The sequence below is a fragment of the Dendropsophus ebraccatus genome, chromosome 1 (assembly GCF_027789765.1).
Source record: "Dendropsophus ebraccatus isolate aDenEbr1 chromosome 1, aDenEbr1.pat, whole genome shotgun sequence".
Taxonomy (NCBI): domain Eukaryota; kingdom Metazoa; phylum Chordata; class Amphibia; order Anura; family Hylidae; genus Dendropsophus; species Dendropsophus ebraccatus.
This window is the reverse complement of record NC_091454.1, coordinates 130,283,211-130,427,389: the sequence shown is the minus strand read 5'-3', so window position 1 is coordinate 130,427,389 and position 144,179 is coordinate 130,283,211. Positions and strand designations below refer to the sequence as shown.

General features: G+C 41.4%; 4 protein-coding genes across 6 annotated transcripts in view; 3 read left to right on the top strand and 1 right to left on the bottom strand.

The window, feature by feature from the left end:
* The window catches only part of ITIH2 (inter-alpha-trypsin inhibitor heavy chain 2), a 25,472-nt gene extending 2,135 nt beyond the window's left edge, over positions 1–23,337 (top strand). The window contains exons 3-21 of the mRNA XM_069978763.1: positions 1,040–1,063; positions 1,934–2,106; positions 2,431–2,535; positions 3,655–3,817; positions 3,918–4,025; positions 4,738–4,863; positions 6,767–6,883; positions 8,227–8,395; positions 9,272–9,397; positions 9,710–9,891; positions 9,995–10,183; positions 12,230–12,369; positions 13,548–13,720; positions 16,088–16,285; positions 17,368–17,481; positions 19,086–19,284; positions 20,767–20,939; positions 21,223–21,334; positions 23,107–23,337. Of these exons, the coding sequence (XP_069834864.1) occupies positions 1,040–1,063; positions 1,934–2,106; positions 2,431–2,535; positions 3,655–3,817; positions 3,918–4,025; positions 4,738–4,863; positions 6,767–6,883; positions 8,227–8,395; positions 9,272–9,397; positions 9,710–9,891; positions 9,995–10,183; positions 12,230–12,369; positions 13,548–13,720; positions 16,088–16,285; positions 17,368–17,481; positions 19,086–19,284; positions 20,767–20,939; positions 21,223–21,334; positions 23,107–23,254 (2,739 nt within the window). The 3' untranslated portion in view covers positions 23,255–23,337. The remainder of the gene's footprint in view (positions 1–1,039; positions 1,064–1,933; positions 2,107–2,430; positions 2,536–3,654; positions 3,818–3,917; positions 4,026–4,737; positions 4,864–6,766; positions 6,884–8,226; positions 8,396–9,271; positions 9,398–9,709; positions 9,892–9,994; positions 10,184–12,229; positions 12,370–13,547; positions 13,721–16,087; positions 16,286–17,367; positions 17,482–19,085; positions 19,285–20,766; positions 20,940–21,222; positions 21,335–23,106) is intronic.
* Positions 23,338–25,049: 1,712 nt separating this feature from the next.
* Positions 25,050–45,639, bottom strand: KIN (Kin17 DNA and RNA binding protein). Of its 2 annotated transcripts, none has more exons than XM_069978760.1 (13): positions 45,407–45,639; positions 43,240–43,334; positions 42,250–42,293; positions 40,991–41,113; positions 38,809–38,990; positions 37,876–37,924; positions 36,838–36,895; positions 36,628–36,748; positions 35,700–35,750; positions 28,208–28,276; positions 27,925–28,024; positions 25,946–26,046; positions 25,050–25,339 (listed from the first exon to the last, which is right to left on the bottom strand). In XM_069978760.1, exons 1-13 carry the CDS (start codon positions 45,518–45,520, stop codon positions 25,277–25,279), a joined length of 1,170 nt encoding a protein of 389 aa, XP_069834861.1. In that variant the 5' UTR covers positions 45,521–45,639; the 3' UTR covers positions 25,050–25,276. The 2 variants fall into 2 exon arrangements, with proteins under 2 accessions (XP_069834861.1, XP_069834860.1); XM_069978759.1 differs by having other exon boundaries at positions 36,628–36,751; positions 45,407–45,638.
* A 480-nt stretch (positions 45,640–46,119) lies between these two features.
* Positions 46,120–53,352, top strand: ATP5F1C (ATP synthase F1 subunit gamma). 2 transcript variants are annotated; one of them, XM_069978761.1, is made up of 9 exons: positions 46,121–46,211; positions 46,575–46,609; positions 47,983–48,114; positions 48,660–48,864; positions 50,359–50,502; positions 50,575–50,639; positions 51,474–51,629; positions 51,794–51,890; positions 53,239–53,352. In XM_069978761.1, exons 1-9 carry the CDS (start codon positions 46,132–46,134, stop codon positions 53,240–53,242), a joined length of 918 nt encoding a protein of 305 aa, XP_069834862.1. In that variant the 5' UTR covers positions 46,121–46,131; the 3' UTR covers positions 53,243–53,352. The 2 variants fall into 2 exon arrangements, with proteins under 2 accessions (XP_069834863.1, XP_069834862.1); XM_069978762.1 differs by lacking the exon at positions 53,239–53,352 and having other exon boundaries at positions 46,120–46,211; positions 51,794–51,894.
* An 8,420-nt stretch (positions 53,353–61,772) lies between these two features.
* TAF3 (TATA-box binding protein associated factor 3) lies at positions 61,773–137,398 on the top strand. Its single transcript, XM_069978758.1, has 7 exons — positions 61,773–62,133; positions 79,652–79,894; positions 120,521–122,307; positions 123,953–124,038; positions 133,598–133,850; positions 134,888–134,994; positions 136,413–137,398. The coding sequence occupies exons 1-7, from the start codon at positions 61,968–61,970 to the stop codon at positions 136,522–136,524; spliced, it is 2,754 nt and encodes a 917-aa protein (XP_069834859.1). The 5' UTR covers positions 61,773–61,967; the 3' UTR covers positions 136,525–137,398.
* The last annotated feature ends 6,781 nt before the right edge of the window (positions 137,399–144,179 follow it).

Genomic DNA, 144,179 nt, shown 5'->3' with positions numbered 1-144,179 from the left:
TATTATAAGGTTAAAAAGTGTCTTATGATTCTCAGTATGTAGATAAGTTTCATCAGTGGGTAACTGCCCCCAGTAGGTGGGTATGTGCCCCCAGTAGGTATATCCCCCCAGTAGTTAGATAAGTGCCTTCCCCAGTAGGCAGCTGTCCCACTGTAGGTAACCAGATGCCCCTATAGGTAGATAGGTGTCTTCCCCAGAAGGTCATTGACCCATTGCGTGTAGCCAGATGACACCCCCATAGGTAGTTGCCCCCCGTAGGTACATATGTGCCCCAGTAGGTGGATGGGTTGCCCATCAGTGGGTAGCTGCCCCAGTAGGTATTTTCCCCCAGTAGGTAGACAAGCTCCTCCCTCAGTAGGTAACCAGGTGTTCACCTTTATAGGTAGATGGTGCCCCCTGTAAATATATGCCCCTGTGTAGGTAGTTTCCCCCTTCAGCTAAAATAAATAAAATAAAATAAACATAACCTACTTACCTCCTTTCCGTTTCCTCCCTGTCAGGGCCCACTCCTCCCCTGTTGCAGAAAGTATACGCACATAAGATGAGTGAAGCCATCATGCCCACATCTGAGCCAGGGAAGGGCACTGCACTGCTGCCGGCTCCCTGTAAACGGCAGGTTCAATGCATCCTGCTCACTACAGATTAAGCAAAGGAGCGAGAAACCAGTGGTTCCTTGCCCTGTTGGCTTCCACCTGCAAGCATATTTGCAGATGAAAGGGACTCTCCCTAGCAACAGCCAGCAGTGTGTCCCCCCAGGCCAGGTAGGTGACAGCATCCTAAGCAGGTGCTGCCTACCCCTTGCCCAGCACTAAAAAAAACTGAGTAAACATTAAAACATGAGTTATTATTCCAGTATAACATTTCCAGTGTATACAATTCAAAAATCAACTCTACATGATGGATAACATAGCCTACACCCGTGTAATAACATAAATCTAAATCTTCTCTGAACATGAACATTTTGGTGTTGTTTTTTTATGGATGTATATGAACTGTTAACTATATGAAGACAAATATTTTCCATGTTCTTGTTTTATAGAGAGATGCAGCATCTAGCACAAAGGTACGTGTTTCTGCTGAACCTACAAGGTCAGAGATAGATAACCAAATGTCTCTTTAACTGCAGGGTCAATGACATGCCTTGTATAGGATAACAAACTAGAAGGGCTCTGCAGGGCGTTTTAGAACATGCATTGTGTAACCTGTTTAGTATAAGCACTGCAGTATAGCAGACACAGGAGGATCTTAAATTTATTTAATAGCTATGATATTTTTTATTTTTTATTATCATTTATTCTGAAGCATCATTAATTCTTAGACGCTTTATATATCAGTATAAAGGTTTAAATACGTAACCTATTAAAAGAAACCAGTACAATAAATGTAAATTAATCACATGCACCGACAGTGAGCAGCTAAGAGCGTGGGGGGGGCTATGAGCCGCAGGGAGATGCACTGCTCCTATTACATAGAGCAACAGCCAGCAGACTGTCGTTATCATTCATAATTTTTTGAACATGTTGAAAGGCAAGGGGCAGCCGACATTGTGCATGTCAGCTGATCGTTGTCTTTTAACAGTAGCTACAGTATGACACCAAGCCATAATCACTTGGTGTAAAAGGGCCTTTAGACTATGTGTGCACAATGTAAAATAAGGGCAAATAACGCCCATTCTTGTAAAACAATGGACGTTATTAAATTTCATAGTCATTAATAACGGCCATTGTTTTGCAAAAACGGATGATAATTGCCCTTATTTTTACACTGTTGCTTTGTGGCATACAATTTAATTGCCTTTTTGTCAGTGTAAAAATCAATAAATCCTATACAAATGCATCCATATATAATGTAACAATTGGAAGCTCTCTCAATAAACAGTTATGTATCAGAAGTCTAAAAGTGTGTAATATCTGCTCTCCATTCTTCCTACCAGGACTCCTCCGAAGATTTAATCTCTCTGTACAGTTACAAAGTGGAATCCACCATCACTTCACATTTTGCCAATACAATGATACGGAGCAAAGTAGAAAACAATGCTAAGCACCCACAGAGTCTTTCGTTTGATATCCAGATACCCAAAGGAGCTCTCATCAATAATTTCACTATGTAAGTGTCATTTCAGTTTTTCATCGTCAGAATAAATCCGTAAAAATATTATTGTATTTACTGTGTGAGGTTATGTTCACACACTAAAAACCAACCATTTTTTAAACAAAAAAGTATTTACTAAGGGCCCTATTACAAGGAGTGTTAATTGGCCAAATCGTATCACAGAGGTATTGATAAAATGATACTAGTTATACCTTCTGCTGTCTGTGCCTTTAGTCTTTACCTCTGTGACACTGTTGGAGGTTTAACAATGCTTTTCCAGGTGGCAGTTTTTTTTACGTAGTGTGATCATAGCCTAAGCCTGTTTTTCTTTTCTTGCAGGAATGTCAATGGCATTACATTTAGTGGATCAATAAGAGAAAAGTCAGAGGCTAGAAACATGTACTCCAAAGCAAGGGCAAGAGGCAAATCAGCCGGACTGCTAAGGTCTGTAGTGCAGTAATGTACAATATCAAGCTCTGTTCTGACTTTCAAAGACACATAATTTTGCAATATATGGGCTAAATTTTCCTTGTTGATGTGCGCTGTCAATCAAGCGTGGCAAAGGTGATGAATGTAACTGAAGTCATGTATCCACCCACCCCCATGACTGGACACCAGTCACCATTCTAAGTATTTAGTTTTTTTGCTATTTAAAGCATCAGATAGAAGAGAACAGTGTTAGAACACTGTCCTCCTAACCTGTCAGGTTCTGGGACCAGCATGTTGCACCAGGAGCCTGACAGGTTCACTTCAATAAGCAAAGCTAGCATCTTTCACGTAGTTAACATGGAAGGAAGCAGTGCTTCAGAAATGTTCCCTAAATGGGCTATTGACATACTTAAGGAGAAAAAGCACCCCAACATGTGTGCCTCCTAAGTCCTTGAGGAATGAAACATTTTAAACTAAAGCTACATATTATTGAAAAGATTTAATTGTTCACAGCCCAAATCTAACATTTAATGAAACAAACATGCAGTCAAAATATTCTCTATAGCCCTAGATGCCTTTAGAGATGTAATTTCCAAAATGAGGTCTTTTGAGGGTGCTGCCACACTAAAAAAAAGTCAAAAAGCCAAAGTTGGCACAAAAATGCTGAAGTCAGATGTTGGCTGTCAGTCAGTAGGGAAATTTGAAATTCCATATCCATTTGGTGTTTTTGTGTTAAGAGCTTTTTAAGGGCATTTGTGGATCTTTATCTTTCTTGTTTACTTAAAATTTTGAAATCTTTGTTCAATTTTTTTATGTTTTTAATGTATTTTATATCTTGTATCAGTTACATTACTAGGTTAGGGTGCGTTCACACCTACAGGATCTGCAGCTTATTTTCTGCAGCAGATTTCAGTTAAATAACTGAACACAGCATCAAATCTGATGCTGTGTTCAGTTATTTAACTGAAATCTGCTGCAGAAAATCAGCTGCAGATCCTGTAGGTGTGAACGCACCATTAAATTACATTTTAAGGCTTTTTAACATTGTGTAGATATCTCTTTGTGTTTCCTTATTGCAGAGTAGATTTACATGTATATATGATAAATGACAGTATCACTTGTTTTGCTGCACAGAACTAATGCCCTAGACATGGAAAACTTCAAAGCAGATTTAAATGTTCCTGAAGGTACTAAAGTTCAGTTTGAACTTCATTACCAGGAGGCCCTTCAGAGGAAACTAGGTGTTTATGAACACAATCTCTATCTACAGCCAGGCCGATTGGCGAAACATTTTGAGGTGAGAAACGGAACGTATGTAATAGGAGAAAAAGATTATTGAACCAAAATAATTGCAAATTGTTGTACTGTTTACTGTAATGGTAACATTATATTTCTAGGTGGACATCTATATCATGGAGCCTGATGGAATCAGTACTCTTAATGTGGTGAACCCAGTTGCAAAACAATTTGCTGACCTTATCCATGTTGACCAGGGAGACACAAAGGTAAAAAACGTTTTGTTTTTTTCTTGTACAGTATTTGCAGGCTCACAATAAAGTAAGAGAGAATTGTTAGTGTTTGCCTGTTCTTGGTATGGACAGATTTCATAGTCTTGTTTGTCTTAAACACCACTAGTATTGGTAAATTCCCCCACTGTTGTGGTGGTACAATTATATACTGAAAGGTGTAACTAGGTTTTGCACCTTACAATAAATACGGTGACACTTGTATGAAGAATATCTGACAGTAACCATGCTTTTTATACTTTATGCTGGTGAAAGTTCCTCTCCTAAGATATGTTTACACTATGTAAAAACTACGGAATCCCGGCCGGAGTGTATACATATAGTATACACTCCGGCCGGGATTCCTAGCAGCGCCGCAAGAAACTGACATGTTAGTTTTCTGCTGCCGCTATTCAGTGAATAGCAGTTGCAGAAAACCCTGTCAGTTCAAACAATGGAGCGACCTATGTCTTTTCTGACAGGCCATTCGGTGACCTAGCTGGGTCACGGAACGGCCGGTCTCTTACGCCATGTGAACATGGCCCTACTTTGTTCTGTGGATAAGCTCAAATAATTCCTTCATATCAGGGACAATGTACAATAATGAATGGATAATGCATAAGGATACATAAAGAAAACACAATTTAATTCTTCAGTATTGTTCTTCTGCTATTTTGGTTGATATTTAATTTTTTTACTTACTTTTCTTTAGGCTCATATATCTTTTAGGCCAACTTTGGATCAGCAACGTTCATGCCCCCCCTGTGCTACTACAGCAGTGGATGGAAGACTGAGTCTGAAATATGATGTTAAGAGGGAGAAGAGCAGTCAGCTTCAGGTAAAATCCAAAAATATTAAAATGTGCATAGGAGGTTTGTTGATGACAGATGGATCCAACCATTACCCAAATAACACCCTAGTGTTATAAGTAGCATTCTGTTAGTAGCCATATATCGCTGAAGTGTCACTGTCGTTTGTAACATTTTTTGACATGTCAAAAGTTTTGATCAGTCTGTGTCTGAGCGTTCAGAACGACCGGAAGAACGAGCAGGGAGAGAGCCGCACTACAGCATGTCCTCTCCCCGCTCTGTGTAAGAAAAAAAGAGTCATGCTCCATACATTTACATTGTGAGGCGGACTCTATAACAGAGTAGGACGGGTCTGAACACTCAGACCTGGACCGATCAAAATGTCTCTATGAGATTGCTTTTTGTGTCACTGGGGGGGGGGGACCTTCTTTTAGCCATGCACTCAACCCATCTCCTGTGGGTGTATTACACAGAGTATAGTTGATCCTGTATGCCCAGTTTTGTAGACTTGTGCTCCAAGAGAGGCCATTAGCTAGTATAGGATACTTCTATCTGATCAAATGGTTTGCTAAGAACTTCCTTTCTTTATTAAAAAAAAAAACAAAACAAACATTAGAACAGGTTTTATCGTATGTACACTGGAGGGAGTATATGTGGTCCTGAAACTTGCAATCTGTTACAGCATATATTTTTTTTTATGTCTCTGACATATAATAAGACAGAAAGTGCAACAGCAACCCACAGGTGCAAGCGCTTACCATATATACTCCCCCTGGTGTACACACGTTACAATCTGCTCTATAGATATTAAAAAATGAGCATCTTAGCAAACTATTTGATCAAACAGAGTGTACCATGTCACCATGTTATGGTGTCATCAGAGACATGGTCCCTACTCTAGCATTTCCACACTGGGAATGGCCTCTCCTTGGCTGAACAAGCCTACAAACTTTTGACATGTCTCTATGACATGTCAAAAGTTTTTAGAAATGACAGGTACACTTTAACTGCACGTTCATACATTATGAAACATTATACATTATTAGCTTATTTACCAAAACAACACTTACTGTTTGTTCTTTTTACTGCACACTAAGCCTGTAAGAGTTCACACTTATCTGACCTGTTTGCAAGCATTTTTGGTTTAATCCACAATAAACTTCCCTCACTAGGCGACTCAAATGTAGATTCCTGTGTTTGGTTCTCAACAACATCATAAATGATTTTATGTATTCAATGTACATTCAGTATGAGGTGACACTTTGCATGCATCTTGAAGCTAATTCAAATTAATATTGGGAATTCTCTTATACAGACAGTTATATTCATTAATTACCTTGGTTGGGAAGGTCATTGTGAGAGAAACCAAAGTAATCCTCACTGATCCCCCTGTTATCTCTAGCTGCAATTTAGTCCCTCTAAAATTGCAGCTGAATCAAGAATAAAGAAAAACTTAAAGCATACCTGTCATCATGTAAAATGACCCGATCAGCGCAAATTTGGTAGTTCTGGTATCCATGGATACGACCACGACATGGTCATATCCATGGATACCCATATTTCCGGTAGCAGAATTAATTTCACATCGATCAGGTCAGCATACATCATGACAGGTATGCGCTAATGTCCTTCACACACAATGAATGCTTTACGCTGTGTCATCATTGTATGGCTATTAGGGGAGAACGGTGGGGCATGGTTTTCATTGCAATCGTAATGCATTCTGAACGAATATATTGAAAACCCAGGCTTGGTTCATATCCAGGACCTTCACAACCTTTACAAAACACAACCTTTTTAAGCCAATAAAGTAAAGAACTTAGTATAAAGAAAAGTTAAGTAAACAATTTTGGACAACTATTTTTATTGAATTTATTATTGACATGGCAATAAATCTTGTAGTCTTCTAATACTATGTTCTCTGCAATTCAGGTGTTCAATGGATACTTCCTTCATTTCTATGCCCCAGAGAATCAGCCCCCACTTCCAAAGAATATTTTATTTGTTATTGATGTCAGCGGTTCCATGTGGGGGATTAAAATGAGACAGGTAACTATGTCAACATTATATGCTTTTAATACTTATACATACTGGTTTTAGTACTTTTGTATTTATTTATTTTTATTTAGCACTGACTACAAACTCTTCTTTGCTATTTTTCTAAATCTGTATATGAATCTTTGTTAGTACTTTGCTTCATCATGACTTTTTTCAAGCTACAAATCAAACAAATGTCAGCTATCTCAATCCTGTAGAATGCCATCCCTCATCAAATGTATGAATGCATTCATGTCACTGCAGAGAAAAAAAAATATCTAAAAGTGTATCTGTATTTTCAAAATATTCCAGTGCTTTAAGTGCTGTTATTGAGTGACTTTATGGTGATCATGGTGCTATTTTCATTCTCTCTCCATGGAGAACCAGAGCTGGACTTTTTGCAAACAGTACTCACACAGGGACATCCATTCCCTTACTTGTCTGCCAACTTACGCACAGCACCTACTCTTCCCTGCTATGACATAACATAGCACTGGTGACAGTGTACTAAACTAAACAGGCTGGCACTGTCCTGGGGGACATTTACAATACACTACTATAGATGGCATGTAGGGAGGATGAAGGAGTTATTGATGTACTCAGTTTGACAGGTGTTGTGGGAGCAGAAAAGAAAGAGCGGCAGCGCAGCAAGGAAGGGGTTACACTAAGCAATGAACTGTTGATAATGATAATAATTATGATGACAAGCCTGCATGCAAAAAGGGGGATTACATTCAGGAGGCAGTAATGTGTACACACGCTTGTTGGATCAAAAGTATTTATTCAGACACAACAGGAGGAGACAGACAAGTTCTCCTCTGCACATAGCACTAGCTAAGCTATGCCCCCACTATCTCTGTGCCATCTCTGTCTCTCTGTTGCTAGAGATGAAACTCCCCTAACAACTGGCAGTGAACTGCAGTTTACAGGGAAATGAGACATCTGGTGGCCAATACATTTCTTTCTGTGTTTCTTTCTGAGTTATTTTTGATAAATGAAATGATTGACAAATATGTTAGAAATCACAAAGACTTTGAAATAAAGGGAAGTTGTTTGAAACAACAGTGAGAAGTTAAGGATTTTTTCATAATATTACTGCTCTTGTTATCATTGGGGTCACATCATTAGGACACCTAATATATATTCCAATGAATTTGTGTATGGTGGGAAACATTTTTAAGGGGTATTCCACGCTAAGGCATTTATCCCTTCTCCTGTGAATCGGGAATATGTGTGTGTGGGGGGGGGGGGGGTTCTAAGAACAAATGGAAACCATGCATTACTTATAGAGAAAATAATAAAGAGCATAATATAACCACCAAATAACAGATGGTATGCTTTTCGCTTTCTTTTAGACAATTGAGGCTATGAAATCCATCCTGGATGACCTTCGTCCTGATGATCAGTTTGGCATTGTAGACTTCAACCACAACATTCGATGTTGGAAAGATGAGCTTGTTTATGCATCAACTATTGAAAAAGATGGTGCCAAGAAATACGTTCAAAATATACAGCCCATTGGAGGTAAACAATAAAAACTTTCTTTTATGGTATGAAATAGGATTAAGTGCTAGCAGGCAGTTTCCAGTTTACTTTTACTATATATTCCTTTGGATATATTTAAAACCATCATACTTGATAATCCCCAACAGAGAAGTAGGAAGTCTCAAAAAGCAGTCTGAATCTGGTGAGACTTGGACTGCCAACAGTACAGTCATTATATGGTGCAATGCAGGAAGAATATCCTCCCAGCATTTAAAGGGAAACTCTTTAGGGACTGACTTTGTTTTAAAAAATACATTTAAAGTTATATAGATGTGTCTGTGCCATTTTACCGCACTAGTAGTTGATTGAAATCCAGGAAGTGAAATAAACTGTTCTCTGTGCAATATACTCTGTCTCCTGCTCCCTTTGCTCTCCCCTGCAAGAGATAAAGACCATGTGACCTCCATCTCACTTTGAGTTTGTTTGCTGAGCACAGACTGAGGATACAGATGTGACATGGGGCGGACAGGGAAATGGGCACGGGAGAGTGATCGGAAAGGGGGGTGGTATAAATGTGTGGCCTGGAAAGGGGCATGACATTGCAAAAGGGGTGGAGTTATGGAAGTGGAAGAAAAAGGATGTTCTGAGCATGTACCGCAAAGACTACTGGGAGATGTAGCTTGATAGCATTGCAGGGCAAGAAGGATGGAGCAGACAGAAAACTGCATCAGAGTACAAATATATGAAAAAAGGACAGGAAGGACATAGGTTAGAACCTTGCACAAGGCTGCCCAGAGTTACTGCTGTTCAGATATTTTTAGCCCCTTTAAAATATAAAGTTATAACGCAGAGCATGTTTTGTCACACATAAAAGCATTCAATCTCTGGTAATAAATTTGATTTAATCATGAACAGGTACAAACATCAATGAAGCACTTCTTAGAGCAATCTTTATACTGAAAGAAGCTAGCAACCAAAAAATGCTGGATCCAAACTCTGTTTCATTGATTGTGCTAGTCTCAGATGGAGATCCTACTGTGGGTAAGTGTAAGGACTGCTACTAGGTGATTCTAACAACACACTATTATTGTTGGAGTGACACTTTATAAAATGATGTTACAAATAAAAGTGTACGGTAGCTGATGGTAAGAGCAAAGTTCAAAATGTAGAAGAGACAGACAGTGGTTCCCATGGCTTACAGAATTACTGGGTGCTCCATACAAGTGCTGCAAAAAGGAGGTTCTCCCTTCTGGGAAAGTTGTTCTAGCACAGGTGTCCCTTAGTGTCTGTGTATGTAGAGAATAATATAAATGTTATTTCTAAATTATTTAAATTAATGTCATGCTTTCCTAGGGGAATTAAAACTGTCTAAAATTCTCAAGAATGTTAAGGCAAATAACCGCGATGACTTTTCCGTTCACTCCCTTGGCATTGGATTTGATGTGGATTATGATTTCTTGGAAAGACTCGCTCAAGAGAACCATGGGCTGGCTCAAAGAATTTTTGGAAACCAGGATACAGCTGCACAAATGAAGGTTTTACTTCCTGATTACTTACCTTATCAGCCACATCGATTACCAACTCCAATAGGCTATCTGTACATTTTACCAATAATAGTTCATTGACTTTGTTTTCTAGGAATTTTATAAGAAGGTCTCCACACCTCTTCTCAAAGACATTTCATTTGATTACCCATTAAACGGAATCTCTGATGTGACAAATACCCGTTTCCACCACTATTTTGGTGGTGATGAACTTGTTGTAGCTGGTAAAGTTGATCCTGATAAGAAAACACCAATGGAAAGCTTTATCACTGCAACGTCAGCTGTAAGTCTTCTAAGAACTGTACAATCTTTCTTGCAAAATATTTTTTATACATTTTTAATACATAGAAAATAATGTGCCTGACATATATATATATATATATATATATATTATAAATATATATTATAAAAGACGGTGAATGGGCTGCAGATAAAAAAAATTGAAGTTAACTGGCCACATCACTTTTAACAACTTTGAAGCAATACATCCATATAGTAATAATGCCCCATGTTTCTCCATATAATAATGCCTTCCTCTGCCCCATATAGTAAGAATAATGCTTCCCTGTGCCTCCATGCAGTAATTATTACCCCATGTACAGTAATAATGCTCCCTGCAACTCTATTAAGCTAAAATGCCTCCTTTGCCTCCAATCAATAAAAATGCCCCCATTCAGTAATAATGCCCCCTGTACCTCTATTCTTAAAAATAATAATAATGATAATACTTGCCTAGTCCTGGTTCCAAGGGTTGCCTCTCTCTTCAGTCTTGTAGTGACAACTGCAGGGAGGGGATCCCGATGACATCATAGCATTGCGTTAGCCAGTAAGAAGATCACATTCCAGCAGAACCTAGGCTTGCAGGTGTGAAGTGCCTGCAACTTGTGAATGAATGATGGAGCAAGGGGCTAACAGCTCCCCCTCCACTATTCTACCCATCCAATCCCAGATTCCAGGAGCTCTGGTGCCCCACAGGTTAAGGTGACAATCTCAGGGGCTCCATGCAGTTTGAGACTCCTGCCATAGAATATCTTGACCTTATGTTCACACATGGTATTTTAGTCAGTATTTCTATCAGTATTTTAGCTAGTATTTGTATAAAAAAGACTGACGGAAATACTATGTGTGAACATAACCTAAAGGGGTATTCTGACAAAAAAAATTAAATAAACTGGTACCAGAAAGTTATACAGATTTATAAATTATTTCTAATTAAAAATCTCCAGTCTCCCCATACTTATCAGCTGCTGTATGTCCTGCAGGAAGTGATGTTTTCTTTTCAGTCTGACACAGTGCTCTCTGCTGACATCTCTGTCCGTGACAGGAACTGTCCAGAGCAGTAGCTCTATTGTTACTACAATACAAAATATGTAACAGTCTCTATAACAGTTCACACATATAATGCCTTTAGTCAGACCAGTAACATCTGGAATTACACGGGGAATGACTGACTTTGGCGTGGTCTCCCCTTAAGCAGTTTGGACATAAAGTAGCTGCTTTCAGCACCACCACCACAGTGTCTAGGTCTTATCTTATATAGGCCAAAGTGTGGGTGAGGGTATGTGCACACTACGGAATAGGTGAGGAATTTCAAGCGGAATCTAGGCGGCAAATTCTGCCTGTCCCATTTATTCAATAGGATTTCTCAAGCACAATCCGCCATCCTGCTCAAAGAATAGACATGTTATCCTGCTGCAGGAATTTTTTTTGAGCCAATTTAGAATAGGAATTATGGATTCTATCCATCTATCTATCTATCTATCTATCTATCTATCTATCTATCTATCTATCCAACCCCAAGTGATTTACAAGTGTTTGTGTTTAGGTATGTTCACAATGAGTAAATCAGGCTGAATTCCACGGCAGAATTCGCCTGTCTCAGTGTGCCATACCTGTCTATGGGAGAGCGCACGCTCTCCCATAGACGACACTCTCCACTCAAATTAGTGACATGTCACTTCTTTGAGCAGAGAGGTGGCAGTGGAAGAGCGTGCGCTCTCCTATAGACAGGCTATGGTACCCTGAGACAGGCGAGATTCGGCAGTGAAAAGTTCTGCCTGTGTGAACATACCCTTAAAGTGACAGAGTATGTAATTAAAGGGGTAGTGCTGCGCTAAACAATTATTCACAAAATAACACACATTACAAAGTTATACAACTTACAAAGATTTATAATATATGTTATATATAATATAATAGATTTACAAAGATGCCCACTTACAAAGATTTATAATATATGTTGCACAGTAATGATATCTATCAGCTTATTACTTGTATGTTGTATTTATACTCTTTTCATCATCACATTTTAAAATATATATTTTTTCAGGCTGATGTTAACTTCTTAATAGAAACAATTGCAGAAGTTGAAGCCTTGAATGACTTCTTTGCCCAGAGTAAACATGCCTTTCCGGACTTTGCCAAGCAATACTGGGCCCAATTGACCATAAACCAGCTACTAGCTGAGAGGTAACATTATAGATACTCCTTTCTGTATTGGTGAATGATTTTGTGTTCAATCTAATCAAAACAACATATAACTCGAGACATAATACAGCAAGGTTCAAATCCCATGCATATGTAGTGCAGATTTTCATTACAGAGATGAATTCAAGCCCCACTGCAGTATGCCCTAACTGTCGTAGAAAAAGTACAGATGATATTCATTGCAATGCAAGTCTGTAAGCTATAACTACACTAAAATCCTCAATGAAATCCTTCTGTAACAACTACAAAGTTTAGTGCAGATTTCTTTGGCAGTTCAACTGCAGAACATTTGTGCCATGTGTACCCATGGATAGGTATCTATACAATAGTTTTTCTTCAACTTATATGAAGGGAAAATTAAAGTGGTTGTACAATTTACTTAAAAAGTAAGCAGCTAGAGGTGTACAATACCTCCTGGCATTTCCCACTGAAGTGGGTTTGGAATAGAGTACCGATGCTGGACTGGGAGAGATGAGTATGACATGGTTATTCTACACCTCTAGCTGCCTGCTTACTTTCTAAGTAAATCAGACAACAACTTTAAGCAACTTAGGAGTATTCCATGTAACATAGTACAAACAGACTTTGTGTAATATGATCATGTAGTCATAATCTCCTTCCCTGCTTATTTCTAATCTACCTAATATACATAAACAAGTACCGTAGTACCATAGGGATATTAGGTCTGTATAGACATGCTGCAGGTAAAAGCCCTGCAACTCTTAATCAATTTGTGTCAATTTCTACGTCACAAAGGACCTTCTCACTCAATCAGTGGCTATAGTGGTGTTTTACCTCAGCTATTGATTGGCTGAGCAGAAAATTCCTTGTGTGACACAGGCACAAGTAAGTGCAGCAAGGGCATGGTAGGCGTGCAATCGGGGTAAGTATAGTTTTTTTTTATTATTTAACTGAGCCCTGAGTTTAGCAAAATAGAAAAGTCCCTCTAGAATATCCCTTTAAAGAAGACCTGTCACTTGTTTTTTTTTTTTTTTTTTTTTAAATGTAAACGGACAAGAAAAAACATTGTGGGAACATAGCCCTAGACACAATCTGGAGCTGAAACAATAAAATCAGGAAAAAAAAAAAATAATTATTCCGGACCTGTGTGTGACCTAGAATGAACTATTTCTTTTTACTAATGTTCATTTCTCGAACAGGAACTTGGCTACTACAGCTGAAGCCAAACGGAACCTAACCAAGAGAATCATGCAGCTGTCCATTACACATCATTTTGTGACCCCTTTTACATCTTTACTGATAGAGAGTGAAGATGGAAAGGAGAAAATGTTGGCGGATTCCCCAAATTCACTTAAAGGAGCTTGCTGTCAAAGTCAGTATAAAATCTCGCTTACAGTTACTTTGGAACAGGATAAGATTGCAGTTGTTAATGAAGATACTTGTTATATGACTGGCTGAAAGACAAAACTAGTTAAAGGGCATATATTGCCTAGATTCTTTTTTGCTAATTAGAACCAGATACTGAAACAAGTTGTTTTTTTGGTTTTTTTTAATCTTTAATCTGTTTTTTTTTTTCCTTTTTTTTTTTTTTTGTACATTCTTAGGGGGACTGCCATCTTGCCTGAGCTGTTTTTAAAAGCATTTAGTGACATCTTTTACGGCAAGCCTTATGAACAAAGATGACAATAGACAGAGGCTTTCCCCTTAAGATGAATGTGAAACAATACTGTGTGTGCTCTGTGATCTTTGAAGAGGTCACTCCACAGGAAGCTGCTATTATTCTAGGGCTCTATTACATGGAACAATCTGCTGAATCAGCCCGATTTGGCAGATTATCACTCCATGTAATATGCACAACAATCAGCCGATGAAACGATCATGAAAATCATCAGTTGCCGGGCGCTTATCCCTTCGTGTAATAGCATTGCATGGCCCATGGGTGATGAATGTGTAAAAAAAAATTATGCATACCTGTTTACACTCCCTGGTGTTCTTCTAGGTTCTGCCCACTCCCCACAGCCGCCACTGGAACTTCTGAACTGGTTTTTGAAGTGAACTGGTTGTGACACTGTCCCATCTCAGCCACCACAGACAGAACAGAAACTGCTAGATTTAAGGATTTCTTAATTTAAGGGAGGTAGAAGGGGTGAGCAGCACGGAGGGAAAGTGATGAGCGGCACGGAAGGGAGAAGGGTGAGCGACATGGGACCTAAATGGTAGAGAATCTATTGGTAGTTTTCAAGAGAAAGATGAGAGACACCAGACCCAACAATATAGACGAGCTGACGGCTGCTATCAAAGTAACCAGGGCTTCTATAACACCTCTACAGTGCCTTAGGATGATAGCCTCCATGCCACGCCACATTAATGCAGTCATTCATGCAAAAGGAGCCCCCAAGTATTAAGTGCATTTAATGTACATATGTGTGTTTAAAAAAAAGGTTTACAGTTGGTCTTATATAATGATCAAATTTTCGGAGATGATGAATTTTGGGTTTTCCGTGGCTGTAAGCCATAACCATCACTATTAAACCAACTCTGTACACACAATCTGACCCCCCCAAACCGCTTGTACCTTTATATAGCTGCTTTAAATCCAAGATCTGTCCTGGGGTCCATTCGGCAGGTGATGCAGTTATTGTCCTAAAAAACAACTTTTAAACTTGCAGCCCTGTGTCAAGTTGGTGTGGCCTAGAGAACCCATGCCCTAGGATTGCGACACCCCTCCGTCCCTCCTCCCCACCCAGATTGTGGGTACAGAGTCACTTTAACAGAAAGCAACACTAGAAAAACTTCACTTTAATTGCAATGACTCTACATAATATAGGGGTTTCACAAACACGGGAATAGGCAGATATCCCTCCAGGGAAGGAAAACCTGTTGCCAAGGCGGTGCCTCTTTATATACCTCCAGGGAGATAAAACCACCCTGATACATAGCCCCTTAAGTCTCACTCAGTTGTGAGTATTGGAACATAAATTGGGAAATACCAGGGTGGCCCCTTTTGGGTCAGAGTCTAACTCAGTTGCGAGTATTGTGACATGACAAGAGTTCCGAAAGCTAGACATCCATCCACAGACAGCCGTTTTGGGGTATTTGCCCCTCGTCAATATGAAGCAGGATTCTGTTGGTATATGGTGTTGGTAAGTTTATTTTGTGACTGTATTTTGTCCTTTGCTGGTACCAAAACATCAATTGACTTTACTGGAAAAGGTTGTGTGCACATGTGGCCATCTCTTCCATCTATAACAGAGACTAGGGGTTCAGTTTCAAGAGATAAGATGGGGGCTCCCACCTCCTTAATCCAGCCTTTGCCTTGCCAGACACCATCTTTTACTTTTATGTGCAAACAGATCATCTTTCACTTTTCTGTTGCTTAATCTTCAACACTTGATCATCACTGTTAATAGTTTCCTTGTAAAATAATGGTATTTTGTGTACTAAGTGCTGAACATGTGAATAAATGAGAAACAAACTGTGGCATAAAGACTGCAGCCATATGAGTTGTTGCTCCACAGGTCATTATAAGTGCATAGTCATATAAACATGGGATAATGCAAAGAAGGCAATGCTATTCGCGTACATGTACATGTATAAGAGGTAGATTATATATAAATGAACAGGGTGTCAATGTGTTTATTTAATCACCTAAAATATATTTGATAGAGAAGAACAAAAAAGCAGTAATGAGTATAATAAATATGTATTTTGTAATGTTTTATCTTATTCCTTCCATCAGCATTGGCTGTTTCTACAAAGGCTACTCCGTCACCTCCTTTACCCACACAGGAAAAAAAGGATACTGAGTGCCCAAATCCTTTAGCTACGACTCCTCCTACTCTAGAGCAGAAGGGTGGTGTAACCGAGACAATCACTATTGTTCCAAAACAACTAGTGCAGGAGTGCAAAAACAATCCAAATGCACCTCCAAACTGTGGTATGTATACCTGTATACTGTGGGATGGGAACTTCAAGAAAATAAGAAAGTTAAACAAATAGGCAAATAAAATTTCAAAATTAGAAAGAAAAATTCTTAAAGAGGTAATTCAGGAGTGGAAAACCCAAGGAGAATGGCAGAAAAATATTGGGACACAAAACTCTCCACTGTGACTCTTACTTTATTAGGTTATACCCTTCGTCACTCGTAAATGTGCGAGCCACATGATTAACACAAGGAAAATTGATGCTGAACGCAGAAACATCTAGTCACACTGTTAAGCATACGCTTGCTATTTCAATCATGGACAAATGTACGCTCTCACTATATACAAGCACCAATATTACCATCATCAAGTGGCCATATAGTGGTCAGTCTACACATGTGGTCAACAGCGTATTTTCAGCCCGCTGACTATACAAGAGAATATATGACTGATTAGATGCAGTTAAAGCCAGATTAATAACAATTAAAGGGACACTTCAGCTAAATAGGTATTTTACATTCCCAGCACAAGGCTGGTGAGGGTTAATGGCTGTACTGCTTCTCCTCCTTGAAGAGTGTGCCATTCCTCCAATAAAATAAAAAAGTACCTATATAGAAATGTGCAAACTAAACTTTATTAGGGATACAGCTCAACCAAAAAAATTTAAAAACATGCCAAAGATGAAGGGTGTTCACTCCACTGAACAGGAATCAAATACATCTGCAATAGAGGCCGGGTATAGGACAGATGTATACAAAAAATGCACAATAATAAATATATAATCAAAATAAATGCTTGAGGGTCAATGCAACCTGCAATAGTCAATTGCCCAAGTGTCTCATAGACTTACACTGGAAAGGCTACTTCCGATGCATCAGCATTGCAGTGGGGACCAGAACTGGCACCATGATGAGGAAACGGAGTGCCTTATAGGTGTGTGGGGGGGGGGTGGAAAGGTGTTGCTCTAGAATTATTAAGATACACTAAACAGTCACATCAGGAGAGGTGCAAACTGTTCAGTGTCCTGGGTTTGGTATGTGATGTCCCATTTCGCTCTCAGTACAGAATGGAATGATTGTTCATTATGTATTTACAGTTGACAATGATCCACATTTCATTATAAACTTACCAAAGAGTCAAACAGATGTCTGCTTCAACATTGATGCATCAGCTGGAAGTATCCTGAACATGCTATCAGATCCTGAATCAGGTAAGAGGATTGTACACTAGTAATAGAGCCTGTAAGATATAATATTTCTGTATTGAAAATATCTGACTGTATGCACATATGTATCCATCAGGTGCTTATCACAGCAGCGAGAGAATGAACCACAACTATATCTATTGTCAGCAGTCTTCTCTGATAACCTGACTTAGCACAGCTCTTTGCTACAGATTAAACGGAAACTTTAAAGCGTTACTGTCATTTGAAAAAACTTTTGACATGTCATCAGAGAGGTTAAAAGTTATTGATTGAAGCAGGTCTCACTGCTGAGACCCGCTCTGATGAGGAGATCCAGCTGGGGAGAGTGTGTGGCAGGGCACGTCCCTTCCCAGCTGTCAATCAAAAGTTATTTCAAAAGACAGTAACACTTAAAGTTATTATGTGCACAAGGGGCAGATTTGAGACACTTTTCTGGGAATCCCTCACTAAAATCTACAGTAAACTACAGTACAATGTACATTGTGGAAAATTAGCATGGGTTTTAGGGTTGTGCTACAGATTTTTTAGGTATTTATAAAGGTGCTCACACTAAAGAATCAACTGCAACTACTCACAATCCCCCATAGACAAACACACTTGACTGAGTGTCCATTTACTCTTAAAGGGAATTAATCAAGAGGATTTAGGGTTCTGAGTGTGCATAATGATGATGTGAATCATGCTGCAGTGTTTCCTACCATATAAACTGCTCATAAGCTCCCCAAGCTGTAATCCCACCTCTGAATGATAAAGCAGGCTCCTGGCCTGTGAATTATGCCCAGAGAGGCAGGATTACAGCACGGAGTGGAGTGACTACAGCCTGGGAACCATGATTACAGCCTGGGAATCGTGACTAGTTGAGGGAGAGAAGCCGCCCACATGACTAGTTGCTGCTGATTTGCATACAGTGCAGGGAGGAATAAACCTACATTTTTGGGGAGAAGGAGGCAACGGCAAAGGAGCATCTTATATGGTAGGAAATGTTGCAGCATGCTTCATAACAGCATTATTCTAACCTGGAACCCTAAATCCTCATAAATGGTTCGGTTCAATTTTATGTGGGAAGTCAGCCACTACCAGACACCTTTGGTAGTAGCTTATCCCCTTTGAGAACAAAGGATTGGATATCTTAAAATCTTAAACAACTAATCTCTTTTCTCCATTGCAGGATATTAGGATTCCCCCATACATATTAGATGACCAGCTAGTCCTCATGATCAGATTCACCAGGCATTCACCTAATGCAGGGATAGGGAACCTTCAGCCCTCCAGCTATTGCAAAACTACAATTCCCATCATGCCGGGACAGCCAAAGCAAGGCTCAGGGATAGGTCCCCCATCCCTGATCTAATGTATATGGGCATCTTTTACCATAGCAGCCATGGTATGCTATAAAGTCCCATAAAGACCGTATAGTGTCAGTGTAAGAGCCAGGTTAAACAACTCTATGAACTCTATTGTCATTCCAGGTCCTGGATGTATGACAGAGTAAAGGAAGCTTTAAGTAGTGTAAAGGATTAAATGTGTAACAGACACAATACAAAAAGGCTTCTAATAAAATCTTGTATCTCGAATAACACAGCTGCTATATCTGCTTTCTTTTACTGTAGGTATTACCATTAATGGGAAAATTGTAACAGCTAAGAAAGCCAAGGATGGCAAGCTGAATACCTACTTTGGAACATTTGGCTTGTATTTCCAGCAGCTTGCTATAAAGCTTGAAATAAGCACCGAGAAGATAACATTGAAAGATTCGTCCTACACTAGAGTATTGAAATGGTCTGAGTCTAGCGCTTTGACCTATAATAGGTGGGTGTAATCATTTCATGTGGATTTAGTACCCATCCTGATAATTTCCCCCCACAAAATATGCACTGTGGTGCATCCAGTGTCCCTATCATCCCCAAACTCAAATTAGAAGCCACCTATGCAGGAAGTCTTTGCCAAACCCAGTGTTTCTGGTTTAGGAGAAAGTATTTTCGTTAGGTTGTGCAAAAGTTACCCACCAGGTTATTTACCAGGTCTAGCTACCATTACATCATTGGAAAAAAGCTCCAAAGGATTCCAGTGCCTCTTTAAAAATGAAAAACAAACACAGCCTGGTATAGTTATATAAAAAAAACTGAGTTGTCTGTGAATCAATCATCACTTTCACAAGCTGTTTCTTACATTATCTGCTCTGGATCAATGTTGGATTTAAAGCTGCCTAAACTACAAGTCATCGGAGCAGTCTCCTGTTGCTTTTCCTTAACCCACCAGCCATGAGTCATGATCTGTTTGGGTATAGGGAGAGATCTATCAATCAAGGCTATTTGGGAAGGCAGAAGCTGTAGAGTGCTGCCCCAATGGCCTGTGGTTCTGGCAACATGAAAGTGATGACTGGCTTTATTTAAAGGGACTTTGTCACCTTCATCCTCCTCAAAACCCTAAACTGTAGGCATCTGTAAGTAGGATAAAGGATGCCGCTTCCAAATCTGTAATTTGTAGCTTTCTACTCCTTTGTATTCAACTGGTGTAAGCCTATGTTGGTGCATAGAGAGGACTACTAAGCTCAAGAATATAATGGAGAGGACTACTAAGACTTCTTTATTTGTGGCTTATAGCAAAGGAATGTAAAAGCATAGAAAGATAAAAATTACAGCTATAGAATAAGCATTGTATACTCTACTGATGTATAATCTACAGTACTGATAACTTAAAGGGGTTATCCAGTGAACATGGCCACTTTCCTTCAGAGACAACACGACTCTTGTCTCCAGTTCAGGTGCGGTTTGCAATTAAGCGCCATTCACTTCAATGAAACTGAGCAGCAAAACCCCATGCAAGCTGGAGACAAGAGTGGGGCTGTCTCTGGAGGAAAGTGGCCATGTTTTTGTAGCACTGAATAACCCCTTTAAAGGGGTTATCCAGCGCTACAAAAACATGGCCTCTTTTCCCCCTACTGTTGTCTCCAGTTTGGGTGGGGTTTGGAAACTCAGTTCCATTGAAGTAAATGGAGCTTAATTGCAAACCACACCTGAACTGGAGACAACAGTAGGGGGAAAAGTGGCCATGTTTTTGTAGTGCTGGATATCCCCTTTAACTTCAGCGGGTGTTTTGGAGGTGACAGAGTCCCTTTAATATGCCATATTATGTATATCATGTATATGTTTTCATGAAAGAAATGCCACTGATAAACTAAACACGTTGCTGTACGTGAACAGCTCCATCCCTAACTTTACCATGTTTTTGACCACACATCGAAACAAGGATTTCCCCATACCTGCTTATATGGATTTCTTGGTTTTGCAGGCTGGCTGTATCAGTGAAGAAGGAAAGCAATGTCACCATCACTCTGGATAATAATCTGTCATTCCTGATTGTTCTGCATCGTGTTTGGAAGAATCACCCTGTCAATGTAGACTTCCTTGGTTTATATTTTCCTTCTAGTGACACATTCTCTGGCAAAACACATGGTCTCATAGGTAAGTTATCACCTGACATTGAACTTTGAAGGGTTAACAAGTAGGATGTGCTGAGAAATGGGCTGCACAGACAGATGTAGGGTACAGGTGACTTGTGTGGCTTTTATATGCGCTAGACTTACATGAAGCCATGTAGCTGCATACAGTGAAACGGGTGTTATCTCAGTTTGTTTCCAAGCAGATAGGTTACAGGTACAATCTTATATTTATGGATACTACAACTCTCATCATGCCCTGATAGCTGAAGGTAGATATGAAATGTGTCTTCCATGTCTTTATCTAGGCCAGTTTATGAAGGAGCCTGAAGTCAGTGTCTATGACATACGACCCGGTACTGATTCTGAAAAACCAATCGCTACGATGAATGTTAAAGGAAATCAGCTGACTGTAACAAGGTTGGTATAACAACATGCCAAACAAAATCTGAAGTAGAGAGGCAAACAATGAGGCCTGATAGAGAGCCCTAGCAATTTCAGAAAGACCTGTTTTCCTCCCCTTCTATATTGTGCTCAGAGCATTTGTCACTTATCTGGCCCATGGACATTTAGGGACCCATTGCAGTGATGAATGAGGTCCCTGTACCTAGTGAGCCATAATCGGTTTTATGCAAAATGTAAAACTAGTAATAAGAGTAGAATATGTGGGTAATAATGTAAATTGCCAGCACAATTCGTCATACCTCAGGACTCCTATGAGCCACTAGTGGCACCCAAGCTACTGGTTTAGGACCCCATCATGGCAGCAACATATGTTCATCCATAAAGTCTTTATCATGCATGCTCAGAAAAGCAGCTCTGGTTATGATGCTTTTAAAGGGGTTTATTCAGGATTAGAAAAAGCACAGGTTGAAAGCAAATTAGAAAACAGCACCACCCCGTATCTAGGTTATGTGTGGTATTACAATTTAGCTGTGTTCAATTCAACTCTATTAAATGGAACTGAGCTGAAAAACTACACCCAAGTTGTGTGGTTTTGCCACGTTTTTCTAAGCCTAGATAACACTTTAAGCCAGGAATAGGGAACCTTCGGCTCTCCAGCTGTTGCAAAACTACAACTCCAATCAGGAAGCTGAAGGCTCCCCATCCCTGCCTTAAACCTCAATAACCTTAAACAGCTCATGCTTAAAGGACATCCCATAAAATGATACCTTTTGCAAGCATTAGGGCACAGACAATAATATATAATCTTTGGCATAAAATACTATAGAAATTCTAAAAGCATAGTCCCAGGTGCAGATAATCTGTTACATCTGAATACTGACTACTCTAAGTTTAGACCGACTATTAGTTTGCTTACCGTGTGCAAGAATTTTGAGCCATTGGTGCATTTTTTGGCACAGTGTCGCACTTTTTTTTGCCCTGTGCACACTGTATTTTTTCAATAAATAAGGGCGTTTGTTGCAATTTGAAACCCCGGCCGCTATTTATTGAACGTGTCAAATGACATTGTGCTCTATGGAATCCTGGCCAGACTGTATACACTCCATCACACTGGAAACTCACGTGTCAATTTTGTGCGGCCGCTATTCATTGCACAAAATTGACTGTGCAGACAATGTAAAGTGCGGCTCCGGCCGTTCTCTACTTTGTCTATGGCTAATTAGAATGTAGGCAAACCCAAATGTGCCCGCATTCCAATTCAAAATAAGTGGTGTTCATCCTGCAGTACCGGCTGGAATGAACATCAGACAGCGGCCGTGTCACAGAACGGCCGCTGTCTTACAGGGTGTGAACAAGGCCTTAGGAGGTTGTCTTTGTCAATCTTCTTGCTGAAACACGTCCTATTGTACCATTGATTTTGATTGTTCACCTGCTTTTTGTAAATAAAACAGCATGAAAGATATTGGTGAGTGCTGGGATTTCTTCCGACAATTCTCCTGGAGTTTTCTCTGAGACATGCACCACCAGTCAGCAGAGTGTTGTCCCTCACGGTATTGATGCACCTTAGGCCATAGCCCCTTTTCAGACCTGCTAGTAGTGTGTGTAAAATGCATAATGTGAAGAGAAGTCCTGTGTGCCACTTGTTGGACATATTTCTGGCACAGACACTTCAATTTCCATTTGTAAAATGAAATGAGAAAGCCTATCCACCTAGAAAACACAGAAAGGCTGATATTTCGCATAACCAGGTGCCTAGAGGCTTCACTGACTTTCTTCTTCTTTTGCAGAGGGGTGCAGAAGGAATACCTACACAACAGAATTGAAGGGACTAAAGTGACCTGCTGGTTTGTACACAACAGTGGAAAGGGTTTCATCGATGGACACTATAAAGAGTACATAGTACCTCAACTGTACAGCTTCTTAAAACTCCTTTGAACAATGTCTTGAATAAGAGAGATGTGACTTAAATGGTGCCAATAAGAAATATATAATAAAATATGTAAACTTTTTTCATTTTAGATTCATTAAAGTTTATTTGTGTTAAGAAGCTCAAAATGTATTAATATTTCAAAACTGAAAGAAGAAAATGTTATATTTCTGTATTGTATGGTCATAATCATAAAGTATGTGATGGATGTAACAAATAGAGTGAATTATCCATCAGGTATTGAGTATACTGTTCACATGGTAACTGGTAGAGCTCAGTAATTTATCACCAAGGTAAAGGTGCTCGCAGATTGTTCATGTGTCGGCAAGGAGGATTCAGTGTGACACTTGAGATCCATTTAACCAACCAAGTAGCAAAATGTAATGTTATTATTGTTAAAGGCTAGAAACATATTATTTGGAAAGTTTATGTAACATTATGGGTATTGTGTTATTCATCATGCTTCAATATACACATTTGTTCAGTTGCCTCATTTGTATTTGAAAAATATTAAACATAAAGTTCATTAAAGGTAAACTTCAGCCTGTGTACATTAGAGAATTACATATACAGCAAGTTGTTGACCAATGCCAAGTGAATCCTATAGGGTGTAGCCACATGTAAAAGAAAATACGACATGGAGAGAAAGGAGCTGTTGCACCTCACACCTATGGCTGACACTAATGCCTCTTGGCTACATTTAAAAACCAACACCAGGATGTTGGTATATAATTTGATTAAACCATATTGCCCCACGTGCAGGTCCCCTGGAGTCCCTACACTAACTGTCTACACTAACACTGTCGGTCAGCGATAGCAAACCCCGCAAAGCGTGTCAAAGAAAAACTGCAGAGCTCCCACTGTGGATTTTTGTTCACAATATGTAAATTCATTTTACCATCGTGGATTTACTGCAGGTATTGACTTAAGTAAACTGGCTCCTGGTTTGGTGATTTTAAAATGGTAAATATGTTAGTGTTTAATTGATTTATTGATGATAGTGTTTAGATCTACCTAGGGGGCTTTAAAGTGTGACTATAATCTTTCACTGGCAGCAGAATATACTACCAAAACCTGCCGCTGGGCTCCCTGTGGAATTCTCCTGGCAGTGCCATTGTATACAATTCAATGAACAGCAATGCCAGAAGAATTTCACTCCCGTGGCCCCCTGCACAGTTAATAAGGTTCAGGAGAGGAGCGTTTTTTGTTGTTGTTTTTCTATACGAAACACAAGAGCGAGAGGACACAGTCAGGGGTTAGTTGGGGAGGAAAGATCAGATCCAACATAAAAAAATTTAATCACTTTACTTAAAGAGTGGTAGTTGTTTGGAACAAACTTTCAGCAGATGTGGCAGGTAAACAATAACTTAATGTAAACATCCCTGGGATATACATATATCCATCCCAAGATGATAAGGGAAGACTAGATGGACCAGGTGGTCTTTTTCTGCCAACAATCTTTTATTTAGGACTATCAGGAAAGAGTTTTGAAATCACTGAAATGACTGCTAGCCACTGCACATTCAATTCTTGCATATAGAACAGCGGCAAACCTACCGGACTGGGACAGAGAACACCTTCAGGTCACTACACAGCTGCAGTAAATCACTTCTGTATTCTCCTGCTGCATAAAAATGTAAGAAAATTGATTTTTTTTTTAAATTACCTTTACTCTATAAAAGGTACACTGAACTTTTAGCCCTATTGTATTGTGCAGCTTATATTCAGAAATATAACACTGTTAACACACAATTTCAAATCTGTAACAATCTTATAAAAAAAAAAAAAAAAAATACGTAAAACTTCTTGTTTTGTAAAAATAACTTTATTTCCAGATATCCCTACAACAAAAACATATTCCGGTTGTCGGGAATATACAGCATGAAAACATAGAAACCAGCAAAGCAGGAAGAATAAAGCTGCATCTAGCAGACCATCCCCCACAGCGAGTTCCCTATAAACATATACAATCTATGAAAACCCTGACACAGTAGAGTTTTGTATGTTTCTGGCAGATATTGTCAGATTAATCATGCCACCTTGGAAAAATCCTCATATGGGAGGCTGTCCACCTTTCGGCCTTTTAGTGGACCCTGTAAATAGAGAATAAAGAAAATTTCACAACTTCCAAAAAACAAAAATAACATCATACAGACCATCTAATCTAGTCTATATCCAATATCCTTTACAAAGGTGTTCTTTCCAACATCTATAAACTGCTGTCTACCCCATACATTAATCACTCGACTGGGCATTCCTACATGATGGAAGGCAGTCCTTTTTGGGTCCCCAAATGACGGCAGACACATGGAACCAGATTTGGAGTACAGCGGCGAGTTTCTAGTTGCTCCATTTACAAGGAGAATCAATACAAACTGTTAATGTTTAGGTAACACACTCCAGTGTCGCTCCACTGTCTGAATTCTAACAGCTATAATACATGTTGGAGACATGGGTGGTAGAGGGGACTTTCACGTATTGTGGCTCTTATCAGGCCATTCTGGCAGGAAGTTAAGACGTTCATCCAGTCTGTTACGGATCTCCATATTCCTCTCCACGTAATAACTTTATTTTACCTGCTGTACATCACTGACCAACCAATTGACAACAAAACCTTTAAAGTAATACTGCATATCTTTACAGCACTTTATTTTAAGGATAAATACAATTATAAATCTCTAACATTTATATTTACTTACTGAGTCAATGACTATTGCAGCAGAAAAGGTCTTTTCATTTATACTTTCCAGTATGCCAAAATTTCCTTTGTATCCCCCATTCAAAACGAGAACTTGCTTCCCTAGAATAGGGAAAAAAATGTTAACACAAAAATCCAAAACCATTTATCTACATTCAAATACATAGAGAGAAGTCTCTAGAATGTGATGGTCACCTGGCAGATCCCAATTTAGCAGGCTGCAATTAAATAGTTAATCTAGCATTACAAAATTCATTGCCTATCCTCAAGATAGAGATAGATATAATATATTTTATATATATATATACACACACACATACCCCGTGTGCTGCCCCCATTTATACATAGACCCCCTGTGTGCTGGCCCCAGTTATATACAGACCCCCTGTGTGCTGCCCCCAGTTATATATAGACCCCCTGTGTACTCCCCCAGTTATATATAGACCCCTGTGTGCTCCCCCAGTTATATATAGACCCCCTGTGTGCTCCCCCAGTTATATATAGACCCCTGTGTGCTGCCCCCAGTTATATATAGACCTCCTGTGTGCTCCCTAACCTTTCCCATATAGCAGTAATTCTCCAATACTCTCTTATACTCACCTGGGCCATGCCTCTTCTCTTCCCTGCACTCTTGTGGCAGAGTTACCTGCGGTCACAAGGGGCCGCTCTCCCCATCGCATAACAGTGCATTTACACACCACTGACCCTGCAGAACATTGCATAACAGTGCACTCACACACCCCTTAACTGCAGAACATCGCATATCTATGCACCCACACACCCCTGACCTGCAGAACATCTCATATCCATGCACCCATACACCCCTGACCCTGCAGAGCATCATATAACAGTGCACCCACACACCCCTGACCCTGCAGAGCATCTCATATCTATGCACACACACCCCTGACCCTGCAGAACATCACATAACAGTGCACCCACACACCCCTGACCCTGCAGAACATCTAATACCTATGCACACACCTCTGCAGAACATCTCATATCTATGCACATACACACACCTCACCCTGCTGACCAGTGCCCTCAATGTGGCTTACCTCCTGCTGATCTTATACACTGCACTCACTGCCTCATAAACAGCCCGGGAAACCAGCTGCCTCATAGAGAGCCTAGTACAGAAGATAGATCCTCCCACACTGGTCACATGGGCATGATGCCTACTCTTTGTCCCGGCCCTGGATAACCCTATCAGGTTTCACTTTCCCTCGCTGTACCTATAGCATGAAGTAATGCTTCTCAGCAAGTTTTTGGGACTGGTACTTATCGCTAACATCATAGTGATATTTTAAACTGCACCTTCATACTTTGCATGATTTTATATGTATAATAAAAGTTATGTTTTAGGCCACTGGGGAAAGTAGGGTATATGAACTAGGCTTCCTAGGATTGATCTAAAAATGGTCTGACTCCTGGCACCCTCAATCTAATATTAATGACCTATCCTTATGTTGCGTTTACACGGAGCGATAATTTGCCCGATCGTACGATTAATGATTTCGAAGTAACGATTTTTTTTTTATAACAATCAGCGTTTAGACGGAACAATATATTGTATAGAAAAATCGTTTTGCGATCGCTTAAGCCTATCTCGCACATAGGTTAAATCGGTGAACGACTGTTTACACGGAACGATCTGCAAATGCAAATGCGCACGATAATCGTTCCGTGTAAATGCAGCATTAGAAGCAACAATTTTTTAATGCTTAATAGTAGTCTGATGCAGTGGATTAGAAGGCATGTTGCCATTTTTCTGTCCTTCATTTGAAGTGGGCTTTATATATAGGAATTATGCCTACCTCTAAGGCATAATAACATATATACTGTAAGAATAACACTGGCATTCATGATCTGAAATCTAGACTGCTGGCATCTTTTGATTAAAAAGCAGCCTCCTAATCCGAGGTATGCATATCCAGTAGCTAAAAGGACATTACATTAAATAAGGTATAATGTGCTTACCTGGAGCGGGGATAACAGTTTCTAGATGTGTCTGATCCAACTTCAGTTTGTCACCAGAATCAATAAGCTTCACTACAGCTGTATATCTATCAATCACCTCCTTAACAAAAAAGATATGTATTTATTAGTGTGGATATTTCGAGCTCTCTAGCAGAAGGCATCAGACCATTACCACATGCTATACTACAATAGTTAACCAACTCAAAGGATCACAGGTGACATACTGTATGCCTGGTCCCAGGGTAACAAATCAGAAATATGTCATGTAATGTGAAGAGGTTACCTTTACTACAGCCTTCTTCTTGTAATATTTATCCCCCAACTTCTTTGTTACAATTTTTACAACAATCTCCTAAAAATGAAACAAATAATACATATTACAAATATTGATAGATCTTTAGCATTTTACAATAAGGTCATTTAGCTCACAACCCACACTGATACAGAATGGCAATTCTAGCTAAAGTGGCTGAAAGGCCAAGCCTTAGGCTCTGTTCTCATATGTGTCAGTCATAGATTCTGTTATATTTTATTAAGTGCCATTCTTCCCGTCATTATATTGGACCCCACTGTAAGTCATTGGGGTCTATTAGGTATCGCCAATGTCTTCTCTGTGATGGATCCAATACTGTATTGTCTAGAATGATAACCACAACAAGGACAGGAACATAGCCTCACTGAGGCATGCCTGCAATAACTGGGAACGTAGAGTTCTTACATAGAACTATCAGCACAAAACCTTCATATAGAAATTAATGTGAGGATTTATCCAAATACAGCAAATAAGTAAAAGGCAGTGGACTCAGATACACTGCCTAACATTGTTTTGTTTTTTGTTTTTAAAGGGGACCTATCAGCAGGTTAGAAGCATCTAACTTGCTAATTTGTCCCTTAAACGCATGGGCTGCTGAGTAAGAAAATAAAGTTTCACGTTTTCATCCTAAGCATAGCTTTCTGTATATTCATCTTTTATTTCATATGCCAATGAGGCGTTTTGATGCACTGGTGGCGAAGCTACCACCCTCAGTGCACTGATTGGTCTAAGGCCAGCGCACCCTGCTACCAAGTATTAGCAGAGCTGGATTTGATGTTGGAAATCCAAAAAGTGTAAACGTGGCCTTTTTGCATAGATGCAATTTTGTAGGGTTGTATACAAAAAATGCATGAAAATTATGGTTTGTAGCTGAAAATCTGAGCTTAGCAAAACATGAGATGCACAGCAGCTGTTAAAGAATACCTGTCATGAAACAAAAAACTTTGGACATGCGGGGAGACATGTCAAAAGTTTTTTTATTGGTCAGTGTCTGAGTGTTTACATCCTGACCAATCAGAGGAAAGAGCAGGAAATCTACAGCGCTGTCACACAGTTCTCTCCCTGCTCTGAGATGGACGCTGTAGACTTGTATTATGCAGCCACCTCTTTGCGTGACAATGCCGAGGTAGCGTATACATTTCCCAACTCCTTTTCCTTATCAGTGGGGATCGAAACACCAAGAACCCGGCTGATCAAAAGTTTTTTTTCCCTGATAGTTAATCTTTAAAAATAAAAGTTCACAGCTCTATTTTTCAGCCGTAAAAAAAACAAAACACAAAAAACATCTTTTGGTCATGCAGGTTTGTGCAATTTTGCAGGTGTTCACATTAAAACAGCCAGTTTTTAAGGCTGCAAATACTGAACACAAATAACAATTTACGGCAATAAAAAAAAATACAGGTATAAAATTAACAGCCATCTTACTATTTAGTTCACAAGAACGTAATAGTTAATAAATAGCTGGTGATAATAATAATAATAATAATAATAATAATAAATTACATGCACAACCCCTCATTGTCTTAATCCTTTAGTAGAGGGGAAAACAACCCCCCATCCCAAATGTAAGAATAAGAGCATGTAACCTTTTCATTGTTAGGAGGTGTAAAAACATAAATAAAAAGCTCATATAATGCCCCAACACAGACATCAAAGCAGTAAGTAAAAAAAAAACAGTCCACCAAGTTAAAATGAAACCTCATATATTGCACCCACAGCACTGAGCCTGGTATCTTGTGAACGCCAAGGCTTTTAGTAGGATAAGGACCAAGCAGTAACATGTATACTGCAGTCATAGAAAGTGGTAGAATTTAAAGAGGACCAGTCACCCCCCGTGCCGGCGTCACAGGCTCCCGACCCCCCGTTACAGCCCCCTATACTTACGTGATCCCGCCGGGTCCCGCTTCCTGAGCCGGCCGGGTCCCGGAAAGCAAGAATTATTACTTACGATAATTCACTTTTTATGAGTCCATCATGACAGCACCACATGGAGGATGTCACCCTTGACCTAACAGGAACAGGAAATACAGAGAGAGGTTAAAAGGGCACTTCCCCAATCCCACCTCAGTGTTATTATAACGAAACCATAGGATCAACAACACATAGGGAGGGAAATCTAAGGGTGCTGTCATGATGGACTCATAAAAAGTGAATTATCGTAAGTAATAATTCTTGCTTTATACATCGTCCACATGACAGCACCACATGGAGACATACCAACTTAGACTTTCAGGGCGGGACCACAGCGTGTAGCACCTTTCTCCCGAAAGCCATGTCTTGGGAAGTACCCACGTCCAGCCGGTAATGCCTAAAAAAGGTATGAGGCGAGGACCAGGTAGCAGCCTTGCAAATTTGTTCAAGAGAGGCTGCTGATTTGGCTGCCCAGGAGACTGCAGTGGCTCTGGTAGAATGAGCTTTGAGACCCGATGGAGCTTCTTTTCCTCTGGCCGAGTAAGACTCACAGATGGCAGTCTTGATCCAACGGGCTATAGAACCTTTGGAGGCTTTTTTACCTTTGTTAGGACCTTGAAATTGGACCAACAGGTTTTCATCTTTCCTCCACGGTTTTGTGGTTTCCAGGTACTGAAGAATAGCACGTCTTACGTCCAGGCAATGAAATGACTCTTCCTTCTCATTTTTCGGATTGTCACAAAATGAAGGAATAACAATATCCTGGGACCTGTGAAAATTGGTCACAACTTTTGGTAGAAAAACAGGATTTAATTTAAATACTATTTTGTCATCTAGAATGGTACAGTAGGGTTGCATAATAGATAAGGCTTGAATCTCTCCTACCCTCCTTGCTGTTGTTATAGCAATAAGAAAGGCGGTTTTGATGGTAAGTAATTTTAAAGAGATCTCATGTAAGGGCTCAAATGGTCTGTCTGAGAGGCCCAAGAGAACAGTATTCAAGTCCCAAGGCGCTGTTAGATTTTTTATCTTCGGCTTGATTCTGGATACTGCCCTGAAGAATCTTTTGATCCACTGATGCTCTGCAATTCTGGTATCATAAATGCATCCTAAAGCTGAGACCTGAACCTTCAAGGTACTTAAGGAGAGACCCTTGTCTAATCCAGCTTGTAGAAAGTCCAATATTTTAGGAATGTCTGGTCTTGTCAAATCCGGAGGCGGATCTCCACACCAGGAGCAAAACTTCTTCCATTGTTTAAGGTATATGGCAGATGTTATTTCTTTTTTACTTTTCATAAGAGTATTTACTACTCTAGAGGACAAACCTCTGGCTGTGAGGATGGACCTCTCAGTAGCCAGGCAGTTAAATGGAGGTTTTGAAGGTCCGGATGATGAAGAGGTCCCTGGGATAGGAGATCTGCTCTGAGAGGAAGCGGAAAGGGCTCCTGGATTGACATGGAGGATAGGAGACTGAACCAACTCCTCTTTGGCCAGTGGGGAGCTATGAAGATGACCGTGGTATCGCTGGAGCGTATCTTTTGTAGAGCTCTCGGGATGAGAGGTAGAGGAGGAAACGCATAGGCCGGATGAAAATTCCAGTCTTGTTGGAGAGCATCCAATGCTGTTGGATAATCCCGAAGGTTCAGGCTGAAGAATTCTTCTGTCTTCCTGTTGGATCTTGAGGCGAACAGGTCCACCTGTGGAAAACCCCATCTGTCTGCAAGTTGATAGAAGATCTGGGAACTGAGTTCCCATTCCCCAGGGTGTATTATTTTGCGACTTAAAAAGTCTGCCAGTTTGTTGTCCACTCCCCTTAGATGGACTGCTGAGATAGATCTCACCTTGCCTTCTGCCCAAGAGAAGATTTTTCTGGATAGCAGCTGCAGAAGTTTGCATCTTGTCCCTCCTTGGTGGCGAAGATATGCTACCACCGTCGAGTTGTCCGAATAGACCTTTATATGGTTGTTGAGGAGCAGGTATTCCGCCATTTTCAGAGACTCCCAGACTGCAGCCAGTTCTCGAAAGTTGGAGGACTGGGCACTGATTTCTTCCGACCAACGACCCTGAAAGTGAAAGCCCTGAATGTGAGCACCCCAACCTGATTGGCTGGCATCCGTGGTCACCGTGACTACTGGATCCAGAATCCAAGGGCAACCTTTCTGTAGATTGGACTCCTTCAGCCACCAGAGGAGCGAAATCTTCACTTTTTGTGAAATCGTCATCCGTTTGTCCAATGTTAAGGGGGATCTGTTCCACACATGAAGTATATCGCCCTGTAGGATGCGAACATGGTGTTGGCACCAAGGTACTGCTGGGATGGTAGCGGTCATAGAACCCAAGAGCGACATGGCCTTCCGGATTGTGGTGGATTTTTTCTTCCTGAAGGAGGCAATGTTTGTCATTAACAAATTCACCTTGTCTTGAGGCAGGAAAGTTTTCTGCAGGTTTGAATCCAGGATCATTCCCAGGAATCTCTTCCTGCAGGCTGGTGTTAAATCTGATTTGTCCAGGTTTATTATCCAGCCGAGATCCTGTAGGATAGAAATAGTTATCTGAATCTGTATAGAAAGGATAGATGGAGATGGAGCGATTAACAGGAGATCGTCCAGATATGGAACAATAGTTATCTCTTGTTTCCTTAGATAGGCTACTACTTCCAACATAATCTTTGTGAATAGCCATGGGGCTGATGAGATTCCGAACGGTAGGGCTTGAAATTGATAGTGTACTAGTTGATGCTGTGTCTGAACTGCGAATCTGAGGTATTTCTGATGCGCAGGGTGAATGGGTATATGGAAGTAAGCATCTTTCAAGTCTAAGGTTGCTAGTGATGCCCCCTGATGTATGAGGGGAATGGTAGTTTTCACTGTCTCCATCTTGAATTTCTTGTGTTTGATAGATCGGTTTAGAGGCTTGAGATTGATTATTGTCCTGTAAGTCCCATTGGGTTTTGGGACTAGGAAAAGGGTTGAGTAATGACCCAAACCGATTTCCTTCTGGGGAACAGGGATGATTGCCCCTAATAGTAGCAGATCCCGAACCCCCTTCATCACACGATCCATCATTAGTTTTGATTTGAAGTGGGTTATACAGAATTTTTGGGGGGGAAGGGAGGAGAAGTCTATTAAGTACCCACTTTTCAGGATGTTTAAGATGAACTGGTTGTTTGTTATCTTCTCCCATTGACGGTGGAATAAGGATAGCCTTCCCCCCACTCTGGAGCTGTCACTTGTTTTTTCCCTCAGTAGAGGGATTAAGGAGGAATCCCCTGCCACGTCCTCCTTTTGGGTAGGCCCATCTTCCTCCTTTGCCTTTACCTTTAAACTCGTCCCTTCTGTGGGTGTACTGTGTATAGTGACGAAAAGGTTTCTTACCTTTCTCTTGTTTGGGTGTAGGGAAATCCTTTTTCTTATCAGCCGCCTTATCCAAGATCTCTTCAAGGAAAGAGCCGAAGAGGAGATCACCTTCAAAAGGAATTTGACATAGCTTTATTTTAGACGTTGCATCACCCTGCCAATTCTTTAACCAAAGGGCCCTTCTGGTTGCATTAGAGAGGGCAGCTGATTTGGCGGCAATTCTGACTGATTCGGCAGACGCATCTGCCAGAAAACTTGTTGCCAATTTCAGCATAGGAATAGATTTAAGGATCTCCTCCCTCGAGGTAGTACCTCCCAGGTGGCCCTCTAACTGCTCCAACCATATGAAGAGTGCCCTAGACACATTTGTAGCAGCTATGTTAGGATTAATCATGGCTGCGGAGGCTTCCCAGGACTTTCTTAGTAGTCCCTCCATTTTCCTATCCATTGCATCTTTTAGCTGAGAGGCATCTTCAAAAGGAAGCATTGTCTTTTTTAATATCTTGGATACTTGAAAGTCTACTTTAGGGATATTGGCCCATGTTGCAGTATCCTTTTCATCAAAATTTAATCTGTTACTGAATTCTTTAGGTATAAACAGCCTTTTTTCAGGCTCCTTCCATTCAGTTTTAATAAGATCTTTGATATTTTCGTGAATGGGAAAAACCTTCTTTTTCTTGGGTTTAAGACCTCCGAACATAGTATCCTGAATAGATACAGGCTGTTCAGAATCATCAATACCCATAACGCTTCTTATGGCTCTAATTAGGGTTTCTGAATCCTCAGAGGAGAAGTAAAACTTCCCAGACTCCTTAGGAGTGGAATCAATAGGAATTTCACCCTCCTCAGAAGCTTCCTTCTCTTGTTCAGACTCAGAATCTGATATAACATATCTGCGCTTCTTGGGTGGAGGAGCAGGGGGAGGGGTAGCAGAAGCTGAAGTAGAAGTAGAGGGGTTTGTTTTAGATATAGATTTGATCTCCTGACGGATAACCTTGCGCAGTTCCTCTGAGATGGATACACGTGAGGAGGGATGCAGCTTATTGTAGCACACTTTACACAGTTGTCTTGCATAATCATCAGGTATCTTATCATTACAGCCCACACATCTTCTACTTTTTGGTTTCTTTTGTGTCTCTTTTTCTCCCTAAGAGAAAGCAGAGAGCCAAAAACACAATTATAGGAAAGGAATCAGCATAAAAGGATTGCTTCCTATGTAAAAGAGACCCCAAGGGGTTAACTCACGGAGCCGGCAGTAGCAGTAGACTCAGCAGCCTCTCCTATAACAGCAGGAGAATCCATGGTGGCAAGGAGAGAGAGAGAGAGAGCTGGACTGGACATCTCACCATTAAATACTGCTGGGTCCGATTGAACCTGGCGTCACCTGGTGCTACCGCCGAACTTCCGGTCCGCCTCCGATAGGCGTTTTGAATTTGGCGCCCAAAGACGTCATGCCGCACTCCCGGCAATCCATGCGGGACGCGTGCGCCGGCGTCTGACGTCATCCGCACGTCACATCCGCCGCGCGCGTAGGCCCAGGCGCACCGCAGCGTGCGAGGGGAAGCGGCAATCTGGATCGTCTCCCTGCATCAACCCGCTTTGAGCGCCGCAGGGAGACTGGGACCACGAGGGATCCACAAGGGACCCCTCACTGAGCCATGACCGGACCTTGGAGGGGAACAGAGGAACACCCCGGACCACCACCTGAGGCTAACGTCCCGACCCGTGACCGGGAAGGATCACAGGTAACTTCTGTATTCCTTTTGATCCTGACAGGAACAGGAAAAACACTGAGGTGGGATTGGGGAAGTGCCCTTTTAACCTCTCTCTGTATTTCCTGTTCCTGTTAGGTCAAGGGTGACATCCTCCATGTGGTGCTGTCATGTGGACGATGTATAAATATCAGCTCCCAAAGCCCGGCGCGCGCGCTGAGAGATGAGTCCGATGCCCATAGAGAATGACGGAGCATCGGACTCCCCATTCATTCTTTATGGGGGTCTGACTCTGCTGTCAGCGCGCGCGCTGGGCTTCGGGAGCTGATATCTCCGGGACCCAGCGGGATCACGCAAGTATAGGGGGGTCTAACAGGGGGTCAGTAGCTTGTCACCCCGCCACGGGGGGTGACAGGTGTCCTTTAAGCGGTATTACATACATTCTAGCCAGTGAAAGTGCTAGGTACTGAATATTCAGCTTACCGGCTGTAACCAGAAGTCTGTTCGTTCTGTTTTCTTTTTCTTCTCTTCCATCTGTTTGCACAAAAGAAATGTTACACTGAATTGTTTTTAAAAATTGCTATAAAAAGAGAAAAGGTCACATCACCAAACCCATAACAGACATTTCATATGTAAATGAGATGCCAAGCTATAGTTATATGGAGCCAACAAATTAATGGTAATACAGATACGCAAGAATAAAAAAAATAAAGGCCAGCAATCATAGATGTGTGATCCCACCAAGCTGGCCAGTTACACAAGGTTAGTATTGGTCAGAATGCAGCCAAACAAACATGTGAGCGATCTGACCATCAACGTATATGTAAACCAAAATAGTCAAAATTGACTATTTTAGCCAACTTTTATCTCGTGTATGGCCAGCTTTCAGGTAGCTATACACGAAGGATACTGTAAATGGGAAGACCTGTTAGAATTAAGTGATCAGTTAAAGAACGAGGCGATGTTGGCTGAAGGGAAAGAGGGAACATGATCAAAACCTTTAAATATGTTAAAGGACTAAATAAGGTTCAAAAGGGTTTTTTGTTTTTTTCAAACAAACTCAACATAACAACAAGGGGAGACAATTAGAAGTTAGTTGAGAAACAATGTGAAAAAATATTACTTTACTAAAAGAGTAGTAGATACTTGGAACACACTTCCAGCAGATGTGGTTGGTAAATCTACAGTAACTGAATCTAAACATGACTGGGACAAACATATCTATCTTCAAATAATAATAAAAACAATATTAATAATAATAATCATGTCATTAGCCACGTGTATTTCCTGCTTGTCTCGCAGGAAGAGTCTGCGGTTACATCTGCTGGGAAAGATGGGGCCAGACGCTGTCAGATCCTCACATTCAGCATTAGTTAAAATGAAAAGCATGCAACCTGCATGTACACCTCACCTCAATGATTTCATCAAGAGCAGATTTCTTCTTCTTCTCTTTGGTTTGGCTAGGGGTGGGATCTTTTCTTTTTACAGGCCCAGTGACTGCAGCGCCTTTGAGTGCATTAGGTGCTAGTGAACTACTAATGGAAAAAAGACTTGTCAAGCCTCACATCAAGCACATCTTGCAGAAATCTAGTTGTGAATAAAAATCACATTAACATCTCACCTAGACTTGGAAGATGATGGTCCTGATGTACTTGCTCCTTTGCCCAAATTGAATACCACTTGAGGAGAAGAGAGAAAAAAAAAAAAGTCAAATTGCAAAATCGTGTCACCCAGCATCAGCTTTTGGAACAGGACAGAGTGACCAGCAGATCCTGTATGTGTGAATGTGCCAAAAAAACCTTTGGACATGAAGAGTTTTTTAAGGTTGAGTCTGAGTGTTCAGACTGCCACTGATCAGTGGAACAAGGAGGGAGAGACGCACTTCTCCCCACTCTGTCCCATAGGCTTGCATTGGGAGCCCATCCAGGTCACTTAGACATAAAGCTGTGAGAGAATGTAGTAAGTAAGGGCTTGTTTTCATGATTGGCCAGGGTCTGAATGCTCGGACTCTGACCGATCAAAACTTGTGTCCTTATGACATATCAAATGTTTTTGTTTGTTTTTTTATCAATCACAAGTATGCTTTAGGCCACCATCAACCTGAACCTAAATGATATAACAATGGATAGTGTCCGTATCAATAGTACAAAAAATGTCTAGTGTGAACAAAGTCTCTTATACACTGTGTGTGTCAATGATCCGCACAGGTGATGTGCACTCTCAGACTCCCAGGCTGCCACTAGCCCGTACACATGCAATAATATCGGATATAAAGGTGCTGGAGTCAACAATGGATGTCATTATAATGACAGCCACCAAAGTATGCTTAATCACAGCGGTTATTTCATACTAAAAACAATGACACCAATAGGGTACATGCACAAGAGTAATTTAGACAGAAAGTCTGTCGCGTAATCAGTCCCTCGCGCCCGCTCGCGGATAGCGGTGGGCACGAGGGATGGATTACGCGACGGACTTTTCCTTTTCCAGTTAAGTTACTTATGGTTGACACATTGGGAGATCATAAACCCAATTAGGTTCTATCAGACAAGGTGGCAATAATATGCAGTCACAAACTGAATGGTAAAGTGTGTGGCTCTCTCAATGGTCTATTCCTTTGAATGGTGCCATTTCAGGAGCTAAAAGTAAGGTAACAAACCTTTCTCTTCCTCATTTTCCCTGCTTAATTCTGTGTAGACTGGAGTCTCCTGTAAAATCAATACAGATAAGTTATTAAACATACAAATGCAAGGCCCGACAAAAACAGACAAGTTTAAGGCTACCTGTAGTGAACCAGTAGTTTTAGGTGACTTTTCAGGATAAGCTGTCCTGTGTGTATAAAGGACCAATACTATATACACGCAACCTCTCCCTTTCAAATCTACCATCAATTCATCGAACGAGCCACTAGCATCTATGTCTGCTGGCAACACAGTCCAATAAGTCTCTAACCTGCTGGTAAGTTTACATAGTGTGCGGGGTGCGGAGGTTTAAAGTATTTTTCTTACTTTATTTCTCAGCGCTCTTTCAGAAAATTTTGACTTTATTACATATGCAAATGAGGTGGCGAGGCACATTGGGGGCACGACTTCTATTCTCAGTGCACCAATCCACCCCTCCAAATAAATATTCACCTGGCTTTCTACAGCAAGGAGCAGCAGGGTGAAGTCACTGCAGTGCGCCGCCTCAATATTTGTTAGGAGAGGCGGGCTGGATCGGTTCGCTATGGATGGTAGTCCTCCCCCCAAGTGTTCCAAACCACCTAATCTGCATATGGAATAAAGTCAAGATATCACACAAATTGCACTAAGAATCAAGGTAAGAAAGTTACACTCATCCTCAGCACCCATTGCTGAGACTTCAAACATGCTGTTAATTTCCCTTTAACATATTAATAAACCACATGATATCAAGAAACCAGCACTGAGGATGAAGGTAAGAAAACTATGGGAACATAACAGTGGCGAGATGCTTCTAACCTGCTGTTTGGTATGTACTAAACCTCTTCCACCGCTTCTCACTTTGGGGACATATATATAAATCTCAGATATTAAAGTATATGAAAATGATAGCTGTATGAGTGTACATATACCTCCTCTTTTTCACTTTTGCCCCTTTTAACTTGCTCTTCAATAAATTTAGCAGTCCTCTCTTCATCATCGAGATCCTGTTTTTTCTTTTTTTCTTGTTCTTGCTGTTTCTTGATGGTTTCTGGATCCCGGTCTATGTACTGAATGTACCAGCCCTTTGGAGTTTCATCCACTTTACATAAACCTATTGGGGTATAAAAAACAAAATTAGCCAGACCCAAAGAAACCAATACTGTAAAATCGATAAAATTTAAGATGCAGACATCAAATGCTTGAAAGGTAATAATTCAGACAGAAATATTGCAAGTAGATCAACACACACACATTACAGCTATGTTCCCACTATTTATAAACAACTGCTGTGGTTTTAAATAAAAAAAATTGCATTAGAGCCTATGGAGAGCATCCAGAAATAAAATTACATGAACATTATTTCGAGGACTGTAGCCAAACAATGGCCGTTGTTCAATACATTGTATGAAACGACTTCAATGCAAATCATTGCATTATGAAAAGAACGGCAGTTGTTTTGATGGAAAACAACGGCCATTCTTTTCATAAAAAGCACGGTGTTTGAACATAGCCTAAGGGTGCATTCACACGTTCAGGATTTACAGCAAATTTGATGCTGTGTTCAGTCATTTCAGTTACATTGATATCTGCAGCTTCAAATCTGCTGCGGATCCTGCACGTGTAAATGTATCCTAAGGGTGCCTTTAAACACACCGGATCGGCGCATCCCTATGAGAATACATGCTTCTCAAAGCTACAATGCAGTGCTTCTCAAACTTTTTCTACTGGAGCCTCACCCAACAGACCAGGACAATGCCTGGGCCTCACCAGACTGACCAAGAGGGCACCTGGGCCTCACTATCTGTGGTGAAAGTTCATTTAAAAGCTGAAAATAATACTAGGGCTAGCTTTCACCCATCTCCCAAGCTCTATATACTAATAAAGCAAATACAAAATAAATTAATAGTGTTGCTAAAATGGAGATTTTTGCAAACAGCAAAAGGACTGTGCAGATCATAGTTACTTTGTGAAAACTGGCTCCCCAGCCGGGCCTCACCAACAACTAGGGGGCGCCTCACAGTTTGAGAAGCACTGTTGTAAAGCATATCACAGCATAATAAGGCACTGCAACACTGTATTCTAGGAATCAGTAGGGGTCCCCGAGGTTGAACCTTTGCAAACCTAAAGCAACCCTTTATTGCAACAAAATAATTATAATAATTATAATAATAAATAACAATAATAATTATGGCTGCCATCACAATAATAATAGTAAATGGTTGCCATTTTTAGTCTACAACTCACACAGCGGCATAGCTAAAGATAGCTTGTGCCCTCCAACCATCTATGGCCTTATAGATATGCTGTCTTCATTATATATACAATATATATATATATATATATATATATATATATATATATATATATATATATATATCCATCCTTTTGTTCATGGTAAGGGTAAGATAATCTTCAGCAAGAGGTGAGGCTCAGGCAGACTCCATTAGGGGCAGGCCCCTGTAGACTAATGTACCTGTGCGGGCCTCAAGCTAAAGGTCCAGGAGCTGTGATGCTAATTTTGTCCTGGTCAAAGCTACAATTACTAAAGCCAGGTCACCCTGCACCCCTGGCGACCCCCATATCTACAGCACTGAAATTACATAGATATTCAGGTCAGGTTGCTCTCTAGTGGCCTTTCACATCAGAAGGAACATTACATTGCTGCCTGTAACTGGCTGCTCGGTCTTAGAGATCTATGGTATTCATCTGTTCTAAAAATAAATAAACCAATCTCTACCACATGCAATATCAATAAATATAATCAAATGCCATCAATATTTTAGGCTTCAATGAGTCAAATGGTCAAACGAAAAACAAAAAACAAAAAAAAAAAACAGACATAAAGGCATTGCTTTCCTCTGCCAAAAATGCTAATCCACCATTAGACACAGTAGGAAAAAAAAAAAGAGGATAAAAGAAAAGATATAAAAACATTATGAAGAAGTATACATATGTACAGAGAACCAATAAAGCCAGCTCCATAACAAAAAACATTTTTTTGTATTTTAGATTACTATAGCTACTGTACACAGTTATACAAATATAGTTTGGTAATATAATGGAGTTTACAGTTTGGCCTGAATTAGAAAGAAAAACAGTAAAGTGAGTTACCTGCTCTGCCCAGCCACTTTGTAAAGTCTGTTAGTGTCTCCCACTGGGTGGCATTCATGTGGACATGCTCCCTGTGACTGATATATTCATTGTATACAATGTTATTGTGCACCCGTTTGGTTCCTATGCAGAAACAAAAATTACAACAATAAAACACAGGAAAACAACAATCTTCATAATTTGAGCGAATGGGAGAGCGTGAACTCGTCCGCTTCCTCTCCTCTCAAAGAATGAACATGTTACTTCTTTGAGCGGAGAGGAGAGGGAGCGGACGAGGGTGCGCCCTCTCCATTCACTTACAGCAACACACTGAGCACGGCGGGATTTCACGGCACATAGGCCGAGATAGCACAATCCGCAGATAATAAAAGATCACTTTTTACAGGAACTAACACCATGAAAACTGCAAAATGTACCCTTTACACCTGTGTAGAGAAGTCAGAATGCAAAAGGCGAGTGACAGTGTCACTTTAAAGGGGTAGTGCGGCGTTTAACATTTATTCACTAAATAACACACATTACAAAGTTATACAACTTTGTATGTGTGTTATTTAAGTGAATGGCCCCCTTCCCCATGTTCCCCCCACCCCGGAAGTGTAGTGCAGCATACTTAATTGCTGTCGACCCCAGCCGCCATCTTGGGTCGAAGAAGTCATCTTCTGGAGGCCGGCTGAACCGCTCAAGCCGTTGGCTGAGCATAACTATGCTCAGCCAATCCCGGCTAAGCAGCTGATGGCGCCGCAGAGGGGGGCCGGCATTAATGACGGCTGGAGTGGTTCGGCCAGCCTCTAGAAGATGACGTCATCAACCCAAGATGGTGACCAGGGTCGACAACAATTAAGTAAGTATACTGCAACACACTTCCTGAGTGGGTGGGGGGGGGGGGGGGGACATGGGGAAGGGGGCTATTCACTTAAATAACACACATTACAAAGTTGTATAACTTTTTAATGTGAGTTATTTAGTGAATAAATGTTAAACGCCGCACTACCTCTTTAACACCTCAAAGCATGGACTCTACCAGATCTTCATTCTTCAGCGCAGAGAGAGGAAGCGCGCGAGCCTCCCATAGAGTGTTATTATGACAGGGGGGCTGGCGGCGCGGAATTCCACCACTTTTGCTACGTGTGAACGTAGCCTCGTTTTTAAGCTAGGCCTGGTTATGCAGGTTAAGAAAGGCTAAGGGTACATGTTTCCTAGCATATACACCACGAACTACAAATAAATAAAAATAGAATCCAAATTTATTTATTTCTCACCAAAACGTCTTCTTAGAAGTTCCAAAAATTCAGTGCGGAATTCACTTAAAAAACAAAATACATAAATATTAGAAACAGAAAGTGACCATTGTCTAATAATTTTATTTCCTAGTTATATAGGTGTCAGTGGTGCTGCATTAGCGGCAGCCTGGAGCACAGTGAGCAGTGATTACCACTTATTCCTGCTCATTCTGCTACAGTGTGTGGTGGCTGCAGTGTTAGTTACACAGGCTGTTTCCCAGCCGTAATGTATATTCTAACACTAATGGGCATTACAATAGACATTAGGGGGGGTTCAGCATTGCTAAGGTTGGGTTCACACAATGTTTTTGCAATCCATTTTTTGCAAAAGACAGATAAAAAAACAAAACAAAGAAAAAATGCATGCGTCTGCATCCTTTTTGATCTGTTTTACCATAGAATTCCATTAAAAAAAAAAAAAACGGATCAGTTTTTTAACGTACACAAAAACGTAGTCAACCTCATTTTTGTGTCCGTTAAAAAAAAAAAAAAAAAAAAAAAACGGATCTGTTTTGATCCGTTTTTTTAATAATGGAATTCCAGGAAGTCCAGTGTTTCCCAGGTCATGTGATTGATGGACACTTTGATCCATGACACTCTGTCTGAGTCTCTTTTTTTTCAACCAGCACAAGACAAAATCTGTCTTCAGGAAACTAGACTTGGATACAAGTACAGCTTTGTTTTACAGCATGCTAAAAAATAAATAAATAAATAAATAAATAATAATGAATGTATATTTCAATCTAGCATTACATCACATCTATGGATGATTTCGATTTTGCAAGTTATTAGGACAATGACACTTCAAGCTTCACTGGTGAATAGAGTGTTTTACATTCCCCCACCACAAGGAAATAATGGTGGATAACTTAGGGAGTGGGGTTCTGTAAATCTCACAACTACCCCTGTAGTGTGTACTATATATACATAGGCTAAGATGTATTTAATTTCTGTAGGGTATACACTCACTCAGAGAAGTAATCCATAAACTGCTGGGGGTTCTCTGACGCAAGCAGCAGCTGCCTCTGGTGGGACTCTGACATGCAGTGACATTTGAAGCCATTCTGGAACAAATAGAAAATAAAGTCAGGGATCTGTAAAGCTGCAGGGCATCCCACAATGAGAGAAATGTTAGGCTGCAATCACACGTTCCGTGTTCTGCATGTAACGGACTTCTCCCCCATCCAGGCAGCATCTGTGATAAGATGCTGGGAGCGGGGGAACTGTATTCATATGCTCCGCACTGTCATTACAGCTCAGCGCATATGAATACAGTTCCCCTGCATCAGCATCTTATCACATTACATGCAGAACACGGAATGTGTGAATGCGGCCTTACATCCATCTGTACCACAGCATGCGGCATTTGATTACCACTGGCTGCTGAAGTTGGATGCAGCCCTGAGGCTGCCTGGAAAACATGGCTACAGCCTACATAAGGGCACACCGCATATATGTTATAATTGTGGGTACATTCCATCTGGTATATGGGATATAATGTATGGATATATAATGTATATGGGCTGTTAGGTGTGAACACAGTCCATCTAGTATATGGGATATAATATATGTAATGTATACAGGCCAGGGTATCAGGTGTGGGCACAGTCCATGTACTATATGGGATATGATCTATGTATATTATATATACAGGGTATTAGGTGTGGGCACAGTCCAAATAGTATATGGGATATGATCTATGTATATAATATATACAGGGTATTAGGTGTGGGCACAGTCCAACTAGTATATGGGATATGATCTAAGTATATAATATATAAAGGGTATTAGGTGTGGGCACAGTCCATCTAGTGTATGGGATATACAGGGTATTAGGGTATTATCTAGTATATGGGATATGATGCATACAGGGTATTAGGGTATTATCTAGTATATGGGATATGATATATACAGGGTATTAGGTGTGAGCACAGTCCATCTAGTACATGGGATATTATATATACAGGGTATTATCTAGTATATTGGATATGATATAAACAGGGTATTAGGGTATTATCTAGTATATGGGATATGATATATACAGGGTATTAGGTGTGAGCACAGTCCATCTAGTACATGGGATATTATATATACAGGGTATTAGCTAGTATATGTATATATGTAATGTATACAGGCCAGGGTATTAGGTGTGGGCACATTCCATGTAGTATATGATCTATGTATATAATATATACAGGGTATTAGGTGTGAGCACAGTCCATATAGTATATGGGATATGATATATACTATTTACAGGGTATTAGGTGTGGGCACAGTCCATTAGGGTACTATCTAGTATATAGGATATGATATCTACAGGGTATTATCTAGTATATGATCTATACTATATACAGGGTATTAGGTGTGGACACAGCCCTTTAGGGTACTATCTAGTATATGGTATATGATCTATACTGTATACAGGGTATTAGGTGTGGGCACAGTCCATTAGGGTACTATCTAGTATATGGAATATGATATATACAAGGTATTATCTAGTATATGGTATATGATCTATACTATATACAGGGTATTAGGTGTGGGCACAGTCCATTAGGGTACTATCTAGTATATGGAATATGATATATACAAGGTATTATCTAGTATATGGTATATGATCTATACTATATACAGGGTATTAGGTGTGGGCACAGTCCATTAGGGTACTATCTAGTATATGGAATATGATATATACAAGGTATTATCTAGTATATGGTATATGATCTATACTATATACAGGGTATTAGGTGTGGGCACAGTCCATTAGGGTACTATCTAGTATATGGAATATGATATATACAAGGTATTATCTAGTATATGGTATATGATCTATACTATATACAGGGTATTAGGTGTGGGCACAGTCCATTAGGGTACTATCTAGTATATGATATATACAAGGTATTATCTAGTATATGGTATGATCTATACTATATACAGGGTATTAGGTGTGGGCACAGTCCATTAGGGTGCTACCTAGTATATGGGATATGATATATAGAGGGTATTATCTAGTATATGGGATTTGCTATATACAGGGTATTAGGGTATTATCAAGTATATGGCACATGATATATAATATATTCAGGATGTGGGCAATGGCCATCTAGTCCCTGGCACCGGGGCAGCCCCTCACCTCGTCCCGGCACTGTTTCTGGCACATCTGGCAGTACCATCGCAGCTTCTGCAGTCCCTTCGATTTGATGCGGTTGGCGATCGCCTTTGGGGTGAGGAAGTCCGCTTTGCCCATAGCGCTCCACAGCTGAGACTCCGACCTCACGGATAATCCCACTCACTAACGTCACCGAACAGGGAAGAGAAAACAGACCACTGTGCAGGAGGGAATGGTAACTTCCGGGGGAGGGATGGAGCAGTTTCTGGGCGCCATCTTTGTAATGGGCAGGTCATTGGTAGAATATATGCCAGGAGTGACTGTGGGAACAGACCACTGTGCAGGGGGGAATAGTAACTGTAGTGGGGTGCAGAGGTGATTGCACCAGGGCTCTAAAGCTGGAGGCGACACCCGAAATGAGCCCAGTTATTGGGTGGGGGGTCTCACATTCTGCATTGCGGTAAGGTATAACTCAACAAGAACAAAAATAAAAGAGGGCACTCAAAAAGCATGTTGGTCTGTAAAAAATATCATTAACAGAAAATATGTAGAAGCAGATAAAAACTACGTATCGTGTATATAATAAGCTTAAAAAGAATATGGCTATTCGCCCCGTCTACAGAAGTTCTTCCAGATCACCGGGAAGGAATGCCAGCGGCAAACATGGCGATTCCAGGTATTAAAGGACACTGACAGATCTCGCGAGAACTCCGCCATCTGCCCGCTCTTCAAGGCTAAAGTTGCGGCGCATGCGCCTACTGCGCTGTCTGACCTTGCCTGCAGTCACCATGTTGTCCCGCAGCAGCGTCCTGATCTATCAGCCACAATGGTAAGTATGAGTGGAGGGCAGGTAACGACTCCGTGAGGCATGCACGGAGGAGATGGGGCAGAGTGGGGCAGCTGGCAGGGGTGGCCGGGGGAGCGAAGGCTTTACTCTGGGTAAGACTGCCGCTATAGAGCAGGCCGCAGCCGGCCCTTGTACTTCAAGGTGTCTGGGAGCAGTGAGTGGAGGGAAGACCATGTCCTCTAGTGCCTGCAGTGTAATTCTCCCTATATGATTGTGGATTGGCATGGGGGCAGCTCCTCAGCCATGTCATTGCCCTGTATGGTCCTTTGTGCCCTCTATACCCAGGCAGGTGGTGTGACCATACATTGTGTCTGATCATTGTTATTATGTCACTCTGTGTTCTAGGGGTCAAGTCAGAAACATGGCAACCTTGAAGGACAGTAAGTATCTACAATTACTGTGGGCGGTGTGATGAATGGGATGTAGATTAGGGGATAAAATACTGATAGGGTAACCTGTAGAGTTGGATGGTTTCTAGCTCATCCGGACAATGTTTGGTTGGTCCCAGAAGTCCCTGTCACTACCAGGGTGGTGGTGGGGTCTGTTCTGCACTACTACAGTACACTCATCTGCCCTGGGTGACTGGTTTTCAGTAGACAATTAGATTGGAGGGGATTATATTCACTTCTTCACATGGATTGTTGGTTGGATAGCCAAGTGTGTATTACATTTACTGAATAAGGCTAATGTAGTGTCAGATCTGCAGCACAGCCAGCGGAAATGCCTACTTTACCCCCATATGGGGTTGTAACTCTTCTGCCGTGTAACATTTTGACATGAGATAAAATTGGTGAAGGTCTATGGCAGGGGTGTCAAACTCAGGCCCTCCACCTGTTGCAAAACTACAAATACCATCATGCCTGGGCAGCCAAAGCTTTGGCTGTCCAGGCATGATGGGAATTGTAGTTTTGTAACAACTGGAGGGCCTGAGTTAACACGTCTGGTCTTTGGCATGGAACAACCACTAACTCCTTGTATGAAGGAGCTGCAGAACTCGGGCAGTGTTTGTATCTGCATATTGGAGTCCCTGGCAGCACTGGTATGTCATGAGAGACACCATTGAGTGTAGTGTAAATAGTTCTGGATGTCTCTGGCTGGCTTTACATGCCTGGCACTTATTATAGAATACCACCTCCTCCTCTTGGCATAATGCAACCCATAGCCACGTGTGCCATAGTTTTTCTTACTGTGATAGTATACGCACGTAACCACCTGTGTACATGTATAAACAACATTTTGTTAGTGGCTTCCATTCATACTGGAAGTCAGATGACCGATCCTAATGGTGCACATTGGCTTGTAAGGACATCAGTCGGGTTCTGATAGCAGAGACTCAGAAATACGAAGGTAGTTCTATTGAGCTGTAACACATTGACAAAGGCTTGACAAAGGGAGCGTGTGCTCTTGAAATGTCGCGCATATCTTCATGGATTTGAGAACTTTATCCCTTCCGTGAACAGCGTCCAAAGAGCCCTGAGCTGAATCGGGACGTACAAAGGACTCTGCTGCTACAAATCCACTGGGTGATATAATTTTTGTTTCTGTGATTATAAACATGTATATGTTTGATGAAAAATGAAATATTGAGCAGTGATAAAAGACGTGGTTAGAGTGTTTCTTTTTCTACTGGTGGACTGTGAAAAGGCTGTGGAGCGGCCCGATTGAACACACGTGTAGACGAAGTTGGTCAGGATCTTATTCACACAAACTTATTGCTGAACACATTGATGTACTCTAAACTCTTCTACTACAGTTAGCATACGATTGAAATCCATCAAGAATATCCAGAAGATCACAAAGTCCATGAAGATGGTGGCAGCAGCCAAGTACTCTAGAGCCGAAAGAGAGCTGAAACCAGCTAGAGTATATGGAACCGGAGCTCTAGGTAGGAATATAGTAGGAGCAATTGCAGGGGGATTTATCATTTGTCTGTTCTGTACAGCTATGCCTCAAAGAAATGTCATTACAAGAAACTACTTTATCCAACAGTGTTTAGTGAATTGGTTGTATCGATGGTTGACTAGACCAGTGATGGCGAACCATGGGCACGCCAGCTGTTGCAAAACTACAATTCCCATCATGCCTGGACAACAAAAGGTAAATCTTGGGCTGCACAGGTATGATGGGAATTGGAGTGCCAAAGGTTCACCATCACTGAACTAGGCCTTTGATGCCTATCTGAGCAACAAGAGCATGCATTTCCCCTTTGACTGTAAGTGTGCTCCTGGTTGAAGTCCCACTGTGCAACAGATTGTGGCAATTTGACTAACATAGACATTCGTATATGCCTATTAGATTCCCTTTCATGGTATGATTTGTAATCCCGCTGTATAATGGTATTGTGCTGGGAATTCAATGTTGTAAAGGTCTATACTAACTTTTTATACTATAGACCATGATTTTGTTCCCAATCTCTTTTGTTTCCCTTAGCATTGTATGACAAAGCTGAAATTAAGGCCCCTGAAGACAAGAAAAAGCATCTTATTATTGGGGTGTCCTCTGATAGAGGTCTTTGTGGTGCTATTCATACCTCTGTGGCCAAAGCCATTAAGCATGAAATTTCCTCACTTTCTGAGACTGGCAAAGAAGTAAAAGTTGTTGGAGTTGGAGACAAGTTGAGAGGCTTGCTTCAGAGGTGTGTATGAAAAGCTTTAGGACATTCACTTGTACCGATAACAATAAAGTGCAGATGTCTTTTCTTAGAAAAGTTTCATGACACTAAACTACTGTTTGTGCTGTGTTGCTTCCCCCGTTACTATTACGCGGAACGATAATCTGCCACATCAGGCCAATTCACTCAGTGTTGGGGTCCCTTTACACACAGATTATCTGACAGATTTTTGCAGCCAAAGCCTGTAACAGACTATAAACAGAGAACAGGTCATAAAGGAAAGACTGAGATTTCTCCTCTTTTAAATCCATTCCTGGCTTTGGCTGCAAAAATCTGCAGAATAAATCTGTTGGTGTAATAGGGCCCTAATAAAGACAACGATCAGCTGATGACAACGATCGTTGGCTGATCGTGTCTTTTGTTCCTGACCTAAAACCATTAGCGCATCGCTACGTGTAATAGCAATGCTAACTAATGACTGTGTACAGAAAATAATAAAGTTCATACATTACCTCTCCGAGTTACCCAGAGTTCTTTTCACCTCTGCCCGCTGTATGCAGCCTCCGGTGGAACTTCAGAGCCGGTCTCTGAAGTGACAGGCCACACAGCCAAACACTGGCTGGGTCAGTACAGCCGTGGCCAGTAATTTGCTGGGCGGCCTGTCACTTCGGAGACCAACTCTGAAGTGTGCGTGTGTATGTATATATAATATACACACACAACAGGTTGGTGCTTGTTTACCATAGTGATCAGCCTGTGTAATACGGCCCTAAGCCCTGGTGGAATAGTGGTATGACAGTGGTATTGCCTACACTGGAGAAGATTTTCATGGTTACTATTTATGGCAGTAAATATGCTGAAGGCATATGAAAATGTAAAACTTTATTTAATTTATTCTCCACTGAGACAACTTAAAAGGGGGAATGAAGGTCACGTGACCACAGTGAATTTGCTGAGGACTGGTTGTAAGTCTTTGGTGCCCACTCAAAAAGTACATTGCATGTGAATGGAGTAATACAGAACAACATACACGTGCAGCAGGAAAAACTTTCTTACATTTGTGAGTGTGCTGTAGATTTTCAAAGGATGTAGCTTCTCCCCAGGATGTGCTATGATGAACTACATTATTGAAGTCCACATTCAGTAGCTTGCTTTTGCCACAGCTAAACCTAGCAGAAATGACAGTGCTATATGACAAGCAAAAATTGTAAGTGCCAGTTTTTATAAATGGCCCATATATTCACTTTTATTTTAAACCAGCAACTAAACCTTTATTTGTCTAAAAAGCACAAGTAATAGTACTGGTGTTTTCCGACTTACAGAAACCACCGCTTTCTTTTAGATACAGCGCCACTCTTGTTCTCCATTTGGGTCTGGAATTGCTCCTAAAGACAATGAAGCTGAATTTTAATACCACACACAACCTAAGGACAAGGGTGGTGCTGTGTTTTGTTTTTTTTTTCTAACCCTGAATTCCCTTAAACCATTCTAATGACCATTGCCTTTTTTGTATTTAAGGACCCATAGTGAGCACTTCCTTGTGACCTTTAAGGAAGTTGGCAGGAAGCCTCCTAGTTTTGGTGATGCATCTGTGATTGCTTCAGAGCTGCTGAACTCCGGTTATGAGTTTGACCTGGGTTCCGTTGTGTTCAATAGATTCAGGTATAAATTGTTAATTTAGACTGATAACTGCTGTGCAGCATAAGCTTGTGCTGATCATTTCTGCTCTTGTAGGTCTGTGATCTCTTACAAGACTGATGAAAAGCCATTCTTCTCCTTGGACACCGTTTCAAATTCTGGTAAGGCTCTATTTTTTTTTGTGTGTGTGTGTTTTTCATCATAATAATAATTGCTTTATTTATTTGTTCTGCAGCACTTTACATCGCTTGTCATCACTCAAGTCAATTGTTTCTTAGTAATAAAATGAACTTATTTAAAGAAGGCAATTTTTATGTTTGCTTTCACCGCCCTGAATTTGGTAGTTTCATTTTCTAAAAACTTTAGTGGAGTGGTAAAAATATTAAGATAGCTTTCCATTATGTTAGATATTCCTACTTTTTAGATTATAGGTTATTTAGGTTATCCAACCTTATAAAATTGAAATTCTATCCTGATGGCCACCCCCACTGATCAGATCATCAAGCAAGCACTGCAGACCCCTTAAGTGGTTAAGCTTACTTATGCCTGTCCTTGCCCTGTTGTACTGTTAGTAGCACCAGTACATGGTACTGTATGGTGGATCACTGTTACTAATGGTATGGTGATACAAAGACAAGCAGTAATAAACATGAAATGGGCCGTGTAGGCCCTTCAGACAGCTAGTTAGTGTGGTTGCTGGGAGCCGGCACCCCATATCTTATATTGAGGGTAGGCCATTGAGGAAAACCTGAGCAAAATCTGGTTTTTCAGCGGTGCAGTAATATTAATATATATATATATATTTATATTTATATTACTGGAAGGCCAGCATTGGTGTCTTCCTAAGGGAGGGGTCTTTTGGCTACTGAAATGAGTTATGCCTCTCATCTGGACTGCTGGAACTGTTTGTGTGTTTGTACAGTTTTAGAAGGCTACCTGCAAACGTAAATGTTTTTGTGTAATTTTTTCTTTTTTTTTTCGTAATATTTTTTCAGAGAGCATCACTGTCTATGATGACATTGACGCAGATGTGCTGAGAAATTACCAGGAGTTTTCTTTGGCCAATGTCATCTACTACACGTTGAAGGAGTCCACCACTAGTGAGCAGAGTGCTAGGATGACCGCTATGGACAACGCCAGCAAGAATGCTTGTGAGTCAGAATTTCCTCCCTATGGGGAAATGAACAGCAAAACTACAAAGGATCAGCCTATGGTTTTGGAGACCCTTAATTATTTCGTAATGGCATGTTAATGCAGAGCATAACTCCTGTTTTTTTTTTCACTCCCCCCCCCCCCCCCCCCCCATTTTCTGTAGCCGAGATGATTGACAAGTTGACATTGACTTTCAACCGCACCCGTCAAGCCGTCATCACCAAGGAGCTTATTGAGATCATCTCTGGCGCTGCTGCTCTGTAAGTACATGGCAGGCATTTCCAAAAGGCTGACAATTGTCTGGCATAGCGAGGATTTTTGACTATTTAGTTGAGTACTAGACGTGCCCATAAACTTTAGGTAAAAGGTGAAGAAAGTGGATGATTTCAACCAAAACTGATGATCGGTGGGTGTAATTTAACAAACAATCATTTTCATTGTCCGCAGACAATATGTTATTGTCTAAAAAATTAATTGTCTGTGTTGAGCGTTTTTGGTCTATACTTATGGGCCTATTACACCGGTCGTTTAGAGGAGCAAACCAGCGCTCTCAGCGCTCGTTTGCTCCTTGTTCCCCGCTCGCTGCTGCCGCTATTCAACGCTGCTGCAGCGAGCGGGTGAGTGCGGGAGGGGGCGGCGGAGAGCTGCGGGGGGGCTGCCCGGTGGATCGCTGATCGTCCGGGCAGCCCATAGGATATTGCAGCGTCTGCTGCCGACGTTCCTATTCAATGGAGCGACGGCAGCAGATCGCTGCTATATCAGTCGCTTGTTTTTCAACATGTTGAAAAACAAGCGACTGCAACGATCAGCCGACATGAAGGATGTCGGCTGATCGTTGCACTCTATTCCACGGAACGATTATCGGCCGAATACGAACGATAATCGTTCTGTGGAATAGGGCCTTTAGAGTAAAGATTGTAGGTTTAAGAAAGATCTTTTGTCCACTAATCTTTCGGGTTCCCAGTCTCATTGGTCATGTATGGCCAGTTTAAAGTTCAACAGCTGATATGGACTAAAATGTATGTGACTGCTAACCAAACATTCTTCAGACGCTGGTTTGTTCAATGGGTATTCAACCATCAACCCACTTTTATCTAATATGTGTATGTGTGACCACCTTTAGGTATTCCATAGTGACGTGTAGCATGATTTTTAATGTTTACTGGGACTTTCTGATTTGGACAATAAGGTGGACTGCCGTGAAAGTGATCTGTGCAGTACAAGCATACGCTGTGGCTTGCATATTGCATGGTTTTGTATATTTGCTCTAGTTACTGCAATGTCTGCTTGTGAAACGGAAAATGCTACAAACAAATAGTATCTATAATGTAATTGTTGATTGGTCCAAAAACATAAAAATCCCCTTTTCTTCCCTATTTAATCATTTTGGACCCACCTACAACCACATCAAAAGTCCTCTCTCTCTTCTGAATTAGATTCCTTTTTAATGTAGAGTTAATATTACTTAGATCTATGCAGAAATACATAAGCATAAATCTGCATAGGATCAGTAGTCCTTCATTGTGTTATATTTGGATACTTACCTTTTTTTTCCTTTTTATAAGAATTTAATGTATATTTAACTAAAACTCCTGTTTTGCCTTTCAGATAATGGACCATCAGCTTGCAACTTGTCTGGATATAAATGTCTCAAGGGATTGGTTTATTTGTGACAGAAACCAATATTTGTAAATTATATTGCAATAAATACCTTACGTGGAATTATTGTATTGCTGTCCAGCAGTGTACTGTTTGTTTCCCCTAGTGCATACTTTACATTGGTATGGCAGAGATTCTGTGCTTATCATCTGAAACAGACTTCAGCATGCTTGTATCAGGAGGTTTTTATTTCCTTTGCTTGCTATTCTCAGATATACATAAATATAGGAATTTTATGGCGTATTTACAGGATATGCAATAAATGTCTGAATCATGAGGATCCCACCTCTGTGGAGAATGGAAGTCTCCCCCTGTGCAGCCTGGCAAATGCTTTAATATACATGGTGTTCTCCATTTACTTCTGTGAGAGTTATGGAAAGAATAGAGCTCTTGTCTGGGGACCCCAGTTCTCCAAGTAAGGGCAGACTTGCTTCTGTCAGACATCTTGGTGGATATCCTGTGAACATACATTCTAAGGAGAATCTATTTTTCTAGAATGGGAGCAGTTCTGGAATCTGTTTCCCTCTGCCAACTGACTACTACACCAGAGGAAGACTGAGCAAGATTGCCCGCAAGTGAGAATGGGGAGATAAATAATACATCTAAAAGACAATCTGCAGATTCCTCAAGATTTTGTGCTAACTTAGGGTATGTGCACACAACGGAATCCTGACTGAACACCCGTCCCAGATTCCGCAAATCTCACTTGCTTGCGGACACTTGTGACCACGCCCATCTCTGCTGCTCCCATAGACTCCATTCTATGGTTTGCCATATTGCGTCGTCCATCCAAAGAATGAACCCACTCATTGTTTGGGCGGACAGTGGAATATGGCAAACCATAGAATGAAGCCTATGGTAGTAGCGGAGATGTGGGTGAGCGGGTGTGAGCTGCGCAATCTGCAACAGGTATTCCGAGGGGATTCCATAGTGTGCACATACCCTTAAAGTGGACAGCAGTAATATGGTGTAAATAAACCCATGGCTAGATAGGGCTTCTCATCTGGGTTCTGAGCTTACGTTTTCTCCATAGTCCAATGAGCCCAAAATAAGGTGGTGCAGGTCTCCATGCACAGATGAGTCTGGCTCCTCCTGTATCTTTAAGGAATGGAGAAACCTTCTGGTAGATTAACCCTTTACATTCCACAGTCATATCAGACTTTATATGCTATGTTGGTAGATCACCATCCCTATTTCCTGTCTCTGCATACTATTATGTGAATATACCAGTATAGCAAGAAATAGATTAATAGGCAAACTATTTCTGGTATAGTATGTAGTGTTTAAAACATAGGGTTACAGCTAAACTTTATTCACACAATCATTTTGGCTGTCTGTGGAACCATATTGTTTGTGGCAAAAAAAGTAGTTAATCCTATTTGTCATTAAGAAAACCTTTACCCCAAAAAACAAATCAGACCCTTGAACTTAGAAAAGTCTCTCCTAAATGCTATATAATAGGATCCTGTGTTTTCTTACATACTGTTGCTTTATAGATCACTGAATGTAGCCTTGGGCCATTTTCATAATAGTTTCTTTTCTCAAAGTGTAGGTCCCTTTTTAGAAGAGGGCCCATCAGGATTTACTGTACAGAAATACAGATGTCATATCATCTTTAATATGTCCATATTTTGGATCCATAGTAGGGATGTATGTACTAGTAAGCCAGTGTAATACAGGCCTTAGGCCACTTTCACTGGATTTTTAGGTGAGTTCTCCAGAACTGGACACAGTATTCCAGATGTGGTCTCACTAGAGCTCTATACAGCGGGATCATAATCTACATCTTCCTACTGGTTGTGTATTATAAAAATCCTTACCACCTTGCGCTGTGCCAGAATTACTAAGACTCTTAGTAAATCCGACAGCCGGAGAAGGGTGCAAAAATGTACATGTGCTCCGGAGCAGGCATAGATTTTTAGCCCTTAAGGGGAATAGGGCTGCACCTCGCAAATACTTAATATAATCCACAGATTTTTTGCAGTATTTGCTTAGCGCAAAAATTTGGGTTATTTTCATGTATTCGCCGGGCCAAAGCGGATATGCAATATAAAGTCATGGCCAAAAGTTATTTTCACATGAGCTGCTGCCCTCTTTTTTGTGTTTGTCAGATGTTTTTATCACATACAAAACTATAATTGCAATCATATTATGAGTAACAAAAGCTTATATTGACAGAATGAGTTAATGCAGCAAGTCAATATTTGCAGTGTTGTCCCTTCTTCTTCAGGACCTCTGCAATTCTACCTGGCATGCTCTCAATCAACTTCTGGACCAAATCCTGACTGATAGCAGTCCATTCTTGCACAATCAATGCTTGCATTTTGTCAGAATTTGTTGGTTTTTGTTTGTCCATCCGTCTCTTGATGATTGACCACATGTTCTCAATGGGATTAAGATCTGGGGAGTTTCCAGGCCATGGACCCAAAATCTCTGTTTTGATCCCTGAGTCATTTAGTTATCACCTTTTGCTTTATTTGCCATAAATGCTCCATCATGCTGGAAAAGGCATTGTTGATCGCAAAACTGCTCTTGGACGGTTAGGAGAAGTTGCTCTTGGAGGACATTCTTGTACCATTCTTTATTCATGGCTGTGTTTTTAGGCAAGACTGCGAGAGAGCCGATTTCCCTTTGCTGAGAAGCAACCCCACACATGAATAGTTTCAGGATGCTTTACAGTTGGCACGAGACAAGACTGGTGGTAGCGCTCACCTCGTCTTTTCCAAATAAGCTGTTTTCCAGATGTCCCAAACAATCGGAAAGGGGATTCATCAGAGAAAATGACTTCACCCCAATCCTCAGCAGTCCACTTCCTGTACCTTTTGCAGAATATCAGTCTGTCCCTGATTTTTTTTTTTTCTGGAGAGAAGTAGCTTCTTTGCTGCCCTCCTTGAGACCTGGCCTTGCTCCAAGAGTCTCCTCCTCACAGTGCGTGCAGATGCACTCACACCTGCCTGCTGCCATTCCTGAGCAAGCTCTGCACTGCTAGTAGCCCGATCCCGCAGCTGAAACACTTTTAAGAGTCTGTCCTGGCGCTTGCTGGTCTTTCTTGGGCGCCCTGAAGCCTTTTTGGCAACAATGGAACCTCTCTCTTTGAAGTTCTTGATCATGCGATAGATTGTTGACTGAGGTGCAATCTTTCTAGCTGCGATACTCTTCCCTGTTAGGCCATTTTTGTGCAGTGCAATGATGACTGTACGTGTTTCTTTAGAGATAACCATGGTTAACAGAAGAGAAACAATGATGCCAAGCACCAGCCTCCTTTTAAAGTGTCTAGTGGTGTCATTCTTACCCAGTCATGACAGATTGATCTCCAGCCCTGTCCTCATCAACACCCACACCTGTGTTAATGGCGTAATCAGTGAAACTATGTTAGCTGGTCCTTTTAAGGCATGGCTGCAATAATGTCGAAATGTGTTTTGGGGGATAAAGTTCATTTTCTAGGCAAATATTGACTTTGCAAGTAATTGCTGTTAAGCTGATCACTCTTTATAACATTCTGGGGTATATGCAAATTGCCATTTTAAAAACTGAAGCAGTAGGCTTTGTAAAAATTAATATTTGTATCATTCTCAAAACCTTTTGCCATGACTGTACTATCTCTCATGCCACTTCTTTAGGCTAAAAAATTCACACAAACAGACTAGCCCTGCCATAGGGTCCATTTACACAGAAAGATGCCAAAGATTTGAAGCCAAAGCCAGGAATGGATTTAAAAGGGGAGAAATCTCAGTCTTTTCTTTATGACCTGATCTCTGTGTATAGTCCGTTTCTGGCTGTGGCTTCAAATCTTTGGCAGATTATCTGTCAGGTAATCTTTCTGTGTAAATGGACCCTTATGCTGGGTTTACACGGAACGATAATTCGCCCAATCGAACGATTCATGATTTTGAAGCAACGATTTTGTTTTTATAACTATACCCGTTTAGATGGAGAAAAATCGTTAGATAATTGGTAAGAAAAATGTGTTATTGCAATCGTTTTTAAGTTGCTTAAGCCCATCTTTTACATAGGGTGAATCTTTGAAAGACTGTACACAAAGCGATCTGCGAATTTTTAGCGAACGACGATTTAAGAACATGTTGAAAGATCAAAATGAACGATTTTTCGCTCTTCGCTTGATTGTTTGCTGTGTTTACACGGAACGATTATCGCTCAAATGCGATCGTTATTGCGAAAATTCGAGCGATAATCGTTCCGTGTAAACACAGCATTAGTCACTCTCATATCCTCAACATATCTAGTGTAGGTGTAACAAGCCCACAAGCCCTAGCTGCAACCTTTTTACCACTTAAGAAGATAGTAGGGGACAAACCGGGACTAAACCATCACCTACCAGTGCAGTCTGCCTTTACAAACATTTGTGGAGGAATAGCTCACTCTTAGGGCCCTATTAAACCAAACGATTATTGGCCATCCTTGGTAGATAATAGTTGGTGTAATAGGTCATGTTAACATGCACAATGTCGTCTGATCGTTGCCTTTCAACATGTGCAATTATTAGCGACAGCGATGGTCTGCTGGTCATTGATATGCGCAACAGGAGTGGCAGCAGCCGACCGCTGCTCTTTCCAATGGGCCACCCGGCCGATCTAAGCATCGCCTGAACAGCTAGGTGGCCAGGTGCTAACTGATTGGTGTGATGTCAGTGGTGGGCGGGTTTACGGATGAGGTGTTACAGCTTGCCAAGAACAGAAGAGATCATGTGACTTTAGTCTCAGAAGGGAGAGAGAGGACAGAGGAGCTGAGACTGAGTGGACCAGGATGTGCTACAGACAAACTGTCCAATTCACGTAATAGAAACCTATTACAAACAACCTTCGATTATGGGTGGGGATTGAAGAGGGTTTAGTCTTTCTTAAGTGGCGTATCCCTTTAGAATCTACACAATAACTGTGCGCTGGGACCTTTATAGTATGGGTTTACATGGCCGACCATCTGCAACTAGGCCTTACATCACCAGCCACATAGAGGCCCAGATTAAGGGTAGCTTCACACACACCGTATCGCAGCTGATACGCAGCAGATTTGATCAATATAACTGAACACAGCATCAAATCTGCTGCGGATCCTGTACGTGTGAATGTACCCCTAATAATGTGTCTGAGGACATAGACTTTCTGGTTTTCACAAACTATTAAAAAATTAGTTTGACCTGCCATCCATAATAGTATCAATGATAAGGCAGGTCAGACAACTTTTATTGGATACTTATGCCCAATTTAAAATACCAGACACTTATAAACACAAGCAAGCAAAGAAACATTATATTACGTAGTGGTTTGTTCCACAGAGCAATACACCTAATAGATACACAATATTCCTGGGCTCTGGTTAGCCAACGATGACAGCCTTTCTATGGCGATTATTCTAAGTTAGGTACTAGTGACCTTAACAGGGTCGGATAACCATTACATAGGGTTTCAGATATACTCATTTAACTACCCACTCAGTGGTTTTGTATCAGACTTTAACCCTATTGAACAGATGTGGAACTGGAAGGTAGGTTAAGAGAGAGGCCTAAAAATATGCAAATTTACACTAATAGCGCAGCGCTTCATTATCTCTGCAATCCGCTAATCAGCCTGCTTCCATTTAACTCACTGCAGCTACGTGCTGATCCTCCCTGGGTGATGTGAAAAGTTGGATCCAGTCCTGGGAAACTGGTAGAAGTTTCCTGGGACTGGATCCACCTTTTCACATCACCCAGGGAGGAGCAGCACGGAGCTGCAGTGAGTTAAATGGAAGCAGGCTGATTAGCGGATTGCAGAGATAATGAAGCGCTGCGCTATAAGTGTAAATTTGCACATCTCTAGACAGGCCCTCTCGTGCCTAGCCATGGACCCTGCTCACATTGCTGTGGTGTACAGTATAAAGCAGAGGACAGGCCCCTGGCACCAGGTATATGCTAAATATAAGGCCTCCCCTTGTTTGGAAGCATGCCCGCTGAACAGAACATCAGGGTATGCAGCTGTGATTCTTTTTAGCCCACTGCCATTGTCCCCTACCTTCACTGTACGTTGCATGCAGGACACGAAGACCGCCACTCTGATATTCCCTTCCGCAGCCATCACGTGTAAATGTGTAGGCAAGGCATCAAGAGGCCCGTCGCCTGCCACCATTCCCACTGTCTCCTACCGCCAGAGCTGCACACAGTCTGCCGTTATCCTGTCACCTGCTGCCATACCGTACGCTTTGTCCCTGCTGTGCTGTATGAGTGTGCTGTGGAGAGCTCCCCCGGGTGGCTGGGAGCCGCCATACCTTACCCCCTGTCCCTGCTGTGCTGTACGAGTGTGCTGTGGTGAGCTCACCCTGGTGGTCAGAAGCAGCCATACCGTACCCTCTGTCCTTGCTGTGCTTATGGCATGTAAATTCTTTAACCCCTAGACAACCCTGTGCGTACCTGTACGTCCAGGGCCGCCTACGGGTGTTCAGAGCGGGGCCGTGCGGGCCCGGGTGTCGCATGTAGACCGGGACCGTGGCTATTAGCGGGCACGGTACAATTGCCGTGCCCGCTAATTATGTAATCAGATGCAGCTGTCAAACTTGACAGCTGCATCTGATTACTTGTATGCAGCCATCCCTGGTGTCTAGTGGGGTGGATCGTCCCCCCGGGACGTTGTCCTGGAAGAGCGATCCACACATCCTTTATCGGCCGGGGTCAGTGCCGTAGTGGCGCTGATCCCGGCTTGGCACTCGGTTGTTTTCAGCTGCAGCAGCCGGAAGCAATCGAGTGCCTATCTCATTGATCTATGCTGTATAACTATACAGCAAAGATCTCAATGAGAGATCAGTGTGCTTATACTAGAAGTCCCCCAGGGGGGCTTTTAGTACATGTGTAAAAAAAAAAAAAAAAGGAAAAACCCTTCCCCTAATAAAAGCTTGAATCACCCCCCTTTTCCCATGTTATAAATAAATAAACATGTTTGTTATTGCCATGTGCGTAATCACCCGAACTAATAAGCGCAAAAAAATCTCAAAGTGCAAAATTGCGCATTTTTGGTCGCATCAAATCCAGAAAAACTGTAATAAAAAGTGATCATAAAGTCGAATATGCGCAATTAAGGTACCGATAGAAAGAACACTTCATGGCGCAAAAAATTACACCTGACACAGCCCCATAGACCAAAGGATAAAAGCGCTATAAGCCTGGGAATAGAGCGATTTTAAGGAACATATATTTGTTAACAATGGTTTGAATTTTTTACAAGCCATCAGATACAATAACAGTTATACATGTTACATATCGTTGTAATTGTAACGACTTGAGGAATATGCATAACAAGTCCGTTTACCCCAGGGCGAACGGCGCAAAAACACATACCCCCCAAATAAAAGAAATGCGTTTTTTTTTTTCAATTTCATCACACATTGAATTTTTACTTGCTTTCGCAGTGTACTTTATGAAAAAATCCAGCCTGTCATTGCAAAGTACAATTAGTGGTGCAAAAAATAAGGGCTCATGTGGGTTTTAGGTGAAAAAATGCAAGTGCTATGGCCTTTTAAGCACAAGGAGGAAAAAAGAAAAAACGCAAAAATTTAAATTGGCCGGGTCCTCTAAGGGTGGGTTCACACTGCGTTTTTGCAATCCGTTTAACGGATCTTTTTTTTTTTTAACGGTCAAAAAAGTACTGTCAACAGTACTTTATTGTGCGTCAAAAAAACACATCCGTTTTGATCCGTTTTTCAAGTCAATGGTAAAACGGATGCACACAAATGTATCCGTTTTTTGCAACAAACAGATGAGTTAAACGGATGCTGAAAACGCAGTGTGAACCTAGCCTTATAAGACAAGACACTGGGGGAGATTTATCAAAGGGTGTAAAATTTAGACTGGTGCAAACTGCCCACAGCAACCAATCACAGCTCAGCTTTCCTTTCAGCACTGCCTAAAGCTGAGCTGTGATTGGTTGCTGTGAGCAGTTTGCACCAGTCTAAATTTTACACCCTTTGATAAATCTCCCCCACTGTCTTTATTTTCAAGGAAACAGGTTAGGGCCCCTGTATAGCAATGCCAACTAGATCTTTAAAGGTAGATATAGAAGCAGGGATCCCCCCCATTTCTGGGGATACCCCTATAACTGAGGATCCCTGTTATACACTATGTGAACCCCCTTTCTCGTGTGCTGGGGTGTTATACAATCTATTGAGGTTTTCCAGCTCTTTAGAAACTATACCATCCATCAATCAGCTGTCAGGGGATGATGGGAGTTGTGGTTACATAACACGGGCAGCTGTAAGGTCGGGCGTATATAGCTATATGTCCGCTAGCTGGGGGATGGATTGCAGGATACACCAGCACACATAGCAGCCGAGGCTCCCCCACTGTATACCTATATAGTACATCCTCCTTCAGTGTCCCTCCTATCTCTGGGATTTTGCCCTTGACCAACATGGCGCCCAGAGGCCGGCAGAGGAGCCCGCGGCACCGCCCCTCGCTATAACACCTCCTCATTGTAGTAATGGCTGATGTCAGAGCAACAGATCGCGGCCGGAAGTAGGTGCTCGATGAGCTCGGGGATGGATTGGCGCGGGCTGCTGCCTGTGCTGAGCAGCGACAAGAGGAAAGGCCAAGATGGCGGCGAGAGGGAGAGCGCGGAAGGGGCCGTGCGGTTAACGGAGAGGAGAGCAGAGCGACCGTGGCGCCTGGGCGTGTGATGGGAGCGGGATAAATCGGGATGTGTGAGAGCTACTCGCGCTCGCTGCTGCGGGTGTCGGTGGCGCAGATCTGCCAAGCCCTGGGCTGGGATTCCGTGCAGGTCACCGCCTGCGACCTGCTCACTGATGTCCTGCACAGGTACCTGCAGCAGCTGTGCCGGGGAGCCCACCGCTACTCCGAGCTCTGTAAGTATGCCGCCACTGCTGGCCTGGGCACTGGCTCTCTGTACTGGAGTGCTGCAGGATGCTGGCTCTCACACACAGCACACTCTGGCCTCACATGGATGTGGCATGATCTATCAGCTCTGGCTTGGAGTAGGAGTGGCCTTGTTGCCCATAGCAACCAGCTGCTGCTAAGCCGGGCTGATAGAGTATAGGTTGGCTGCTGTGGGTGCCGTATTCTGTCATCTATGTTGTATCATGGTCCACTGTTTCCATCTTTGCTGTGGACTTTACTGGGCATAGGTGTCCCTAGGATCGGCCATGAGTGTTTGGTTTGTTGAGGTCCTGTCGGCTGTTTCTGGTTCCTCCTCACAGTTTATAGATGTTCTGTACTGTCACTGCACTGTTTGTGGTAGTGATTGTGCCATTCCAATGATTGAGAGACTTCACTACCATGTTCTGCTGGTGCGGTGGCCCTGGGGGTGCTGGCGGCTGGTGCGGTGGCCCTGGGGGTGCTGGCGGCTGGTGCGGTGGCCCTGGGGCTGCTGGCGGCTGATGCGGTGGCCCTGGGGGTGCTGGCGGCTGGTGCGGTGGCCCTGGGGGTGCTGGCGGCTGGTGCGGTGGCCCTGGGGGTGCTGGCGGCTGGTGCGGTGGCCCTGGGGCTGCTGGCGGCTGGTGCGGTGGCCCTGGGGCTGCTGGTGCGGTGGCCCTGGGGCGGCTGGTGCGGTGGCCCTGGGGCGGCTGGTGCGGTGGCCCTGGGGCGGCTGGCGGCTGGTGCGGTGGCCCTGGGGGTGCTGGCGGCTGGTGCGGTGGCCCTGGGGGTGCTGGCGGCTGGTGCGGTGGCCCTGGGGGTGCTGGCGGCTGGTGCGGTGGCCCTGGGGCTGCTGGCGGCTGGTGCGGTGGCCCTGGGGGTGCTGGCGGCTGGTGCGGTGGCCCTGGGGGTGCTGGCGGCTGGTGCGGTGGCCCTGGGGGTGCTGGCGGCTGGTGCGGTGGCCCTGGGGGTGCTGGCGGCTGGTGCGGTGGACCTGGGGGTGCTGGCGGCTGGTGCGGTGGCCCTGGGGGTGCTGGCGGCTGGTGCGGTGGCCCTGGGGCTGCTGGCGGCTGGTGCGGTGGCCCTGGGCGTGCTGGCGGCTGGTGCGGTGGCCCTGGGGGTGCTGGCGGCTGGTGCGGTGGCCCTGGGGGTGCTGGGCACATGTAAACATTGAGGAGACTGCAGCTCAGGCATGAATACCATGGCACCTTTAGATAGCTGACAGGACCCCAGCCTGCTCCATCAGCTCTATAAGGGTGCGTTCACGCATACAGGGTCTGCAGCAGATTTGATGCTGGGTTCAGTTATTTAGCTACATTGGTATCTGGGCCATCAAATATGCTGTGAATCCTGTATGTGTAAACACACTCTTAAACTGGGTTACCCCTTTAATAATTAGAGTGGCAGCTTCACACTTATAAACGTATGTGTCTGGGTGGAAGCAGGGTCTCCACGTCTTGTGATCAGTGTGGTGCCAGCTATAAGAATCTGCCAGAGATGAGCGAACCTCGAGCATGCTCGAGTCCATCCGAACCTGAACTTTCGGCATTTGATTAGCTGTGGCCGCTGAACTTGGATAAAGCCCTAAGGCTATGTGGAAATCATGGATATAGTCATTGGCTGTATCCATGTTTTCCAGACAACCTTAGAGCTTTATCCAAGTTCAGCAGCCACCGCTAATCAAATGCCGAACGTTCGGATCGACTCGAACCCCAACCCGGTTCGCTCATCTCTAGTGCTGAATGTTGTGGGCTGGATTACCTATGCTATTCTTTTGGTATTCTTATTGATTAGACAACAATCGTAAACCAGTTAGATTAAAACATAAAAACCAATGGCAGGCAGTGAATAACATTGGTTGTTTCATATATTAGGCTTCAAGTGAACAGTCTCTTGCTAATGCTAAAGGGGAATTCTGGCCAAAATGAAAATTTGTCTGCAGGCAGGGGGAACATAAAGAAGCTCTACTTACCTGTCCCAGTGCCCCTGCATCACAGGCTCCCTGACCGCTGCGGAAACTCATTTTCCCCCTTTTGATTCCATTATTGTTACCACCCAGGTACAGTACCTGACCCAGCTGATGGATTGCCTGCTCAGCCAGTCGGTGACTTCTGCACTGTCCTGCGCCTCTCCCTAACTGGCCGAGGGGCAATCCATCAGCCGCGTTGTGACGTCACTGGAGAAGGAGATCCAGGAGGCAGGCAGTGGTCCTACAGAGGTAAGGCAGATCTTGGCTGGACCTGGGGCCTGATCCTTGAACCCCCCCAGCCATCTCCGTTTTAGACCCCACCGACTCTGTTATGAATAGAGCCCCGGGTTGACACATGAACTGTGCCAACTCCATTCATTCCTATGGAGTGACGGAAAGTGTCCTGGGACTCTATTCATAACAGAGCCGGCGGGGTTCCCCCTGGTTAAGACTCAGCTTCCAGGTGTCAAGTAGAGTAGGAGGAAGAATTCCAACTTGCAGCAGGTCAGGAGCTTGGAAAAGCATAGCTGGATAAATGAAAATCACCGTGGGTGTCTTTGCCCTAATAGCTATCTGTGTCAGCAGTATGGAGACTGAATTACATCTCAATGTGTTTAGAAGAAGGAAAATGGGCAAGTGTAAGGCCCCTATTCATGGGGCGATTGTTAGCCAAGCAGGCCGGTATTGCCCTGTGTAATAGGGGCACATTGTGCTGGGCAGATGACTGGGTCAGATCTCCAAAATCTCAGGTTTTGTGGGGTGTTCCCGGTGTGCATTGTTCTGTACCGCCCAAAAGTGCTGGTTAAAAGAAAGGTTAACCGTGATCTCACAGAAGGGCTACTGTAGTGTATACCGCTGAGAAACCTAATGCTAGCTACAGAGGAAAGGAGTGAGGGCACACATCATCATAGCTTGCTGTACACTGATAGTGCCCTTGCAGACTGCTGTTGACTGCATGGAGTGGCCACCAATGAGTATCCGAACCAACCATAGAGGAGTAGGAAAAGGTGGCCTGCTCTGATATATCATATTTCCTTTCACATTACATGGACTTTACCTGGGGAAGAGATGGCAATGGTTTTGGTTGCATTACTGTCGCTCAGTTATATAGCCATCTGAAGCTCCGATGCCTCAATCAATGGACTCTCGGCTATCTCTGCAGTGATGACATGGTGGCGTGTAGAAGAGTATATCTGACCATACAATGTCACTCGGCCTCCTCTAATGCTTTTGTTTCTAGCCTGTAGTTTAATTCTGTGGAGGAGGCTAAGTGATGTACGGGTCACATTGCCCTTCGTGTGCCGCCATATTATGGATGGGATCAGTGCAGGGATTAGCGGATGTGCCAGCGAACAAGTGGATGGAGTTTCAGAAGGCTACATAATGAGGCAACCGAATCTAACACTGTCCCGTACTGTAATCCTAAATATACTTCAAGACGGCAGATGACCCCTTTAAGGTTTTAATGTTATGGTTGCTGTGTGAAGGGTTTATGTTGGTATACATAGTTTCTGAAATACCGGACTGCCAACTATACTGTGGTACATGATGCCTTTGGAAATATACTTACCAGCACCACTTTCTTTTACTTTGACAGAAGTTGAAGTGATCAGAGTGAATGTGAAAGATGAGTTGTCCTTTGTCCAATCAGCTTTATCCTTCCATAGAAAGTTCTTCTGTTGGGTGGTTGGTATTGGTGGGTGCACTGGTTATTTAATGTGTATAGGAGCCTCCTGACTGTCCCCCATGGCTGTCGGGTAAAAGAAAGATCAGACAACATGGATTTCAACCACCTGATCTTCATGTTCTTAGGGAGATAAGCTTCTGCCAAAAGAGTAGTCTGACAGCATTTTTCTCCTCATTCCCCATTGAGAAGACACGAACATTTGGCCTGTTGTACGTGTGGTTGTAGATTGACAACTTTCTTACGTGTATGACCAGCTTAATTTACGATATGATTAAAGGCTTAACTTTAGAGGGTACCAGTCATTAAAAATAACTTTTGACATGTCAGCAGGCTTGTCAGGTTACTGATCATTGGTGATCAGGAGATATAGCCGGAAGCTGCTTTATATCTTTCCTCATTCCCTCAGATGTCACCCCAGGATCATGTAGGACATTAGGGAGAAGCTGTGTGAGTCAGTGTGATAAATAACTCCCCTGGTATATGACTGGCCATTTATGAAGGAGCAGGAGTCTGAGTCGGGAGTTGGAGTCGGTCCTGATAAAATTCAGGAGTCAGAGTCGGTGTTGAAGTCGGAGCTGCGGCCTACTGACTCCACAGCCCTGGCTACAAGTCCCACTTCATTTCACAGACCGGGAGACTGTTACTCTTTAAAGTTTGAGAAGTACAGCGATTTCTAAAAAATTGTCAGCTGACAGGTGCAAATAAACAATCATAACTTGTCGCTTCACAGGCATGTGAAGAGGTGGGTCACAGGCTCCAGGACCCCCGCCGGAAGGCATTTTCCCCTAAATTCTGATGTCACAACTCTGGGGGGAAATGCTTGACCCCGCTGATGCATTGTCCAATCAGTGACTGCAGCGGTGTCCCGCCCTGGTCACTGACTGTCCAAGCATCAGTCTATCAACAGGATCGTGAAGGAGATCCTGGAGCAGCAATCCAGTGTTGCAAAGGCATGGATAACAAAGGTATAATCTGAATGCTTTTATTGCTGTCTATCCAGTGGTGCCTTCAACCTGCTAGAGATGGTCGGGGTAACACTAAACCAGGGATTGTTGCAGCTAGGGAAGGGACTGTGCAGTTTATTGCCCCCATTGTAAAAGCTGTTTCTCCCCAAAATCTAGAGGGCCCCTCATTGGTGAAGCACTGCTATTCCAGGAATTACTACAACCTGTAGTGAGTCCTGGAATAGTTTGAGTGTCATCCAGAGAATACATCAGTGTAGCCTGTCTCTTAAAGACGACCTGTCACCCCCTGCGCCAGGGTGACAGGCTCTCGACCCCCAGCTAGATCCCCTTATAGTTACCGCATGTCGCCGAGTCCCGCTGCCGTAGCCGGTCCCGGGACGGAGAAATCCCGGTGAGAAGCCGGCGCGCTGTGGAGATGGGTCCAGCGTCCATAGATAATGAATGGAGCTGGACTCCTCTCTGCTGCGTGCGCACGGCTCCATTCATTCTCTATGGAAGCCGGACCCATCTCCACAGCGCGCGCGCCGGCTTCTCATCGGGATATCTCTGTCCAGGGACCAGCTCCGGCAGCAGGACTCGGCGACATGCGGTAACTATAAGGGGATCTAACTGGGGGTCGGGAGCCTGTCACCCCGGCGCGGGGGCTGACAGGTCTCCTTTAGGGTGCGTTCACACCTACAGGATCTGCAGCTGATTTTCTGCAGCAGATTTCAGTTAAATAACTGAACACAGCATCAAAACTGATGCTGTGTTCAGTTATTTAACTGAAATCTGCTGCAGAAAATCAGCTGCAGATCCTGTAGGTGTGAACGCACCATTAAGGGGAAAAGTTACTCTTTGCTTACCATAGTGACATGTCTTGTTTGATCAGTAGGTACTGGGACCCTATTAATTGCTTAAAGAAATGGGCATAAATGCTGCTTTTCACTTTTCCACCTTGAATGCATTTATGTGACAGGCTCCCCCTAGTGGTATAGAAAGAATTCTACAACTACCTTAGAATGTGTCTAGTCAGGGATGCATGTTGGGTCTTCTCTTTGGGTATTTCTGTGTTTTTTAGACATATGTATTTTTGTATTCTAGGTTAAATTATTTTAGACACATGCATGAATAATAGGGGAATTATATAGCTGTACTTTTTCTTGTGTGAATCTCTTTGGACATTATTAACCCTTTGAGGACCAGGCCCAAAATGACCCAGTGGACCGCGCAAATTTTGATCTTAGTGTTTTCGTTTTTCTCTCCTCCCCTTCTAAGAGCTCTAGCACTCTCAGTTTTCTATCTACAAGGCCATGTAAGATCTTGTTTTTTACAGGAATAGTTGTACTGTGTAATGGCGTCTTTCATTCTACCATAACATGTATGATGGAATTCCAAAATTATTATTTATGAAGATATAAATAGGTGAAATCGTAAAAAAGAAAGCAATATGGTAACGTTTGGGTGGGTTCCTGTGTCTACGTAATGCACTATATGGTAAAAGCCACATGATACCATTATTCTATAGGTCAGTCCGAACACAACCATATGCAGGTTACACAGATTCTCTAATGTTATATATATTTTTTTTAAATGAAATCCTTTTTTTGGGCAATTATAAATAAAATGGGACTATTGTGACGCTTATAACAGTTTTATTTTTTCACCTACAGGGCTGTATGGGGTGTAATTTTTTCCGCCATGAGCTCTAGTTTTTATTAAACCATATTTGTGAAGATCGGATGTTTTGATCACTTTTTATTAATTTTTTTTTTTTATATATAATGTAACATAAAATCGATAATCCGCGCACTTTTTTCCCCTCTTCGTGTACGGCGTTTACCGTTCGCAATGATGCTTGTTATATTTTAATAGATCGGACAATTACGCACGCTATGGTGTATTATATGTTTATTTGTTAATTTATTTTTATATGTTTTATTTATATAATGGGAAAGGGGGTTTATTTCAACTTTTATTGGGGGAGGGGTTTTAAGGTAGTGTAATAGTGTTTTAAATATTTTTTTTTTACACATTTGAAGTCCCTTTGGGGGACTTTTACATCCAGTACTTTGATTGCTACACTGATGAATGCTATGCCATAGGCATAGCATTGATCAGTGTTATCGGCGATCTGCTCATTGAGCCTGCCTGTGCAGGCTTAGTGCAGCAGATCGCCGATCGGACCGCACGGAGGCAGGTGAGAGACCTCCGGCGGTCCGTTTCAACAATCGGGACCCCCGCAGTCATACTGCGGGGGTCCCGATCGGTAAGTGACAGGGGACACCCCCTGTCACTTACACTTAAACGCCGCGGTGTTTAGGGAGTTAATGACACGCGGCAGCGCGATCGCTGCAGCGTGTCATTACCGGTGAGGTCCCGGCTGCTGATTGCAGCCGGCCCCCACCTGCTATGAAGCGCGCTCCGCTCCGGAGCACGCTTCATAGTGGGAGAAACACCCAGGGCGTACAGTTACGCCCTAGGTCGTCTGGGGACAGACTTCCATGGCGTAACTATACGCCCTGGGTCGTCTAAGGGTTAATCCATTTGGGGATCTTATTGGAGTGTTATCGTGTCAGTCTCTATCTCCAGTTATGTCATTTACTGTGGCGTCCAGAAAAACCGATCTTTATTCCTTGGCATCTATGTCTTAGTGGAATAGTTTTCAATTGATTAATAAACTTTTGATACAATGAATCTTATTCCCATATTTTTTTAGGCATGCATATATAAGTACGGTAGTTCTGATAATAATAATTCCAACAGATTCCGCAGCACTTTACAATTCTGGGGGTAGATACAGTTAGGGCCAGAAATATTTGGACAGTGACACAAGTTTTGTTATTTTAGCTGTTTACAAAAACATGTTCAGAAATACAATTATATATATAATATGGGCTGAAAGTGCACACTCCCAGCTGCAATATGAGAGTTTCCACATCCAAATCGGAGAAAAGGTTTAGGAATCATAGCTCTGTAATGCATAGCTTCCTCTTTTTCAAGGGACCAAAAGTAATTGGACAATGGACTCTAAGGGCTGCAATTAACTCTGAAGGCGTCTCCCTCGTTAATTTGTAATCAATGAAGTAGTTAAAAGGTCTGTGGTTGATTCCAGGTGTGTGGTTTTGCATTTGGAAGCTGTTGCTGTGACCAGACAACGTGCGGTCAAAGTAACTCTGAATTGAGGTGAAGCAGAACATCCTGAGGCTGAAAAAAAAGGAAACATCCATCAGAGAGATAGCAGACATGCTTGGAGTAGCAAAATCAACAGTCGGGTACATTCTGAGAAAAAGGAAATTGACTGGTGAGCTTGGGAACTCTAAAAAGCCTGGGTGTCCACGGAAAACAACACTGGTGGATGATCGCCGCATACTTTCTTTAGTGAAGGACCCATTCACAACATCAACTGAAGTCCAGAACACTCTCAGGGAAGTAGGTGTATCTGTCTCTAAGTCAACAGTAAAGAGAAGACTCCATGAAAGTAAATACAAAGGGTTCACATCTAGATGCAAACCATTCATCAATTCCAAAAATAGACAGGCCAGAGTTAAATTTGCCGAAAAACACCTCAAGAAGCCAGCTCAGTCCTGGAAAAGTATTCTATAGACAGATGAGACAAAGATCAACTTGTACCATAATGATGGGAAGAAAAAAGTTTGGAGAAGAAAGGGAACGGCACATGATCCAAGGCACACCACATCCTCTGTAAAACATGGTGGAGGCAACGTGATGGCATGGGCATGCATGTCTTTCAATGGCACTGGGTTACTTGTGTTTATTGATGACATAACAGCAGACAAGAGTAGCCGGATGAATTCTGAAGTGTACCGGGATATACTTTCAGCCTAGCTTCAGCCAAATGCTGCAAAGTTGATTGGACAGCGCTTCATACAGATGCATACAGCTTTGTATAGATGGACAATGACCCCAAGCATACAGCCAAAGCTACCCAGGAGTTCATGAGTGCATAAAAGTGGAACATTCTGCAATGGCCAAGTCAATCACCAGATCTTAACCCAATTGAGCATGCATTTCACTTGCTCAAATCCAGACTTAAGACGGAAAGACCCACAAACAAGCAAGACCTGAAGGCTGCGGCTGTAAAGGCCTGGCAAAGCATTAAGAAGGAGGAAACCCAGCATTTGGTGATGTCCATGGGTTCTAGACTTAAGGCAGTGATTGCCTCCAAAGGATTCGCAACAAAATATTGAAAAAAATATATTTTGTTTGGGTTATGTTTATTTGTCCAATTACTTTTGAGCTCCTAAAATGTGGAGTGTTTGTAAAGAAGTGTGTACAATTCCTACATTTTCTATCAGATATTTTTGTTCAACCCTTCAAATTAAACATTACAATCTGCACTTGAATTCTGTTGTAGAGGTTTCATTTCAAATTTAATGCGGTGGCATGCAGAGCCCAACTTGCGAAAATTGTCACTGTCCAAATATTTCTGGCCCTAACTGTACATAGACAAAAATCAGACATTATAGAGATATACATATAATTATCCATACATGAGGAGAGAGGGCCCTGATCGCGTGCATCAGCTTACAGACTATTAGGAGGGGGTGCGGGACAAAATAGCAGGAGGCAAAGTCCTTTCTTTTTAGCATGATCCATCAATCTTTATAAATAAGGCAGTGCAGGTAAAGGTGGGTAAACCAGTGACCAACTGATGCCTGCCTGCTACAGGTCCAGGTGTTTAAAGGGGTAGTGTGGCGGTAAAGAATTATTCACAGAATAACACACATTACAAAGTTATACAACTTTGTAAAGTATGTTATGTCTGTGAATGGCCCCCTTCCCCGTGTCCCACCCCCCCCCCCCCCCACCCGATCTTCAGTCAGTGACGTCTTCTTCGGGCGTCCGGTGAACAGCTCCGACTCTCCCGAATGCTGGACGCCCTCTGCCACGTCATCCGATGCTCAGCCGCGATTGGCCGAGCATAACTCTGCTCAGCCAATCGCGGCTGAGCAGCTGATGACACGGCTGCGTCATCAGCCGCTCAGCCGCGATTGGCTGAGCACAGTTATGCTCAGCCAATCGAGGCTGAGCATCTGATGACGCGGCAGAGGGCGGCCGGCATTCGGGAAGATCGGAGAACATCGGCCGCCCGAAGATGACGTTGCGGCACAAGATGGCAGACGGGCGCGACACGGGTCAGGTAATGTATAATGCACCAACACTTCCGGGTACACGTGCGGGGGTGGGGGGACACAGGGAAGGGGGTGATTCACAGACATAACATACATTACAAAGTTGTATAATTTTGTAATGTGTGTTTTTCTTTGAATAATTTCTTAGCGCCGCACTACCCCTTTAAGTGCCTGGTGTATGTATTGGGTGGAGGGGGGGATCAATTTAGGGAACCTGGTAAGCCTGTTTGAACAGATGTGTTTTGAGGGCACGTTTGAAGCTTTGGGTATTGGAGGTGAGTCTAACAATCTTGGGTAATGTATTCCATAGAACTGGTGCAGCTCGGGTGAAGTCCTGGAGACTGTAGTGAGAGGTGCGGATTAAGGTGGATGTTAGTCTGAAGTCGTTACAGGAGCGTAAGGGCCCCATTCCACAGGAACGATGTTCGGCCGATTACCTGCGGGGCTTCTCCTCCGCTCTGTCTTCCTCCCCGAGTCCCGCGCGCTGTAGCTTCAGAATGGCCTGTCAGCTGATGGAGCGCTCAGCCAATCACAGGCCGCGACCGCCGCGGCCTGTGATTGGCTGAGTGACCTGTCAGCTGAGATGTAGGGAGGTGCAGCACTGTGGAGAGCTTTATGGGTGAGCAGGAGGAGTTTGTATTGTATCCTGTGTTTAATAGGGAGCCAATGTAGTGACTGGCACAGGGGGAGGCATCGGTATAGCGGCTGGACAGGGAGATGAGCCTGGCTGCTGCATTGAGAATGGACTGGAGAGGGGAGAGTTTAGAGGGAGGAAGGCCGATTAGTAAGGAATTGCTGTAGTCTAGACAGGAATGAATCAGAGCGAAAATGAAAGTTTTAGCAGATTGGACAGTAAGGAAGGGACGGATTTTAGAGATGTTTTTAAGATGCAGGTGACAGGAACGTGAAAGAGATTGAATATGAGGTGTAAAGGACAGCAGGCTTGTTGTCTAGGGGTTATGGTTGCACCGCAGACAGAGATGGAGTTGTCAGGTGGGGGGCGGTTAGCAGAAGGAGGGAATACAAGTAACTCAGTTTTAGCAAGAATGAGTTTTAGGAATAGGGAGGACATAACGTTAGAAACGGCAGACAGTTAGGGTACTATTTTACGGGCCGAGGAGGGCCCGATCAACGATGTAAACGAGCGCCGATCTCCTAGATCGCCACTTGTTTACTGGGCCAATTCCACGGCCCGATCGTTGAGCGAGGGCTGCAGGGACATCGTTACCGATGTCCTTGCAGCATACATTACCTGTCAGGTCTTCTGCTCCGCTCTGTCTTCCTTCCCGGGTCCCGCGCACTCTAGCTTCAGAATGGACTGTCAGCTAACAAAGTGCTCAGCCAATCACAGGCCGGGACCCCTGCAGCCTCTGATTGGCTGAGCACTTTGTTAGCTGACAGTCCATTCTGAAGCTAGAGTGCGCGGGACCTGGGGAGGAAGACAGAGCGGAGCAGAAGACCTGACAGGTAATGTATGCTGCTGCTGCTTCTAAATCGTTGGTCGCTCGACGTGCACCGCTATTCACCCGTAGCGATGCGCGGTGGGTGAACGATGATTTTAGGTCTGGCCCTAAATGAACGATCAGCCGATGACACGATCATCGGCTAATCGTTTTCTCTATTTCACCGAGCGATAATCGGCCGATTATCGTTACTGTGGAATAGGGCCCTTACTGGTGTTCTGTAGAAGAGCGGGGGTGATATCATGGGAGGAGGTATAGAGCTGGGTATCATCAGCATAGAGATGTACTGAAAACCAAACTTGCTGATGATTTGTCCGATGTGTAAAGTGAGAAAAGGAGAGGACCCAGGACTGATCCCTGAGGAACCCCAACTGTAAGGGGAAGAGAAGATGAGGAGGAACCAGCATATGATATGCTAAAGGAGCGGTCAGAGAGAGAGGAGGAAAACCAGGAAAGAGCAGAGTCCTTGAGGCCGATAGAGCGGAGCGTGGAGAGGAGGAGATGGTGGTCTACAGTGTCAAAAGCTGCAGATAGATCCAGGAGAATGAGCAGAGAATGGTCACCTTTAGATTTGGCGGAAAGGAGGTCATTAGAGACTTTAGTAAGGGCAGTTTCTGTAGAGTGGAGAGGACTGAAACCAGACTGAAGGGGGTCAAGGAGAGAGTTGTCAGAGAGGTAGCAGGTTAGGTGGGAATAGACCAGACGTTCTAAGAGCTTAGAGATAAAAGGAAAATTAGAGACAGGTCAATAGTTGGCAGCACAGGATGGGTCTAGGGAGGGTTTTTTCAGTAATGGAGTGATGACAGTGTTTGAAAGTCGAGAGGGAGAGGTTGAAGATTTAAGTTGGGTAAGTAGTGAGAGCAGGAGAGAGAGAGACTGGACAAGGTGTGAGGGAATAGGGTCACTAGGGCAGGTGGTGGGACCAGAGGAGGAGAGGAGTCTGGAGACTTTGGGCTTTATTCCACCGGACGATTATCGTTTGCATAATCGTTAACGATCTCAAACGACCGCTATTGCGAAAGACCTGAAAACGTTCACTCATTTTCATGGAACGATAATCGTTACTTATGATTGTAATTGCGATCGTTTTTTCTTCGCTATTTATTCGCAATTGCGTTCGTATCTATTGCGAACGACGTCTTATTCAATGCGAACATTTTGCAAACGAGCAAAGATAAAAATAGATCCAGGTCTTATAAAGCGATCAACGATTTCTCGTTTGGTCGTTAATCGTTAAGTGCATTTCAACCGAACGATTATCGTTTAGATTCGAACAATTTAACGATAATCTGAACGATAATCGTCCGGTGGAATAGGGCCCTTTCTCCTCTGTTACAGGTTCAAATACTCAGAGGGAAGAGGAGGAAATACAAGAGGGAATGGGATCAACACTACTTGGGGACTGGGAGGTAATCTCCTGACAGATAGTATCTATATTTTCCTTGAAGTAGGATGCTAGGTCTTCAGCGCAGAGGTTAGTTATGGGTGTCTGAACTTTTGGTTTGAGGAGGGAGTTGAGGTATCAAAGAGCCGTTTTGGGTTATGGGATAGAGAAGAAATGAGAGAGGTAAAGTAAGATTGTTTAGCAGAATGAAGAGCGGAATAGTAGCTTCTGTTATCAACTTGTTCATACATTTTCCAGGAGGTATAAAGCAGGAATTACACAGTGCAGAGTAAAGGATTCTCTGTAAGGCTATTTTTAAATTTATTTTTTTTTGGCCTTATTTTTGGATGACCATCATTTTGAGGCAAAAATACGTCCGTTTTGATAATCATAGCCATAAACAGGGCTGTGTGCACACTGCGTTTTTTTGTTTTAAGTTTAAAGGGGAAATCCAGGTTAGTGATGTCACGATACCAGAATTTTGAGTTCGATACCGATACTAACATTTTTATTTCGATACTCAATACCAGTTCGATACTTACTAAAATATTTTTAAAAAAAACCACAACGATAGAAATATTATTCCCCCTAGACAGCGAATATAATAAACCTAAAATGTTTTCTATACTCTCAGGCCTGCACTATTACAGAGATACCAATTTATGGAGCTTTTTTTAATTTTATTACGTTAAAAGTAAAGGTTTGCAATTTTTATATAATTGTGTACAGAGTACAGCGATCACTCAGACAGCTCCGCTATACACTGCTCACTCGACTCTGCTATACACTGCTCACTCGGCTCTGCTATACACTGCTCACTCGGCTCAGCTATACACTGCTCACTCGGCTCTGCTATACACATACTTATGCTGATGTCGGCACCTCACAGCCCCTGCACCTCCCCCACCTGCAAGCCGGCTGGATCCTCACATGTGTCCTCTCTCTCGGACCTCCCGCTCTACAGCATTCTCCTCCGTCCTCCTCTCCCTCTCCGTCCTCCTCTCCCTCTCCAGCCGCGAAAACCTCAGTGCAGCTCCGGCTCCTCTGCATAAATCATTTCAGCGGGGGTCTGCTACACACAGTAGTCGACCCCTGCTGCATATGGAGCGGGCTTAGGAGGGGTCAGGTGCCGCTGTCAGTTGTGACAGCGGCATCTACACAGTTAAATAGCCGGCACTAGAGATCGCAAAGTGGCGACTACTTGAAATTGGCGCCGCCGGGAGCGGAAGGAGAGAGAACAGAGGAGGAGACTGCAGGGTCAGTGAGAGGCACATAGAGAACACGGCCGGCGCTCATATACCCGCCGGCCGTGTTCTCTGCGCTATACTTTAAGTTGCCTAATAGTGCAGCTTTAGCATAAAGTATCGATACCAGGAAATCCTGGTACCGAACCGTTTTTTAGCCCGAAATATCGATAGTAGTATCGATATTTCGGTGCATCCCTAATCCAGGTAGAGGTTAAAAAAATTTAACTTCTGCAGAAGCATATAGCATTACTTACCTGTCTATCCCAGTTTTGAAACTACCAAAAATCCATTTGTTTGGGGGGGGGGGGTTGTTCTGTATCTTATTTCTGTCCTTCCTGGTTGAGCAGTTCCCAGAATGCAATGCTTTCCCTCAGCTGATCATCACAGTCCCCCACCCATCACAATCAGTAAAATTAGTGCTGCACCTGCTTCTGGCCATTCAGAGATGGTGGATCACTCAGGGGATTTGGGATCCAGCCAAGCCTACTGTGAGAAAACCCCCTGTCTGCATCAGCCTGTCCTCAGCAAACACACATAATGTAAGACAGGCATGTAAGATTTGTCTCCTAAGGTGGAGAGCAGAGGGAGCAGAAGACAATGGGAGGCATTTATTAAGTCCGGCGTTTTTTACGCCGGACTTAAAAATGCCCCCGCAGCTCCGTCGGTATGGGGATTTATGTAGAGGCGGACTGCCTGTACATAAATCCTGTGCGCGCCGGTGCGCACCGCCGAAAACCTACGCCAGCTGAGGACTGGAGTAGGTTTTCGGCGTACATTTGGGAACGGATGATAAATCGCGTGGACTCTGAGTCCGCGCCCTCCGTTCCGCCCACTTCCCGCCTACTTTCCGCCCCCTTTCCGCCCCCTGGCGTACTCGGCGGAAAGTGCCGATTTGCGAATATTTTATTCGCAAATCGGCCATTTGCGTATAAAATAATACGCAAATCGGCACTTTCCGCCAAAAATCATCCGTTCGCCGGATGATACATGTGGCCCAATGTGAATTGGCACACAGGCCATTTTTTTTTCACTTCCTGGATTTCTATCAGCTACCAGTGTGGCAGAACTGCACAGATACAGTAATATATTGTATAGACACATCTATATAACTTTTAATGTACTTTTAATAGAAATCAAGTTTTTCTTATCTGGAGTTCCCCTTTAACTGATCCATTTAATGGAAAAACATGCATTTGTGTGCATCCGTTTTTCAATTGATTTCCATTATTATTAAAATAAGCATTCGTTTTTTAACGTACACAAAAAAAATTTTGACCATGTTTTTGTGTACGCTAAAAAACATGCACTTTGATCCTATTTTTAATTTTTTTTATAATGGATAGTGGAAGAACAAATCAAAACTGATATACACACGCGTTTGTATTTTCAACATTTTTTTTCCATTTACTGATCCGCTAATCGGACAGCAAAAGCACAATGTGAACCCAGTCAAATGATCATGCTCTTTATTTATATCCGTAATTCTCAGTATGGCCGTATTTTTGCCTCAGAATGACGGTCATCCAAAATTAGGGTATGTGCTACGCTACAGAATCCAGGCGGATAACCTGCTGCGGATTCCACCGGATCTTCGCCCGTGCCATAGACTCTGTGCACAGGCTGATTCCGCTGTCCGCCCAAGGAATGAACAGGTTCATTCAGTTTCAAAGAATGAACAGGTTCCGTAGTGTGCACGTACCCTTACACAGCAGAAAAAAACCTTGTGTGAAGCACCAGATTAGAAAAGTTACTCCATTATTTAATCTGAACTGTTTATATTTCCTGTCCATTTATCAGTAGCCTTTGTTCTAACAGTGCCCTACCAGCAATATGACCAGTCGACCCAGCAGTGGACCTAGGTCTGTCTGTCCACAAATGGTATGAGCATTGATAAGCACAAGTCATTGTGAACTGATCATGTCTTGGGTAAAATGACAATCCCCCCCCATACATTTATGTTAGAGTTGAGTGGAATACTGCTTTATGATCTAACTCTTCATATGTCTCTGCCCATGGTGTAGTAGACTAACAGTTCATTTCATACTATTTTATTATCTATTGAATTTTCTTCCAGAGTTCCCACAACAAGTCCCTGACCTGGCTTTAGCTGCAACATTGTGTCTAGTAATGCTGGAAAGGTTATTATGAGGTCAAGTTGCTGATAAACTCGCTGCTGTTATCTGCCCCAGCATTACAAAGTTGCAGATAGGGACTTGTTAACAAAGGAAGAGGAAAGACAGATGCTTACACACAGATTTTTGCAGAAAGCAGCAGCTCAGAACTGGGGGAAGGAGACTGAATAGATAATAACAAGTATGGAAGGAATTTGTTAGTCTCACCATGGACAGCAACAAATGAAAAGTTATATTTGAGTGGAATACACCTTGTGACAGGATCAGGGGCAAAGTAGTGGATGGAAAGTAAGTTTCCCCAAAGTTCCTGTTATATGTGTGTTAATTAAGCAGCCAGGGAGTTAGGATAGCAAGGAGAAACTGTTTCCTTGCTATAGGTCTTGGCAAAGACCAGATAAAGGTCCTGGCTGCTTTGGAGTAGGGCAGAGATGAGTGGCCTCCTACTCCACTTGGCCACTCCAGGTATTGGGAGTGACTCAGCTGGCTACTCAGGTGCAAGCCTGGGTTTGCTACAGCTCACAAGATGATGGCTCTCTCTGCTACTCACAATGAAGTTTTTCTCAGGAGCAGAGTGCTGTGTTTTGTTTGAGATCTGTGCAGTAGGCTCAGCTCTGGTTAGTTAGCTGTGTACTGTTTAGTCACCAGATGGCATAGGTTTTCTTTTGTATTGTTTACTTTATCTGCTGCAAAGAAAAATAAAACTGGTTGCGGCCAGTTGCACCTTACTTGCTGGTGTGGACTGTTTTGTGCCAAAAAGCACCCATCTAACCCAGGAGATGGTAATCCCATGAGCTAATCCCCTCACGCCCTTAAAGGGAACCTGTCACCCCCCGTGCCGGGGTGACAGGCTCCCGACCGCCCGTTAGAGCCCCCTATACTCACCTGATCCCGCCGGGTCCCGCTTCTGGAGGTGGTCGGGTGATGAAGATCTCAGCCGCTGCAGCCCGGCGCGCGCGCTGAGAGATGAGTCCAACACCCATAGAGAATGACGGAGCGCTGGACTCTCCTGTCATTCTCTATGGGTGTTGGACTCATCTCTCAGCGCGCGCGCCGGGCTGCAGCGGCTGAGATCTTCATCACCCGACCACCTCCAGAAGCGGGACCCGGCGGGATTAGGTGAGTATAGGGGGCTCTAACGGGGGGTCGGGAGCCTGTCACCCCGGCACGGGGGGTGACAGGTTCCCTTTAAATAAAGCATTTTCCCCCTGTGCCGTAGCTTTGAAGAATAAGTTGCTATTACAGCTTCTTCTGTAGAGACGCTACATCTTATTGTGAAATGGATGAGAAGATTAAAAGCCAATTCACACATGCATACTTATGGACCCGCAAATACAGACAAGACTATGGATGTGCGTCTGTAACCGTCCATATTTGCAAAGACCCATTCATTGAGAGTAGGTGATCCTTGCCGCTACCACGGCTGCATGCATGGATCACATCCCCAACACCTATGTGTGTATGGGGCCATGCAAATCTAATATTTGTTATTTAGATTCTGTTAAATCATTGCTCTTGTTTTTTTGTTCTAGATGGACGGACCGACCCCGTTCTGGATGATGTAGGTCAAGCCTTCAAACTAATGGGGGTAAATCTCCATGAACTGGAAGACTACATTCATAATATTGAACCAGTCACCTTCCCACATCAGATCCCGTCCTTTCCTGTTAGCAAGAATAATGTGCTGCAGTTTCCTCCTCCTGGAAGCAAAGATGTTGAAGACCGGAAGGAATATATACCAGACTACTTGCCACTTATTGTCTCTTCACAAGAAGGTATTGTGTGCATCCTGCCTGCTATCTTCTACAATGATTTTCCTTCTCCTGGCTGACATACCAACACATTAAGTATCTTCTAATATTGGAGAAGTCGCTGATCTTGGACCACCATTAGTTTCCAGGATGGAAGGGCTATATAGTGTAGACTCCTATGGGTCTGCTCTGTCGGTTTACTGCAAATCTGAAACACTGGGGCAGGTTTACAAATTTAAATGCGCCAGGATTTTTGCATAATTTGTGCTGCATTATGTGTTTTAGATGCACACTTTTTTGAAATGGCAGAGGAAGTGGTGTAGCATAGAAGCAGAAAGTGTTTACTATGTCTGGCATAAAGTAAGTTTATTTATAATTGCCCTATACTTATGGTGCGTTAACGCAGACAGATTTATCTGGCAGATTTTTGAAGCCAAAGCCAGGAAAGGATTAGAAAAGAGGAGAAATCTTAGTGTTTCCTTTATGACCTTTTCTCTGTTTATAGTCTGTTCCTGATTTGGGCTTAAAAAATCTGTCAGATAAATCTGCCTGTGTAAACGCACCTTTAGGCTAGACAATCTACAAATGTGCCAGATTTATCAAATTGGGTAAGGCCGGGTTTATGCTCACATGGCAATCTTAGAACGGTCTCATTCAAATGAATGGGATCAGTTCAAAGCATTTAGCACTTCAATTGTGCCGCCAGATCACCAGACAGGCTGTACGGAGGAACACATCTTGTCCAGCATCTCCAACAAAGGATGATTAATGGGGGGGGGGGGGAAGGTTAGGCCACCTGGACTAACCAAGTTCCAAGTTCAGCAGCCACCGCTAATCAAATGCCAAACATTCGGGTTCGGATCGACTCGAACCCGAACCCGGTTCTCAAAAACCCCTTATAAACACCCCTCCACATAAAAGCTTAAAATACCCCCTTGTCCATTATAAAAATATTAAAAAAATAAACATATTGCATACTGTAGCGTGCGGAATGTCCGATCTATTAAAATGTAATATTATTCCCGCACAGTGAACGGTGTAAACTAAAAAAAACAAAAAAAACACCAGGACTGCTGATTTTAATAAATTATTTATCAGAAAAATTTATAAAAAGTGATCAAAATTTTTCTGTTACACCTATATGATGATGATAATAACTAGAGGTCATGGCACAAAAAAGAACACCCCCAACCAGCCCTGTAGGTAGAAAAATAAAAGCGCTATGGCTCTTAGAAGGCGGGGAGGAACATTGCATTAATTTGAGCCGGACATCCATTGCATCAATGGGCTCTGCCTTGAAGGAGTTAATATATCCCGCTTTCTGTTTATCAGATCACTGAAGCACTTGTTAAGAACAAGTTAGGGTTTTCCAGGGATACTGATGCGGTGAGATTGTACTCTGAATACTTATGTCTCACATGTTTGCTTGTATTGTTTTAAATTGTGCAATAAAAGCTTTATTTACCAAAAAAAAAAGTTCTTCCACCAAGAGTTTATTGACAATGGAGTGGAATTATACAATATTGTGTTTTGGTGGGCACTCTCCCACCTTTCTGAAGCCGACAATATACAGTGGTGCCTTGGATTACGAGCATAATTCATTCCAGGACTGTGCTTGTAATCCAAATCCACTCCTAAACTATAGCAAATTTTCCCATAAGTCATAAAAAATGCAGACAATTGGTTCCATACCCCAAATATAATGCTTTATTATTCTGAATAACATGTAAAACAGATGCAGCAAATATTCAGAAACAGTAGAATATGTGGTATTATAAGTTACTGTACAGTAATGGAGAGGATGGGAAACACAAGGGCTGACGGAGACTGCAGGGAGTATCAAGGAATAAGCAGGGCAGATGTGGGCACATACATGCAGCTCTCTGTCCGGGGAGAGAGGGGTTAAAGCTATGGAGAGATTACCTCCACAGTCCTGTCCCCTGATGCAAGCCCCAGCCTGAAGTGGATCTGCTATGATTTGGAAGGTGAGGGAGACTTCCTGGGTCAGATTAGAGTGCTGTAGACTCCGCTATGCAGACCTTGCCACTCCCCCTTCCACCCAGCACACTACTTTGTCTGTTACAGCATCTTCACTGTTCACTTAGTTAGCCTTGTCTGTGAAAATTTCAAGTGATAGAAAATGTTTAGTAGATTTGGTTGTGCTCACCTCATGTAAAGCAGTGGGCTGTTCTAGTGTCAGTATCTGCTTATATAGATAAGCCCAATAGCTATAGCAATGAAGGAGTTGTGTTGTTAGCGCCCCCTAGGCAGCAAACCCATGTGAACTAAGGCTGGGTTCACACTGTGTTTTTGCAATGTTTTTTTTATCCGTTTTTTGCAAAAAAGTCTGAAAAAAACAAATTCATTTGTGTGCATCCGTTTTGATCGGTTTTTCCATTGACTTCCATTGTAAAAAAAAAAAAAAAAAATCCGTTTTATTTGATGGACACCAAAACGTAGCTGACACTACTTTTGTGTCTGTTAAAAAACTGCTCCGGTTTGTTCCGTTTTTTTTTTTTGTTTTGTTTGTTTTTTTACAATGAAAGTCAATGGAAAAACGGATCAAAACAGACGCACACTAATGCGGATTGCAAAAACGCAGGGTGAACCCAGCCTTACTAAATTCCTTAGCCTGCTTACAAGGGGAAGTTTGCTAACAGAAAATGTTCTTTTACCTGAAAAAAAAAAAATAATCTTCTGACTATCCTCCTTGTTTGTGGAGTTTAAAATGGCTGTGGCCAGTGATGTGACTTTGGTGTCTCCTATTGTTATGCACTGGTGGGAAATAAAAAAAAAAATATATATATATATGTGTGTTATATATACAGGCTTGGTTTTTTTGCTATAATACTTTAATTTTTATTTGGTTACCAGAAACTAGTGCAGAATAAGGCTGGGTTTACACTGCATTTTTGCAGTCCGTTTGCAAAAAACGGATGTGCTTGTGTGCATTCATTTTGATTAGTTTTTCCATTGACTTTCATTAATAAAAAAAATTCAAATAACAGATCAAATTGCGTCTGTTTTTTTTAGCGTACACAAAAATGTGGTTGACCACTTTTTTTCTGTACGCTAAAAAAGATGCGTTTTGATCTCTGGGTTTTTTTTTTTTTATACAATGAGTCAATGGAAAAACAGATGAAAATGGATGCAAACAAACACATCCATTTTTTTTTTTTCCTGTGTTTTTGCAAAAAAAAATGAAAATGCAGTGTGAACCCAGCCCATCCTACATCTGTGTGTAAAAAAAAAAAAAAAAAAAAGTGGAATTCATATTCCATTGTTTCCAGTGGAAATCCACATTGTAGTTTGCCTTAAACTGTAGCTTGATGACAGATTTTTGAAGCCAAAGCCAGGAATGGATTTGAAAAGAAAAATCTCAGTCTTTCCTTTATGACCTGTTTAGTCTGTTCCTGGCTTTGGCTTCAAAAATCTATCTACCGTAACTCTAACTCTATCTGTGACTGCATGTCAACTGAACCCACCAAATACTGCTACATTGGAAGTCCATTAAATGTGTATTTGGGTGTCTTAACTTCACCCCTTCTGGTAGGTAACTCACATTCTACCAGTGGCAAGTGTCATCTTAGGGAAATAAGAATTCATAGGAAAGAAATCTATCCCCTTACCATATTTACTGCATCACTATTTTGCCCATGTAGTAGAGGTTCCTAACATTTTGTGTACCAAAAGCTACTTTGTTACAACTTGATGATGTTTTACTTGGGGAAAGTCTAAAGATCTGGCCAGTGGATATGAATTTTCCAGTACTGTAAGCTTTCAGTCGTATATTAGGGTGTGTTCACACAGACAGACTATCTGACAGATTATTGAAGCTGAAGCCAGGAACAGACCATAAACAGGGAACAGGTCATAAACAACTGAGATTTTCCTCTTCTCAAATCCATTCCTGGCTTTGGTTTTAGTAATCTGTCAGATAATCTGTCTGTGTAAACCATTATAGACCCTGATGCATTACCGATCAGGTGTCACTGATGTGTGGTAATATCTGGTAGGGACCGGCTGGTGAGCAACACTCTATAAGCCTGCCAGACCACTGGATGGGGAACACTGCATTACAGAAAGCAGAAGTAGGGTACCCTATTCCAAGCTGGTGGAGGTATTAGTATAATACACTTTACAATGTAGTCAGTGTGGAACATTACAGATTACTGTGCATGGTAGCTTGGGCTAATAATATTGGGACCAGATTTATCAATCGGACAGGGAGAAATCTCACCGATTGAGAAATCCAGGCCTCTGTGTTCAGAGCCATTGTCAATTCTTTGAGTGGAGGCGCGCAAGCCCTACCATAGAAACGCTGTTTGACACTGAGGCAGGTAGGATTCCATGGTGGAGAGCTTTGCAGTGGAATTCTGCTGAATTTGCTCAGTGTGAACTGGTACTTAAAAAGGAAATAATGTGTAACTGGGTGAACACCCTTGGAACACACAAATATACAAGTATATGCAGGCAGTATCAAGTAATTTTTTTCCAGTTTTTACTATAAATGTATTAAATTTAATTTTAATAGTCCACATTGAGCCTTGTATGATTAAAATATATAACTTTTTTTTTAATTTTATTTAATTTTTTAAGGCTTTTGCTTGAAGATGGTATTTTTGTGACAGATGATGGATACTTGTTTGAAAGGGATCTTTGTGTTTATGTGTACAGCAGTGTGTTTACTTAAACAACATTTTTTTTTTTTGTTTTAAACCCTCCTAATGCTTTTCTTTTATGACTGCCGTATTACTAATCGCTCCTGACAGAGACACTTGGGAGTAGTCCGTGGACATAATGGCTTCTGACCAGTGCACACCATGCTGCTAAACTCAGGAAGTCTCTGTGCCCTAAGAAGGGAGAGAAATTCACATCTCCTTTCCTCTGCAGTCCTTTGGATTCTTCACAGTGAAAGCAGATCATAGGGAAAGTGACGTTAGATTTTCTAGGTTGATATCTGTACTTTTAAAGCCACTAAGGCTCATAGGTCTAGGTTCTAGACTTTTTTTTTTTTTTTTTTTTAATAGAAAATGCTGAAAAAGCTCTTTCCTAAATGCTGACTGAGCAATGAAATCGGTTGAAAGTAGAAAACAAGTCACTGTCTGTGGGGAGAACTTTGCTTTATCCCATTTTTTCACATTTATGATTAATAAGACTATAAATGAAATTGGCTTCACTCTAAAATACCACTCGTGTGCTCATGTTCTGTCATGTATTCCCACCAAGCCCCATCCTATTGCTTGCTTGTTTCCTTTCTGCCCACGTAGCATCTCAGCAAGTCAGTACATCAGTAACCCCTTCTCCCCCGCCTGCCATTTCTAATGCTGTAAATTAACCTCTAGTCTTTGTCGTTGGACAAACTTACAACATCAGCAAGGGATCTTCACTGTACATGATTTATGTATATCCTCCATTGGCTTCCAGCAGATGGTATCACACAGAGTGGGGTTACATACAGTGCCTAAGCACAGCATATGGTATCACACATAGTGGGATTAGATACAGAGCTCCAGCAGATGTTATAGTCACCTGCTCTCTCAGCCATGGAGGGGGCGGAGGATCACCTGCTGCAGTACTATGTGCACAATGAGTGTGTGGTGCTGGGAGTTATAGTCCTTCACTCAGGTGACATACATGCTGTGACAATCACCTGGTTTCATAACACTACAGGATGGGGTAGCACAGCTGCAGACTGATGGCGAGTGTAATATGGAAGCACTACAGCTGTGTTGTGCTGGGAGTTATAGTCCTCCCTTTAGTGATACTCACCCCTCTTGGAGTCATGGCCTGCATGTTCCTCCTGGTTCTGTCAGGCACCCAGCACAGTGCCTGACAGAAGTCCTGGAACTATTCCCCATCCAGCCAGCAGTGACCTGCACCAGTCTAACACCTTCCCAGTCACTGCTGCTCACATAACAGTGTGACGGCTGCCTGTCATCTGGCCGCCTGTTATATGTTGCTGTCTGAGAATCTGTCCTAAGCTCAGCCACAGTACAGATTTCTAGGGGGAAGGGGCAAACAAGAATTGACAAGTAACACAGAGGCAGACACAGGGCTGAGGGGATATTCAACTACATGTATTTAAAAAAAACTCTGAAATTTAGCCTATTGTATACTGCCAAAATTCTTATCATGACCTAAGCTAACTAACACTAAATGGTCCAATAATTTATAGTAGCACTTTAAATGTAGTCCGCCATGAATCAGCATCGTAATTTTGACTTTTGTTAACCTTACCTTGTAATGTTTCTTGCCTTTCCCCCTACAATGGTTTATCATACCATGTTATGGGTCTTTGTTAGTTGTGACTGTGGTAGGGGATTACCCACTCTGAGGCCAACTTAGCTTTACTTGTGTAAGAGTTGTGTATGTGCTCGCTTTAATAAAGTGTGAGACGTGAGTCAGATGATGGGTGACAGTTGTGAGAGCTGTAGCTTTGTATTAGTGAGCGAGCCTCTTAACATCTGCCCTCACAGCTGGATAGTCTAGCAGGTCATCTTCTATCCCATTGATCATTACAGAGTAGAGTTAACTCTTCATGTCCTGCATTTAGTTGTAAATGAATTGTATTGGATAAATACCAGAGGTAAGGTAATCCGACATTAGGACTTAGTGGATTCTTTAATTTTATTTTGCGGTTTCTGAAAGTTAGTGTTGCAAAGCTTGGTGGAACGGAGTAGTGGTTATCTGAAAGCCACAGGTAGTCAGCACTAGTCACTAAAGAACCTTTAATAGATTTGCAGAGGGGACACCAAGGGAGATTTTACAGATATTCTGAACAAGACAGCAAGCATCTTGATACAGTACCTGGTTGCCATCATTGTCAGCTACAAAGTTTGGTCATTGAGGAAATTGTTGAAAATCTGAGAATCTGTTAATAGGAAGTACTGTACATTGATAACGTTATATTGCAGTGAAAAGATGGGTACTAAAGCAGTAGTGACAAACTTGGTTCTTTTCACTTTAAGTGGTTATTCTTCAAAATTCTTTTTCTTTCAAATCAACTGGTTTCAGAAAGTTATATAGGTTTGCAATTTACTTTTTAAAAATCTCAAGTCTTCCCATACTTATCAGCTGCTATATGTCCTGCAGAAAAATGTTTTCTTTTCAGTCTGACACAGTGCTCTCTGCTGACATCTCTGGCCCAGACAGGACCTGTCTAGAGCAGTAGCAAATCCTCATAGAAAACCTTTCCTGCTCTGCACAGTTCCTGTTTCACACATAGATGTCAGCAGAGAGCACTGTGTCAGACTGAAAAGAAAACATTTACAGGACATACAACAGCTGATAAGTATGGGAAGGCTTGATTTTTAAATAGAAGTAACAAAGTTACAAATCTATATATATAACTTTCTGAAACTAGTTTATTTGAAAGAGATTTTCGCTGGACAACTCCTTTTAAGGGTGCATTCATGTGTGAAGAATGGCAGTGTACTATGCATCCGATAACCACATGGCAAAACCCACTATCACTTACCCATATATCAGGCTGCATGTTACCTGATCCTTTATTTACTTGGCACCCCTCCGGCTGGCCGGTGACACTGTTGATGCAGTTTGTTACTTTGGTTATATTGGCCACTAGATGTAAGTTGAAAAAAAAAAAAAGTGTATACCTAAAAGTAAATACAAAACTTAGCTATAGGTCAATGGGGTCTGTCAGGAGCTGCTAGAATCTCTTTATTGCATAATGAATTCCATTAAAAAAGCTAAAGCGTAAATCTCAGAATTTATAAGTTTATAGTATTGCTAGAGCCAAAAGAGTGTAAGTACCCACCTCCAGTGTCAGATTTTGCAGAGCAAAAAAACAATGACCAGTTTTCAGTAGCATTCTAACTTTGCTTGACCCTACACATATGTGCTTGAGTACAATGTTGTAGTATTTCCACTAGGTGGCAGTGTTGTCCTGCAGAAATTCCTATTGAAATGAGCAAGTGCCTGGTTTAAATTAACATTTAAGGAATCTCAGAGCGTTCAGATTGAAAGCACTGGGGGATTAATGACATGCTTGCAGTATGTATAGATGAAATGTATACATACGCCAGGAATGGCAAATCAGACAAATATTAATAGAACAGTTAGGCAGATCATTCTTTAGTGTTGTAGCGTTGAGTAAATGTTGTCTCTCTCTAAAGCAATTACTGGCGTTAAATTAGAAGTGTAACGTACAGGGTTCTTGTACATATTCATCAGCAGGGCAAGTTTTCCTCCCAGTCTTTTATAACACAGGTTTAGTCTTAAAAAGAAAAAAAGGAACTATAGTCAGATATTGGTTCCTTGATCATGATTTTACCTTGTGCTCGGAAAGCCGCTCAGCGTTGAGATCTGCAAGACAGATATGTGGTGAACGTTTTATTCTAAGAGACATCCTGATCTTGGAGAACTAAATAATATTTTTTACTTATCACTTCTCAATCATCTTGGGTATTACTTGTTTACACTTAGGGGGGTCACTGTTATTAAACATTATGATCAGTCCGCTTTGCTGATACTATATTGTTGAAAGTAAAGTGTCGGCTGTATTGTTATGCTTGCACTACAGTAACCAGCCACCCAACGCCTGTCACATTATAAGAGCTGGAGACAGTGTCTTCACGTATCTTATTTAATAGGCTTAGTACAATTTATATAATTTTCACATGGTTTTCTTCCAGCTAGGAGGGTCTTAACACTTATCATGAAATCGTATCTTTTATTATATTGAGTAATAGTAAAATATTTATATAACTGGTGCTGGACAACCTACAACTTCCTCCTTCCTCCCCTGCCAGAAGGGGTCATGTCACATCAAAATATTTCCATTTTACCAGGCTCCAACAAAACACATTTATCATCCCAACAAGAATGAGAAACAAGGGGCCATAGGCATGCAAGGAAACTCCTCTCCAAATTTGGGGGCATGACCTCTTTGGTTTTCCTTTTATATTGTAAATGTTTTAATGTTTTTATACTAATAACCAGTGTTATTACTGTTTGTATAATATGTTTTACTGTTATTTCTCATGTTACAAGTAAAATTTATATAGCTATATGAATTTTCATTACTACCATATATTCTGGGGACATGGGTTCCACTGTGATGTGAGCAGAAATGATCCTTACTGTTGATCATCTTCCATATTATATTATTCACTAACCTTTGTACCGAGAGCTCTACTGCCAGGTGTAATAGTGGTATTGTTTCTTTTCTGTATGGAGGCTTTGGTAAAAAAAAAAAAATCAGCCTGAATAACAAAAAATCATAAGTAACATGAGTATAATTTCTGCTCACAAGTTTTTTTCCTGAACGTGGGCTCATCTGTATTTTTCTCTTTGGTGTTTTTGTCAGTTATTTTTTGTGTATGTCTAGGAGAATTGATCTTACTTGACGGTATGTTTTTTCCTTTTTTTTTTTTTTTTTTTTTTTGTTTGTTTCCCTCAAATGTATCTGATACACATGGCTGACTAACACTGCCCTGTCCATACCAGTTTTCTGTTACTTTGCCCCAGTTCCCCTTTATCTTAGGCCACTGATCACATCAGTATTTTGTGTGCAGACCTGGCTTTGTTTTTTTTTTTTTTGTTTTTTTTTTTGTTTTTTTTTTTCTTTTACAAATATTGAAGGTAAAGTTTTTCTATAACTAATTTGCCTAAGGGAGACCTTGTAGCAAGATGCCACTCAATTTACAGTTGTCAAAACCATTTTAATATGCTTTAATCTACATATGTCATGACGTAACATTACAGGCCTAAAGCCTAAGGTTGCACTACTGAGAGATTCTGATGTCATAATGTCCCCCACCCTAGTTTGCCAGGTGCAGTGTTGTCACAGTCTCCAGACTTTGGTTACATCCATACAAGGTTTCTATTCACTACAAATAACCTTGTTTAGGAAAAATAGATCTAACTAATATTTCTTCTCATACTGAATCATGAAAATAGTTCAGTATCCAAAGCAGCCAGTATAGGTTGCCAGTCATTTTAAAGCAGTTGTTGTAGATTTGGGAAACGTAGCTGCTTACTTCCAGAAACCACTGCTTTCTTGTCCTCCAATTTTTGTAGTATTGCAGTTCAGGACTTGCTATAGAAGTCTTATTCCTATAAATACCTTGTATCCAGGTCCAGTCTCCTGTAGGCCTTTTTTTAGTCTTGTGCTCTGGTTGGAAAAAGAAAACACATGAAGTCCTGTGTATCCCAGGCCATCTGAGTGCTCATAGAGAGAAGTCAGTCATGTGACTGATGGACACATTGAGCCGTGACTCTCTGTACTGGCCCAAAAAAAAAAACCACACGACTATAAATATGCCTTCAGGAGACTGGACCTGGATACAAGTAAGTACAGCTTTGTTTTACAGCACAATAACAAAAAAAATTTAAATTGTAAACTTTCTTTATATCACATCTACTGTTGATTTTGAAAGTTATGACTGTGACACTTTAAGTAGTGTGTTTGTCTTCTTCCCCTGCTCAAAATTCCATTTTGCCAATATGTTAACATGTATTTTAAATACAGGTATTTGATAGGATATTCTAAGATGTGTTGTGTACATGTCAGTAGTATATTTTATACATGGCAGCGTCTCTTTATATGGTGTATCATTTGTGCCATTAACTGACCTAATCCTCTGACCACTATATAGTTGCGCTCTCACTGAAATATTACACTGGATTTTCCCAATGGTCTCTACTTCCCAGTGTAACTTTTGTTTGAATTCTTTCTGCGAGAAACTCTGAGGGAGTCCAAGTGTTTCCTGATCTTCCCACAGAAAGGGAAGTGTTTGTTCAGTTCTGTCTCTGAGCTTCATGATGGAAGGAAACAGGATGTTAATAATAAGTCAGACAGGAGACCAATTTAACAGAACGTAGGAGTTTTGGGTATAATGTAACTCTGTATATGGAATGTAGAGTTGGTGTTGTATATGCAAATACAACAAAGCATTACATGGTAAAATACCTACATTCAGAGCTGAAGTGTTTCCACATTTTCGATTATGCACCACATAATAGAGGATTAGATTTTTTTTATTTTTTTTTAGTAGCGAATTAGAGAAATAGGGGAATAAAAGAAGGGTATATATATAATATTAATATATATATATATATATATATATATATATATATATATATATATATATATATATATATATATACACACAAAAAAAAGTCTATTAGTGCAGCACTCCTTTTTATAAACGTAGTTCGGTGCCTTACAGCATGCACCCTTGCGACCACAGGTGCTGGAGTATACAAATAGAAAAGGCCGTGGCACTCGAAATTCAGTGAAAAAATAAGTGTTTTTTTATTTATTGTTTTGGGCCAAAAAAAAAATCTTTTTCACTGAATTTCAAGTGCCACGGCTTTTTCTATATATATAGATAGAGAGATATTTAATGACTTTCCATGCAGTTAAAATTTCTCTTCTCCCAATCTAACTGCTGTACTAATGTAAATGTCATGCTTGCTAACTGTGGACATCATGTGATTTCCCATTATAAAATATTTGTAAGAGTGGCGGTCACTCGACAGAATGGTAGTGCAGAGTTGTTAACCTGTTGCTGTGTAATGTACATTATCTCCAAAAAAAAAGTAGATTAAAAGGTGTTATGTTCAGTGCTGTCAAATTCTAGTTTAATTCCACTTTACTAGAAGATGTGGGGTGTGAGTGAGCCTAAAGAGTGCGCTCGTCACTTGTGTTTTTAGAAGGTTTGTTTTTTCTGTACAGGGAATTTGTGAGCGGTGTACACAAACTACAGCTTATGAATTATTCAGCGGCTTCTAATACAGCATTGTAGGCTGGGAGAGCTAGAAATGTACAGTACATGAAGTTTTTCTTTACTGGTGTACTTTCGTAGGGTGTGACCCCTGTCTGATCTGTTATGATCAAAAGATAGGAAAGTGGCGTGTATGGAGAACAGTACATACAGTCTAAATATTTTCATAAACACTTTCTCATATATATACCTGCAGCGGACAAGTCTCAAGAGCCAAGTAATGTGACTACTATCTGTCCTTGGTGCCTGACGTTTTTGCTGAGGCCTATGCATGAAGTCAGTTCATCCTCTAGAGTCTCATCCGTTTGGAAGATTTAACAAACTGCCCTCATTTTTCCCATTCCAAATAATTTATAGAAATGTATTCCTATATTTATAGAAAACAAAGCATTCTTTTTGCTTGGATTGCTGTAAACGAGTCTAAATGTACCGGTTGTTTGCATTGACAGCAATAATGCTGGTAGATGGCCATATTGTGGCCACATTTTAGCTTCTGTATAATGTCAGCCAGACCTCCTGTATTTCAGCTATGGCACGCTAAGGCTTTATTCCAAACCCTCTATTTCATGAATGACATGGCCTGTAGTGGAATATCCCCCCCAACCTTCCCTACAGGCCTTTCACGTCTATGTTGTCCGTGAAACATGGAGCGTAGGAATAAGGCCTTTATGTCCTATTAGACAAATCGATTTTTCATTTTCGTGGATTAACGCCCTCTTCAGCGTCATCGGATGCTCAGCCGCGATTGGCTGAGCACAGTTTGGCTCAGCCAATCGCGGCTGAGCAGCTGATGACGCGGCCGCGTCATCGGCTGCTCAGCCGCGATTGGCTGAGCACAGTTATGCTCAGCCAATCGCGGCTGAGCAGCCGATGATGCTGAAGAGGGCGGCCGGCACTCAGGACGCTCGGAGGGATTCGGCCCGGGTGTCCGAAGACGACATCGCAGACTGAAGATCGGAGACGAGTCGGCATGTGACAGGTATGTATAGCGCACCACACTTCCGGGTACACGGGTGGGGGTGGTGGGACACGGGGAAGGGGGCCATTCACAGACATAACATACATTACAAAGTTGTATAACTTTGTAATGTGTGTTATTCTGTCAATAAAATTTACCGCCGCACTACCCCTTTAAGAATGTGGACTATAAGATGTTCCCTAATATCCAGAGTGATATGGTAGGAAAAAAGAGCTTTGTGCTGTAAATATAACTGTAGCACGGAGGCTCCGGAGTGAAGGATTTCTCAGATGTCGATTTTATTTGGTAAGTGTTAAGGTCACCAGGTTGTTCTGTGTTTTTAGTTTTGTCTTACAAAGTTATGGACTGTTATGAAATTGATGCAACTGGAAGTAATGTGATTAAAGTTAAGGCTCCCATGAACCTAAACAGGCATGAAAGGGCAGCCCTTTAATCTACCGTTTTCAGCAGATCATCTCACTTTTGGACAATATTTTTACTACGAGTCTGGAAGCAGTAACCCCTTGTGGGGGAGCTGTATAATAGGGAGCAGTTGCTTTCAGCGCTGTAGGAGAGGTATAAAAATCATGGGAAGAAACCTTGCGTACACTTCAGCTAATACATTAATGAGTCTCTGTAGGGATTCGGACTATTGCAGGTAGGGTAAAGTTTCTGCTACTGAGATCTCTTTAAGTGGGAATTGCCCGTGAAATGCATTAACAAGCCTGGCAGGGTTTTTCCTTGGGCCACCAGCAGTCTTTTATATGGGCCTCAGTGGAGGTTTTTTTTGCCTGTTGGCTGCATGTTCACAAGTCACTACCTACTTAATGTAAAGTTGGGTGTTGTGAAATCTCTGTATTCTAGTACATGTCTTGGTCAGGACTTGTCATACACTTTTACAGAATATATTAATTTCAAGATACCATTTATATTATAGTACAGTTGTTCTTTCATCCATTCAACACTGGAAAAATATCTGCACATTATATATTACTATTTCTTTCTATAGATGCTCGGTGCAGATAACTTTATGAGCATATCTAGTTGAACAGTTAACTCTTGTCTTTGTGTGTTTCCTGTATCCCATTTAGCTGTTGACTAGTTTGCCATGCATATATAGTACATGTTGGGCTTTGGGGTCCTGTAATAACTAGATCTTAATGGATTTCCCCTCTGTTAATAACAGAATTTCCCATGGTCATACTGTTCCCCCAGAGTTACTCTGTATGGTGTTTAGTAGTAATAATATAATCAGTGTGCTTATAGATTCCTCATTGGCAGTAGACTTGATATATTTTGTTCACAGCTTTCAGTCCCTTTCCCTGCATATTCTTTGAGGACAGGCGAGGATAGGTGGCTGCCAGACTATTTTGGGGTTTCCTACCCCATAGGGAAGGAGCATATTTGTCGAGCCTCAGAATGTCAGCTGTGGATGTGTATATATTCCCAAAAACAAGTAATACAGGATGTAATGTACAATTGGTGCTAGATAATTGGAACGTTACTGCATTTACTACCTTTTTAAGTCCCCTTCTCCCTTTCCCCTTCTTTCAAGGAGCCACTAACTTTATTTGAGTGAGAGGTTTTTTTTTTTTTTTAAAGGTTATAGGATGCTAGATGGACAGTAGAACAGTTCATGGCCTCAGTGGACACATCATTTGAGTTTTTCTTACCAATACACTTTAACCAGAGCTGGAACCAGGTTAGGCTATCTACATTCAGTGCCCAGCTCTCCACCCAACCTGGCAGAATTACATCCTATCCTCTTTCTGGTCTTCTAACACTTGCTCTCTGACAGTATTTCAAACACTTTTGCGGTTTTACTATTTGTGAACAAAGAAGCCCAGAATAAGCAGTTTCTGGATAGAAGGGAGTTAATTTGTTGGGTCATGGGAAGACACAAAGGTTAACCCTTATGTAGTCTTTGTACGGTTTTATTTATCTGTTCACGACTAAATCCGATCTTTTACCCTGTGTGAGTGCAGGGCCTAGCTACACTTGTGATGAAGCCATTATGGCTGTTATATAGACTGTACCGACTTGGCTTCAGAGTCAGTTTTTGTCATCTGCTGCTGTGTTTTCTAAATTTTCCTAGAAAATGTAAGTTCAGCAGTGATTGATATGAATTCCTGCCGGCCACGCTGGGCAATATGAGCTGTGGCTGCTCCATCTTTACTTCTTTATACAGCAATTGGCTCTCCGCTCTGTGTAATTCTCCCCTTCCCCTGGGTGGCCTGACCTTTGTGGTGCAGGTCAGTAACCTGTAGAGCTTCTGTCTGCAGACTGCCGCACCGCAGCCACAGTTAGCCCAGAGGTATAGTGTTTACTGCTCACAAAGGCCGTGCCACTTAGGAAGACTATTTGGGCTAGCTGTATACACACATAGGCACTTGGCTGTGTAACATTTCTCTTGTACAAACATTTTTCTTTCTTAATGGTTTAGCTCCACTTTACTTTGCAACATTTTCACCTTGAAACCATATTTAGTAGAAACATGGATTACAGCAGCTGTATTACTTAATGTGTTTTTCATGCATAAACTAAGCTGCAAACCCCCCTGATATCCTAGTTTAATTCTTGCTTGCTAGCAATGTGTTGATATTTTGTAGTATTACTGGATGAAAATCACTCTGTAATTCGTGATATTTCACCCCCCTATTTATACAGCATGACTTTTTTACTTGGTATCCCTGATGGCATCTAGTCATCCAATGCAGAGAGTCTTCCTTGAATGCACCCAGTTACCCTCAGGGGTGTACGCACTGACCGCTCTTTACGTTTCTTTATAAAAAGAAAGAAATTAATTATCCCATTAGAATAAGGGCCTTGCATCTGTTGGCAAACATTCAATTAACTTTTTAGTGTTTGCCACTTAATGTTGTGTTTGACCAGCCGACCATGGAGAACGACTCTCCTTTGAAACTCCGGCAGCAGATGCACATGGCAATGCTGTTCCCTCCAGTCTGCTTCTCTGGATCATCAAGTTTTTCCCATGGCCCTGCATCTATTAGCTCTTCCTTGAAAGGAGGGGAATATCAGATTTGTAAAGTGATTTTATAGATTAACCCTTATTCTTTTATCTTTTCTGGAAAGTTTGGAGACAGTTTGGAATATTGCAGAATAAGCGATTATCTCAAGTATAGTCCATATTCACATTTAAATATACTTGTGTCCAAGGCCCTCAAATAAGAGTCACTGCTCATGCTGCTTCTGTCTACTTAGTATTATATTTAAAGTAACTCTTGCATACCCCCCAAAACTTTGAGGTACCGTTTGGTGGATATGCACTTTGTTTACTGGCAGTTCATGCAAGTGGTTGATTGGCGGGGTGCAGGGAAAAGTCCTGGAAAACTCCTTTTAAGCCACAGGTTGAAGAAACCCACTGCATCAAGAAATAAAGGAATGGGATGTTTTGGGGTGATCATCTTCTTACCCATCAGAATATAATGATTATTAGCGCTATTCTCTCCCTTCTGTTTTCTTCTCCTAGGTGTACTTGTCATTGATGACATGGACTTTCCAGTCCTAAGCAGAGGACTGAAAAGAAAAGCAGAAGTAATCAAACATTTGGCTTGTGGGAGGTTACTTTCATTTTAGGATTTAGAGTTACATTTCCTCTTTTAACCCTTCACCTGCATAGGACATACATCATGGTAGGGAAGACCTTCGGTAGCCAAGGACTGGATAGGTTATGGTTACTGATGGCTGTATCCTGGGCTCTTTAAAGCAAACCCAGATTAAAGCTCTAGCTGGTAAAGTCAAAATCAGGGTCAGGAGGTAAGACCTGAAGATACATGGAACAGTCGCATCCAAACCCTAAATCTGCAGGTTCTGTCTCTGGAAGTATAGCGCCGGCGATCATAGTCTTGTTTCAAAGAATCTTTTCTCTAAAACAAGCCCAAGATCAAGGCTGCACCAAAGATGGCTGGAGGGAGGTGCTACCAGACAGGAGGCAAGTGTGATGTATCCTCCTCCCTGTCTCTGTATATTACCCTCTGTTGTGTTTTTTTAAAAAAAATTATATTGAATCTATGGCTTGGACCTTTTTAGCAGTGTTTACATCACTGTGTCAGGTAGTTTGCCCCAAGCACTCCCATCATACACACCAACATTTTTAATAAAAGTTGATTATGTATACTGGGTCTCGCAGGACAAAAGGTAACAAAAATAACAAGAACAGGAACATCAACAAGAGAAAAATAGCAGAAAGTCTTTTCTATCGGTATACATAAGGAAATAGGCACCTGAAGAGGCTGGAGACCTACATATGTAGTGGAACATGTTCTGATTTTGGTGGCTGGTTGCCAAAAGGTATTGCAGAAAGGTTTATACATCTTCTTGTTTATACTGATCTTCAGTGTAAAGTTCACTGGCCACTTCCCCAGGGATACCAGGTACCCTCTCGAAGGGGAACTCTCATCAGGTTAGAAGAATCTAACCTGCTGATATGTCTCTATTTAACACAGGGCTCTAATAACATTGGTCTATTAGTAGTTTTTCCCTATGCTAATAAATCGTCTTGGTGCACTAGGGGTGGGGCTACAGTAAGATACTTCTTACCTGCTGGAAGTTTCCCTTTAAGGCTCTGTTCACACTGCGTAAAACGGTCGCTGTTTTACATGTTCATGCGGCTTATACTGCCATATCGGCCGCAAAAACTGTATCTACAGCCCATTCAAATCTGCCATCCGGATGAGTGTGGCGGGAAATCAATTATTGCTCTCCATGCACCGTATGGCTGGCATGACTGCCACACTGTGTGTAAACTGTCATTAATTTCAATCTGCTGTTTGGAAACAACGGCCGGAAATACTTAACAGGTCAATTATTTTTATGGATGTATATAACAGCGGCCATTCAATGCACTGTGTGAACAATGGCTGTTTTGCATTAATTCCGATGCAGCACTATTGACAAGAACTGCCGTTGTTTTAATCGACAACGGCCATTCTTGTCATAAAGACATATGTAGTGTGAACATAGCCCAAGATACAGCCCCATAATCTAATAAAGATCGCAAAGAAGAATTCATGAACATTATTACTGGCTGTCTAGCAACAACAGCCATTCTTTTTGATTTTTAGTATGTTGTCGGATAATAATGTGCAAGGTGGTGTGCGGGGGGATGTGTGGGGTGGGGGTCCCCAGAAAGTATTAGTTTAAACCTCTTGCTCTTCCCCTGTTGAATAAGATGAAACTAGGCATTTAACGTTTTAACTCAATCTCGCTATCTTAACGTCACTAGTACTTTAGCATTTTTTTTTCATGTTGGTTCTTAAACAGATTTTGAGCAGGTAAAAGCAGAAGAAATGAGGATGATCTCGAGAGCACACGAGTGATTACTTGGGTAGGAATTCTGGTGAAAACAGAAAATAATCAGAGCCGAGTGCAGAATGCAAAGGTTGGTCTGCGGAATACAAATAAAGCATTGAGCATGCAGTTCTGCCTCAGAGAGCTGGCGCGGTTAGTAATGCTGTGATAAATGCACTGATAATTTCCAGCCCAGGAGTGCTATTGCAGACGTTTGAAGAAGGCTAAAAAGTGTCCGGTTAGTAGGAATTGCATTGCTTGGATGGGTTCATCAGAATTGACAATAACCCGTTCTTTGCCAGAGAAGAGTGCAGTGCCAACGTCCTAACACCGATTTATGAAACAGACTGACTTTGCTTCCACAATGTATGGCACAGGTTTCCTGAGATCCAGTGTGTTTGTGTGGATGTGGTACCACTGAGCTCGTTCATTTTTTACATTTTAGCCTTTATTATGAGCGGAACATTTGAAAACCTGATGATGATCTGTGATTCATTAAATGATGGAAACATACAGGTTTTGATGGCGTTCATTGACTATCACAGGATCCATTGGGTTTTCATCATGGTGTATAGGGAGTAGGGCTTCTGTATACTCATTAGGAATGAAACGTTTATAATTCCTGTCCTAAAGACATGCTAAAAGTTTGGATTAGTTGCAGTCTTGACTGTTTTTAGATCTCAATGAAAGGGTGCATTCACACCACAATTTTGCTATACAGTAACTATAGAAGTATAAACTATGCATTAAAACCTATGCACATACGTTTCCCTTTTAAATGCGCGGTTTAAAATAAAAAAGTACTAATAATGGCAAGTGCACTTTCTTTTAAAAGTTACAAAAATCATGGTAGACTGCTTTGGGACATCCCATAAAAAATAAAAATGGGAATGTATAGATGACTAAATGGAGTACAACCCCTGATTACAAAAAAAAAAAAAAAAAAAAAAAAAAAAAACCTTTTCGGGTGTGTTCACACCTACAGGATCTGCAGCAGATTTGATGGTGCAGATTTGATGCTGTGTTCATTTATTTATTTAAATGAAATCTGCTGCACATCCGCAGCAGAAAATCAGCTGCGGATCCGGTAAGTGTGAACGTACCCTTAAAGTGATTAACCAGCTGTAATTCACGTTCGAAACAGCTGACACTGTTAGATAGCTGTGAGGTCAAGAAGACACATGGTACCTTTCATATATCTGTCTATGCTTCCAGAAAGTAGAAAAATGCTTTTATTCCATAGAGTCAGAGGCTTCCTCGAGCTCCTGAAGTGCACCAGGCTGTAATACCTCCTTACTACCCGTACCTGATCCTGTTCGGGACTTCCAGGTGTCAGTCAAGCAGGAATAAGGGTAGGAGGGGGGAGAGAGGAAGCTTCCAGCTTGTAGCTATTCAGGAGCTTGGAAAAGTCTCTTTGACTCTTTGTTCTGAAAAATAAAAGAATTTTGTCTACACTTTGGAAACACAGCTGGATATATGAAAGGCGCCATGCGTCTAATCTGGCACAGAGATTTATCTTATTTTTGAACATACTATAAACAGAGAACAGATCATAAAGGAAAGACTGAGATTTCTTCTCTTTTCAAATCCATTCCTGGCTTTGGCTTCAAAAATCTGTCAGATAAATCTTTGTGTAATGACACCCTAACAGTGTCAGCAGTTTGGAATATGAATTACAGCTGACAGATTCCCTTTAAGGGTATGTTCACACTGATCAAATACAGCGGGAGGAAGCAAACGCGTGCGCATGCATGCCCACCCTCTGATTTACTCACTGTAGTACACTGAGCACGGCTGGAGGAAGTGGTAGAGAGCTCCAATGTGGAATCCCGCCGTGCTCAGTGTCCAACAGTCAGTGAATCAGAGGGCGGGCATGCACATTTGCTTCCTCCCCTCTCCGCTCAAAGAAGTGACATGTCACTTCTTTGAGCAGAGGAGCGCTTGCTTTCCCATAGACTGGCAATGATACACTGAGCACGGTGGGATTCCGCAGAGGAAAACTCCGCCTGATTTGCTCAGTGTGAACATACCCTGAGGGTGCATTTCCAGGGGGTCTGTTCAGTCATTGAGTCACAATGATATCTGCAGCATCACATCTTCTGCAGATCCTGTACGTGTGAACGCACCCCAAATGTTATCATTGTAGAGTTGGCCGAAGGGTTGACCACACAGATATGTAACACATCAGTATGTATTTGGAAATGAAGGGGTGTGGTATAAATCTAGGATAACTATACGATCAGTCATGAAAAGCAATCCTAAGGGTGGGTTCACACTGCGTTTTTGCAATATGTTTAACTGATCCGGTTTTTTTTACGGTCAAAAAAGTAGTGTCAACAGTACTTTATTGTGCGTCAAAAAAGCATCAGTTTTGATCCATTTTTTTTAATTTTACTTTTTATAATGGAAGTCAATGGAAAAAAGGATCAAAAACGGATGCACACAAAATGCATCCGTTTTTTGCAATCTGTTTTTTGCAAAAAACAGATCAGTTAAACGGATGCTGAAAACGCAGTGTGAACCTAGCCTAACCATGTCTGGAAACTTGGGGCTACTGGAGAAAAGAAGCCTGGGAAATTGTGAGCCCTGTCTTGCCTTGTTCTCAGTTTGACAGGATTTGCACAGAGCGGTCTCTCGAGCAGGCTATTATAATGTCTATTAATTCGGCAAGTTTAACAAGTTTCCATTTTTCTGTTCTGGCGTTTGTGCACATAACCCCTGAGTCACTGGGAACAGGAGGTTGCTTCAGGCGATAACTGCTTCCTAATAATAGGAGAAAAATGTCTTGCCTCTTACTTTTTTATAGCTTGTAATATTTGAAGGCTTCATCATCATTTCAGCTACATCATCCTATAAGAATTTCTTCTCCAATAAGTTTTCCTCTTGATTAGCAGGGGTCATTTCAAACACAGTATTAACAAAGGAGAGGTGGGATTTATTATATTGGTGTATGCAGTAGCAGGTTGCCATGGGCAATGCTATAATTTGGATTTTATAAACCAAAAAGACCTTTCCACCTCTCTTTACTAGGTTCAGAATGTTGTTTGTAAAGTTATCAAAGGATTTTATTAATAAAGTAAATGCTGGATTTGCTGATCTTGCAGCATTGAGATAAGCAACCTCCTATAATATTTTATTTTTACAAGAAAACGGCTTTTCTGACTATTTAATGTAACGGGAGAAGGAATGCTCATTTGTTTAATATGCGTCTGTCTATTCTGGCCGTCAAGAGTTCTTTCTGCAGCCCTGATAAAAAATGCTTACAACTTTGTAAACGCAGTCATTATTTTTGTGTTGTATCCTATATCTGTAATGCTATAACACATGTCCTCTTGTGGAGCAAGCCTTGAACTCTCCACCATGGCTTTACTGCCTCCTGGCTTATTTTTATGGAATAAACTCCATGCTAGATCTAAAATCGTCCGCCTGTTGAGAACGTATATGGACCCCACCATTGTACATAGAATGACAGCTTTGTGTGGAAAATTCTGTAGGCTTATTGGCCTCCTCAGATTAGACCTGTGCTGCCAATCATTGGTGTGTGTCATGCATGTGCAATGTATTACACAGATAACTTCCTGTAATGCATTTAACTGCATGTATTCACCTAGAGTAATTTAGGTTGCTGGGCAAGTGAAGCATAAGTGCCCTATAACATGACTCATACATGCAGATGTGTAATCAGCCGATTACAGGACCAAGAGTCGAATCCACACCAGGTATAATAAGCGCAGGAGTATTTAAATTTGCACACAGCGGTGCAGCCAGGGATCATCCAGAGGTAGATGGCATAGTAAACATATACTCTTTATTGCAACGCGTTTCGGCCCTATATTGTCTAACATGGGCCTTTATCTAGCATGCTTGTGATGCTTGATAAAGGCCCATGTTAGACAATATAGGGCCTATATACTATGCCATCTACCTCTGGATGATCCCTGGCGGCACCGCTGTGTGCAAATTTAAATACTCCTGCGCTTATTATACCTGGTATGGATTCGACTCTTGGTCCTGTAATCGGTTGATTACACATCTGCATTTGCTTCTCCCACCGTTGGTGGTGACGTCCCCCAGTACAGCTGCGGAGTACACCCCTTTATGCTGCATATAGAGTTGTGCCTAAATTTTGCACAACCTATCCAGGTGAGTGGATCCCTGTAAGACCCTGCTACCATCCACCTGGTTATCTTTTATTACACAAGGAAGCGCCCCCTGTCTTTTTTTTTCTTTTTTCTTTTTTTTCTCATGACTCATACATAGCGTCTGAGTTCTGGTCAGCCATTATATGGTAATTTGTTACCCTGTGAAGGTTTTTGCATCTTTGTATGACTTGTTTGCATAGTAGTATTGTTATACGTGCATCTGTACTGCAGAGCTGTAGGCATTTGGGGAAGTATTGTATACCAGGTGCACTAATTAAAGCATTAGAAAAACATAGCCACTTTCTTATAGAGACAGTGCCACTTTTGTCTCCGGTTTGGGATTTTGCAACTCTGTTTCATTGAAGTGAATGGAGCTTAATTGCAAACCACACCTCAACTGGAGACAGGAGTTGTGTTGTCTCTGGAAGAAAGTGGCCATGTTTTTCTAATGCTGGCTAACCCCTTTTACCTTCTGCGGCAGGTGGGGAGCTATCGGCAGCCGGGGATCGCAGCAACTGGCTAATTGGCATTTTAGATGCAGCTGTCAAAGCTGACCGCTGCATTTAAATGGCTACACTAAACAACATCCTTGGTGTTTAGCGGTGGGATAACAGAGGGGCGATCCCTGCTTCTTGCCAGGCCTCAGCGTCGCAATAACGCTGAACCTGGCTTGGTGCTTGATTGCTCTGGGCTCCAGCAGCCCATTTGTAATGAAGCACTGATCTCATTGATCAATGCTATGTATGTATGTATGTAGTAAATGGTGTAAGCGCAAAGAAAATGCTAAGGTGCAAAATTGCACATTTTTGGTCACATCAAATCCAGAAATATTGTAATAGTGATCAAAAAGTTGCATATACGGAGACAAGCTACAAATAGAAAGTACAGATAATGGCACAAAAAAAATGACACCTCACAGCCCCATAGACCAAAAAATAAAGCTTTATAAGAATGGTAATAGAGCAATTTTAAACATTCAGTTTAATTTTTTTTTTTTTTTTTTAAAGCAGTCAGAATAAAAGTTATTTAAGTTGCTTATCATTGTAATGGTGCTGACTAGGGTAACATAGAGAACATGTCAAATTTATCATAGGGCAAACAGCATAAACATGAAAACCCCACTCCCCCATGAAAAAATTGCAGTGTTTTTTTATTTTTCTTAATTTCACTGCTCACGTTTCTTTTCCCGTGTCGCAGCATATTTTATAGTAAAAATAAGCCTGTCATTGCAAACTACAATTGGTGCCACAGAAAATGGCTCATGTGGGTCTGTAGGTGTAAAAATACAAGCGCATTTATATATAGCCTATAAGTTTATATAAAGCTTTTTAAACAGAAGTAGTACAAAACAAAAGTGCTGAAATGAAAAGTAACCCTGTAGAGGAAAGGGGTTCATACAGCACCTAAACTAATTCATAGAAGTCATATTCCACATGAAATTGGAGGTAGAGTATGGGTGCCATACCTTGCTCTGTACTACCTGCAGGCTGTGGTATGCATGAGGCCTTAGGTTTAGGGTCAGTAGAAAAAAATACATACATTTAGCAGACTTAATGCTGAATAAACAAAAATGTTGGTGTTAATACAGTGTAATCATGAATACATATCTGACTTCTTACCTGTGAGGTTTTAATCTGTGGCAGCATATAAATTATTAAAGGCTAAATCCATAAAATACTTGGTCAAAAATTAGTGAAAGCTGAAGCTCTATATGTATTCTCCCCAGGTTGCAAAAGAAAGTGTGTGTCTGTACATGCAGATAAGGAACCTGCGGGGACAATAAACCAATTAAACTATCTGTATTGATTGATTGCCAGGGATCCTCTGCGGAGCATCCATCTTCCCAATGTGTCACCTTCACCCAACACACCAGTGGCAGCCGCCATCAACTCTGTCCTTACCTTTATTTCATGACATTAGCGGTGTCTGTGTCCCTGCTACCTTGTGTCTTGTGTGTGACTACTTAATGTGCTTGTGGGAACATTTAAAGTGAGAACTCCAGAAAAAAAAGTTGGGCATTTTATTTTTATATATACATACATATATATATATATATATATATATATATATATATATATATATATATATATATATATATATATATATATATATATAATTTTTTTTTTTTTTTTCTCAGCCCAAAAAATAAAATCTTTCCTGTTGATTGTGACATGTGTTCAACTACCAATACTAATATAAATAGTAAAATAATAGAATAGCAGTGTCCATAACTGGGCATTAGTGCAGTCTCCTCAAAGGATGAGGAACCAAGGGGTAAATAAGGTACCCCAAACTTTTTAAACAAAAACTTTTTTTTCAAGAATAAAATAAAAACCTACAATGTAATGGATATATTTAGTAGGCTCATTCCATTACTGCTGTACACTGCATATCTTCCTGATGCTTGGACAGTCCTACTCCTCAGCTTGTGGCGTTGCCTGCCAGCTTAGATGCCGCACTTGCTATTCACTGTGATCTATGCCAGGGTTAAACAGCAGGGATCTGAGTTTTTTCAGATCATAACTGCATAGTGCAAGTAGTGTACATTTCGCCACCTGTTATATGTAAAATCCTGCTTATCAGATCAGGGATTTTGTAAGTAAAACTGAAAAGGGACATTTCTAATAATAATAATAATAAAAAAAAATAGTCTGCAGTTTTTAGAATGGTTGTTTACCATTGTAATGAGCGTTTCGGACAGGGAGGATATTGCCGTTAAGCAGTGTGAACTTATCTGCACCAGAAATATCCATTGTTCTTCATGGGGAAAGGATTATGGTATTTTTAAAAATAAAAAACTTATATTATCACTGAATTATTGCCAAACTACAAAAATGTGAGTGTGAAGGGAAAAAAGTACACATGCAGTATCATCACATTTATGGTTCTCTGATGGTTTTAATTTTTTGGTCCTATGTAATTGCTTGTTATGCGACATCAGAAACTGCACAAAGTCAAACCTGCATGAAAGCAAGTTAATGGCTGAAGCATGTGTAAATGGGTAAAGAGGTTGTCAGACTTGAAATCTCTCCGTTTTAGGATCTCTGCTCAGATGTTTGAGCTCCTTTAATTCTTTGTGCTTTGCCCTCATAGTTGCTCTCCTCTTACATTCATCCCCCCTTCCTGTGACACTCCTTTCTTGCCTCTGTTACATGGGGGTACATGCAGGCCCTCTTCCTCTCTGAGGAATAGACGTCTGAGCTGCCGCCACCCCCTGCTCCACACATCTTCACTCCAGTTCTGGAGACTAAACAGTCTCCCACATCCTCTATGTCAAACTGAGTAAAAGTCTTGCACATCACACATAAGAGCTATTAACAGAGTATATAGGACTGGAGTCTGCATTTGTCCTGTTCCCTCCATCCATCAGAAGCACTTATGTGTATTTACAGCATGTATAGCTCCTGATTTAGTTTACAAGCCGTTCCTTTATCTGGATGTGCAGGAATGAATCTGGTTTAATCATTTTCTATTTACTGTATACACAAGCTTTATTATATTGCTGCTTAATTGTGCTATGCACATATGGAATTTATGCAAAATGCCTAGTATGGCCATATAGTGATGTGCAAACATAGAATTACTAATATATTGTTAGTAGGATTCATCATTGTGGACTCTTTGTGGGAAAGTTAAATATGAAATTGAAATGCTATGGAAGGCTCATACCTTAATTTAAATGAATATTGCCCCTGACTAATAACAATCCAAGCAATGGTATGCTGCTAATTTATAACCAATCTTAGTAATTAATGGCGTCTAAATATCTAGTAGTTGTAGTACCATTATGTCTCTGCCTGGTGCCCATCTCTTTGCTGGTTGGGGGGCACGTTTCTTCCTTGCTAGCAGTGGAATCAGCCAGTTGAAATGACCACCAGGTCCTCGCTGTATTCTCTTTCAGGCCACCAGTCATTTATAGTCACCTTTATCTGTATTATGCTGACGCGTGATTTGTTGTAGTGTTATGGGACCTTTTGTCGGCATACTATTGTCTGTCTTTTTGACCCCTGCACAGGATAGGTGCAAGAGTCGTCCTTGTGAATGAAGTGTTATTGTAGTTATGTACCATAGCAGTGAATTGAGTGGCGCTCACACAAAAGGATTGCTACTCCAGTCAAAAGGGGCACTTAAAGTGTACCTGTCATTATGACTTTCAAAACCTTAATCAAAAGAAGATGTGAAATAAAAGCAAGTTTGCCATATACATTCTATATTTTTTGTTATCCTGCTGTAAAACAAAGCTGAACTTGCCAGATATGCAGGTCCAGTCTCCTGAAGGCAGATTTTCTGACTTGTGATGGTTGAAAAAAACAGACTAAGGGTATAAATCCACACACCGTATACACAGCGTATTTACTGCTGCGATACGCAGCAAATACTCAGCAGATTAGATCTAAATAACTGAACACAGCATCAAATCTAAACCATCAAATCTGCTGCGTATTTGTTGCGTATCTGCTGCGTATACGGTGTGTGGGTTTGTACGCTAAACACAGGAATTCCGGCCAGTACAGGGAGTCACGGCTCAATGGGGAAAATTTATCAAGAGCTTTGAGCCTATTTTTAGGTGAATAATTGGATTTTTTTCCCAGTTTTGGTCTAAGTTCTATTTATGAACCATATTCGACAGGCGAATATTTTTTAGATGCAACTTTTTCTTTGTAATCTGCCTGTTTTCAGTATTCACCCAAAAGTTTGCATAATCCGGGATTAGCACCCGATTTGTCATTTGCGACTTTTTAAAAAGTCGCACAAACAGGTGCAGCCTTACGTCTGGTCCTCCTTAGTAAATGTCCACCAATCACATGACTGCCTTCTCTCTGTGAGCGCTCAGATAGCCTGGGATACACATGACTTCCTGTCTTCTGACACTTTTCCTGTTTTTTGAGGGAAAAAAAGGGTCCATAAACTTTTTGGTCAGGCAACGGATGTAACGGACACAGTCCATCTTTATGGCCTGGAGATTAGACTGTAAGCCTATACTGACCAAATACATTTGGGGACCACCCTGTGTAATGTATACTCACAACTACTGTAATATATATTGTAAATTTTAATCCATAGATCATCATTTTTTTTTCTCTACATATGATCTTGCATAGCTCTTGTGATGTATGTCTGACCCGGCAAGCCCATGTTATACCAGGCCATAAGGGGTTCGGCATGACAAGAGTAAAATGTTTATAAGTATATCAAGGCTTGTTGTAATCTGACTTTTCATGTTTTGCTAATCAGCCCTTCTATCCCATGTAGAGATGTGTTTGGCTATATTTTACTTATCAGTGGAGATTTTATTGCATCGGGGAGTGCGCTGTTGCCTTCAACCTCTTATTGTGTTTTTTCTCTTCTTTTTTCAGTGTGTAATATTACCCTAAGCTCCTCTCTTATCAGTGCAGCGATATAACTGATAAATGATTGAACCGTTAGCTGTGTCACCCACAAAGCATCTATCTGATTGCATTGATTTCTTGTGTGGTTCCAGTAATGAAATGGAAAACAGCCCGGCTTTCAACTCTCCCCAGTGGGCTAATTCATTTCCTTCAAGAGCCGAGCTTGGCTACATTAAGTGCAAGTGTATTTATATTCATTATAAAGGGCTGTTTAACCCCTTCTACACTGATGAGATTTTTACTTAACGCTGGCCCGTCACCATTTATCTATCGGGAATAAATGACTGTACTACATGCTATGCATTGACCCGTCCACATAATTAAAACCAATGGAAAGTTTATAACTGTCTTCATTGAAGGCTTTAACCTTTTTTCTTCAATTAAGAAGTATGGCAGTTTAATTTCATGATTGAGATCCGTACTTTTCCAACCGTCATGGCTTTATACTTGGCCACTGTTCTATTTGGTGGTGCATTGATCTCGGGTAGAGCGATAACCTTGCCCCACTTTTGGTTTTATCAGGCGGAAATTCTTAAGTAGACTTTAATATTAATCTGAAATATGAGCAGATGAGCGATAAGTGTGGAAGCCAGTGCACGGCACGCTCATATATTTTAGTATCGCTTATATCTTACATTCTTATGATGCAATTGTGCGTTGTGTACTTTCTTCATTTAGGACAAAAGGGTGAAAGTTTAAATCTGTAATTTCTCCTCTAATAAAAACAAGATCTGGTGAAGCAACCTTGTAGAAAACCCATTTTATTGCGATTCCTATCTGTTTCATCTTGAAGTAGAAAGTCATTTTCTCAACCCTCCCTATAAGGTTTGCTTATAATTTTTGAGGGGAAAAAAATATATAATATAAATATATATATATATATAAATATATATATATATATATATATATATATATATATATATATATAAACATTTTCTAATGGGGCAGTGAAATTGTGATTAAATACAGCGCCAGGCAATTAGTGGCATGTGCAAAAATCTTACCCTTTTAAGATATTAAGAAGTATTATCCAAGTCATGTGGAAATAATCCATGTAGTAATCCGCACTAATGTAGTAATGTGCACTTTGAATCTGCACCATATCAATTTATTTTGCAGAAATGCTGTGGATTTTTGCTGTTTATGTCAATGGGGAAAGTCCTAATCAGTTACTGTGTGTCTTTAACAAGGTCGGCAACTGTGGCTCTTTACCAGACTCCAACCCCCGTCAAAATCTGCCCAAGCCTTGTATTTCCTACCCCATGTGCATGTGCCCTTCCATGACGGCCATGATGTCTGTTATGTCACATGACGGCAGAGTTCATCAGTCCGACATTTTGGTTGGCATGTCTTCTGCGTGTATCATCCAGTTTTGGCCTCTTCCTGTGTGTCAGCCTGACCTTCTATGTGAACCCTCCATGAATGTAAACACTTTGTGGGGATATTTTGATGCAGACCCAGCAAATCTGGAGAGTATTAGTGGAGCAGTGTCTGAGGGAAGCTGGATTCCCTAGACAATAGTCAGAAGCTGCCTTCCAACCCCAGAGCTTTCATATTGTTTAAAGTTTTCTAGGGTTCACTGCTAATGTTTAACTTATCTCCTCCTGAGATACGATTAGGAAAATCCATAATTGCTTTGACTTAAATGGGAAAATAAGGGAATCTAGCCTGGCTTGCATATTCATTGAATCATTTTCCCATCCCTGGAAATCACATCTTATTTATTGTGACTTTTTCCCTTTAATGGGATTTGAAGTGGATCAGTATTTTATGTCTATGTATCTATAAACCTGTAAAGCTCATCAAATATAAAAATGTAGAAATTCTGTATATTGAAATGTATGCTTGCATATTATAAACTTCTTCAGCTTGCATTTTAACCCCTGAAAAATGTGCAATAAAAACCTCTGAGCACTTGTTCTGGTAGGACAGTATTGGTTCATTTTGCCAGCATTTTACTGCATTTCTGTCGTCTTTCAGATTTATAACACTGACCGCAGACTGACACAAGGTCTCCTGTAGCTCGGATACTAAAGATTGAAGACCTGTTTTGTCAGAGGGTTGGAGGGAGAATGGGAAGATAAACTGTCTGTAGATAAGTTATAAAATATAATGGCAAATGAGGAGCCCCCCATAATGTAAAATGTCACAGTAAGGAGGTGCCGCTCCTACACCTGACAATTCCATTTCCACTGACCACTGTTCCTCCCAGCATGCACTTTATATAGTGTTCTTTTTTCTACAATAACTGCTCATGCTCATCTTTTGTAGAGACAAAGTGGAATGTGTTCTAAAATCCATTGTGTCTGAGCCTTCTCTCTCTCTCTCTCTCTCTCTCTCTCTCTCTCTCTCTCTCTCTCCTTTTGAACATCTTATTAGATTACAAAGCTGTATGTTGAATAACAAGCAGTAGTCTTGCATACCTACGTTTTGTATCTTGGCATTTATGATACTACCTGTGTTACATGTCTATGCAGTGAAAACCTTATACAAGGCTTGTGCGTTGCATGTTAGTGGTCTCGGTAGGTCACAAGGGGTTGTGAGGGTGGTGGCCTATTTAAAGTAGTTCCTTAATTCATTAGTTTGGAGATTAAGTAATAGAGCATTATGTGCAGTTTGGCATATTGCTGACATAAGTAGGCTACTGAAACTCTGCTTAACTCGGTGCACTTTTCCCCTTCTGCCATATGCATGCCAGAGTAATCCATTAACTTGTCTAGATTACACCTTTTGATAAGGCACTTCTATCAAGTTCAGTTTTGTATGAGTGCTCAGGAATCTCTCCAGACCCACAAAGCGAAGTAGCTGTGTATGCCCGGACTACTGTAACCTCCCTGACTGACTACTACAGTGCTTGTGTGAAGCTCCCAACATCTCCAGCGTCGGTATATTTTGTACTGATCAGTATTTTTTGCAAATCCACATTCTTCGTGGACGTTACAGATGTTCTTAAAAAAAAAAAAAAAATGCAGATCCCATACACTTCTGTTGGAGTGTCTGTGGTGCAAATATGATCCACACTTTTTTTTTTTTTTTTTTTTTTTTTTTTGCAATTGCGGATGTTTGAATAGGCACATAGAAACCGATGGCATCTAAACTTGTGCGCAGCTTCGGATCTGCAGTTACGGACAAATTTGGCGAACGTGAAAATAAATTATATATAGCAGTGTATGATAAAGATATATGGGTGTGAGTGCATAGAACTCTCTGTGGAGTTTATAGCATTTAGCAGGCCATGGTGATAGAAATTGACATCCCAAAGTCTGTGTTGCGTTCACCCTCTATCATAGCATGCTTATGAAACAGATGACAGTAAGGATAATTGACGCTGGTTATGTGGCGACTTCCAAGTTCCTCTGGAAATTTCAGTAGAATTCAGAATATAGAAGTGTAACTAAACAAGCAAAAGCCAATCTTTACATGAGACCACAATGAAATGGAGCGCCTTAGTGACATTGGCTGGTACTGCAATTTCCCTTTGCATGCCCACAGAAATGTAAATGTTAGGGTCTTAACAACCCGTCCTAAAACTAAATTTAAACAGCAAAAACACAAGCTGTCCTATCCTTTTCCCTACACACAAGCTGTGCCATAATGTTACATACTGGGGTACCCCACTGTGTCCATAGCTAATAAACACCATTTATCCTGCTGCTGGATATTCCTATTCTAGCAGTGTAGGATGTCTGATATAGGGGTAAAGCCCTTTTGCTACATTCCATGCGTTGTTTGTCCTCCTATATCCAGACGTCCATGTTGAGTGTTACTGCTAGCTGTGATGTCTGTGCTCCTTCTCCTACTATGAGCGGGCTCTAGGGGCTTTGTTTAGACTCCTGTTTTAGCACTGCATATCGAGAACTAGAAAGTCTGGTTGCAGCCACTGCTCTGTCATCGGATTCATAGTGAAGAGGAAGTCATGTGTTCAAGGGCAGCATCACCTGAGCCTCCAAATTACATAAATTAAAGACATTGTCCAGGAGGATAACCCCTTCATGACCAGGCTTGTTTGATCCCTTAAGGGGTTTTGGCATAAAGAAAACTAGGTGCATTATTTAAAATTAGTCATATATCAGATGTAGTGTACAGGCATGGCTCTACAGAAGTATACAGATGTAGTGTACAGGCATGGCTCTAAAGAAGTATACAGATGTACTGTACAGGCATGGCTCTACAGAAGTATACAGATGTACTGTACAGGCATGGCTCTACAGAAGTATACAGATGTACTGTACAGGCATGGCTCTACAGAAGTATACATTGTGCTGTATAGGTATGGCTCTACAGAAGTATACATTGTGCTGTACAGGTATGGCTCTACAGAAGTATACATTGTGCTGTATAGGTATGGCTCTACAGAAGCATACATTGTGCTGTACAGGTATGGCTCTACAGAAGTATACATTGTGCTGTATAGGTATGGCTCTACAGAAGTATACATTGTGCTGTATAGGTATGGCTCTACAGAAGTATACATTGTGCTGTACAGGTATGGCTCTACAGAAGTATACATTGTGCTGTACAGGTATGGCTCTACAGAAGTATACATTGTGCTGTACAGGTATGGCTCTACAGAAGTATACATTGTGCTGTACAGGTATGGCTCTACAGAAGTATACATTGTGCTGACATATCAAAACTTTTGATTGGTGGGAGTCGTACTGCTTAAATGCCCTCCCTTCAGAACAACACAATTCTAGTAAGCAGAAGCGCACAGCAGCATGGGCCTTTTACCTGATGGAATGATGTGGTCACTCTAGACTGCAGAAGTCAGAGGGTTAAGAATGGCACAGCACACCATTGTAAGGCTTAATTTACAGCAAATATAAATTTTGTTTTTAGAATAAGGCCCTGTAATGGCTATATTAAGTTGTCTTGGTAGAAATACAGGAAATGTTATCAAAATGTAAAAAAAAAATTAAACTAACATTACCTGTCAAATCCTCTTATGCTATAATACCGGAACCCTGGTGGTCTGCACCCTGTATGATGCACCATACATCCAGATTACCATTGCCTCCGAGGTGCTGGTAGCCGCGTGTATGGCATGTTTACCGCTTAGGTCAGTGCTTGGTTGCATTGGTATAGGAAAATAAGGAGGCTGGTGAGGACCACCAGAGGATGGGTGCTGGGGTGGCCCGAGATTTTATAGGTTATAGTGTTTATTTAATAACATTTGCTGTAGTTCCTAAGCTCTCACATAACCCCTGCAAAGCCAGAGGGCGTCTGAAAGTTATGTCACTGGGAGATCTGTAATTCATGCCATAGCCAGGTTTATTATTTATGGTCTTCACCTGGCGCCAGCCCTTGACAATGCCACAAAGTATACAGATGAATAAATATATAGAGCCAGAAGCAATAGATGAATTGCATGGCCCCTAATAGTTAAGAAGGTTGTGAGCAGTGGCCCAGTCAGTGCTCAAGAAATTTTAGAGCAGTGCTAAAAGAAACGTAACATGTTCATGTGTATCTTTTCTGTGACTTCTGATACTCCTTTATAACGTGTGTGTGTGTGTGTGTGTGTGTGTGTGTGTGTGTGTAATGCTGCGTTTACACAGAGCGATAATTCGCCCAATCGAACGATTAACAATTTCAAAAGTAACCATGTGTTTTTTAGAACTATCAGCGTTTAGACTGAATGATATATTGTTTTGAAAAATCGTTATTGCGATCATTTTAATGTATCACTCAAGCCTATCTCACACATGGGGGGAATCTGAGACTGTTTACACGAAGCGATCTGCAAATTTTTAGCGAACGACCAACGACGATTTAAAAACATGTTGAAAAATCTAAATGAACGATTTCTCGATGGACGCTTGATCGTTCGCTGTGTTTACACTGTACGATTATTGCTCAAATGCGCTAGTTATCACGAAAATTCGAAAGAATTGTTCACCATTACACTATACATTTATTTGTTGGACAACACCCACACACACACAAACACACACACTAGAAGAAAGCAACAGACCAGATTAAAGTTGAATATACCTGGATCTTTTATTCTCCTAGCATATGCAACATTTCAGTTCCACTATGGAAAGGTTCCATGGTGGAACTGAAACTTTGCACATGATAGGTGAATAAAAGATCCAGGTATATTCAACTTTAATCTGGTCTGCTGCTTTCTTTGTGTGTGTGTGTGTGTGTGTGTGTATAAAATATATAATTTTATTTAATATTAATCATTTATTTTATAACTTTATCACCTTACTGACTGGTCTTTTATAATGGGTTTTGCTATAGAGGACATGTATTATTGTTTTCTTAACTCTTTCAGAACTTTTACGGGGAGCGTTTTTCATCACTGTTCTCATTTAAGTTTATGATTTATAAAACAACTGATGTTTCCGAGACAAAATAATGCACCAGAAAGAAAAGTCACATACCAGACTCTTGCTGTGGAGCCAGTCTGTCCGGCCCAAACATGCAGGTATTTTCACAACCTCATGTAATTATCGGAGTCTTTGTCATTTTTTTTCCCCTCTTTTAACAACATTTTCAGAGTATTTGAAGTGTTATGAGAACAATGATTAAATTACCTTTTTGTTTAATCCTTCCTCCAAAACTGCATCAGTGTTTCTCTGATAAGGCGCATTGTGGCTAGTCGCTACTTTTATATGTGTTTTCATATTAAATCTGATACTGACGTACTCTTAACATAGAATCCTGGAGTTTCTCTGCTTGTTTTAGTGTAGTCTGATGTTTTTATTTATATTTTTTTTAGCCTTCCTTTTTTTGTGTCTTTCAGTTCCAGTGGTACATTGGATACAGGATTTCCCTACATGCAATACAAACTGCTGCAGTCTTAGTTTTGCAAACTGGTCACCTATTTAATATACATGGGTAAAGATTAGAAGAAAGGGATTGGGAATGTAAAAATGTGCTTTGGCAGAGCTCGGCCGTGCTAGCCTTGCCAGAGTGACTCTACCCTTCTGTGAGGCATGAGGAGCAGACCCTTTTTTTTCGCAATCTCACGTATTTGATTGAAATAGGGCGTATGGTTTGTACCCTATAGGGAATCCTTTTCCACCTTCATGCCCACTTTTGTAATGGCATCTTGCTTAAGCAGCTGCACATTGCTGTGTTAGGACTTATTCACACGTTCAGTGATTTTCAAGGCCTGTGTATGAAGTCTATCTACCCCCGTGATCCATGAAAAAACATCCGTGATTACATCCGTTTTGCATTTGTGTCCGTGTTTTTCACAGATCTGTTTAAAGGAGAAGTCTGGCAAAAATTTTTATTAAAGTAATGTATTGCCCCCCCAAAAGTTATACAAATCACCAATATACATTTATTACAGGAAATGCATATAAAGTGTTTTTTTCCCCTGCACTTACTACTGCATCAAGGCTTCACTTCCTGGATAAAATGGTGATGTCACGACCCGACTCCCAGAGCTTTGCGGACTGTGGCTACTGGAGAGGATGATGGCAGGGGAACACTGAGGGACACAGGGGACTGGAGGGACACTGAGCATCCCTCTGCTATCATCCTCTCCAGCAGCCACAGCCCGCACAGCTCTGGGTATCTGGTCGTGACATCACCATTTTATCCAGGAAGTAAAGCCTTGATGCAGTAGTAAGTGCAGGGAAAAAGCACTTTATAAGCATTTCCCGTAATAAGTACAGTGGTACCTTGGTTTAAGAGTAACTTGGTTTAAGAACGTTTTGGGTTTAAGAGCTCTCAGTTTTTCAAAATTGTGACTTTGTTTAAAAGCATTGCTTTGGTTTAAGAGCTCCCTGTACTGGGTGGGAGGAGGAGTGGAGGAGGGGCATAGCCTGCATAGCTGGGTCTACAGCCCTGTACTCTGACCCAGGAAGTCTCCCTCACCTTCCAAATCATAGCAGATCCACTTCAGGCTGGGGCTTACATCAGGGGACAGGACTGTGGAGGTAATCTCTCCATAGCTGTAACCCCTCTCTCCCTGGACAGAAAGTGCTGCATGTATGTGCCCACATCTGCCCTGCTGATTCCTTCCTGCTCCCTGCCGTCTGTAGGCCTTTGTGTTTCCCATCCTCTCCATTACTGTACAGTAACTTATAATATCACATATTCTGCTGTTTCTGAATGTTTGTTTAATCTGTTTTACATGTTATTCAGAATAATAAATCATTATTTTTGGGGTGTAGAACCAATTGTCTGCATTTCTGATTTCTTATGGGAAGTTTTGCTTTGGTGTAAGAGTGGAGTTGGATTATAAGCACGGTCCATGAACGAATTATGCCCATAATCCAAGGCACCACTGTAGTGGTAATTTGTATAACTTTTGGGGGGCAATAGAATACTTTAATAAGCTTTTTAAATTACACTGATAACATAACCTCCATGTTTTTCACAGATTGCACAGATGTTATCTGTGCTTTAAACCAAAGATTTACCTAATGTAAATTTGCTTTAAGGGTAGCTTCGCACATACCAGATTCACAGCGAAATCCGCTGCCATTTGCAGCGAAGTCCGCTGTGGATCCTGGTATAGTGAAGTTCTGTGGGGTCACATACCCGCAGTGGAATTTTCATTCTGCTTCTGATATGTGACCCGGCCTCTTTAACCTCCTGGAGCATACATTACCTGCTCGGCGCTATGGCTGTGTGGCAGCGCTAATTGGGAGCTTCACACAGCTGCCACGCTTGGCAGGTAATGTATGCTTTGGGCCGGGCTGTGGGTGGTGAGGGGTTAAAGGGGCCGAGTCACACATCTGCAGCGGAGTGAAAATACCACTGCGGGTATGTGACCCCATAGGACTTCACTATACCAGGATTCGCAGCGTGAAATCCGCTGAGGATCCGGTACGTGTGGCTACCCTCAAGGGCAGTGTTCCACCAACCTGTGGCTCTATTGTTGCAGAACTACCACACTCATCAGGCATGGAAATTAAAGTTTCGCCACAGCTGAAGAACACCATATGATAGGTGTATATAGTTTATTCCTGTTATCTTGCTAACTTCCGTCCACCTCCACAGAATATAATAGAAGTTGTATGTACATTCATATGATTTGTCACAATTTTCTTCTGTTGATGACACACTACTTTCTTCGTGGGACTCTGCTACAGGGAATGGTGTGACGCAAGTCGATAACCAGAAAATAAGTACAAGCAAAATAATATAGCCTCCTAAGAACAACTTTTTTTTCCATTGTGTAGTTTTTGTACTCTATTTCCTTTGGTGAAAAGGTCATAAGAAGTTTACACAAACTTTACCGAATCATAGCTGGTAAGCTTAATAGTTGTAACCTGATCGCTGGTTTACTTTTCTGTGAGCGCTGTGTCCAGTCCTGACAATTCTAATGAAACCGGCCTTAATTATAACCTGTTGTTACACCGCCCTGCACTTAACCCCTTCCATTACAGATTATATGTGAACATTTGTCATATGTTCACCTTTTACTGCCTACTTATAAATGAATGAAGTACTCCAACCCCATCTACATTGGGTATGCAGCCAATCTGAGCACCCAAAGGCACAGTGATAAAACATGAGGAAGAGCAGTGATCGAGCCACTGAACCAGGTGGTGTGCTTCCGACCACCTCACACTTCTCTTAGGGCCCCATTACACGGAGCAATGATCTGCCGAATCAAGGCAATTTGGAGATTGAGCCATGTAAGGTGTCATTTACACGTCCGCAAAATTTGTCCATAATTGTGATTCCGCAATAATGGACTAATTTAATACACATTGATTTCATTGTGCCTTTTCACACATCTGTAATTTTCACGGATCTTTGAATAGGCTGCAAAAAAATAGGACATGCTGTAGTGCGGATCAGCAAAAGTGTAGCGGTCTATGAATTGCGGACCACTACAGCTGTCCATAATTGTGGGTCCGTGAATGCGTTCAGCATTGCAGACGTGTGAATGAGGCCTAATAAAGAGCTGTGGCTGACAGCTCAGCTATGTGTAAAGTAAAATAATAGACTTTTATTCTTACCTGTCACACTCCCAGTGTTCCTCTAGCTGGTTTCTGCTAACAGCATCTGCCACTTGTACATCTGAAGCCTATCCGTGCAGTGACTGCCCGCTAAACCAATCACTGCTCATTGGCAGATTTAACAGTGCCAGTGGCAGCTGCAGGGAGAAGTGTGGAAAGGTAAATTATATACTTTATTGTCTACCATATACAGCAAGGGCTTCATGGACATCACTAAGGATAACTGTGCAGCCCTAAATGATCAACAAGCCAAAATTAAATATCCGGTACAGGTTAGGCTCCCAACAATGTGTATTGTTTTTCCCTTTTTTTTTTTTTTTTTTTTTTTTTTTTGCTTTTACAGATCCTATTGGCTAGGTGACCATGTGGACAGTTCTCTCTCCCATCCTGCCCACACACATGCAGGAATCCCCAGCATGGCTGACTGTTTGTTCTCTATGCCGAGGGGTAAGCTGTAGCCAGACTACTGTACTCTAGAAGGGGTCGGGCAGTGATTTTCCAACACGCCCAACCCCTTAAGACAAGGTCTCTACAGTGTTACCGATTCACATGCATTTTGCACTTCGATAGTACTTGTGAGCAAGCCTTTCTCTAGTAGTAAAAAAGCTACATTGACTTTGTGAGCATTGTAAAAAGTCCACCTATGTCACATAGGGCACATTAGATTTCATCAGTGTAACTTATTTTGTTTTTTTTGTTTGTTTTTAAAAGAGGAACTGTTGTCTGAGTTTAACTTACATTTTACCATACTTCATAGGTGAAATAGCGGAGCCTGGTGCTCTTCTGGCATTGTCTCTTAACCTTGGGAAATGCTAATATGACTTTTGTAGGATAAACTTTCTTTACCTTGCGTGATTTTGGGGCTGTCAATTCCTCAGCATGGTGTAAGCCTTTTATGCCTAATAAGTTTGTGAAAACAATTAGTGCATCTTTCAAGCGAAGTAAACTTGATAAAATAATGACACTAATAATGGCCGGTAATGGAATACAAAGGGTTATCTTGCCACTAATCCTTAAGTAATGGAATTGGTGTATCTCTGATTTTGCTACTTGCCATTCCCAGTGTGCAGAGAAACGAGACAAGCGGTTATGGGAAATAAGGGGGAGCCACTGGAGGCCGGCGAAGAACACGAGACCTTATCTCAAGCAATTAATCAAGAAACTCATATTGTGGGACAATTATTCAAAGCTAATTCTAAAATGGCTTCAGAGCCCCAGGTCCTGAGATATTTTTCCAGAATTTTGTCAAGGTCATCGAGAGCAGTGGGGCAGGTCCTGCATAAGAATGAAGGCGTCCACTGAACTGGTTAATAGTTTTATATTCCTGTTTACTGCAAACAAGAGTGACGAAAGGAGGCAGCGAGTATTTGTGTAAAAAAAAAAAATGCTACGTGGATTTGCCTGTTTCTCCTTAAGGGAACCAACCCCATGGTTAGGAATAGATTTATAAAATGCCACGGTGCAGCTATAAAAATGGTTTGTCAGTGCTAGAAAAAAAAACTAGTTGCAGCAGATTCTACCTGAAATGGTACACACCATAATGAACACAACTGAAATGCTTACTTGCATAACTACGCTTGGAGTGCAGTAATGGCAGTTTGCCACCCAGCTTTGCCAGAAACAGAAATAAGTTAAATTTATATGAAATCTGCTGTATTTTGTGCTGAGAGCTGCAGACCTCATTGGATAACTGAGAGTATTAAGGAAAGCTGTACTTTTCCTGTAGCTGATGGGTGGTTGCCAAGGAGGTGGCATCAAGTTGCTAAAGTGCCACAGCTTGGGGCGCCACCTCGTTCACCCCTCTGTCCAAGCCCCTTCTTGACTGGTGCACAGCCTAGTAGGGGTTCTTTTACATAGCCTGTTATGGGCTCCTGTAAGGACACTGCTTGCTTGCAGTGCATTCAGAAGGCTCGATTAATAGCACTGCTGGGCCGCATGAACTGTATTGTTCGTGTGGCCATCAAAGTATTGTTCGTGTGGCCATTTAAATATACTGTAGTCGGCGACAAATCCCCTATTTACACTGGGCTGATAGCAATATATCTTGGCAAAGATATGATCGACCTGAGGATCAAGCATTTTCTTGCCACTTGGCTGTGTTTTACACAGGCCACATTTCTAGCAGCCATTCCCACACTCTTATCCACTATACTATACTATACTATACTCAAGACTGACTAATCTCAGCAGTGATGGCCTGCTCAGCCAATGCTCACCACTGAGACAAGTCAGAGATGAAGATGGAGATATATATATATATCTAATATTATAGTGTGTGTGTGTGTGTGTGTGTGTATATATATATATATATATATATATATATATATATATATATATATATATATATATATATACAGTTTCTGCTTATTGTAAAATGAGTTTTTAAGATCTGACTTCGTGTATATTTGTGGCTTTTGGTTGGGCGTGAGTGCAGTTTTATTATAGCTCGTAGTTTTGTCAGTAAACCATTCCTCCACCTCTTCCAGCGCGTCGTATGTTACTGTCATAAGTAATGACATAGATGTGGTGATTTATGAGTCCAATTTATTGTATGTGACAGGCAAAGGGGAGGTTGAGGTATCCTTATCATAAACTATATCATAAATAACAAAGGCATAGCGGTATGAATACGCTTGTGGTGTCAGCAGCAAGTCCCTGTAAACAGCTTGGTCTAGTATGTAGTCATAGAAACTCGTGAGTCCTTCTGTTATCAGGGCACTCTGCAGTTATGTGATACAGCTCTATTACCATATATATTAGTCCATTTATAATATCAGGTGTCAATGACTGCCTGCTGTGTACACAGCTAGGCCATGCAAGCATTTAAATGTGTCTGGCAATAGGTGCAGGTAGATGTATTGATTATTTAACTATGGATAAAGTCATAGAACACTTTGCTAACCTACTCTGTAACCAACAAAGATGCATTTATGCATTTCATTCTTGGTTCTGAGAAACAAAATAATTCCATATTAATCAGCTTTTTTATGCAGAAAATTGGTATTTTGGGGGGCAATTTTCATTGCTCTTCAAACACCTAGGATATAGACTGATACACCTTAACACCTGGTAGAAGAAACCAAAGCTTTTTGGCTTTGGTTAGATACAGGTATTGTCAATGTCTTTTTGTTCTGATTTTTGTTTTTTGTTTTGTTTTTACAGAAGAAGAGGAGGAACAAGTACCCACAGATGGCGGGACTTCAGCTGAAGCTATGCAAGTTCCTGTTGAGGAAGGAGAGATGGAAGAAGATGAAACTATTAATGATGAGAACTATTTAAGTAAAAGACCACTGGATAGTCCAGAATCCCTGGAAATGCCTTTTGCAAAACGGCAAAGATTAGCCAATAGTAAAGGAGACATTTTGGATGTAACGTTGGAACCACGAGAGCCACTTAGTTCCATAAATGCTCAAAAGGTTTCTCCTGTGCTGTCACCTACCCACATACAGGATAATTCTGATTTGTCCATTTCTTCAGAACTAGTAATGCTTTCTCCTGTTCTTAAACCACAGACTCCCTCTTCTAAGCCATTAGAATCTAAAGCATTTACCACCAAAACAAAATCAAAATCTTCGCCAGGACAAAAAACAAAATCTCCCAAAGCCACTCAATTGACTACAGCTTTAGGCAGTCCTATGCGCTCACCTAAGAGTGCTGTAAAAGAGAAGAAGTCTCCGGGACGTGCCAAAAGTCCTAAGAGTCCCAAAAGCCCCAAAACATCTGCCCCTAGCACCCAGCCAACTGTTAAGTCAGAAACACCTAGCCGTACTCCACTAGCTGCATTAAGTGAAAAGATTGGAAGAGAGAATATACAGGTAAAACACAATCAATCATCACAGGATTCTGAAAAAGTAAATGCTGAGAATCCATCCAAAAAACCATCAGTGGCCGATAATACAATTGAAGATTCAATTGATGCTGTTATTGCTCGGGCTTGTGCTGAGCAAGAACCTGATCCATTTGAATTTTCTTCAGGTTCTGAATCTGAAGGTGATGTTTTTACTAGTCCAAAAAGACTCTCAATAGCAGAGCCTGCTACTCCTAAGATTTCAGCTGTGAACAGTAGTCTTGGTAAGTTATGTAGCACCCCACTAGCTGGTTCAGGAGGCACATCTAGTTCTGATGTTTCATGGACAATGGATGACTCCATAAATGAAGTGATTCGAAAGGTCAATCAAGAATCTCCCCCAAGTATGTCTATAGGTCAGCCATGCTTTTCTTCTCCCTCTGCATCTCCTCCTACTCCAGAACCTCTTGTCAAAACCTTTGAGGATAAGTCCAAGTTAGCTTCACCAGTTGAGTCAAAGAAAAAGACAAAGAAAGAACTGAAAACAAAGGTGAAGAAAAAGGATAAAGAGAAACAGAAGGACAAAGATAAAAGCAAGGAGAAAAATAAGGACAAAAACAAGGAGAAAGACAAAGATGGCGTCAAAGATCTAAAACTTCAGTGGAAAGATGCTATCAAAGATGATGATGATGATGGTGAGATACTGCGGCTCAAGTCAAAGGATATGAATGACTCTGAACAAAAACCAAAGCAGAAAGAGAACAGTGGGAAGAAAGAAAAAGAAAAACATAAAGATAAGAAGAAAGATAAAGAAAAGGGGAAGAAGGAGAAAGAAAAGAAAGAGAAAGGAAAAGAGAAAAACAAAGAAGAAAAGCTGAAAAATGCCCCACTAACTCCTGTTGTATTACCACCTAAAGACATGTCACTGCCAATAATTAGTACTTCCAGTGCCGTTAGACTGCCATCTTTGATGCCTTCTTTGTCACCACTGGTTCCAGAAAAAGTACCTGAGGAGCGAGAGAAAACAAAAGAGAAAGACAAGAAAAAGGATAAGAAAGAGAAGAAGAAAAAGAAGGACAAGGAAAAGGTTAAGGAGAAAGAAAAGGAGAAAAAAGAAAAAGACAAGAAAGAGAAAGATAAGGAAAAACACAAGCATGACAAAGTAAGAATTTACAATTTCTCTTTCTTACCTATATCATGTTCTAAAGCTGGCCAAGCTAGCCAATCTTTGTAAGAACAGTTGACTGTAATGTTCTCTTGCCCTTTGGCAGATTTTAGGTGAGAGAAGGTATTTTGTCTTTTTAACATCCTAATAGTTTTTGTTCTCTTTAGGAGATAAGTTGCCACCAGAGGGGTCTGGCAGAAGATTTCTCCACTCAATCAGAATATATGCACACTAAAGATGTGTCTGGATTTGAACAAGTGGTGGTTGAACAAACATTTGGCTGCCTGTATGTTCACTCATACTTAATCGCCTGCAGATTTTATGCTACGGCTTTGATTTAACCGTTATAAATAGATGGCTCAGATCTGCAGTAGATACACATGAACATACAGAAGTGTCACTGACCAGACAGTGCAGCCACTTGTTGATCACTGTTTGGACAGAACCTAAATGTTGTCTTGCCAGAAATGAAAACTTCTATTCTTTGGGGTTTTTTTTAGATATAGATTACAGTGAAGACAAATAGAGAAACACTGTAACAACAGATTAATTTGAGAGGGCTGGTCAGTAGCCATCAGACAGTACCTTCAAAGAAGATAAACTGTAAAGCTTCCTATTACAAAGAATTCCCATAATAAATCAAATACAGCGAAAAGCTGATAAGTGTTTCTTAAATCCACCTGACTCCTGCAAGTTAGGATTTTAAACTGGTTCCCCTTTAAATTACCATCATTTTGTGTGGCTTTTTTCTGCTCTGCTGGGGTTTTAGGAGCAATATGGAGTTAAAGCTTTATCAGTTGGTGCCCCGAGGTATGTGGCAAAGCAGCTAAATCCTTAAAGATTAGCAAAAAATGCAGCACATGGCAGTAAAGGGTTTATAAGACTACCATTATTAGTTCAGGTGAAAGGAGAGTTGCTTATACATTAAACTGGACAAATCCACTAACAATGTATTTTAAGGCACTTACAAAGGGATGTTGTATTGCAATACTTTTCTTTTTATGGCGATTTTGGGAAGCTTAAAAGTGAAAACACTCCCGTCCTCAGTTTTGTGCTTTCCCCAAAGGCCAGTTGTCCTTTTTAACTCGTAATGTTCAGATTTCACTTCTAGGGGGAAAAAAACAGTGTCATGGAAGTGCAGTTTGTGATAAATTAAAATTAGTCTAGCCAAGCAATGATTGAATCTTAATGAAAATGGAGATAACACATTAACACTGCAGTAGCGCTAATGAAAATGTAAATGAGATTTTTGTTTTGTCTAAATGATTACATTGTCTTCCTCTTTAATATCCCATCCAGTACCAGGGGGCCAGAATGCGCCCCACTGAGCAAGTCTTCCAAGTTGGGAATAGTGTACTCGGCCAATGTTTTCCTTGGGTGTTAGTAGCCCCCCTCCAGTATGTATGCCTGGTAGTGTAGCATGCAGTTTAATGTTGCCAAGAAGAATGCTTTGATTGAAAGGACCCTTGAAGCGGCTTAGCTCTACTCTGTTTATTCAAGACACATGCAAATTTAGCCGAGTGTGCATGTTATTGGGGGAAGTTGGTCAGCTCTGTGCCACCACATCTGGATGTGCTGATTTTCATCACTGTTCTGTTTGTCACTTGTTTTATGTCTTCTGAACAAAACCCTTTTATTTTAGCAGGCCAAAGTGGAGTTATCTATTCCTGCTCCATCACCTGTGATCCCCCGACTGACACTAAGGGTTGGTGCAGGCCAAGATACAATGTAAGTAATAAAAGCTAACCCAACGAGACTTCTTATGGTCCTTAAATTACGACATGTACTAGTTCTGTAATGACCATTTTAACCCCTAGACGACCCTGGACGTAGGGTTACGTCATGGAAGTCTGTCCCCAGACGACCCATGAAGTAACCTTACGTCCTGGGTGTTTTTCCCGCTATGAAGCGCTCCGGAGCGCGCTTCATAGCAGGTGGGGGCCGGCTGCAATCAGCAGCCGGGACCTCACTGGTAATGACACGCTGCAGCGATCGCGCTGCCGCGTGTCATTAACCCCTTAAACGCTGCGATCGCGGCGCGACCGCGGCGTTTAAGTGTAAGTGACAGGGGGAGTCCCCTGTCACTTACCGATCGGGACCCCCGCAGTGTAACTGCGGGGGTCCCGATCGTTGAAACGGACTGCCGGAGGTCTCTCACCTGCCTCCGTGCGGTCCGATCGCCGCTCTGGTCACTAAGCCTGCGCAGGCAGGCTCAATGAGCAGATCGCCGATAACACTGATCAATGCTATGCCTATGGCATAGCATTCATCAGTGTAGAAATCCAAGTAATGAATGTACAAGTCCCCCAAAGGGACTTCAAAAGTGTAAAAAAAAAAAAAAAGTTCAAAACACTATTACACTACCCCAAAGCCCCTCCCCCAATAAAAGTCTAAATCACCCCCCTTTCCATTATATAAATAAAACATATAAAAATGAATAAATAGATAAACATATAATATACCGTAGCGTGCGTAATTGTCCGATCTATTAAAATATAACAAGCGTCATTGCGACCGGTAAGCGGCGTACACGAAAAGAGGGGAAAAAGTGCGCAGATTACCGATTTTATGTTACATTATATATTAAAAAAAAAATCTATAAAAAGTGATCAAAACGTCCGATCTTTACAAATATGGTATTAATAAAAACTAGAGATCATGGCGGAAAAAATGACACCCCATACAGCCCCGTAGGTGAAAAAATAAAACCGTTATAAGCGTCACAATAGGCCCATTTTATTAATATTTAATTGCCAAAAAAAGGATTTAATAAAAAAAAATACATATATAACATTAGAGAATCTGTGTAACCTGCATATGGTTGTGTTCGGACTGACCTATAGAATAATGGTATCATGTCGCTGTTACCATATAGTGCATTACGTAGACACAGGAACCCCCCAAACGTTACCATATTGCATTCTTTTTTGCGATTTCACCAATTTATATCTTCATAAATAATATATTTGGAATTCCATCATACATGTTATGGTAAAATGAATGACGCCATTACAAAGTACAACTATTCCTGTAAAAAACAAGCACTTACATGGCTTGTAGATAGAAAACTGAGAGTGCTAGAGCTCTTAGAAGGGGAGGAGGGAAAAACGAAAGCACTAAGATCAAAATTTGCGCGGTCCACTGGGGCGTTTTGGGCCTGGTCCTCAAAGGGTTAAGGTCCCCCCATCCCCACCTCCAATGTGTGTTTAAAGTATTTTATTGCCCCCCAAAAATTATACAAATTACCAATATACACTAATTACGGGAAATAGTGTTTGTTTGTTTTTTCCCTTCACTTACTACTGCATCAAGGCTTCAATTTCTGGATAACATGGTGATGTCACGACCTGACTCCCAGAGCTGTGCGGGCTGTGGCTGCTGGAGAGGATGATGGCAGAGGGATGCTCAGTGTCCCTCCAGTTTCCTGTGTCCCTCTTCCATCATCCTCTCCAGCAGCCACAGCCCACACAGCTCTGGGAGTTGTGTCGTGACATCACCATGTTATCCAGGAAGTGAAGCTTTGATGCAGTAGTAAGTGCAGGGAAAAACCACTTTATGTGCATTTCCCGTAATAAGTGTATATTAGGGATTTGTATAACTTTTAGGGGGCAATACAATACTTACAATAAAAGAAAAATTTTCACCACTCTTCCCTTTTAAGCCCATTATAGCCTGCAGGGCCCCATACAATGAATATACAGTGATGCAGACAGTTTATGCAGTCCTCATGGTGTTGAGGTTTTTTTTTATCACTCCTTTCTCGCAGGATTATCACCATTTAATATGCATCAAAGGCCACATGTAAAACCACTTATTATGATGTGAAATTGTGTCTTTTGGTGCCATATTGTTTTTGGTTCAGAAAAGTCATTGGTGTCATGCCTCCTTGAGAACCCGTTTGTGATCCCAACTATCTGATTACAGCATACACTTTGCCATTTACAATAGCAGCATTTGCCAGCAATCCCAATTCTGAGGCTGCCAAAGAAGTATTTCAGGGAAATTTACTGGATTCAATTCTAATGCAATTAGACCTCATTTGGTTCCCTAAATAAATAAAAGGTCAGTCTGCAAATGAAGCTTATCTATGGGCACAGCTTCCATAAATTGTGTTTTAATGTTTTTTACCAGATCTTATCCATAATGGGTTAGGTGGTGTTACTTCATTTGGACTTAAAATATTTAAGCCGGCTTCTTAATGTATTATTTGAGCAGTGCATTACAGCATTTTCTCTGCAGTGTTATCAAGTCCCTGATCACTAATTGAGTTAATGCCACAGGGTGCTTAAGATACGGCATCTACTGGACACTGATGGACTTCATGAGGTGTGCAAAGAAGGTGCATACCTAATGCACATTACAACTCACACCCCTCCTCTGTTTGCCATACACAATTGCTAGTTATATTTTTTTTCTCAGTTCCCTACTGTGCATATTGCACACCCCAGATTGTAAAGTATACATAGTCCCTTTATTTGGCTCTCCACACGGCTCCACTGGTATGGACCATTGGAAACAGACTGGACATGTTTCATGGACTTCTATGGTAGAGTTTTTTTAGGCATTGTGTGTCCTCCACTGAGGTGCGTATTCAGGGAAATGAAGGAGGTGAGCTCTGATCATCCTATCTACTGTGTACCGGTGACACCTTTCCACTGAAAAGATTTCTACAGAACACAATGTCAGCTTATTAGTAGGCTTAGTAGGATTTATTTATTTTATAGATGGTGACAGGAATACTTTAAAAAAACAAAATCACAGAAAAGTAAACAATAAACCGTTTTCTAAAGATCCAGCACTGCTCACCAGACTGTTAAGCAGACTTGCCATACAGTTCAGCTTTGGCAACTTTCTCTAAACGCTTTGCATCTAACTCCCAGCATCTGGAGGAAGTGGATGTCATCCTAGGGAGTTCCGGAAAACGTGGATACGGTCATAGGCTGTTTCCATGTTTTCCTGGCAACCCTGGGGCTGCATTCAACTTCTCCAGATGCTGGGAGTCAAGTGGTGAGTGTTCAGGTTCAGAGAATGATGTCAAACCCAAACAGTTCATGAAGTCTACTCAATTATTCTTTACCCTTTTGCATTATCATCATCAAAGTTCTAAAATAGGGTCTGACCTGAGAGTATTATCATGCAGTAATGGATAATATGGCACACTAAGGATGTCTTTTCTCCTTTCTTCTTCTTACTATGAGCTCTGTAGGGTTGTCTTTTGGTGTTACACTGGCACCTTGGCAGTTAGACCACCCTGTGTGGCCCTCCCAGCCAATTACATTGGCTGGTACTATCCCCATCCATTCACCCACCTACCCAGCAGATGAGCAACCATTTTCTTGCTTGTTGGGTGCTAGCTGGCCCTATTTCATGGAGCAATAACTGCCTGTGTAAAAGGGCCTCATTACTTCCTCAAGGGAAAAAACGATGGTGATGATAATTTTGATATTTTTTTTATGATGATTATTATTGTCAATAAATCTTTAATAATATCAGGATGGATGTTTCGGACAGGTGACTTTGTGGTGTACATTTTCTGATTTCTATGACACTGTGCTTTAACAGATCTGTTACCGTTCTTCACACCCGCCAGGTTGTTCCTATGGCAGCCACAACAATGTTTGCATCCTTAAATGAATAGGGATCATTAGACTGCCCTCTGTGGACATCCCCAAGTTGCATTTGCCCTTAACCTTGGCTTTTTCAGCATGTTTAGGCAAGGATGGGTGGCTTTTTATTGACTTGTCAAGCTGTTGGTTTGCATTCCAGCCCAAGCATTTCATGACCCAGTCCATTGAATCCACTGTTATGTGGTGGGGAAACAGGTAAAGGAATCCTGCAGAAAATCCCTCCTTCTGCACGTTCTTATGAATAAGGCTAGTGTCTGCAGCAGTTAGGGCAGCGTGACCAAATCCTCCAGAAAACGTAATGCTAGCAGCATGGGGCTATTGTGGGACACAGCTGTGGGCGGTGTTGGTTACTCCGCTAGAGATTGCTCATTCAACAGAAGCCCATGAAGGAGAACCAGGAGTGGAATTAATTCATGGCAAAGAAATGATACTGCGGGGAGAAGAATGTGGAAGAGTAAACCACTGTATGGGGAAAGTTAAACAATGGCCTGCTGGCAGGGACTGTCTGTGTTTATTGCTGCGCTAATGGGCCTCCAAATTATTTTACAATGTGGAATTTAGTGGTTTATTACTTAGAAATGAAAACTGTTAACAGCCAGATAGCCGCATTAAAGACTGCTGAGTGACTATATAAAGCAGAAATGGTCGCCGAATACAGGGCATAGCACATGAAGGCTGTTTAACCCTTTAGGTCAAGGACTTTTATAAATGCTACCAACCATAAATCTGAGCGTTTAATAGACTTAAAATGACAGAATTCTATGAAATCTCTGATCTGGACTTGAGTTTTATGATAAATCTGGTTCAGTGAGAGTCTGCAGCAGGTAGCAGGAAGCTGAAGGCATTTTTGTCTTCATTGGCTACAGACCCCCAGAAGTTATTAATGTAGTGTTCTCCAGAAAGCAAGCGCCACAGGAATTGAAATCTAATTACTGCAAATAAACAGACTGTCTAATAACGCCACTGTGTATCCTTCCCTGAGATGACAGATCGCGTTCATGTGCTCTTCCCGCAGCCATATTTCACATTTTATGCTCCAGGGAGAAAGGGAGGTGTTAGGCGCACAGCACATCTGTGTTGTCTCTTTCCAACCTTGAATCATCATCATCATTATTATTACTGTATATTAGCTACTGATCTACATTTCATATTGTACTGGATGGGATTTTTTTTCTGTGCAGATATTTTCCAAATTAACTTTTTTTTTTTTTTCTTAAAAAAAAAAAAATAATCTTTATGGGAATTCTAATTGTAAATTAATAAACTACACCTGGGACGTTGGGCATTCACCACTCATATAGCTAGGTAAAAAAACATAAACCCTAACACCACTAGAAATAAAGTTACCTCTTTGGCTGCTGTCTGGCGATTTTTGCTGCATTCTGCGGCTCTGGTGCCCAGATATTTCCTCTTACTCTCCTATTTGGCATTTGGGGGGGGGGGGGAGCTCAACAAACTATGTAGCCTGTCAGCGGCAGCTGAGCAGGCTAAATCTTTGACTCGCCCCTACACATGCCAAGGGCCGATGAGCTGCATCCCAGCCTGTATTGCCTTCCTCTCTGTGTGTAGATGTTCTTTCAGTGCAGAGGACGACAATACTGCGTGGGATTTGATGATAATGGTAACTCCTCGACATCCCTAACAGACGCATACACCTTGACCTGTTTGTTCTGGTCTGTGAAACTGCTTCCTGGGTGCACACATGGGGCCAAGACTTCCTGTGTCTCGACTTTTTTTCTAATGAAGATAGAGTCGAGATTTTAGCCAATATAACAATGAATAAGAAATAATTCACAAACAGCGCCCCCTAGTGTTGTTAAAAGGTTTTAATTTTTTAAAAGCAGTCAGATAAAATAAGCCATTTAAGTTACATATCGTTGTAATTGTACCGACTTGAGGAACATGTCAGTTTTACCATAGGGCAAATGGTGTAAACATGAAACCCTCCAAAATGAAAACAAATATCTTTTTTTCTGCGCATTTAATTTTTCTCTTGTTTCACACCACACTTTATGGATGATTTGTCTGTCATTGTAAGGTACAATTGGTGAAAAAAATAAGTGCTCATGTGGGTGATAAAATGCAAGCGCTATGGCCTTATTAAACACGAGGAGGAAAAAGCAAACACAAAAACGAAAATTAGTCCGGTCCTGAAGGGATTAAGGCTACATTTTATTTATTTATTTATTTTTTGTAAAGTAAGGTGGTATTCTTGGGGACTGCAGCTTTGATTGAAGACAGGCCCTCTACCCACATTTATGTAACATTTATTAAGGGCCGTATAATCTAATTTGCTGCTACGTTAATAGAGATGTAGAAACATAGATTTGATGGTTGAGGAGAACATGACTGACCGCTCATGGAGCATGGAACCTGGTGTAAACTATACTTGACACTACTAAGGAAGAGGGCAGGAAGCGTTTTAACTGCTGAGGTTACACTGTTTAGGAATTTGTTTTGCTGCCAGCCAGAGCTCCTCGATTGAGGAAGGAAGTATTGAATTAGCAAATATTTGTAATGTCTTTAATGTAAGAAGCTGAAAGACTTGGACACCCCTTCATCTTGGAGATAAAAGTTATCAGCTCTAAAATGGGCCTCTATTAGTGTTCATTTGAGTAGTTCCCACATGTCTTGGTAAAGACTCCAGTGTATTCACAATCTCTGCCTGTGCTGTATATTTTCTGTGCATTTCCATGGCTGTGCAAGGAAAGTTTGATTTTAAAATCGGTAAATGTAAAATGGTTAATTGGTAAATGTTTCTGTGGGCACATTCTTTACGCTCCCTGGGGAGTAGCTGTAACAGCTTCAGGAGCTTGTAGCTAGGGGCATCATGTACATAGTTGGAAAATAAGGTTTGCCATTTTTTAAGACATTTATGATTTTTTTTTTACTGTTTTGTACCAATACTGGAATTAAAGGGGAACTCCAGGTAGAGGTTAAAAAAAATGTAACTTCTGCAGAAGCATATAGCATTACTTACCTGTCTGTCCTAGTTTTGAAACTACCAAAAATCCATTTGTTTGGGGGGGGGGGGGTGTCTGTATTGTGTTTCTGTCCTTCCTGGTCAAGCAGTTCCCAGAATGCAATGCTTTCCCTCAGCTGATCATCAGTCCCCCACCCATCACAATCAGTAAAATTAGTGCAGCACCTGCTTCTGGCCATTCAGAGATGGTGGATCACTCAGGGGATTGGGGGATCCAGCCAAGCCTCCTGTGAGATCACGCCCTGCCCCCTGTCTGCATCATATGCATGTCCTCAACAAACACACAATGTGAGACAGAGGCATGGAATATTTGTCTCCTGAGGGGGGATAGCAGGAGACAATGTGAATTCGCACAGGGGCCATTTTTTTCACTTCCTGGATTTCTATCAGCTACCAGTGTGGCAGAACCGTACAGATACGGTAATACATTGTATAGACACATCTACAGTGGTTTGCAATAAATTAGAATATCAACAAAGTTGTTTTTTTTGTTTTTTTTTCCAGTAATTCAATTCAAAAAGTGACCTCATATATTCTATAGTCATTACATACAGAGAGAACTTTTTCAAGCATTTATTTCTGTTAAAGTTAATGATTATGGATTACAGCCATGAAAACCCCAAAAGTCAGTATTTCAGAAAATTAGAATATTATATAAAACCAACTGAAAAAAAGTTTAACACAGAAATATTGACCAAATGAAAATTCTGTACAGTAAATGCCCTCAATACTTGGCTGGGGCACCTTTTGTATGAATGACTGCATCAGTGCGGCATGACATGGAGGCGATCAGCTGATATCACTGCAGAGGTGTTATTGAAGCCCAGGTTGCGGCCTTCAGTTCATCTTCATTGTTGGGTCTGGTGTCTTTCATCTTCCTCTTGACAATACCCCATACATTTTTTGTGGGGATAAGGTCTGGTGAGTTTGCTGGCCAATCAAGCACAGTGATGCTGTGGTTAGTAAACCAGGTATTGGTACTTTTGGCAGTGTGGACAGGTGCCAAATCCTGCTGGAAGATGAAAATTCAAGAATCTCCAAAAATCTTTTCAGCACAGGAAAGCATGAAGTGCTCTAAAATTTCCTGAAAGACTGCAGTATTGACTTTGGTGTTGATGAAACACAGTGAACCTACACCAGCAGAGGACATGGCTCCCCAAATAATCACTGATTGTGGACACTTCACACTAGACCTCAAGCAGCTTGGATTGTGTGCCTCTCCACTCTTTCTCCAGACTCTGGGACCTTGATTTCCAAATGAAATGCAAAATTTACTTTAATCTGAAAACAGAACCTTGGACCACTGATCAACAGTCCAGTTCTTCTTTTCCTTGGCCAAGATAAGACGCTTCTGGTGTTGTTTATTGGTCAGGAGTGGCTTGACACATGGAATGCAACACTTGAAGCCCATGTCCTGCAGACATCTGTATGTGGTGGCTTTTGAAGCACTGACTCCAGCAGCAGTCCACTATTTCTGAATCTCTCCCAAATTTTTGAATGGCATTTTCTTTACAATCCTGTTAAGACTGCGGTTCTCCCAGGTGTTTGTGCACCTTTTTTTACCACACTTTTTCCTTCCGCTCAACTTTCCATTAATATGCTTTGATACAGCACTCTGAGAACAGCCAGCTTCTTTAGCAATGAACTTTTGTGACTTCCCCTCCTTGTGGAGTGTGTGAATGACTGCCTTCTGAACATCTGTAAAGTCAGCAGTCTTCCCCATGATTGTGTTGCATACTGAACCAGACTGAGGGATCTTTTATAACACTTAGGAAGCCACTGTAGGTGTTTTGGGTTAATTATTAAAATTTTCTTACTCTTATGTTCTTACTCTTGGGTTTTTCTTGGCTGTAATCCATAATCATATACTTTAACATAAACGCTTGAAAAAGTTCATTCTGTATGTAATGACACTATAGAATATATGAGGTCACTTTTTAAATTTAATTACTGGAAAAAAAACCTTTGATATTCTAATTTATTGCAAACCACTGTATATAACTTTTAATGTTTTTCCTTTCTGGAGTTCCCCTTTACAGCTACAACATGTGGATCAGATCCTACCCACATTTGATGAGCAGTGGCTGCATGATCGTCAAGATTGTGTGGCTGTTGGCCACCATGTCTTTGTGGTAACATCTGCATGCTTTAGCTGGAATGGGGACAGGCTATTGTAGTGAAAGAAATGCTGATTAAAAACCTTGTGTTCTGTACAACTGTGCTATAAGAGGTGGGAGGGAAGGCAAAACGCTCAACTCACAAATGCACTGGATCTTTTCCAGAAGTGTCGTCCTTATCACACACAGGAGAAAAGGGAAAGGTGAAACTAGTAGATAATGTCATTCAAAATAGTGTTGTTCTTAACTCAGCTTTTCCCTCCCTTGTAAAATTACCTCTGCATGGGCCACAGTGTGTGCCCAGAAACCTTTCCCATTCATGTCAATGAGATAGGTCCAGTGTATTGTTGCTTGTGTCCATGGGGCTTGCTGTAGAGTATCTCTCTAAACGCTGTTAAAAACCTCTCAGGCAAAAATGAGTCAAAAATAGATTACAGAGCATTCAGTTTCAGTATTTGGGGGGATACATTCCTGTTAAGTCTTGTGCTGTGCATATTTTTTGCAGAGCCATGGTCTGTTCACTTAATTGATCATTTTGTATTTTTCCTTTCCCTCCTCAGAGTTATCAGTAAAGTGGTATCTGCTCCAGACGCCAAAGCGGCTCCTCCACCATCTTTGCCTAAATCCCCTCCACCTGCCCCATCTCCAGCTCCTGCACCAGTTCTTGTGGTCCCACCTCCTGTACAGACACCTCCCATACCAGCAGCAGCCTCGCCAGCACCAAATCCAGCTCCTCCTGCCTCTGGACCAAATACTGGCAACTCTAAAACACCATATAGAACTGTTGTCACAGAGACTGTCAGTACATATGTGGTAAGTGCATTTCATTTTAATTTTATTTTCTTTACATCTAGGTGTTTAATCTTATGAAGAGAGAAGACAATACATCTTTTGTTTTGAGCATAAACTTTAATACTGTGTGTACTTTATTCTTTAATGCAGTATTGTATATTACACAAGATTGTTACTATTAGAAATCATGGGAATACAGGTGTTGTCTCCAGCTCTTCCTTATGCTTCCCCATGAATACAATCCAGCCTGTAGCATTTATCCTTAGTTACTGTTCTGCAGTGATAATTCGAGGTGGCACTGCGATTTCTAACTGAGTGGACTTACTCAATTATCCAGAGTGAATGGGACTTGTTCTCTAGTTTTGTTTCACTTCAGATTTTAATTCAGAGTGACAGAGATGTCATAAAGTGGATGGAAAGTTACTGAGTAACAACATGTTATACTCTTGATCTTATCAGCAAGTAGAACTGTAGAGTTTGGCTAATAAGTAAAGCTGCATAAAACATAGCTGTACACTGCAGGACTGTGGGGGACTCCTGTGTGTCTAGGTCCTCTCTGCTCTTATATGCTAGGTTGCTTTAAGGTGAAATTTACGTTCTGCACTAAACTAAATGCTACAAATTTCAGAAGATAGTTATGAATCTGTGTTATGTTTCTAAGCAATCTGTGGGGAGTCTGGATTCGGGGGACAAGCAATAATTGTTAAAATGGATCTGTCATGTACGCCTGGGGATTTCTTATTGTATGCTGGACAAGCTGGCTTCATTAAATCTCAGTGAAAGTAGGTTTGTCCTTGGGGCAGCTCACAAGAACAAACCTGCAACCTCGCTGAGAGCTCCGTGGTCCCTGCTACGTGTTTGTAGCTGCTGTGTTATAAATTATTTGCATCCTGTATATATACATTAGTACTGAACTAAAAGGTACCTGTCATGGACATATTTCAAGGTTTTCCTCATGACAGTGCCTCCACCACTCCTTTTATTCTCCTTCACACATTTACATGCTCTTGGATCACTCTGGGACCTCAGCATTTTATACACTTTCTGATGTTTTGCAGATCCGCGATGAATGGGGTAACCAGATATGGATCTGCCCAGGCTGTAATAAACAGGATGATGGCAGTCCAATGGTTGGATGTGATGGTTGCGATGACTGGTATCATTGGTAAGCTGATCATGTGTTACTTAAAGGAAACTGTTTAATGCTTCTTACCATATAAGTCCTGACATGACAACATTGGTGTTGAGGGAAAGGTTATAACAATACATCAGAGGGGCTGCCCAAATATGTGATAGCTGTGTTCCTCTGTGCGTGGGACACTTTTCCTTTTGTTTAGCTATGTAATGTCTCCTATGAAATACATGCAGTAATATTTTCACTCACTGCCAGTACACAGTGAGTTAATGTTTAAATCTCCCAAGTAAAGAACTTGTTCAGAGGAGAGATACCTCACAATCTCTTGGTCAGACTTCCCATTTATAAACACCATGCTTATTCTACACCTTTAAATAGACTGATAATGGTCAGAAAGCTAAGAGGCTTTGTTTATCTGCACTGTGCAAAAATGAAATAATACTGATTGACAGGAAATTGCAACTTGAGAGATTGACCAGAGATCAGCCCCAGCCTATATTATCACTGCATTTAGTACCGAGCAATGTGCTATGGTGGAGCATTACTCTGTCAATACAGTCCATTCATGAGCTTCGAGGAATCATCTTTAATTTTGCTTTAATAATTGCATCTAAATACAAATTTTATGTTTTTTTTAATATTTTCTTTTTCAGTAGCTTATACTTTTTCAGGGATGTTGTGTTTAAGTTTGTCAACAGGGTATCCGTAGTCAAGCTGTACATAACTACTGTTGGAAAGGGTGTTATCACCACATATCCCTCTTAGCTTCATAAAGAAAACAGTTTTTGACAGACAATATTAAACATTGCCATTCGGGGAGGCAAGGATTAGTGCTAACCAACAATCTGCATTAGTGCTTTGCACGATCAGTGCCAATGGGGAAGGTTAAGCTACAGTCGCAGGTGGTAAATTTTCATCACGCCTGATCCCTTTCTCCACCCACATCATCTGTTGATGGTTGATCGGGTGAGCACCATACATCTTATACTGAACGTGGGTAACGCTGCCAAACATATACGATATATGGGAACCTTTAGGCTTTATTAACACTGTTGAAGCTCTGTCCAGAGATACTAGTAGTAGTTATATAAGATTTGACAGGGAAAAGCACAGTATACAAGTATCAAAATGGCTAACCCCAACGGACCCGGTCTTAAAACCTGCAGCATATCTATTCATCATTTATTAGAAATCGGTGAGGAAAATAAAAATCCATAGCATTTTTGCAACAAAGCTCACACCAAAATCTGTGTGGAATTTCATGCAGATCTGTAGCAAACTTTTTTCACCACAAGTAATCCATCTAGTGTGCGTTTATCCTTAGGGTTAAACCATCATCATTCTCTCAGCCTCTCTGAATACACCATGCTCGATTCCTATGCGTGTGTATGGACCTAGCATTGTTGTGGTTTCCACTCTGACATCTTTTTTTGGATATTCTTTTTCAGGCCATGTGTTGGATTAACAGCAGAGCCAGAAGAAGAGAAATGGTATTGTAAAAAGTGTGAGGGCAAGAAGAAAGATAAAAAGCACAAAAAAAGGAAGCACAAAGCTCACTGAGACTTCCAGGGACCATTTTTTGGCTTACCATTTCTGTGCTTCATCTAATGGAGGAACTTATGGCTTGGCCAAGCCTACTTCTGTGTGTTGCACTGTGAAGCAAACTAGTAGGCTTAAGCATAAAATCTATGCCCTCCACATGAAGCTCCTCCACAAGGCACGGAAAGGCCGTGCACTACACCCTCTCTCCAGTCTCCACGCCAGTGCTCTTTCCTGTATTATAGATGTACTTTGTCTTCACAAGTTGAACTTGTAGCTTATTTGATAAATAATGTTAAAACTAGTGAATGATTTTAAAAAAAAATCCCTTTAAGGGGACTGTACCCATTTCACTATAACATATTTGCTGTACTGGATGATAATTGTATGGAAATCGGTTCTTTTCCCGTACCAATATGTTAAGTTCAGATTTCCTGTATGTATAGATCATCATTTTCCATTTTGTGTTTTTTTGTGCTAATATAAATAAATGATTCTTGCTTTGTGAAATATATATATTTTTAAAGAAATGTTTCTATTCTCTCCACTTTTTTCCTAGCCTTTATTTCATTCATATTTGTAATATATTTTAGATTTGTTTTGATCTTAGTTTTTTTGTTTGTTTGTTTTTGTTTGTTTTCTTTTTTTTTAACCATATGTCTAAACAACAGTGTGAACACACTTGGCATTTATTGGTTTCATAGTCCCTTTAGGCTTTTGCACTGAATTGGGTGCAGATTCCCAATTAGAAGATGAGAGGAGTATATTTCTGTGTAAATCCAAACAATGTGCATTTGTGTCAGCTTATTTTACAGCTTTATTGCAGCTTAAAGCAGCACTGCTTGTTTTTCATCTGAAAGGATGTTTTGTATATATTAAAGGTGTGTCTGAAATATGTAGTCTTCTGTCCTTTCTATTTTATGATTAGGATACAAAATACAGTTAAAAATAGACATTATTGGTAAACCTCTTGTTGGCACTGTTCATTACCTCCCATATTAATTGTACGTTTTTTGTGGAACATATACATTTTCCCACCCTCATGCAAGTCTACATTATAATTTTCTGGTGGACATCCTTTTATAAGTGGACTGCACAAGATTTTGTTACATGGGGATAACATTACTCGTAGACATGGTAGATTTGTTGCAGAAATCAGTGACTTAAATAGTCATAGTTGTTGCAAATAATTTCCCTCCATTTACCTATGTGATCTGTAACACACTTCTGAATGAAATAATTTACGACTCCCTACCCTAGAAGAAGTTATAAAATCTTGGCCACTAGGTGTTTTCTGTACAATCTGCTGTCTACTGCTTAAAAGAAATTCATCTCTAGTAATAGAGACAGCAATAGAGAGAACAGGAAGTGGGGGTGGGGAGAGTAAGGGAGCCAGGGTTGTGTGCATCCAGGTTAAGTTCTTTTTTTCCTCCTCCAAAGGATCTGATCTACACATAAAGAAAATGTAAATGAGTTTTTTCTTGCTTCCACAGTTCTAAGTGTTACCCCTTGCTTGCTGTGTTCTTATTGAGCTGTCATATTGTGCTGCTTTATCTCATCAGCAGTTTAGTGCAACTCCTTCTATGCTCTATTGCTGTTTTTCTTTTCTGCAAAGACAGTGCATCAGTAACCCCCTGCCTCCACATGCCATTCATAAGTGTCTACTGTAACTCATACCTCAGCACAGTGCAGCCTGTTAAGTCTAGTGCATTTTTATCTGCGCTATTTAGTGGTGTAGTAAGGGAGGAAGTTACTGTGTGTGTACTACTGGTGACCAGCCCAGCTCTGGCCCTGCCGAGTATGTAGGTTTTGTTTTTATAATCTCGATACTGGCCTCATCACAATTTAAAAATAAAGGATGTATCTGGAATAATAGGAGTATTACCTGGGACAATCAGATTTTGTCAGCTGCTGAAATAGTCTTATAGAAAAACTTCTATGTTCTCTTATTTTGTGAAGGGACATGACTTGGGTTTTTTTTTTACTGGGAGACAAGCAAAATTAAGCCCTTTTGTTAAAGGTATTATTGGCTTTAATACCTATTAAATTAATGAGAAATACACTATAATTCACTATAATGGCCTGTTAATTGTCTATGGTTTGAATCCAGAAAGTCTTCTAGCCAGTTATAATATGTAGTTTGTTAGATTACTGTTTTCATGTTATTTGTATTTTTTTTTTTTTTCTTTTATAGTCTGTTTATATGTGGAGCTCGCGAAGACACAGGGATCCAGGAGCAAGTCCTCCCGTGTAAAAATGTATATTCTATATTATATTACAGCATAAAACCAATGTGTTTCAGAAGCCATAAGGCGCTACTACAGGATGTGATTATCTGCCGAATCTGGAAGATATCTCTGTGTAATAAAGACCAGGATCAGGCGATCGTTGCCTTTCAACATGTGAAGAAAAAAAAAAAAAATCTACTGCCAGCCGCACATCTTTGTATTAGCTGATGCGCCTCTGACAGCTGATTACAGCAAGGGCTGCCAGGACGTTGCAAATGGACAGAGGGCTGCACAGACTGCCTTGCCTGCATGATTATTAAGCCGTGTAATTGGCTCGGCAAGCAAGCAATGTTCCTGCAGATCGGCGCTTGCTTACCCTGTGTGTTGGGCTGTCTGATACAGCCTTTACAGCATCCTCAATGCAAATCTTTGTTGCATTAAAATTTGTGTGGCCATGACTTAAAACAAGGTGAAGAATATAGTATAATATTAATTTGCACACCACAAGGATTAACCAGGAATCTTTGTTGGTTTATTATGAGATTCTCCTATCCACGATGCTTATATAGTTTTAAATATAATTATGGGCAATCATTGGGATTTTGCCCATAGAGAATGAATGGATCCGTCATTCTCTATGGGCGTCTGGCTCATCTCTGCAGAGCGCGAGCCGGGCTTCTGACGATATCTCCGTCCTGGGACCGGCTCCAGGAGCGGGACTTGGCGAGATGGGGTAAGTATCCGGGGCTCTAGCGGGGGATTGGGTGACTTTCACCCCGACACGGGGGGGTGACAGGTTCCCTTTAAGTCATATTATATGGTTGCCATGGGCAACTGCTCAACTGTTCCTGTGGACAAGACTTGATAAATCTTCAAATTTGTATAGTCTAGAGAAAAGAAGAGGCAGAGGGTCCCTACTGAGACCTGACTGGCTGAGTAGGCAGTCGATCAGTCAGGCATTGGCATTACAGCTGAAAGAGCCGGGTCTATGAAATACCCAGATGATGGATGAAAATGACAACAGGCAGCCATTAGCGAGATGTGGTAGTGGTGCAACTGAGGCCCCCGGGACAAGTATGTATACCATGTCGGTTATGTTCCCGCACCTCCCATCTGCTTTTTTATTTATTTATTTCATGGGACTATGGATATGTTTGATATATAGTATATGCAGGACTCCAATGCAGTGTGCACACAGCCTAAAGAACACTATAAAGTGTAGTGGTATTGTAGACTGTGAAATCATCTATCTTGTTGAGAAATACCTAAACACTAATCATTCACAAGCATTATAATAATTGTATCACAAGTGAAATCTTCACAAAATCCTATCTGTAATCCATATTATTTACCTCTAAACTGAAATAATCCTGCAAATAGTTTTACACACACTACATGGTGGCCACCTGCAATTCTTACAGTGTTAACAGTAGACCGCCAATAGTGTGTCTCCTCCTGGTTCCATTAAGTTATACTTTGTCTTGTCTGGCTCCTTGGGAGATAAGATATAGTGCATTACTGTATAAAGTAAACCACCTCTGCACTGCTCAATAGGACAATTAAACAAAAGACCCACTCACCATACAGAGGTATAAAGTGAACAGTGACATAGACACCTCACCAGTCCAAATGATAATGACAGCAGATCAGCGATGGCAAGCTGCTTTGCTATTCAACACTAATAGTTTTTATGACTCCACCCTTAAGATGACTGTAGATCTCTATCCGAATCCGGACCCTTCTAGAATATGCTTGATAAGAACCCAGGTCTTCGTTACATTTGTGGAAGTGGATAGCTTACCCTTTGTCATATTTTTTTCTATCCATTGATGCGAAAAGCTATCAATTGGACTGAGTGTCAATAGGGTTTTACAATGAAAGAATAATTTGTTTGAGGTAAATTTTTAACAGCTTTAAAAACATTTGGGTGAAACCTAAAACACATACACGGTCTTTTCTTCAATTTTCTATTAAGAATCTTTTCTCCAAGAAGATTAGTGTGCAGAAACAATAAATAGAACAAAAAAATGTTTTTTACAAAGCTTACTGGACATACACCAATCATAATTATCCATTACATTAAAACCTAATATTAGGCCTAAAGTACTTCTTTGGTGGAATTTGATTATTTTAACAAGTTCACCAGATGTCGTTCCTGAACGATGTTGGCTGATCGTTGTACTCGTTAGTCCTTCAACATGTTTAAAGACAAATGACTCATAAAGCAGCATATCAACCAAAGAAAAAATTGCAGAACTGATACGTGAATAAAACATATTTCTTTATTTAAATCAATAATAAATTACATAATTATCAGCATGAGATACTCAGAAGTACAAAACTAGAGAGGGGAATAGATGTCAGTGGAGTATGGACAAATGATAAATAAACAGTATAAAGGGGGACACCCTGTGTAAGGCACGGCTATATATATATATATATATATATATATATATATATATATATATATATATATATATATTAGATGACCTCCTGTATGTGCAGGGCAAACACAAGTGTGTATAGTGGAACAAAGTAAACGCACTAATCTGCCCAGCAAACAATAAGTACAAGCCCAAATTATAGACAGAAGGAGTGAGAAATAAATATAGCTGCTATCTGCTATGGGCTGCCCAGACAATCTAGCGATTGAAACCCCCAAACCCCCCGTTTCTCGTTTGCTCCTCACAGTCGGCCCGTGGAATATGGGCTTTAGACCACTTTTGATGGATACTAATCAGTGAATACCAGGAACGCCCTTACATGACCTGCCATTTTGTAGATGCTCTACCCAATCATCAGTCAGTCCTTGAAAGCCATGGCTAAGAAATCTTATCATTTGTAAATAATTATAACACTTTCAGAACCTCATATAACGACAATTATTTCTCTTTTATAACCATGTATAAGTAAAAATATGATTTTCCTACTAAATTATTAAAAATGTTATGATCTTAAAGTGGCTCTGCCAATTCATTGCTGATGTTATTAGATAACTGTTATGGGAAGGAGACCCATGGTACCATTCATATATCTGTCTATGCTTTTGTATGCTTTTATTCTCTGGTAAGAGGCGTTCTCAAGCTAAAATGCTGAGGGTTGGAAAGCTTCCTCGCTCCCCCTCCCATCCCTATCCCCAGCTGAGCCCCGCTTCCAAATCTGGTTCCTGGACTATGCATACAAATTGTATGCTGGTGTGACTGTCAATCAAGCAGGTATAGGGATTAACCTCTTAAGGACAGAGCCAATTTCGATTTTTGCATTTTCGTTTTTTCCTCCTTGTGCTTAAAAGGCCATAGCACTTGCATTTTTCCACCTAGAAACCCACATGAGCCCTTATTTTTTGCGTCACTAATTGTACTTTGCAATGACAGGCTGAATTTTTGCATAAAGTACACTGTGAATCCAGTAAAAAAATAAATATGGTGAAATTGAAAAAAAAAACACATTTTGTTTATTTGGGGGAAATGTGTTTTTACGCTATTCGCCCTGGGGTAAAACTGACTTGTTATATATGTTCCTCAAGTCGTTACGATTAAAACGATATGTAACATGTATAACTTTTATTGTATCTGATGGCCTGTAAAAAATTCAAACCATTGTCAACAAATATGTCACTTAAAACCGCTCCGTTCCCAGGCTTTTAGCGCTTTTATCCTTTGGTCTATGGGGCTGTGTGAGGTGTCATTTTTTGTGCCATGATGCGTTCTTTCTATTGGTACCTTGATTGCGCATATACGACTTTTTGATAGCATTTTATTACAATTTTTCTGGATTTGATGCGACCAAAAATGCGCAATTTTGCACTTTGGGATTTTTTTGCGCTGACGCCCTTTACCGTGTGAGATCAGGAATGTGATTAATTAATAGTTCGGGCGATTACGCACGCGGCGATAGCAAACATGTTTATTTATTTACTTTTATTTATAACCTGGGAAAAGGGGGGTGATTCAGACTTTTATTAGGGGAGGGGGCTTTTTACTATTAACAACATTTTTTTAAAACTTTTACACTTAAACTAGAAGCCCCCCTAGGGGACTTCTAGTATAAGTGCTTTGATCTCTCATAGAGATCTCTGCAGCATAGATATGCTGCAGAGATCCATGAGATAGGCACTCGTTTACTTCCGGCTGCTGCAGCCGGAAGTAAACGAGTGCCGAGCCGGGGACGGCGCCATCTTGGAGCGGTCCCCGGCCAGCTTCAGAAACGGAGATCGCTCCTCCGGGATAACATCCCGGAGGAGCGATCTCCTCCACTAGACACCAGGGAAGTGCTGTGTCCGGTAATCGGATGCAGCTGTCATGTTTGACAGCTGCATCTGATTACTTTATTAGCGGGCACGGCGATCTGACCGTGCCCGCTAATACCGGCGGTCCCGGGCTATAAGCGGCACCCGGGACCGCCGCGGTTCAGAGCGGGGTCGCCGCGCGGCCCCGCTCTGAACGTCCTTAACGGCATCAGGGCGTAAATATATGCCCTATGTCGTTAAGGGGTTAAAAGGAGACGGAGTGGTGTAACAGGCCACAGGACTTTAGGAGCTTAGAAATGCCTCTTTGATACTTTGCTCCATAGAATATAATAATTTTCTATGTTCTGGAAGCACAGCTAGATATATGAAAGGTACTATGTGTCTCCTTTCCCTAACAGCTATCTAAGGGCCATATTAGACAACATTAGCTGCTTAGTAAAGATTATGGGGGAGATTTATCAAACTGGTGTAAAGTAGAATTGTCTTAGTTGCCTCTAGCAACCAATCAGCTTCCACTTTTCATTTGTCACAGAGTCTTTGAAAAATAAAAGGTGGAATCTGATTGGTTGCTAGGGGCAACTAACACAATTCTACTTTATACCAGTTTGATAAATCTCTTCCTGAGACTATTACACAGGGTGATGTATGGCCGTTGATTTGTAAGCATATCAAAATGTAGTGATCAGCTGACAAGTTAGCGGTTTCTCATTTGTCAGCTGATTGCTGGCCTTATTACATACGGCAATAGCATTTTTGTTGTCTGTATAACAGCTCCATTACATGGTAAAAATGGATGAAAAAACTGATGCATTTGTGTGCATCCGTTTGGATCTGTTTTTATACTGACTTCCATTATAGAAAAATAGACTAAACCATCTTTGTTTTTACTGTACACAAAAACATTTTTATTTTTTTTTTATAATGGAAGCCAATGGAAAAAAACTGATACAAAGTGATGCACACAAATACATACATTTTTTTTGTTAAACGGACAGCAAAAATGCAGTGTGAACCCTGCCTAAGTCAAAATTATGAGCTTGAAGGGGTACTCCAGGATAGAGATATTTTAACTGCATGGGCGGGAAGGGATTGGATCTAGACGCCGCTGTCCACTTACCTCCCCAGTTCCAGCACCTGGTCCCAGATCATGCTGCCTCGTTCTCCTGTCCCGCTGCAGCTTTCTGGACCCCGGTACGACC

Coding starts and splice junctions, on each gene's coding strand:
- KIN (XM_069978759.1), bottom strand. CDS start 45,520: ATGGGCAAAGCGGACTTCCTCACCCCAAAGGCGATCGCCAACCGCATC. Junction 43,335..45,406: donor AGAAACAGTGCCGGGACGAG/GTGAGGGGCTGC, acceptor TATTTGTTCCAG/AATGGCTTCAAATGTCACTG. Junction 28,277..35,699: donor CAGACTTCTGGTTACAGCCG/GTAAGCTGAATA, acceptor TTTCATTTTTAG/GAGATTGTTGTAAAAATTGT.
- ATP5F1C (XM_069978761.1), top strand. CDS start 46,132: ATGCGCCTACTGCGCTGTCTGACCTTGCCTGCAGTCACCATGTTGTCC. Junction 46,610..47,982: donor CATGGCAACCTTGAAGGACA/GTAAGTATCTAC, acceptor CTTCTACTACAG/TTAGCATACGATTGAAATCC. Junction 48,115..48,659: donor ATATGGAACCGGAGCTCTAG/GTAGGAATATAG, acceptor TGTTTCCCTTAG/CATTGTATGACAAAGCTGAA.
- TAF3 (XM_069978758.1), top strand. CDS start 61,968: ATGTGTGAGAGCTACTCGCGCTCGCTGCTGCGGGTGTCGGTGGCGCAG. Junction 79,895..120,520: donor TATTGTCTCTTCACAAGAAG/GTATTGTGTGCA, acceptor TTGTTTTTACAG/AAGAAGAGGAGGAACAAGTA. Junction 134,995..136,412: donor TGCGATGACTGGTATCATTG/GTAAGCTGATCA, acceptor ATTCTTTTTCAG/GCCATGTGTTGGATTAACAG.